Raw genomic sequence first — 142,717 nt, 5'->3', positions numbered from 1 at the left:
TTCTTCAGTACGAGCAGCCAGGGCTGCTGGGAGAAATGTTTGATTTTAGGACTGGGACCAGAATATTTAAGATGAGCCTGGAGCATCTTGTAGTGCCAGAAAGTAAGGAAGTGCTCAAATTGCAACAACTTTAATGGGGATATGTCTAAGGGATACAGAAGGCTGGACACAGTGGCTCACGCCTGTAATTCCAGCACTTTGGGAGGCCAAGGCGGGCAGAACATGAGGTCAGGAGTTTGAAACCAGCCTGACTAACATGATGAAACCCCCTCTCTACTAAAAATACAAAAAATAAAAATAAAACAAGAAAATAACCACCTAGCTGGGTGTGGTGGCTCGCACCTGTAATCCCAGCTACTCAGGAGGCTGAGGCAGGAGAATTGCTTGAACCCAGGAGGTAGAGGTTACAGTGAGCCGAGATCATGCCAGTGCACTCTAGCTTGGGCAACAGAGCAAGACTCCATCTAAAAAAAAGAAAAAAAAGGGGGGTGGGGAGATACAGGAAGAGTCTATTGAAAGAGGTAACAGTCGCCATAGCTAGAACAACCTGAGAAACGAAATACGGTACATTTTATTATAACCCAAAGTGTAAAATAAATGCCTCTGAGTCTAGATTGACATAAATTGTTGAATAAATAAATAGGGCAGAAGAGATAAATATCCTATGCTAAAGAATTCTGAACAAATTACATGGATACTCCAGTTTAAAGGACAGAGAGCATAAGTACCCCACTCCTTAAGCAGGGGTTGGGGATAGTAACTTTCTTCTATGGAATGTAATAGTGAAAGAAAGGAAAATATATATATATTTTATACATATATAAAATATGTATATTATACACTCACACACCCACTTTAAAAAAAAATTTAATGTCAGAGCAGGGAATTAAAATTAAATATTTTTATAGTGCCAAAAACATAGACTTTGGAGCTAGATAGATCAGGGCTCTAATTTTCACTCTTTGCTAACCAGAATTCTAGGCAGATTATTTAATATCTACATACATCATTTCATCCCTGCTCTAAGCCCTCCTGTACTGTAAGCTCCTTTTGTGTTTGTTTCACCAATGTATCATCAATACCTAGAACGGCGTCTGAGAGAAAGTGCCTTATGAATATGTGTTAAAAGAACCATTCTCTGAACCTGAGTCTGAGTTTCCTCATTGGTCAAATGGGTATAAAAATAACACCTTCCTTGCATGGTTTTTAGCGAGACTCAGAAATCTTATGTGCAAAAGCACCTCCTGAACTTCACTGTTTTATGTAACTTTAAGAGGAGCTGAAGAGAATAAGAATTCAGCTAGAAGGTGGATTTTTTGTTTGTTTTTTTGAGATGGAGTCTCGCTGTTGTCGCCCTGGAGTGCAGTGGCATGATTTTGGGTCACTTCAACCTCCACCTCCCAGGTTCTAGCAATTCTCCTGCCTCAGCCTCCCAAATAGATGGGACTACAGGTGCATGCAGCCACACCCATCTAATTTTTGTATTTTTAGTAGAGATGGGGTTTCATTATGTTGGCCATAATCATTCTGGCTTCAGTCTGAATTTCTATATTTGCGAATTTACCATGTAATGTATCAGTGACAGCCAATAATGTGCTTGAGACCCTCAATTTTTAAATTCCATAAAACAAGCACTAAATGCCTTAGACCTGGGCACAGGAAACATCGTTCTGGTTCTGACTGCACTGCTAATTCATTGCCGCAATTTAGATAAGTTCCTTTTCTCTAAGCCTCACTTTCTTTTTCTTTTTCTTTTTTTTTAGAGGGAGTCTTGCTCTGTCATCCGGGCTGGAGTGCACTGGTGTGATCTCAGCTCCCTGCAGCCTCCACCTCCTGGGTTCAAGCCATTCTCCTTGAATAGCTAGGACTGCAGGTGCACATCATTATGCCAGGCTAATTTGTGTATTTTTTCAGTAGAGATGGGTTTTCACCATGTTGATCAGGCTAGTCTTGAATTCTTGACCTCAGGTGATCCACCCATCTTGGCCTCCCAAAGTGCTGGGATTACAGGCATGAGCCACTGCACCCAGCCTCTAAGCCTCACTTTCTTATCCAATCTATTGAGATAGTCCATAGTCATGCCTGCCTCCCAGAGTTGGGATAAGAATCTCTTAATGAGAGCTTTTGTAAATACACACCACCCCCTCTCCACTGCTTCAGTACTCACACCCTACCCACTTGGCCATGCAGCAATCTCATCTCACATTCCCCATCTCTCGCAGACATATGACAGGGTTCTACAATAATACCCTGTCCCTCAAAGCCCCCCAGGGTCTCAGCTTTCTCATCCTTTCCACCCAGTTGGCCTTCCGTCCCTGTACAGTGAGCATACCAGCCACATGCAATTCCACCTTTGCATTAACACAGGTGCATGGATTTCATATGTGGCTGCCTCCTAAGGAAGGGAAAAAAGTAAAGAAGAAAAGCATAACCTTCTAAGGGAAGCTGAGCGCAACACACACTGCGTGGCGTTGAAGATAAATTTCTACCCTGCCAACAGCCACCACAGCAAGAATAAAGAGCCATGCTCAACCCATCCAAAGGATTCATTAGCTTTGACTCCCTCTGGATGCACAACGGCCTTTTGTGCGGAGTGGCATGTAACTAGCTCCAATGCCTGCTCTAAGACTGTTCCCACAATCCCATCCATTCACAGTAGGCTGAGACCTGAGCAGCAGCAGAGACCTTTGGGGTGACTCTGGCTTTCTGGGTTTCATTTTTTTAAAATTGTGGTTCAATATACATAGCATCCTCTTTACATTTTAACCATTTTAAGTGTCCAACTCAGTGGCGTGAAGTACATTCACACTATTGTGCAGGCATCACCATTATCTATTTCCAGAACTTTTCCATCTTCCCCAACTGAACCTCTGTACCCATTAAGCAATAACTCTGAATAATTCCCCACTCCTCCATCCAGCCAGTCCCTGGAGACCCCATTCTGCTTTGTGTCTTCATGAATTTGGCTATTGTTGGTACCTCCTGTAAGTGGAATCACACACAGTATTTGCTCTTTTGTGACTGGCTTATTTCACTTAGCACAGTGCCTTCAAGGTTCATCCCTGTTGTAGCATCAATAAAAATTTTCTTCCTTTTAAGGCTGAGTAATATTCCATTATATGTACATACCACATTTTCTTGATCTGTTCACCAGTTGAGGTACATTTGTGTCACTTCCACCCTTTAGCCTTTCTTTTGAATATTAGTGTATAAATATCTGAGTCCCTGCTTTCAAATCTTTGGCCAGGTACAGTGGCTCACATCTCTAATCCCAGAACTTTGGGAGGCCGAGGCAGGTGGATCACTTGAGGTCAGTTCAAGGCTGACCTCAAGGAAACTCTGTCTCTATTAAAAATAGAAAAATTAGCCGGGCCTGGTAACATGTGCCTGTAATCCCAGCTACTACTCAGGAGGCTGAGGCAGGAGAATTGCTTGAACACAGGAGGTGAAGGTTGCAGTGAGATCATGTCACTGTACTCCAGCCTGGGTGACAGAGCAAGACTCCATCTCAAAAAAAACCAAAAAAACAAAACATCTTTGGAGATAGACTTACTGGATCATAGGGTAATTTTGAAGTTAATTTTTCGAGGAACTGCCAGACTATTTTCCCCAGCAGCCTCACCCTTTCACATTTCTACCACCAATGGACTAGAGTTCAAATTTCACCACGTCCTTGTCAACGTGTGTTATTTTGTTGTTTGTTGTTGTGTTGTTGTTTTTAATAACAGCCATCCTCATGGATGTGAAGAGGAATATCACTGTGGTTTTCTTTGCTTTTGTATCACTCCTCTTGGCCCAATCAGAATTCAGGGCCAGGAGCAGTGGCTCACACCTATAACCCCAACACTTTGGGAGGCCAATGTGGGATGATCGCTTGAGTGCAGGAGTTTGAGACCAGCCTGGGCAACATAGCAAGATCCTATCTCAAAAAAAAAAAAAAAAAAAAAGAAGAAGAAGAAGCAGAGGAAGAAGAAAGCATAAAATGAAAAGACTTCAGATCCCTCTGCTGTGGCTGAGCTCCTTCTCTGGGGGCGGCTTACCTCCTGGGCTTCTCCTGGTCCTAGTAGTACCTTTAGACATCAGCTTATGTCTCGTCCAAAGGTCTGTGATTTTGTGAGCAGTCCTCTCCTCCTCTGCTCAGAGACCAAATCCCAGTCTTGTCTCAGATGTCTTAGACAGAAAGCTCCTGTCAGACATGGAAATACCCCAGCTACCCTTTCCCTGGGTAAGCCTCACGCAGAGCCAGGTATCTGTCTAGAGGTGAGGGGGGTGCTGGTAGAGGCCAGAGTTTCAGTGCTCAGCCTCTGTAGGAATATGAGGGCCTCAGGAATGTGTGCAGGCATCATGTCCCCACAGTGCAATGCCCTCTGCATGCTATTTTCAACTGGGCTGTCATTATGTCATTTGGAGCCGAGGTGGAACATTTGGATGAATTTCCCTCATCCTCTGAGCCCACAAGAATTTATATTGGTCAGAAGTGATGTGTTATGGAACCCTATTTGGGGACACGAAGGCTTCTAGGGTATATTTTTGGTAAATTTGATGTATCCTTGATACGTAGTTGCTTAGAAACAGCAATTTGTATAAGGTATACAGTGACTGTATTTTCCATACCTAAAGTCAGAAGACTATGTCTGGCGAGAATGAGTGTAGTTATGAGGACACAGAACATTTGAGATTGGAACTATCCCCAAAAAAGCCTGGAGTGATGGACTCTGTAGAAATGCATGACATTTTAAGTAAGCTCACAAACGGAATGTGATTCAGGGTGATTTATTTCTCCACGTTCAGTCTTGATGTTAGAAATGAGCTTCTGCACACAGCAGGAATTGTCTTTCTGATTTTCACAACCCAAACAAGATATAAATACATTTTCACTAAAAAAAATAAAAACAATACTAATGAAGCCAAAGCCTTTCTTGACTATTATCCCTAATTCCAGTCCCATTTTATTTTTTCTTTCTTTCTTTCTTTTTTTTTTTTCTTTTTTTGAGACAGAATTTTGCTCTTGTTGCCCAGGCTGGAGTGCAATAGCACCGTCTCAGCTCACTGTAACCTCTGCCTCCCAGGCTCAAGCGATTCTTGTGCCTCAGCCTCCCAAGTAGCTGGGAACTATGATGTGTGCCACCATGCCTGGCTAATTTTTTGTATTTTTATTAGAGATGGGGGTTTCACCACATTGGCCAGGCTGGTCTCGAACTCCTGACCTCAGGTGACCACCCAGTTCTGCCTCCCAAAGTGTTGGGATTACAGGCGTGAGCCACTGCGCCAGCCTCAAGTCCCATTTTAAAAGTAACTACTCCTATAAGGTTAATATGTTGTCTTCTCAGGCTTTTTCTACCTATTTACATGTGTACATATACCTAAATGTAAATATGTTATTTGTTTTTTTACATATAGATTATATTTTAAATTATCGTGCAACTTACTCTTTTTGCTTAATAAAGAGTTTTCAAAGTCTGAACATGTAGTCTATTACTATGATTGCTATCTTATTACTATATTAGGTTATTAGTACACTACTTGAATACCCTATATTATTTTATAACTGCATAGTACTCCATGACATGGAGATACTTCAATTGAGTTAGCCCCTTCTCAGTAGAGGGGTACTGAAGTTACTCTCAGCTATTCTTCATTATTAGCAACACTGTGATGAAATATTTAATTATGCTACTTAAGAACACATTTAAGTATTTCTTTAGGATGAATGTTCTGAGGTGGCATCCAAAAAGGATTTTGCAGAAAGTCAAGTTGCTTTTGAGGATGTGGTTTACCGTGGTCCTGGCTAAAAGTGAACAGTTTTCCTACAAGGAGGACCATGTTTAATGGAATGCAGATTGCAAACTCTAATGCCTGTATGAACCAAGTATTAAACATTAGATGAGGTGGGCCAGCTAGGGGGGGTCAGGAGCATGGTGAATGGCTGACCCCTGTGCCCCTGAGTGTGGGACAACCTTTACTCAGCTCCAGCCAAATCCTAGCATATGGGAAAGAAGACTTGGTATTGATGGAGTTTTTCTCTTGTTGCCCAGGCTGGAGTGTGATGGTACAATCTTGGCTCATTGTAACCTCAGTTTACCGGGTTCAAGCGATTCTCCTGCCTCAGCCTCATAAGTAGCTGGGATTACAGGCATGTGCCACCAATCCCAGCTAACTTTTTGTATTAAGTAGAGCTGGGGTTTCACCATGTTGGTCATGCTGGTCTTGAACTCCTAACCTCAGGTGATCCATCTGCCTTGGCCTCCCAAAGTGCTGGGATTACAGGAGTGAGCACCCAGATTAACTGGATTATTTCATTTTTTAAAAAAACACTGTGAGGTCAGAAAAACCACATCTGCAATCCAGCTTTGATCTGTGGGTTGACAGCCAACATCTGACCTATAGGGAGTGGCTGCTGTGGGAAATGGCTGCTCCAGACCTAATCCTGACTGATGCACACCAATCACCTGGTGCAGTGGAAGAGGCAGTAACCTTGGCAAAGAGTGACTGTGTCATCCAGGGAACGAGGGAGGGGCTGCACACGGCTCAAATCCAAGGAGTCAGTGCTCAAGCAGTCAGGAAAGGCTACAGTCTGCTTCCTGGGAGGAAGCCCTGGGAGACAGATTTCAACTCAGTCCAGAAAATCAGCTGGTAACAGGCAGAGCTGCCCAAAGCTTGCAGGGACCGCCTTGGGCCGAGGGAGTATCCTTTCCTGAGAGAGTGCAGAGAGAGGCTGGCTCTTCATCTGGAAGAGATATTGAAGCCAAGTTACTGGCCTCAGAAGGGGGCTGGACCAGAGAACAATTAAGTTCTGTTTAGTCTTGAGATCAAAATTTAGATTTAACTTGAACTGTTAGTTAATGAGAACTCACTGGGTACAAGAGAAAAGGGACAAAGGGCCTACATTTGTACAGCACGTGCCGAGAGCCAGGCAGGCTGTAGGGGCATCTTCACCAACATCATCAGATCCAGCCCTCCCCACGACCCCACAAGGCAGGCACACCAACAACCACATTTTGTCGATGACGACAATGAGACTTAGAGAAGCTACATGACTTAACTTGCCTGAGGTTTCACAGCCAAGGGACAGGTGTGAAACATGGGTCCCTCTGGCTCAAAATCCAGTGCTCTTCCTGCTATGGCTTTTTATATTTTGGAAGTCTCTATTTTATTTTTACCTACTGCTTACTAAGCTCTTCTACATTCACTTTCTCATTAGCTTCCTGATAAACTTGTTGCAAGTCTCAGAATCACCTACCCTCCACTCTGTTATCTGGAACCCTTTTTTTTTTTTTCTTTAAGACGGAGTCTGGTTCTGTCACCCAGGCTGGAGTGCAATAGCACAATCTTGCCACACTGCAACCTCCGCCTCCAAGATTCAAACGATTCTCCTGCCTCAGCCTCCCAAGTAGCTGAGATTACAGGTATGCACCACCACGCCTGGCTAATTTTTGTATTTTTAGTAGAGACAGCATTTCATCATGTTGGTCAGGCTGGTCTCAAACTCCTGACCTCAAGTGAGCAAAACCAAGGGAACTTCTATACTGGTGCCATTTCTGCATCTGGGCAAGAACAAAGGTCTTCTCACATTGCCTGTTAGATGCCCTGGCAGTATAAGTGTGACAATTACAATGTTAGTTTCTAGCTTTCAGGGAAATCCCTGCTTTAATTCTGAGAGTACACGAGGTATTCCATCTTTTAGAGAGGTATTTGGTTGCAGTTAACAGAAACCCAATCACAAGGGTTAGCAACCAAGGAGTTTCATTTCATTACACATCAGGAAGTCTGAAAGTAGCAACCAGTGCTAGAGCAGTGACTCTGTGAAGACATTAAGAACCCAAGCTGGCCAGGCGCGGTGGCTCACGCCTATAATCCCAGCACTTTGGGAGGCCGAGGCGGGTAGATCTCAAGGTCAAGAGATGGAGACTCTCCTGGTCAACAAGGTGAAACGCCTTCTCTACTAAAAATACAAAAATTAGCTGGGCATGGTGGTACGTGCCTGTAGTCCCAGCTACTCAGGAGGCTGAGGCAGGAGAATTGCCTGAACCCAGGAGGCGAAGGTTGCGGTGAGCCAAGATCGTGCCATTGCAGTCCAGTCTGGGTAACAACAGCAAAATTCCATCTCAAAAAAAAAAAAAAAAAAAAAAAAGAACTCAAGCTTAGCCAGGTGCAGTATCTCATGCCTGTAATTCCAACACTTTGGGAGGCCAAGCTGGGCAGATTGCTTGGGGCCAGGAGTTCGAGACCAGCCTGGGCAATATGGTGAGGCCTCATCTCTACAAAAAATGAAAAAATTAGCCAGGCATGGTGGTGCGCTCCTGTGGTCCCAGCTACTTGGGAGGCTGAGGTGGGAGGATTGCTTGATGTGGGAGATGGAGGTTGCAGTGAGCTGAGATTGTGCCACTGCACTCCAGCCTGGGTGACATAGTGAGACCCTGTCTCAAAACAAAAATGAAAAACCTCACGCTTCTGTCATTTTCCTTCTCTGCCATACTTAGCATGTGACCCTCTTTCTCAGGCTAAATGGACAGCTGCAGTGCCTCCAGGCATTCATCCTTATTTCAGGCACAAAGCCGAGGAAGGACAAAAGGCAAAAATCATAAGCCAGTTGAGCCTGTTACTTTTATCAGAAAAGGAAACAATAGATTTCCTGGAAGCCCCACCCACTGTCCTCACAGGCCACCCCTAGCATATGGGCACCTGGGAAAGCCACTTTCTTTGAGCTGGCAAACTGCTGCCCTCAATAGTTAGGGTTCTGCTAGTAGGAAAACAAGATTGTAGGCTACGTGGGTATTGGGCAAGCTCCCAATGTCTGTCCTTTTTCTAGATGACAGCATCTTTGTTTTAAAAATACTTTTTAAACTTTAGTAATAGTCCAGGGTCATATCAGCTTGAAAACTGAGGCAGGCTGGGTACAGTGGCTCATGCCTATAATCCTGGCACTTTAGGAGGCCAAGGTGGAACCACTGCTTGAGGCCAGGAGTTCAAGACCAACCTGGGCAACATAGTAAGACCCTGTCTCTACAAAAAATCAAAAATTAGCCAGGCATGGTGATGCATACCTCTAGTCCTAACACTGTGGGAGGTGGAGGCAGAAGGATTGCTTCAGGCCAGGCAACGGAAGCTGCAAGGAGCCGCAATTGTGCTTTTTCAGTCTAGCCTGGCAACGGGGCAAGACCTTGTCAGACCCTGTCTGTAAAAAGTGAAAAAAAGAAAAAGAAAAGTGAGGCAATCCATGGCCTCGTCTTGCCAAAAGCTTCTGACCATAGAGTCCTTGAAATACGGGTGGCTGGGACTTTAAGAGTTGGCCACCCTGGTCCATTGCTAAAGAGGTAAGGAGCTAAGGCTCTAAGAAGCTGTGGGGCTTTCCAGAGACAGTGATAAATGGTATTCCAACCTGTGAATCCTCATTGGGTCCAGTGACCTTTCACCGGAAGCAATTCTCCTCTCTGAAACAAATCACCTGTTTCCTTACTTCTATTTTTTTTTTAAAATATTTGTTGTAAATAAGACAGATTCAGGAAGCCACAGAACTCAAATGGTGGCTTAATGAGTTATAGAGGTGAACTCCACCTAAAGACGAGAAACGGACTTTGTCAAAATCCCTTTCCACTCCCCATTAAAAAAAATCCTGTGCTTTGTTTATGTCACTTCCACATATTTTTTTTTTGCAGTGTTATCATCCATGTATACATTCCAAGATTTGGTTTAGTCTAGACCATTTAAAAAATTTGATGTGTCTTCTAAATACTTTTTAATCTATGCAAACCTCCTCCATCTCCTTCATTTTGTGACACCTCATCAGTTGATAGACCTTGGCTGTTTGACTTGTGGAGGGTCCACAGCCTGGATTTTGCTGACTGCACACTTTTGATGTAGTTCTTCATGTTCTTCTGTCCTTAGTATTTCCTGGCAATTGACAGCTGGATCTAGACACAGGCTCAGCTTTAATCGCTCTGGCAGGACTCTGGGTGGTATTTGCCAATGCTGTAAGAGGCACATCACTTCTGAGGTTTCTATTTTTGTGACCTTAGCAGTCATTGATATCTAAGTTTCCTTATAAGGGGAATGCAAAATCTGTAAAAATTAAAAGTGCTTGCTGCTTATGTTCCCCGTCTCTCCTTCTTCGAGGAGTACTGGGCCCCTAACCCTCAAAGTTTGGGCATGTGTCTGTGCAAAAGGGTGGGCATCTATTTCTCCTCTGGAGATTTCTGAGGCCCCTGTGCTGATGAAGTGGGCTTAGGAGAAGGTCCTAGGTCCTAGGTCCACCTCTTGGTCCTACTCATGTCTTAGAGGGGTGAATAAGGGTTCCACTGGCTCTAGTCATGACTCAGGCAGGGCCACTGCTTACCTGGCGGTCAGGGGTCATGCAAGCTAGACACATACTAGGAATAAGACAGGCTGTAAACTGTGGGTGGGATCAAAGGTAGATGCAGCTGTTCAATGGGAGTGCCCTGATACATGTGAGCCTTCTGACACAAAGCACCGATCGCAAAACCCATACCCACTACCTACACCAAAACTATCCCATCAGCAAAGTCCTCTGATAATGGGTTAAGTCGGATGAAGACCAAGGGCTTACAGCTTCCTTTGCCCTGACAGCACCCAGTCATGACTGAGCCCTGCAATCCTGGTTGGGATATAATCGTGACAATGGCAATGGGAGCCAGACAGGCCAGCTATACTCTATTTCTTTCCACAGTTCATCACTCATATGGCAGACCCTCCCAATTAACCACTGTCCCCACTGCTAGGCAAAAGAAAAAAAAAGGAAAATCAAGAGAGAGAAAATACAGCTTTCCAGGGCATAGAACCAGATGGGAGGAACAGGGAAATCATTTGGAGAAAGAGAACGTGCAAAGAGTGAGCCACATTCAAGCTGTGAACAGTGCTTGAGTTGGCGTTCTTGAATCTGATAGGTTGTTTTTTTTTTCCCCCACCTTCCCAGCTATGGCAGAGGTAGCAGCTTCCCTGGAAGCCCATTTTCTATGTGTTGTTCTAGGAACCATTTCCAGAGACTCAGCCCAGAGCTGCCTTTCAATGCTACCAATTATTTTTTAAGCATGTAATTCTCTATATCATACTGTCTTTTTACTTAAAATAGCTAGGGTGCTTCTTTTCTACAATTGAACCTTATGGATAAAACTGGATTAGACAAAAACTGTTGGACAGGACTGAGTTTATAAACTAGGATGGCACACCGAAAGCCTAGAAGGGCCCCTCTTCACCTCCCCTTCTCTTCCCACAAAGGCTGAGATGAAAACTTCTTCGGAGAGCTTATGGCTGCCACAGGATCATGCAGCCTGCTGGGGGCAAAGAAACTTGCCACAGGGTTCAGGCCAAAGCTGGTGCAAAGGAATAGCTTTCCAGTTGGCAGAGAAAGCTACCAGAAGGTGTAGGCAGGACGGGGTCAGTTAATAAGAGCAGCCTCTGGGGGACGGTAAGACAACCTGTAATCTTCTCACTACTTATTAGGGGTGTAAGTCTGTCAAAGAATTCATAGAAGAGTCCAGGCTAGAGTGTCGTGGCATGATCATAGCTCCCTTGAACTCCTGGGCTGAGATGAGTTTCCTGCCTCAGCCTCCCGAGTAGCTGGGATGCCTGGCTAATTTTTTATAGAGATGAGGTCTCACCATGTTGCCCAGGCTGATCTTGAACTCCTGGTCTCAAGTAATCCTCCCACTGCTGCCTCCCAAAATGCTGAGATTACAAATGTGAGCCATCATGCCTGGCCCTGACATTCCACTTTGAATTGGGCATATATGACGAAGGAATCACAATCTGTTTGTCCGAGCACCTGAACAGAAATGTCAAATCTATTTTGTGCTTGTTGTTTTCCATCCTGTACTCATAAGACATTACTAATCAATCATGCACTCTTTTCCCCTGAAGTTGGATGTAGCTTTATCTATCTCTACACAGCACTTCAAGCAGCCACTTCTAATAGACGGCACTGGGAGACAAGACAAAAACTGCTTAGCCATGCATGCCTGATATGCTTTGGATCTGTGTCCCCACCAAGTTTCATGTCAAATTGTAATTCCCAGTGCTGGAGGTGGGGCCTGGTGGGAGGTGATTGGATCATAGGCACGGAGTTTTCATGAATGGTTAGCACCATCCCCTCGGTGCTGTTCTCCTGATAGTGGGTGAGTTATTCTGAGATCTGGTTTTTGTTGTTGAGATTCTCGGTAGAGTGTGATGGTGCAATCTCAGCTCACTGCAACCTCTGCCTTCCGGGTTCAAGTAATTCTCCTGCCTCAGCCTCCCAAGTAGCTCGGATCACAGGCACCCACCATCATGCCTGGCTAATTTTTGTGTTTTTTCAGAGAGGAGGTTTCACCATGTTGGTCAGGCTGATCTCGAACTTCTGACCTCAGGTGATCAACCCACCTCAGCCTCCCAAAGTGCTGGGATTACAGGTGTGAGCCACTGTGCCCAGCCCAGTGTTTGTTTAAAAGTGTGTAGCATCTACCCCTTCTCTCTCTTCCTTCTGCACCTGCCATGTTAAGACATGCCTGCTCCTCCTGCTTTGCCTTCCATTATGATTGTAAGTTTCCTGAGGCCTCCCTAGAAGCTGAGCAGATGCCAGCAGGATTGCCAGCATCCTGCTTCCTGTACTGCCTGCAGAAACGTGAGCCAATTAAACCTCTTTTTTATCATAAATCACCCAGTCTCAGGTATTTATTTATAGCAGTCTGAGAATGAACTAATACAGTGCTCTAGAACAAAGATGAATTAGAAAGTGCCATAAACTTTTTTAAAGCCTCTCTGTTTTTTTCAACTTTTTAAAAAACTGAATGCCTGTTATGTGCAAGTCTGTATACTATACACTTTAGGGGAGTAAAAAGATTATTTCAGTATGGATTCAGTCTCAGATATCTTCTAGAGAAGTAGAATTATGTACGTGATTGTATTACAAGTTACAAGTTAGGAAGGGCTAACACGAAGAAAAGCGCCTAACGTGTCATGAGGGATGAATGTTTCCTGCTGGGAGCTGGTAGGGCAGGGTCTTGCAGAATAGTTGAGCTTGAAACTTGTGACACCCTAAGGACAGGAGTAGTAGAAGGAAGTCTAATGGGGAAGAATGGCCTGAGCAAATGCAGAGAGGTAAAAGCAAGATCAGGGTGAGCAGAGAGGAGAGAAGGTGATGCGTTCTGGCTGGGTGAACAAGAGAATGTGATGGGGAATAGCAGGAGCTGAGATACAGAAGGCAAGATGGCATTAGATTGTCAAGGTCCCTAAATGCCTGGCTTGGGGGTTAGAGCCTTTCTCACTCAGCAGAGAAAAGCCAATGAGCGGATTTGGCATGGGAGAATCATCGGTCAGAGCTGCACTCAGAAACATGGATTTTGTTGCTGGGTGAAAGATGCATTATAGCAAGAGGCCAGAAGGAGGAGGAGAGGCCATTGAGGAGCTCTCTTTTAATTACACTTTAAGTTCTGGGATTTTTTTTTTAAGACAGAGCCTTGCTCGGTCCCACAGGCTGGAGTCCAGTGGCATGATCGTTGCTCACTGCAACCTCCACCTTCCAAATTCAAGCAATCCTCCTGCCTCAGCATCCCAAGTAACTGAGACTATAGGCATGTAATGCCATGCCTGGCTAATTTTTTTGTATTTTTTGTAGAGATGGGTTTCACCGCATTGCCCAGGCTGGTCAAACTCCTGGATTCAGGTGATCTGCCCGCCTCGGCCTCCCAAAGTGCTGGGATTACAGGCATGAGCCACCATGTGATCTGCCCGCCTCGGCCTCCCAAAGTGCTGGGATTACAGGCATGAGCCACCATGCCTGGCCACTATTCTACTTTCTATCTCTATGAATTTGATTATTCTAGGCAACTCCTATAATGATAAAGGACTTTTAACTAGTAAAATATGGTTATTTGAAGGTATAAAAGAGAACTCTAAAGGGTACAGAGTAGCAAGTGCAGAGACTAGCAACTCCCTCTAAAACAGAGAGTGAACAAGGAAAGAATCAAGAACTTAGAAGGTCCCCTCTTCACCTCCCATCCCTTTCCTTCCAAGGCCGAGATTCAAATCTCTTTAGGTGGGGGGCAGTGGCTCACGCCTGTAATCCCAGCACTTTGGGAGGATGAGGCAGGCAGATCATTGACGTCAGGAGTTCAATACCAGCCTGGCAAACATGGTGAAACCTCATCTCTACTAAAAGTATAAAAATTAGCTGAGCATGGTGGCACATGCCTGTAATCCTAGCTACTTGGGAGGCTGAGGCAAGAGAATCTCCTGAACCCAGGAGACGGAGGTTGTAGTGAGCCAAGATCATGAACACTGCACACCAGCCTGGGCAACAGTGTGACTCCATCTAAAAAACAAATCTCCTTAGAGAGCAACTGGCTGCCACAGGATTATGCAACCTGCAGGTGGGAAAAAACTTACCACAGGGTATAGGCCAAACCTGATGCAAAGGAATAGCCTTCCAGGTGGCAGAATAAGGTACCAGAAGGTGCAGGCAGGTTGGATTCAATTAATAGGGGCAGCGTCTGGGAGAAAAGAAGTTGTTGAAGGTCACAGGTTAGAGTCAGCTCAAGAGAGCGCTAAGGCGAGTGCTCTTGGGCCTGCTGCATGCTAATAGACTGGATGGCTCCTCTGCCAAAAAGCATTACTCTGGAGGCAGGAAGGGAATTCCTACCCTCTTACTCTGGCCTGTCAGTGTTCCCATGCCCTCTATTGACAAAGCCTAACACTGAACCCACTGGCAAAGGAGAAATATCTATAGGGTCTAGGATCTAGTCTCAGTATCAGAGAGCAGGGCAAAGAAGGGTGGATTTGGCACTGAGAGACATACACTGGTAACTGGTGCAGTGGGTAAGTGGTAACTGAGGCTGGGCTGCATGGGTATCTATGGAGATGCACAGGAGAAACCAACCCCAGAGCCATAGGGAGGGGGCTGGATAGCATTTCTGATGCCACCTGTTTTTGTTTTGTTGATTGTTTTTGAGACAAAGCCTCACTCTGTCACCGAGGCTGGAGTGCAGTGGTGCAATTTCAAATCACTCCAACCTCCACCTCCCAGGTTCAAGCAATTCTCCTGCCTCAGCCTCCTGAGCAGCTGGGACCACGAGCATACACCACCATGCCTAAATGTTTTGTTTTGTTTTGTTTTGTTTTGTTTGAGACGGAGTTTCGCCCTTGTTACCCAGGCTGGAGTGCAATGGCGGGATCTCGGCTCACTGCAACCTCTGCCTCCTGGGTTCAGGCAATTCTCCTGCCTCAGCCTCCTGAGTAGCTGGGATTACAGGCACTTGCCACCATGCCCAGCTAATTTTTTGTATCTTTAGTAGAGATGGGGTTTCATCATTTTGACCAGGATGGTCTTGATCTCTTGATCTCATGATCCACCCACCTCGGCCTCCCAAAGTGCTGGGATTACAGGCTTGAGGCACCATGCCTGGCCCAGTTTTTTGTATTTAATAGAGATGGGGTTTCACCATGTTGCCCATGCTGGTCTCGAACTCCTGACCTCAGGTGATCCACCCACCTCGACTTCCCAAAATGCTGGGATTACAGGCGTGAGCCACCATGCCCGGCCACTATCCTGTTTTGGTATAGTTAATACGACACTTTTCCAGCCCCTAAATCATTTACCTCCATGGAAGCATCTCTCTAGAGATTTCCTGTAAGCAGGTGCAACAGCAATATGTAAGTAAAGGAAATCCACACGCAGTATAAGAGCAAAGCAAACTAAGGGCAGAATACCTGCTATGAGCCAGAAGACCACCTCTAATCTGATCAGATCAAGAGGTTATGATGCCCAGGTTACAGACGGAGAAAGTGAGGCTGGATTAGATGAAGCACTTACCTAAGAGTCACAGAGTCATATGGCTAGCCACATAAAGGGCAAAGCAGGGATATGCTAAAGGCCAGGCCCTTTGGCTAGACAGCTAGAGCAGGAGTTGGCAGTGTTCTGTCATGGCCAAATAGTCAATATTTTCGGTTTTATGATCCATGTGGTCTCTTTGTCAACTACTTAACTTTGCTACTGTAGCAGGAAAGCAGCCGTAAACAACATGTAAATGACTAGGCATGGCTGTGTTCCAGTAAAACTTCATTTATGGATAGCTATATTTAAATTCCATCTAATTTTCATGAGTCACGAAATGTTCTTCTTTTGATTTTTTTCCCAACCATTTAAAAATGCAGAAATCATTTTTAGCTTGCAGGCCACACAAAAACAGGCTGGAATTGGCCTGTAGAGCTGTGGTTTGCTGACTGCTAATCTAGACTCATGCTATTCAGAGTGTGGCTTTTGCACTGAAAGTACGGGCATCACGTGGGAACACTGAGGAAATGCAGAATTTCAGTCCCGCCTCGAGCCTGTTGAATCTTCATTTTAATAAGATGCACCTTACAGCTTGAGGGACAGCAGCTGATCTGTGATTCTTTGTTAAAACACATATTCCTAGCCCATCCGTAGAAAGCCTAACAAACACAGGAGGAGCTGACGCTGACAGTCTGAGGCCTAGATTTGAGGCAGCAAGGCTCCCCCAAACAAACAAACGAACAAACTAACCAAAACCTCCCCAGGTAGTTCTAACGCACAGAGAGGTAGTAGAGAGCAGAGCTTATAGGCAGGTAGACTGAGAGCCAAATCCAATCAGCACAGCTATTTAGGTTGGCCCATCAGGTGTTTTAAATTTCTTCAACGGGCAACTTTTTTTTTTTTTTTCCTCTCTCGAGACGGAGTCTCTGCCACCCAGGCTGGAGTGCCGTGGTGAGATCTCAGCTCACTGCAACCTTCACCTCCCAGTTCAAGCGATTCTTCTGCCTCAGCCTCCTGAGTAGACAAGATTGCAGGTGTACGCCACTACGCCTGGCTAATTTTTGTATTTTTAATAGAGACAGGGTTTCACCATGTGAGTCAGAGTGGTCTCGAATTCCTGACCTCATGATCCACCTCCCTTGGCCTCCCAAAGTGCTGGGATTACAGGTGTGAGCCGTGCACCTGGCCGACAACATTTAAAAATGGAAATTTCAGGCCAGGTGCTCATGCCTGTAATCCCAGCACTTTGGGAGGCTGAGGTGTGTGGATAACCTGAGGCCAGGAGTTTGTGACTAGCCTGACCAATACGGTGAAACCATGTTTCTACTAAAAATACAAAAATTCACTGGGTATGGTGGTGTGTGCCCATAATGCCAGCTACTTGGGAGGTGTAGGCAGAAGAATCACTTGAACCTGGAAGGTGGAGGTTGCAGTGAGCCAAGATTGTGCCATTGCACTCCAATGTGGGCAACAACAGCAAAACTATCTCAAAAAAAAAAAAAAAGGATATTTCATATACATGTACCTACAAAATCCTAGATTTCCAGCTTCTCATAAAAAAAATCAGAAAATCTGGCATACTCAGCCCTGTTTCCTTCGTGCCCCCAACAGACTAGTGTCTAGTAGCTGCTGCCTTCAGAAGCCCAGCACACCTCACTCCCCACTGTGTCATGTCACTTTTACTGTCTCATCTCTGTGGACACACAGGCTTGCCAACCTGGATGGAACTCTAGAAGCACCCACTGGAGCTTTTCCCTTGGATTTTGTTTTTCTTTTTTATGAGACTGAATCTCACTTTATCACCCAGACTGGAGTGCAGTGGTGAAATCCTGCCTTACTGCAACCTCTGCCTCCTGGGTTCAAGTGATTCTCTTGCCTCAGCCTCTCAAGTAGCTGGATTACAGGTGCCTGCCACTGGGTCCAGCTAACTTTTTGTATTTTTAGTACAGATGGAATTTCACCATGTTAGCCAGGCTGGTCTCAAACTCCTGACCTCAGGTGATCTGCCCGTCTCGACCTCCTAAAGCTCTGGGATTATAGGCATGAACAACTGCACTTGACCAGATTTTGTTTTTCTTTGGCTGTGCTGCTTGGCTGGGAGAGAAACATTTCTTTCCAAAATCTGGTTTTACATTTTTAAATTGCAAAACATCCAATATATTGTAAATGTGGGTATCATGCCATCCATCTTAGTCTCCTCGTGAAGATTACAGCCTGCACAGTATTGTTTTATAGGGGTTTTTAGATGTCCCAAGACAAATTATGATCCCTTATTAGCAAACCAAACGAACCACTTGACAAGTCCATCACCTGGTCAATTTTGATGTTTCAAACCAGCGCATCAATTCCACAATTCACTTCCAGGCATCCATTGTTTGCATTTGCACATAGAATAATAATGCCACATGTATTCAGAGTTCCTCACAGTTTACAAAGCACTTTCCCGGACATTCCTTCATAGGATCTTCACAGTAAACTGAACAAAGGCATATGTATCATTTGTATTATCTTCAGAAATTGACAAGAAAAATGAGGCTCAAAGAGGGCAAGTGACTCAAGGTGACCTGGCCTGTTATTCAGGACTCTTTGCAGTTCTACTATTTCCTTTTTTGAGACAAAATTTCACTTTTGTTGCCCAGGCTGGAGTGCAATGGCACAATCTTGGTTCACTGAAACATCCACCTTCTGGGTTCAAGTGATTCTCCTGCCTCAGCCTCCCAAGTGGCTGAGATTACAGGTACCTTCCACCACACCCGGCTAATTTTTTTTGTATTTTTAGTAGAGACAGGGTTTCAGCATATTGGTCAGGGTCTTAAATTCTTGACCTCAGGGGATCTTCCCACCTCAGCCTCCCAAAGTGCTGGGCTTTTCTACTATTTTCTAACCCCGTGCTTTCTACTCCCCCATCCTGCTTCTAATGAATGCTCCTCGAAGAAAATGCTCCTCTGAGAAATCCCACAAGAACTGTGACCCCACAGCACGACGTCAATCTGGCAAACACAAGGCTTTGGAAATATTCACGCCTGCACATCTGCTTTCTGACCTCATACTCTTCAGATTAGATAGCTCTTGGAAAAGCTTTGATTTATCAGAAAAACAAAAGTTACTAAAGGATGCTTGGTACACTGGAGAGATCACGGACTGTAGAATTATACAGACCTGGTTTCCAAGAGTCCGCAGACTTCACCCCCACCAGCTCAGCCAAGGGGAAAACCAGATGCACCCAACTGGCTGAGCAAGAATCCCAATTAGCTGAGCCATGAATTGCAGCCAGAAGGAGGAGGAGCAGAACCCAGGGGAGGGCAGAGACATTAAAAATCTAAAACAAAAACAAGAGGATTGTGAGATAGAGAAAAGGGGCAACCAAAAAGAGGAAGACAACTTCAATGTCTAGCTTAGGTGGGCTCAGAATAAGCAGGGGCTACTCAAAGAAAAAGTAAAGAACCATTTCATAGCACCATTGAGACAGGGTAGATGCACAATAGTTTACTAGCAGCCTCTCTAGCATCAGGCTGTCCCTTGCCAACCTCCGTTTCACAAGGAAGATAAAGCCAAACTCACTCTCTTGCTGAAGGATGTACAACCAAGTGAAATTGGGGAAACGTACCTCAGAGTTTACATCCAGGAACGCTTGTACTAATTATGCTTCTGGCCTTGAGGGAGAACAAAAGGGTAAGCAGAGCTCTTGTTTTTTTCAAGACTGAGTCTTGCTCTGTCACCCAGGCTGGAGTGCAATGGCGCGATTCCAGCTCACTGCAACCTCCGCCTCCCAGGTTCAAGTGGTTCTCGTGCCTCAGCTTCCCAAGTAGCTGGGATTACAGGCACCTGGCACCACACCTAGCTAATTTTTGTATAGTTAGCAGAGGAGCGGTTTCACCACGTGGGCCAGGCTGGTCTCAAACTCCTGACCTCCAGTGATCAGCCTCCCAAAATGCTGGGAATACAGGCGTGAGTTACCGTCCCTGGCCAAGTAGAGCGCTCTTTTCCATTGTTTCTCTCCTTGTTCTTGACTCCTGATTGCTCACCTGAACCACTGCATCAGCCTCCTAAAGGTCTCCCTGCCTCTAAGTCTCAGTCCAACCACGTTCTCCTCCATGCTGTAGTTACGCATAGTGGCCTTATCATTGTGTGCACATTGGAATCACCTGGGAGGTTAAATTGATGAAAAAGGCTGTGACCTGGCTGGGAATGGTTTGATAAAGCTGGTTATGAGGTTTAGACTTTACCCTGCAAGTAGTTTCAGAAAGATTATTTTAGCACAGTAGCCCTCAAGCTTGACTTTACATTCAAATCGCCCAAGGAATATTTAATTCTCATACTGGGCCACACCCCAGACCAATTATATTAGAATCTCTGGGGCAGAACCCAGGCATCCATGGGCTGACACTTTCCAGGTGATTCCAATGTCTAGGATGAGGCCCACTGCTCTTAGCTCCAGCATGGAGGATAAATTGAAAGGAAAGACTCTAAGAGTCTTTTTCCATAAGGTAGAGTAAGAGGCTGATGCAGGGTCCAGGTGAGAGATGCTAAGGAAGGAACTGGGGCAAAATTGGTGGAAATAGGAAGAGAGGGAGGGATATGAGCTGGTTAAGGAACCAGAACCTACGGGAATAATTAACTGATGACTGGGGCAGGTGGGACAAGAAAGGCATCAAGGATGATTTCTAAGGTTTTGCTTAGTCAACTAGTTAGTGGTGGTGTCACTGCCAAGATGGGGAGATGAGGAGAGAAGCAACAACCATGGGGCGGGCATGGGGAGGAGACATTGAATGGGACAGGACTGCAAGACACTCAGGAGGAGATGTTGGGAGTATGTCTGAACTTCAGAGGCAACATCCAAGGGAAAGAATGTCCGGTTTTGTTGTGGACCAGGAGAGTAGGCTTGAGAATCCTCAGCATCAAGGTGGTTGTTGAGATGTGGATGTTGATGAGGTGACCAGGGGAGAAGGTGAGGACAAAGTCAAGAACAGCAACTAGAAGAGAAAACAGTGAATATTTGAGTGACATTAAACCAAAAAGTGACTGAGGCTAAGGCCAAGGGCTTTTTCCTTGACTCCTAGAGAACAAGACAGAGAAGGGAGGAGTGTAGTTCACAGAGATGAGAGGTAAGCAGACTTGTCGCTTGGTTCCTGGCTGATGCTGCTCTTCTGCTTAACATATTGCTAAAAAAATATATATATGTTTTTTGAGATGGAGTCTCACTTTGTCACCCAGGCTGGAGTGCAGTGGTGCAATCTCGGCTCATTGCAACCTCTGCTACTCAGGTTCAAGTGATTCTCCTGCCTCAGCCTCCTGAATAGGTGGGATTACAGGTGCCTGCTACCATGCCCGGCTAATTTTTTTTGTAGTTTTAGTAGAGATGAGGTTTCACCATCTTGACCCGGCTGGTTTTGAACTCCTGACCTCGTGATCCACCTGCCTCGGCCTCCCAAAGTGCTGGGTTTACAGGTGTGAGCCACTGCACCCGGCCTGCTCAAATATATATTTAAGACGGCGTTTCACCATGTTGGTCAGGCTGGTCTTGAACTCCCGACCTCAGGTGATCCACCTGCCTTGGCCTCCCAAGTGCTTGGATTACAGGCGTGAGCCACTATGCCTGGCCAAATACTTTAAAGGTCTTGAATACAATCCCTGGTCCCAGCCTACCATATGCCCCATAGCCTGGGTTAGGGATAACATTTGAAGTAATAAATCCGAATGCCACATCCTATCCTTGTCCAATGAACATTGAGAATCCCAGCTAATATCATAGACTTGAAATTGGGAAAAAGTTTGGCCTTATTTTACAGATTTGAAAACTGAGGTTCAGAGAATGGAAATGCCTTGTCAAGGTCTCCCAGAAAGTTTCTAGCAGCATAAAGGACTCGAATCCTAATTACCCAGGGACCAGTCCACAGCACCCTTCATTACAGTTTTGACGTTGCTTCTCACTGCAGAATCCAGCACAGTACTCAGCAGCTACTCAGATATTCCGTGCATCAAAGGCAATTCGTAGACATTGTATTGAAGAGATCAGTGTTGTCTTAAAAGCATCTGGGACCCGAGAAAGTGAGAACTATTATTAAAAGGAAGGCAGGAGAACACCAAGAGTCGTGAATTTTAAAGTGTTCAAGGCCGGGCGCGGTGGCTCACCCCTATAATCCCAGCACTTTGGGAGGCCGAGGCGGGTGGATCACGAGGTCAAGAGATCGAGACCATCCTGGTCAACATGGTGAAACCCCATCTCTACTAAAAATACAAAAAATTAGCTGGGCATGGTGGCGCAGCCTGTAGTCCCAGCTACTCAGGAGGCTGAGGCAGGAGAATTGCCTGAACCCAGGAGGTGGAGGTTGCAGTGAGCCAAGACCGTGCCATTGCACTCCAGCCTGGGTAACAAGTGAAACTCCGTCTCAAAAAAACAACTAAATTGTTCATTGGGCACAATATTTGCTGAGAGGAGAATGACTCCTGCTCTAAAGAGTATTTCCTTGGCTAATTAACCTTGTCCACACCCGTCCAATCTAGCCAACACCAACAGACTCTGGCTAAGAAATGCCATGTTACTCTGGGGTCAGGAGACTTGGTCTACAGGAGAAAGCACAGTGGAAAGGGAGTCAGGAGATCATGCCCAACTGTGTCATTCACCAGTTTCTTCAGCTAATCATATCTTCTTCCTGAGTTCCCAGTAAAATGATGAGGTCAGACTTGATCCTTGAGATCCTTCAAAACCAGTGACCTAGCCAGGTGTGGTGGGTCATGCCTGTAATCCCAGTACTTTGGGAGGCAGAGGTGGGCAGATCACTTGAGGCCAGGAGTTCGAGACCAGCCTAGCCAACATGGCGAAACCTAAAACTACTACTAAAAATACAAAAAATTAGCCGGGTGTGGTGGTGCATGCCTGCAGTCCCAGCTACTCAGGAGGCTGAGGCATGAGAATCACTTGAACCCTGGAGGTGGAGGTTGCAGTGAGCCGTGATCACACCACTGCACCCTAGCCTGGGCAGCAGAGTGAGACTCCATCTCAAAAACAACAACAAACTCCAGTGACTTGGATTATCCTTTGCCTTTCCCCACATCCTCATGGGATAGCTACTGTAAATTCTTTCCCAAACTTGGAATAAGGACTCTTCCTTACCCAACGCCTGGCTCCTTCCTCCAGGTGGAATTAATTAGCTATCAAGGCTGGATGTAGGGAGAAAAGAATTCCATTCTCATGTTATATTTGTTAAAAACACATTTCCATATAAGCACATGCATCTGTCTTTGTGCTTGCTCTGAAAGATTCTTCTGCTGACAGTTTTTTGGCGAGTTCCTAGAGCAGGAGGCCTCTTTTTCCAACACTCACCTTGCTCAGCAGTGAGAGCTTTGAGGTCCAATCAGTCCAGTAGATTTTTGGTGTGAGGGTGTGTGCATCCTCCTTTTCAGCTTATGAGGCGCTTTTCCATAAATGATGTCATTGGGTCCTCACTGCACCCTTGTGAGGCAGGTAGCATAGGTGTCATCATTACCATTCTATTGGTGATGAGACATCTGAGGCTAAGAGAGATTACGTGTCCTGGCCAAGATCACACAGTGGTCGCTGGTAGACCTGGGGCACCAGTCAAGGTATCTTGATCCAGCAGCCAACCCTGTTTCCATTACTCATTATTTCATTCATCGACTTGACATGCATTTACTAAGCACTTCACACAAAGTCAATCTTGTGACAGGCTCTAATATACAAAGATGAGCAAGACACAGTTCCTCCCTTGAGTAGCTCACAGACTGATGAGTTGGGAGACAAATCTGCAAAGCATTAATGGAAACACAAGTGCTGTAGTGCTGTGCTTTGGGAGGAGGGAGGAGAAAGCACAGCCTGGGAGAATTGGGGAAACCCTCTCAGAGAAGCAGATGTTGGAGTAGGGGTTTTCAAAGCAATAAAAAGGGAAAGAACCCTGCCAGGAAAAAGAACAGCGTGGAAAAGGCACAGAGTCGCAGGTACTGGGAAGTCCCGTGTGATTGAAGCCTAGGGTTGTGGCGGGGAGTGGAGGGAGATGCAGTGGAGGAGTTAGCAGGGGCATGGTGAGGAAGGGTATACTTTCTGAGTGGAGTTGGGCTTGATCCAGCAAGTGACAGGCCACAGAGTAGTCAGTGTATGGATGTTCTAGATTTTCCCATTTGATTGATGGTGTATTGGCTGCTGCTTGATACACAGACACGTACACAGTTCAAGTGTCTCCTCCTCCCTGCGCATGCTTGGCTTGATCCAGTTATTCCGGAGTGTTGCTCAATCACCAAATAGCTTCCATAAGAGGCGAGAGAGAGAGAGAGAGAGAGAGAGAGAGGGGGGGGGGGGGGAGAGAGAGAAAAGAAGAAGAAGGAGGAGGAGGAGGAGGAGGAGGAGGAGGGGGAGGAAGAGGAGAAATGCTTGAGCAATCCAGGAGGCCAGCCAGGATCGGGCCTCTGAGAGGCCCATGTGGGTTTCACATTCTCAGGACGATGTTTGTCATCCTCACTGGCAGAGGAAAAGTAGAGGCTCTTTATGCACTGAGCACAGGTCTATGCCTGAATGGGAGTGAGTCAGTGGCCAAAGAGCAGAGTTGGGAGGGATCGGGTGGCTGACGGTGGACACAGGTGGAGGAAGCACTGGCAGTGTGCCCCTCTTTTGGGATTTCCCTTCTTCTGAGGCTCCCTTCAATTATCCAAACTCCTTGGGTTTCCTCTTGTCCCTGAAATGAAAGGGTTGGAAAAGGGGACCCAGTTAAGTATTTCGGGTGAGGAGAAAAACACTTTAACTCCTTTCTTTCCCTGCCTAGTTTATTGTTAGCAATAATAGCTTCCACCCACAAATACTATATATGCTGCCTGGTGCCTGGTATTTGTACAGCCCTTTAAAGTCTTTGTTTGTTTGTTTTTTGAGACAGAATCTTGCTCTGTCGCCAGGCTGGAGTGCAGTGGCGTGATCTCAGCTCACTGCAACTTCTGCCTCCTGGGTTCAAGCGATTCTTCTGCCTCAGCCTCCTGAGTAGCTGGGACTACAGGCATGCACCACCACACCCAGATAATTTTTGTATTTTTAGTAGAGATGGGGTTTCACCATGTTGGCCAGGATGGTCTCAATCTCTCGACCTCGTGATCCGCCCACCTTGGCCTCCCAAAGTGCTGGGATTACAGATGTGATCCATCACAACTGGCCTAAAGTTTTCAAGTCCATACTTTATTATCCAAATTAGGACCAAATTGCTAAACAGGACACTAGAACATCAGATATGCACTGGGGCTATTCTGGTCACACCATGGTATATGGCCACCGTAGATATTTACAAATCCAGGGTTTCATGACACGCTCACAAGATCCCTGGGAGTGGACCTCACCATCTCCATTTTACAGTTGAGGAGATACCCATGTTTCCTTAGCTGCCAAGGGGATGGAAGAGGAAGGTGGTCCAGCAGAGACTGGGTGAGGTCAGCAGCTCCCTCGTGCAGCTTTTCGTGAAGAGCAGGGACTGTGTTGTTAGAAGCAAGGTGCACAGTGGAGCTGGGAAGGGAGCCACCTTATATGAGTGCCGGGGATAAGGCAGGCCTTGCCTTTAGTGCTTGTACATTCATTGCCTCATTTAAACCCCCCACCCCTTTTATTTTCTAGACAGAGTCTTACTCTGCCACCCAGGCTGGAGTGCAATGGCACAATCTCAGCTCACTGCAACCAACTGCCTCCTGGGTTCAAGAGATTCTCCTGTCTCAGCCTCCCGAGTAGCTAGAACTACAGGCACATGCCACCACGCCAAGCTAGTTTTTATATCTTTAGCAGAGACGGGGTTTCACCATGTTGGCCAGGCTGATCTTGAACTCCTGGCCTCAAGTGATCCACCTGCCTTGGCCTCCCAAAGTGCTGGGATGACAGGTGTGAGCCACTGCACCCGGCCTAATTCTGACATTTAGCTCTGCAAGGAGATAATATTTTGCAAATGAGAAAAGCAAAGTTCAGAGAAATTGAGTCACTTTCTCAAGGCCGCAGAGGTAAAAAGTAAGGAGTTAAGATTTAAATAAAGCGCTGTACCTCTTCTATCATACTGCCCTGCCACATTGGCACAATCCTGTAAGAGGGTCCTCAAGGAGGCCCATTTCTGCACGGTGGTAGCTCTTCTCCAACCTTCTTCTCTATCCTCTTTAGTAACCAAATATAACTCTACCCCTCAGGCACCTATCTAAATATTCCTTGAGTCTAGCCAGAGTTTTACCCAAGATGAAATATGTGCATGGAAACAACCAAGAAACAAACCAACTCTAAACCAATTTCTCCTCTCTGGCAGAGAGGCTGCCCTAATCAATACGCTGTGCAGAAAACTGAGAGAGAAGAAAACGAAGAGCCAGGCATGGTGGCTCACACCTGTAATCCCAGCACTTTGGGAGGCCAAGATGAGTGGATCACTTGAGCCCAGGACTTCAAGAACAGCCTGGGCTGGCAAAACTCCAGGGGGTTGAAGGGTCGGGAAGGAGGATCTCTTGAGCCCTGGAGGTCAAGGCTGAAGTGTGTTGTGATCATCACTGCATTCCAGCCTGGATGACAGAGTGAGACTCTGTCTCAAGAAAAGAAATAATAATAGAAAGGAAGGAAGGAAGGAAGTGGGGGGAGGGGAAAGAGAGGAGGGGGAGGAAGGGGGAGGGGGAGGGAAAAGAGAGGAAGGGACAGGGAGGAGAAAGAAGGGAGGGGAGGGAAAGAGAGGAGGAGAGGGGAGGGGGAAGGAGGGAGGGGCAGGGGAAGAGGGGAAGGGAGTGGGGGGAACTCAGTTACAGAGGTTGTCTCTGGTTGGTTCACTGTGGCTCCACAATGTAAAGGGCGTAGCCCCCTGGCTACCGTCCTCACCCTTAGGAGACTATGGTTTTCCCCTTGTCCTGTCCTGATCCCAGTTAACTCCAAGAAGTCTTCTGGCAACCCCCGTTCTGTCTCTCTTCCCAGGTGATTAGGCAAGGTGCCCAGCAGCCATCACCCATCCCCGCTCATGAACTGCAACTTGCAAGCAGGGTGATGGGAGTTTGGAATGTGTATTCTCCTCAAGCTACTTTCATAACATGGGTCTGCCTGGAGAGTTACCTCATCCCAGATTGCTTGTCCAGGTGGCTGAAGGATCTTGCCAAGTTTTCTCTAGAACACTGTGAGCTCTATTAGGCTCTTATTTGTCTGAAAATTTCCCCTCCTCTCCAGTGAGTCTATTTCCTTGCTGCTCGAAGTGTGGAAAACAGTTCAGTTGCATTGGTACCAGCTGGAAGCTTGTTAGCAATACACAAACACAGGTCTCACCCCGCACCTACTGAATCAGCCTCTGCATTTACCCAGATCACATATACAGAGTGAAGGCTGAAAAGAATGGCTCTAGATGCCCATGAAAGATGAATTCCAGGCCAAGCGTGGTGGCTCACGCCTGTAATCCCAGCACTTTGGGAGGCCGAGGTGGGTGGATCACAAGGTCAAGAGATCGAGACCATCCTGGTCAACAAAGTGAAACCCTGTCTCTACTAAAAATACAAAAAATTAGGTGGGCATGGTGGCGCGTGCCTGTAATCCCAGCTACTCAGGAGGCTGAGGCAGGAGAATTGCCTGAACCCAGGAGGCAGAGGTTGCGATGAGCTGAGATTGCGCCATTGCATTCCAGCCTGGGTAACAAGAGCGAAACTCTGTCTCAAAAAAAAAAAAAAGAAAAGAAAAGAAAGAAAGATGAATTCCAACACCCAATCATCTCCTAAAATAAATTTAATGTAATGAAGGATCAAAGATGATGGTCAGGTGCTATAGGATGCTATTTAAAACACCACAGAAGGCCCAGCACAGTGGATTACCCCTATAATCCCAGCACTTTGGGAGGCCAAAGTGGGTGGGTCACATGAGGCCAGGGGTTTGAGAACAGCCTGGCCCATGTGGTGAAACCCCATCTCTACTAAAAATACAAAAATTAGCCAAGTGTGGTGGTGCATGCCTGTAGGTCCAGCTACTTGGGAGGCAGAGGCACAAGAAGCCCTTTAACCCAGGAAGCAAGAGGTTGCAGTAAGCTGAGATCACAACACTGCATTCCAGCCTGGGCGATAGAGTGAGATTCTGTCTCAAAAAACAAAACAAAACGCAGTGGAGCACTCCTGTACTCAGGCTATAAAAAGGTAATTTGGTACCAGTTAGAGAGATAAGTAAAATTGTCCTAAGTCAAGAATATTACACTAAGTCTGTCTTGTAAATCAAGGCCAAATTATTGAAAGTGGCTACATGGAGCTCTACGTTGAGTTGTGTTCAGGTTAGAATTAGGGGTAGAGTCAGAGGTTGAGTAGGAAGGGTTTGTGATAGATTAGCGTGTCTCCCCCGGTCTCAAGAGGGTGGAGTGGCTGCCTGTGTGCCCGTATTTGCCCTCCCTGTCCTAGGTGTTGTCTGCTCTCTTGGCACTCAATTTCATTTCTCTCTCTTAGCAGTTTCCCTACTCAGCCTTTGGCATTACCAGTAACTCCTGGGACTGAGAACTGGATGGCATGGACCTGACCATTTGGGACAAGGACTAAACGCAACACTTGCTCACTGCCCTGTAGACAGTAACCCCTTGTTTTTGCCTTCTTCCATTCCATAGTCACAGCAACATCGGCAGAGGAAGAGAGCACAAATATGGCCCTAGAATGAGCTCCCCCTGCTGTATTTGGTCCACTTTCTCCATGCAAGGGCTGGGGAAACCACGGTTTTCTTAGCATAGGGTCTGGGATGTCTCACAAGTCCTGGAAACTCAGCCAAGTCACAGGGCCATTACTGTAAACACAAATTTTGCTCGGAACACAGTGCTAGAAGGCTTAGGCACAGAGGCAGTCACCCTTAGCCTCAATTCATCCCACTCAGCCCAGAGCTAAACTACAGTGAGGATAGTGATTGACCAGTAGGAAACCTCGTGACCTAGGATTTCATTAGCAAGGATGCATGAGGTCAGGCCAAAAAGCAAGAGGGGCTCAGTGTGGGGCCTGAGCGTAGAAATCTGCCCTCATCTCCTTCTTGGACAGTCAGCTGCTCCAGCTCTTGGGTCTCTGGGTCAATAACCCTCTGCTTTGCTTTACTTTGACAACACACACTTCTGCAGCTTCAGAGCAAGAACTCTGCTTGCCCTCTCAACTTTAGAACACCTAGCCTGCAATCCTGAGCTCTACTCTGCACCTGCAATCCACCTGGCTGAGTCCATCAATCTCCTGTTTTAAATACCATCCACGTATGGAGATTTTCAAATTTGCTATTCTTGCTCTGAACTCTCTCTGCAAATCCAGGCTCAGATAATCAACTCTTTGTCTGACATTTTTACTTGTAAAAAATTAATAAGATTATTAATCCATTCCCCTCCCCCCAGGTTTGCTTTCTCCACCAGAGCAAATAGCACTTGGTTGACCTTGAGTCAAAAATCTAGAATTATCCTTGATTTCTCTGTTTTCCCATGTTCCACGACCAGTCCTTCAGCAGGTATTATAACTTCTGTCTCCAAAACATATCCCGACATCCACTGATCTCCTTCTTCACTGCCAACACCCTAATCTGATTCCTGGTCATTCCTGCCTGGATCACTGCAGTGTTCTTATAACTGCTGTTTCTGTTTCCAGTATCTCTGCAATCTATTTGCCATATGGCAGCTAGAAGGATCTTTCTAGAAACATGAATCTGATCAAATCACTTTCTTACTTAAATTCTTCCAATGACTTTCCACTCCACTTTGAATGAAATCTAAACTTCTTGCCCTCTTCCATGAAGCCTCACGTGATCCAAACTCATCTCATTCTGCGCTCACCCTTGGCCACCGCCCTCCAGCCACACTTTAGCCTTTCTTCATGTTTCATTTCTACCAAGCGAGTTTCTGCTGAAGAGTCCTGGAGCATGCTGTTAATGCCCCAGAATATTCTTCTCCTGGTTTTCCTAGGTCAGGGCTTTCTTGTCATCCACTAAAGTGCTACCTTCTCAGAGAAGCCTTCCTTGACCACCTGTCTAAAGTAGCCATACAGCCAGCAATGATCATAGCTCATATATCAATTCTCTGCATAGTACTTATTACTGTCTGCTCATTTCTTGTTTACATTTGGGGGAGTTATTGCCTAATTTCATTAGCAATCACGATTTACTGTCTTGTTTGCCATTGTATATCCCATGCATAGAATGGTGTCTAGCACATAGGAAGCTTTCCACACACACCTAAGAAACAAACGGATGAATGAATGAAGGAGACAAAGCCACCAGCCTGCCATCGGAGAGAAGAAAGTATGGCCACATAGTCCCTTTAGAGGCATGGCACTGGTCTGAAGGTGCTTGTGAACCTCCTTCACACCTTCAAGAGCTAAGTCCACAGAGTTTATTTCCTTTTCCTTCTTCCCCACCCTTACTTGTTCATGATGGAATGATGTAAAAGCATTAAAAAGCTACACATGACTGGGCAAAGTGGCTCACACCTGTAATCCCAGCACTTTGGGAGGCTGAGGCTGGAGGATTGCTTGAGTCCAGGAGTTCAAAACCAATGTGGGCAGCATAGGGAGACTCTGTCTCCACACAAAATAATTAAAAATTAGCTGGGCATGGTGGCATATGCCTGTAGTCCCAGCTATTTAAGAGGCTGAGGCAGGATAATCACTTGAGCCCAGGAGGTTGAGGCTGCAGGGAGCTGGGGTCACACCACTGTATTGTAGCCTGGGCAACCAAGTGAGACCTGCTTTCAAAGAAATAAATAAATATAAAAAGCTATACATAATCCCATCCCTGTAACACATTCTTTTCATATAAGCATATTTTCTTCAAATCTTTTTCCGTAAGCAGACATAGTTTTCACAAAATTGCAATCATAAAATACACAGTAGTTAGTAGGCTTTTTTTGCATTTGTTGTTGCATTGTGAACACTTTCCAAGCTACCCTACATCTGCATATTTTCTATAATAGTAATAGGTCGTTTATGTTGAGTATCTACAGCATGCCAGCTACTACTCAAACATTATAATGGACTATCTCCTACTATCCCCCCAATAACCTTATAAGACAGCTACTGTTATTAGTATTTTCATTCTGCAGATGAGGCCACCAAAATGCAGAGAAGTTAATAATTTATCTAAGATAATTCAGGCCGGCTCGGTGGCTCACGCCTGTAACCCTACACTTTGGGAGGCTGAGGTAGGAGGATCCTTTAAGCCCAGGATTTGAGATCTGCCTGGGTAACAGAGTGAGACCACATCTCTATAAATTTTTTTTTTTTTTTGAGACGGAGTTTCGCTGTTGTTACTCAAATTGGAGTGCAATGGCACAATCTCAGCTCACCGCAACCTCCGCCTCCTGGGTTCAAGCAATTCTCCTGCCTCAGTCTCCTGAGTAGCTGGGACTACAGGCATGCACCACCATGCCCAGCTAATTTTTGTATTTTTAGTAGAGACGGGGTTTCACCTTGTTGACCAGGATGGTCTCGATCTCTTGACCTCATGATCCACCTGCCTCGGCCTCCCAAAGTGCTGGGATTATAGGCATGAGCCACTGCGCACAGCCTAAAAAAATTTTTTTAAACTTAACTGGGTATGGTGGGATGTGCCTGTAGTCCCAGCTACTCTGGAGGTTGAGGTAGGAGGATTGCTTAAGCCTAGGTGGTCGAGGCTGCAGTGAGCAGTGAGGGTACCACTGCATTCCAGCGTGGATGATAGAATGAGACCCCATTGTCTCATTCTTTTCACCATTCAACATGGTGAAACCCCATCTCTACTAAAAAAAAAAAAAATTATGAAACATTTTAAAGACAGCAACCTTAGAGAATTAAACCAAGTGTAGGGAACTTCTAAGCACAGAAAATCTTTCACTGTGCTTAGAAGGTAATTTCTGCTGAATTACCTAAGGGCAACCCCCTCACCACTGCAAACATTAACTTTCTTCCAAAGGTAGCAGTCTAATCTCATAGGTTGACTGCTCAGATCTCAGGTACGTGAAGCCAGCCCTGCCATCCATATGGACACGTATTTATTTCCCATGTTTCTCTGACTCTTCAATCTCTCGTTGTCTGATTCCTCCCACATCCTGTCTTCAAGTCACCCCCTCAATCCAGTGTCCCCACCTCCTCTCTTGGGAAATCCCATGCCCCTCATGTGATGAAAGGGTCCTGACCCTCCATTCTTGCATCTTTCAAACTCTGGTACCTCAAGCTTTACCAGTTGTTAGTGGAAATGCTCCTCGCCCATTGTTAGAATCAGTCCTGTGAATTGGGGTGAGGAAGGATCAGGGAGGCTTGGGTGCTCCAACTGCAGTTTGGTCTCCCCACCATAGAAGCTTTCACTGATTCCTTCTGAGTTACCTGAGGGCAACACCCTTCACCTCTGCAAACATGAACTAGTTCCAAAGGAAATAGTGTAGTTTCATCGGTTGGATATATATTTCTTTGATTAAGAAAATATTGGCCGGGCATGGTGGCTGATGCCTGTAATCCCAGCACTTTGGGTGGATCACAAGGTCAGGAGATCGAGATCATCCTGGACAACATGGGGAAACCCCATCTCTACTAAACTACAAAAAATTAGCTGGGCGTGGTGGTGCACACCCATAGTCCTAGCTACTCGGGAGGCTGAGGCAGCGGAATCGCTTGAACCCAGGAAGCAGAGGTTGCAGTGAGCCAAGATTGCACCACTGCACTCCAGCTTGGCAACAAAGCAAGACTTCATCTCAAAAAAAAAAAAAGGAAGAAAAATAAAAAGAAAATATTGACTCCACATTTTTGAGACACAGTCTGTCTCTGTCATCCAGGCTGGAGTGCAGTAGCTCGATCTTGGCTCACTGAAACTTCTGCCTCCCAGGTTCAAGCGATTCTCCCGCCTCACCCTCCCAAGTAGCTGGGATTACAGCCGCCTCAGCCTCCAGAGTAGGTGACATTACAGGCACATGCCAGCAAGCCCGGCTAGTTTTCTGTATTTTTAGTACAGATGGGGTTTCACCACGTTGGCCAGGCTGGTCTTGAACTCCTGACCTCAGGTGATCCTCCCGCCTTGGCTTCCCAAAGTGCTGGGATTACAGGCTTACTCACTGTGACCACCAAGAAAATACTGATGCTTTTCCTTCCAACACAATGGCCCTGGCATTATTGTGCTCAAAAACCCTACTTTTTGGCCTACTTATAAAGAGTCACACATAGCTCAGTTTTGTTTTTCTTTTTTTGACTGAGCCATCTGGAACTATTCTAAACAGTTCCTCTCTGACTGCCTTATTTTTTCTTTGACAGAAAGGGAAATTTGAGTTTCTGTCCCAACACATTTCAACAGGTCAAAGAGCAAGGATGGCAAAACCGTGTCTGAGGGGCTACCTCTGGGTGGAAATGGACTCACAATACTTGACAGGTTCCTCATTTATAATTTGTTAAAATTTTATTTATTTTTAATTTAAATTTATATTGATAAATTATAGAGTAAAAATTGTAAATACATTATAGAATTATAAATTGCCTATAAATATAATTATAAGCATAAATTATATGTTAAACTAATTTATAGACAAATTATAGATTATATATATGTGGTACAAAGTGGTGTTATGACTTTTGAGTATAATGTTTAAATCAAACTAATTAACATATTTATCCCTCAAATATTTAATATTTTTTGATAAGAACATTTGAAATGTACTCTTAGAGAAATTTAAATGTACAGTACACAATTATCAACCATATTTATCATGCTATGTAATTGATCTCAGCAAAAGAACAAAGACGGAAAAGTTCCCACTTACTCCTCCTCCTAGCTGAGGCTGTATACACTTTGACAATCATCTCCCTATTTTCTTCCTGCCCTCCAGCCTCTCGTAACTATCTTTCTACTCTCTGCTTCCTTAAGTTCAATTGTTTGAGATTCCATGTATAATTGAGAACATGTAGTATTTGTCGTTCTGTGTCTGGCTTATTTCACTCAGCACAAGGTTCTCCAATTCCATCTGTGTTTTCATAAATGACAGAATATCTTCCTATTTATTTATTTGAGACGGAGTCTCACTCTGTTGCCTAGCCTGGAGTGCAGTGGTGCAATCTCGGCTCACTGCAACCTCTGCCTCCCAGGTTCAAGTGATTATCCTGCCTCAGCCTCCTGAGTAGCTAGGATTACAAGCATCCACCACCATGCCCAGCTAATTTTTGTATTTTTAGTAGAGACAGGGTTTCACCATGTTGGTCAGGCTTCTCTTGAACTCCTAACCTTGTGATTCACCCACAGGTGTGAGCCAGTGTACCTGGCCATCTCTTCCTTTTTAAAGGCTGAATAGTATTCCATGGTGTACATGTATCACATTTTTTTTATCCTTTCATCCCTTGATGGGCTCTTAGGTTGATTTCATAACTTGGCTATAGTGAATACTGTTGCAATGAACATGGGGATGTAGATATCCCTTTGATATTACTGACTTCAAATCTTTTGGGTTAATACCCAGAAGAGGAATTGCTGGGTAATATGGTAACTCTATTTTTAGTTTTGAGGAACCTCCGTACCGCTTTCCATAGTGATATCGTTCTGATTAATCCTGATCTGGGGATCCTATGTTACCACCCTTTGTCCTTCTGCTACACCCAGTTGCTCCTTTTTGGAGGAGCAGGGAGTAATATTAGCAGGCTCTACATTTATGTTAAAGAGAGTCAGTGGCCCCATGATGTTCCACAATCCTCTTATCCAGCCTTAGCACCTTTTCTGCCCCAATTTTTCAAAGGTATCTTGCCTCCTCAAACACCCCAAGCATTTCCTGAAGTCTTGTATCCTACCTCACCTCCTACTGCACCACATGAATGCCCACTTTCTGTCCACCTCAAAATATCTCTGTATTTTCACTTCTTTTCCTCCCCTCTACTGATGCTCTGAGTCTCTTCCATCTCCTTTAAAACGTTGCTCCATTGATTTTCCTTTTTCTGTCTTTTACTCCAATCCATCATCCTGTTTCTCTCCTCTCTGCAGATAAGCACTCCAAATGTCTTCCATTTTGAAATAGCTCTCCCTTCTCCATGCCTTGTCCTTAACTTGTCACTGCATCTCTTCCCCTCACTTTGCAGCCAAATGAATTGAACAGATATCCCTCACGCTTTGTCTCCACTTCCTTGCCTCCTACACATCCTCAGCCCACAGCAATCTGGCTTCCTCCTGACCTTCCCACTGAAACTGCTTTGACAAAGCCTTCTTTAGCTAAACCCAGTGGGTGCTTTTCAGCCCTTATCTTATTTGACCTCTCTTGGAGAGTGTCACGTCAATCATCCCATTCTTCATGAAACTCACTTCCCTAGGTTTCCACGCCTTTCTCTCAAGGTTCCCCTCCTACAGTCTTGGCAACTGTCTCTTTTTCCTTTTCTTTTTGGTTCACATTCTCTCATGAAACTCATATGCTTTTTTGTGGTTATACTTAGACATGAACCTTTTTCTGCACTTGCATCCTCAGTTATGATGAGCGCACAGACACCGATACTTAGAGGCAGAGTACATGAGACGTGAGATCCCAGTGCATTTGCTTACCGGAGCTATAGAGAATCACACTGTAATGGATGACCAAGCACTTGGCAAACCCAGACTGAGGTGCCCTAGAGGTTAAAAACTGTGTTTGAGTGCCAGGGGAAATTCTGCTGGGTCTCTCTTCAAACTATCTCCCAAAGTGCCCAGAATCCATCTTTCTGGAGATATCAAGAAAATAGACACATGGCCCCAATACTCAGATGCCATCTGGCTCTATAACATGACATAAAACAATTCCAACCTTACAACTCTGAGCATCAGAAGTGAGGAATGATGGATTCGTGGTGTCTCCCTTCACGTTCTATGTTGCCAACCCCTTGCCTCCAAGAACGTTGCCCTAGCAGTTCTTCCCTCTCCTGCCTACATGATCAGTTTTTGCTCTCTATTGGATCATTCTAATAAGCAAATAGGCTGTTATTCTTCCTATATTTGGAAAAAAACAAAAAATTTAAAGAAACCTTCCTGTCCCTCTTCTTCCTTGTTCCCTTTAATAGGCAAAGTTCCTTGAAATACTTAACTATATGTGTCGTCTCCAATTTCTCTCCTCCCATTTTCTCTTGAACCAACTCTAAGACTTTCTCTCCAATTCCCCCACCAAAAATATCTTTATTACTAGCAACCTCCACATTGCGAAATTCAATGGTCAGTTCTCAGTCCTCCTGTTACTTAGCCTATCAGCAGTGTTTGACATCGTTAATTATTCCCTCCTCTTGATACCCTCTTTTTCTTGTTTTGAGATGGAGTCTTGTTCTCTCACCCAGGCTAGAGTGCAATGGTGCTATCTCGGCTCACTTCAACCTCCACCTCCCAGGTTCACGTGATTCTCCTGCCTCAGCCTCCCAAGTAGCTGAAATTACAGGCACCTGCCACCATGCCCAGCTAATTTTTGTATTTTTAGTAGAGGCAGGGTTTCACCATGTTGGCCAGGCTGGTCTTGAATCCCTGACCTCAGGTAATCTGCTCGCTTCGGCCTCCCAAAGTGCTGAAATTACAGGTGTGAGCCACCATACCTGGCCAATACACTTTCTTTACTTTGCTCTCTGGTCATCTTACTTTCTTGTTTTCCACCTTTTCACTAGTAGCACCTTCATAGTGTCTGTCTGTCTGTCTCTCTCTCTCTCTCTCTCTCTCTGTCTCTCTCTATCTGACAAGGTCTTGCTCTGTTGCCAGGCTGGAGTGCAGTAGTGTGGTCATAGCTCACTGCAGCCTCAACCTCCTAGGCTCAAGTGATCCTCCCACTTCAGCCTCCCAAGTAGCAGGGACTACAGGCATTTTTGTATTGTTTTGTAGAGATCGAGTTTTGCCATGTTGCCCAGGCTTGTCTAGAACTCCTGGGCTTGAGCCGTCTGCCTGCCTTGGTGCTCATCCCAAAGTGCTAGAATTACAGAAGTGAGCCACTGCACCCACCTACTTCGTCTCTGTTGGCCTCTCTTTCTCTCTGTTGGAGTGTTTTTAGAGGCTGGTACTTTTCTTCTCCTTTTCTCTATCTACACTTGCTCCTTGGTGATCTTACTTTCAACATCATCTGTAAGCTGTTGATTCTCCAACATTTATCTTCAGCCCAGATCCCTCCACCAGCCTTTTGACATCTGCTCATGGATGTCTAATAGACATCTCAAATTCAACATCTCCAAAATGAACTACTCTGCTCCCAATCTGCTGTACCCACAGATTTTCCCTTTTCAGTCAATGGGGATATTATCCTTCCATTTGCTCAAGCAAAATACCCTAGATCAACCTTGATGCCTCTCTCCCTTCCTGTCAAACTCCATCTTCAATTCCCCAGGAAGTGCTGCTGGCTCCACCTCCAGAATAAATCCAGAATCCAACCACTCCTTCCCTCTACTGCCGTTTCTGTGGTCCAGGCCTCCATCATGGCTCGGCTGAATTGTTAAATTGCCCCTTACTTAGTCCCCCTGATTCTATCCTTCCCCTACCTTTGCCCTCCCCTTTAGTCCCAGCTACTCAGGAGGCTGAGGCGGGAGAATCGCTTGAACCTGTGAGGTGGAGGTTGCAGTGAGCTGAGATTGCACCACTGCACTTCAGCTTGGGCAACAGAGTGAGATCTGGTCCTGAAACAAAAACAAAAACAAAACACACAATCAAAAGAAAAGCAGAAAAGAAAAAAGAGGAAAGAAGTGTGTTTTCAAAACAGGCTCAGATTAATGCTTTTGAAGCCTGTGTCAGAGGAGGTCACTCTTATCCTCAGAGCCCAGATACGGCTCCATATTTCACTCAGAGTAAGACTGTGGCCCCTGTGATCTGTCTGTACCCCAGCTCCTTATCTTTCTGCCGTCATCTCCGACTATTCCCCTCTCACTCATTCTTCTCCAGTGGCCTTGGACTTCTTTCTATGTCAGGAGTTAGAGGCTGCAGTGAGCCTAGATAGCGCCACTGCACCCCATTCTGGGTGACAGAGTGAGACTCTGTCTCAAGAAAACAAAAAAAAATTGTATTTTCCTTACTAATCTTAACTCATTGTAGACGAGTGGTACATGGCCTCATGCTGCCAGGGAAAGCCCAAGGTAAAGGTTTTCCTGTTGTCTCCCCTTAACTGAGGAGGGTCTGACACAGCTTATTGTAATTTTTTTTTTGAGACAGGGTCTTGCTCTGTTGCCCAGGCTGGAGTGCAGTGGCTCGGTCACGGTTCACTGGAGCCTCAATCTCTCTGGCCCAAGCAATCACCCCCCTCAGCCTCCTGAGTAACTGGGACTAGAGGCACACACCACCATGTGGCTGGATTTTAATTTTTTGTAGAGATGGGATTTTGCCATGTTGCCCAGGCTGGTCTCGAACTCCTGGGTGCAAGTAATCTGCCCACCTCAGTCTCCCAAAGTGCTGAGATTGCAGGTGTGAGCCACCATGCCCGGCCTTGTGATTTTTATCATGTTTTTTTTGTGTTTGAGGCTCATTGAACTTTGTGGATTATGAATATATCATGTTCATCTAATTTGGCAACTGTTTAGTCATTATTTTTTCAAATTTTTTCTTTGCCCCCAACACATTTGGGGGACTCAAACTAGACAGACCATTTGAAGCGGTCCCTCTACTCAGTGATGAACTCTTTCATTATTTTTCTTTTTCCCTTCCGGGTTTCATTTTGGATAATTTCATTGCTATGTTTTCATTAATCTTTCACTAATCTTTTCACATTCACTAACCTTTTCTTCCACCCCATCTAATCTGCTCTTAGTCTCAACTAGTGCCTTCTCATCTCCGTGACTGAGGGTTTCTACTGTGAGCAATGGGAACAGGAGCCATCCTGGTTCTGTGTAGGAAACACCTGCGTAGAAAGTATTTCCTCTAATTATTTTGAGGGTTCTACTGAGTCATTTTTTTTACATGCATGTGCTGACAAGTACTTATCTGAACACTCAAAGGTTTCAGATTTCAAGGGTTTTATCTCTGAGCAGCTCTCTGCTCTCTCATACACTGCCATGTGAGCACTCCTGGAACCCCAGCTCTACCTCCTCAATTTAGGGAGACCCCAGGTTCCATCTAAATTTCCTCTTCCTGTGCCACAGCCTGGAAACTCTCTCCAGGCAGTGAGCTGGAGTCATCATGGGGCTTGCCTCTTTGTGTCCCATCTTTCAGGTCTTTCATGGCATGATGTCCAATGTCTTTAAAACAGTTGTTTCGTAAAATTTATCCAAATTTTTCATTGTTTCAAACAAAAGAGTAAATCCAGTCTCTGTTACTTCATCTTGGCCTGGAGTAGAGGTCTTGCGTATTGTTTATTAACTATCTTTCCTCTCCAGAATGTAAGGGAGGAATTTTTGTTTGTTTTGTTCCCAGATATGTAGCAAATGCCTGGCATACAGTAGGCTCTCAATAAATATTTCTTGCATGTTTAGTGACTATACTAAAGCGCTTTGTAAATTAAAATGTACCATATGGATTACTTAAATCTTAGACATAGAATCTAGCTGATTAGAACATAGGAGTGTATCTTTGTCAGATCTTTACTTTGGGGGCAAACATGAAACACATCACTTGCCATCTCAAGCTTTACGGGGACCGTCTTGTGAGGGTACATCTCTGAAAATGCTGTCCCAGTTGGGCATCAAGATTCTCTCTGTGAAGCTGATGTCTGAAGAGTCTCTGTGGGAAAACAAACAAAAATAAAAACAAAACCCTTTTGTCCCAACTCAGAGAACAAACTGTTTTCAATGTCTTTTTTTTCTCTGCTCACGGCAACCTCCATCTCCCGGACTCAAAAGATTCTCCTGCCTCAGCCTCCCAAGTGGCTGGGATTACAGGCATGTGCCACCACACCTGGCTAATGTTTATATTTTTAGTAGCAATGGGGTTTCACCATGTGGGCCAAGCTTGTCTTGATCTCCTGACCTCAGGCGATCTGCCCACCTCAGCCTCCCGAAGTGCTGGGATTACAGGTGTGAGCCACCGCCCCTGCCTGTCTTGTTTATTTGTTTTTAAGCAGTGAAACCCTTTCAACGAACAAAGTCTTACACAGAGCCCAGTCTATTTGTAACCCCAGTACCATGCCCTTAGTGAAGAGAAAGAGGAGTGGTTCAATGCATTACCAAATCCTCAGTGTTAGAAGCTACAATCACCATGCTGAATCCGGAAGACTGAATCAAAGATTTTTACTTCAGGTGTGAATTCTTCATCCTTGGTTCCAAAAGCCTCTTACATGATCATGGCTTTCACATTTGGGACCCTATTTTCTTCTCTTGACATTTCTCAACTTTGTACACTTCTCTTCTTTGATTCCACCTTTGTTTACCATTTTCTTTTCTTTTTGAGACCAAGTCTCATTCTGTCACCCAGTGTGACAGTGCAGTAGTACGATCATAGTCCACTGCAGCCTTGACCTCCTGGGCTTAAGTGCCCCTCCTGCCTCAGCCTCCCAAGTAGTTGGGACTACAGCTGTGTGCCACCATGCCAGGCTAATTTTTTATTTTTTGTAGAGATGGGGTCTCACTATGTTGCCCAGGCTGGTCTCAAACTACTGGGCTCAAGCTATCCTCCCACCTTGGCCTCCCAAAGTGTTGGGATTACAGGTGTGAGCCTCCATGCCCAGCCTCATCATTTTCTTATTTATTCTAATTTTAAACTTGGTGATGGCGTAGGTGTATTGAGTAGGCATCTGTATGACAATTCGAACCTTCAGATTTTTTAGATCACTTCCTCTCAGGTGAATTGTTATTGCTAAAAATGGATTTATCCTCTCTTTTCTGATAACTAGTGCCATGTCCTGTGGCACAGTAATGGGAGAAAAAAATCTTATTTCATCTCATAAAAATTAGTAAAAGCCACATTTCTCATCATAAGCCTTTATGTATCCGAATGTATTATTTTCTTATTATAATAAGAATATAAACATGCAATTGTTTGAACAAATAACAAACAAATGAAACTTGGGAAGGCTGTGGATGTTTGCTAACTGCCTGAAATCAGCCTCTGCATCACTTTATTCTGAATTTTGATTTTTTTTTTTTTTTTAAGATGGGGTTTCACCATGATGGTCAGGCTGGTCTTGAACTCCTGACCTCAGGTGCTCCACCCACCTAAGCCTCCTAAAGTGCTAGGATTACAGGCGTGAGCTACCACACCGGCCCTGAATTTTGATTTTTGTTGGTTGTCCAGTGCTGAGAAAATCGACATCTGTTTCAAGTAGTAGTTGCACATGATTGGTTTTTACATGAGCTTGCCTTGCTGTGTCAGACACTCCTCAGCAAAGGAGAGACAACAGGAAAACCTTTACCTTGGCCTTTCCCTGGCAGCATGAGGCCATGTGCCACTAGTCTGCAACAAGTTAAGATTTGATCAGGAATATACAATTTTTTGTTGTTTTTTTTTGAGATGGAGTCCTGGTCTGTCATCTAGGCTGGAGTGCAGTGGCGCTATTTCGGCTTACTGTAACCTCCACCTCCTGGGTTCCAGCAATTCTCCTGCCTCAGCCTCTCAGGTAGCTGGGATGACAGGCACGCACCACCATGTCTGGCTAATTTTGTATTTTAGTAGAGACAGGGTTTCACCATGTTGGCCAGGCTGGTCTTGAACTCCTGACCTCAGGTGATCCACCTGCCTTGGTCTCCCAAAGTGCTAGAATTACATATGTGAGCCACTGTGCCTGGCCATAATATTTTAAAGTGAAAATGTTATGTTTTTTGAAAAAGCAATATTAAAAGTTTAATTTTTAATTATTGAGGTCAATAATATTTATCACGGAACTCCTTCTAGGAACTTGAGGGTAGTTGAGTCCAATGCCTAACTTATCAAAGCCAGAGATGAAAGTGGGTCTACATACTATATGTGTAGATTTAATTATTATAAATCAAGCTAACAAACCACTAAATAAAGTATTCCTATTCTCCTACTTTGATGATTTGAATTTTGACCAGATCAAAAGTATGTAAAAGCTATGTTTTTTCATGTAAAATCAGCCAAGTATCAAATACAAGCACATGTAATTACTATTACAAGTCTGGCTGTTCTGTTGACAGGCCCCAATATTTAGACGAGTAACGAAAACATATATAACCCCTAAATTATTCATTATTTAGTCTACGATTTTATTTTATTTTTTTGGCAGAGTTTCGCTCTTGTTGTGCAGACTGCAGTGCAATGGCATAATCTTGGCTCACCACAACCTTTTCCTCCCGGGTTCAAGTGATTTTCCTGCCTCAGCTTCCCAAGTAGCTGGGATTACAAGTATGTGCCACAATGTTTGGCTAATCTTGTATTTTTAGTAGAGATGGAGTTTCTCCATGTTGGTCAGGTTGGTCTCGAACTCCCGACCTTGGGTGATCTGCCCGCCTCATCCTCTCAAAGTGCTGGGATTACGGGCGTGAGCCAGCCAGCTCTATAATTTAAAACCTTTATTTCAGAAAAATAACTTTGAAAGATTATATTCTGCAGGTGCTGCGGTCAAATCCCAGGGACAGTGCAGGATCCAGAGACAAAGTGCCGGAAGCCAGGATGCTGACATAGAGATGGAAGAAGATGGAACTTCTTGGGCATGATCCCTGGAAGCAGAGTGGGGCCTTGGACTCATATAAATTGGTGACAGTGGGTGTCAGGGGGTTTCCCTGCATCAAACAATGCCCCAGCTCTCCAGTCTCACAATTCATTTGTGACACTAATTACCTAATGTTAGCACAGACCCCATAGGTTAAGACCACTCACACTTCGGCCACCAACCAAAGGACAGTGGATCTTCAGGATATTCACACTTCCATCCAACCTTGGAACAAATCTGGGGTTCTCACAACCCCCTCCTCAGGTTCAATATTATGACAGCTCACAGAACTCAGGGAAACACTTACTCACATTTACCAGTTTATTACAAAGGGTTTGACAGAATCAACATATGATCAGCCAGATGAAGACCTTGCATATAGGGCAAGCTCCAGAAGGTATGAGCACAGCGGCTCTGTCCCCATGGACATCAGTTGTGCCCCCTTTCCAGCACACGGCATGCTCACTGACCCAGAAGTTCTCCCATTCTGCCTTTTCTGGATTTTTATGGCTGTATCATCACGTGGGCTTGACAGATTACTCAGTCCCAGCTCCTCTCCTCTCTCTGGAGCATGGGGAGTGGGGCTGAAAGATCCAAGATTCTAATCACGGTTTGGTTTTCCTGACAACTAGCCCTGACCCTGACATTATTCAGGGGCTTACTGAGAGCCGCCTCATTAGTACAAAGGACACTCCTATCACCCAGGAAATTCCAAGGGACTTAGGAACTCTGTGTGAGGAACTGGGGTCGAATATCAAATATTAGAACAAAAAATGCTCCTAGCACCACAATCACTCAGGAAATGACAAGAATGTTAGAAGCCCTGTACTAGAAATCAGGGATCTATACATACATACATATATATATATATATATATATATAGTCATATTGGGTCAGCCTACCGTGACCCCATATGCATCCATAGACTGATGATGTTCTGCCTACAGACTTGACTCTCAGAGCATGTCAGCCTAATGTCAGCTGGCTCAGCCTCCCTCCTCAGCCACTCTGCAGGAGTTCAGGGAGCAGGCGCTCTAGCATTAGAGAGACTCAGGCCAAGACTCTGCCACTCACCCAGGCATGTCACCTCTCAGAGACTTCATTTCCTCTTTATCAATAGAGGGAGAATGGTGCCATCTCATAGGGCTGCTGTGAGGATACATCAGGTGCATTAAGTAAAGTCCTCCCTTCTCTAAAATGTTAGCACAACCAACTGACTAAAAATCAGTGTGTTCATTCATTCAACAGGAATGTGACTCAACAAGAAAGATCTTGGGAAATGTCCACTGTCCTCTATTTTCCTCACTCTCTACAGTGCTACAGTGACAAAACAGTGGGTATTCCCACTGCCCATCATCCCAGAGCAGAAATGAGGGGGCCCTTGGAAATGGACCAGACAGGGGCTTCCTCTGGGGAACTGGCTGATGCGGTGTGGCAAGACCAGGAGGTCAGTTCTCATGGTGGAGATTGTCAAGGGCTGATGATGGGTGGTCCGGGAAGGTTTTGGCTAATGAATCACGTGGTTTTGCTCCCTGAGATCTGAGCAACTTGACAAATAGCCACAAGGTCAAAAAGCTTCAGGTTCTCAATGTCAGCTGGACTGAAGAATGCAATGTGGACCTGTCTACTATTTCCCCCCACCCATCAAGGCACACCCTAACCCTGATCATGACCCTAATTGCAACCCTAACACTAATCCTGGCCTCCCATGCAGGGGCTGGCTGGGAGCCCCATGAAGGAGCACGCAGATCCTTGTGCAGTCTGAAAGAATAAAGCCAGCCCAGTGGACAAAGCAGCTGCATTCTTGCCTGAGTGACCACCTACCGTGAGGACAAGTAAAGAGGAAGAGAGAGAGGCTGAGTGCGATGGCTCACGCCTGTCATCCCAACACCTTGGGAGACCGAGAGGGGTGGATCACTTGAGGTCAGCAGTTCAAAACCAGCCTGTTGTTCAGGACCAGACCAACATAGTGGAACTCCATCTCTACTAAAAACACAAAAATAGGCCGGGCACGGTGGCTCATGCCTGTAATCCCAGCACTTTGGGAGGCTGAGGCGGGTGGATCGCGAGTTCAAGAGATGGAGACCATCCTGGTCAACATGGTGAAACCCTGTCTCTACTGAAAATACAAAAAATTAGCTGGGCATGGTGGCGCGTGCCTGTAATCCCAGCTACTCAGGAGGCTGAGGCAGGAGAATTGCCTGAACCTAGGAGGTGGAGGTTGCGGTGAGCCGAGATCGCGCCATTGCACTCCAGCCTGTCAAAACAACAACAACAACAAAAAAAAAAACCCACAAAAATAATTAGCCAGGCATGGTGGCACATGCCTGTAATCCCAGCTATCTGGGAGGCTGATGCAGGAGCATCACTTGAACCCAGGAGGCAGAGGATGCAGTGAGCTGAGATCATGCCACTGCACCCCAGCCTGGGCAACAGAGTGAGACTCCCTCTCAAAAAGAAAAAATTAAATAATTTAAAAAAATAGGTGAGAGAGAAAGGACATTCTTTCAAGGGAGTAGAATCCCCTGCCCTCTGTGTCAGGAGAGAGACCATTGGTATCTTCCCTGAAAATGCTCCCAACCTCTTCTCCCCACATAACTGACTTTGCTGGATTCAGTGGGATCCCCAGCCTCTAGGGGTATAAGTCTGACGGTGATTTGAGATTCATCATTGAGTAACAAGGACACTATGGTTGACGCTACACTGAGACTGGGTGCTCCTTCACCCAGGTGGTAGGAGTGGGCTGTCTCTAGGATCACTGTGCTCTGGACCCAGTCCTTCTGAGACCATGGGGTTGCCGGGTGGAAAGTAGCTCTGTGTGTGTGTGTGTGTGTGTGTGTGTGTGTGTGTGTGTGTATGCGCGCGCACGCAAGCTGAAAGAGCCCTGTCACTAAAGCACTGTACCCTGCTGTAGGAAAACCATTGACAGCTGGTTTCTGCAGTGGGTCCCCCTTTCCCACATTCCCAGGGTGGCACTGTTGAGAGAATAGCCTCCCCTCCCGTGCTGAGGAATGACCCAGGGGATGAGCATCAGTGGTGGCAATTGGCGGTAGCACTGGGCTTGAGTTGAACTGAGAGCTTCAAGTTGGCCCTGGGATTGAGCAAGGGAGAGTGATGGCAGGCAGGCTGGAGATGGTGGTGGCATGACCACTGGCAGCCAGCCTTCCCTGGAGTCAACCTGCTGAGGTGACCCAGGTGACCCTGCTTTGAGCCGGTGACTACCGAACACCCCAGGGACACGACTGGGGTAAAAACTGCACCTCTGTGATTATCGGATTTAGCAGATTAAGGAGAACCAGGGAGGGGCAAAAGATGTCCCCTCGTTGTCAGCAGTCTTAGAATTATCCGATATGAATTTTTTTTTTTTAATGAAGTCTTGAGCTGTCGCCCAGGCTAGAGTGCAAAGGCACTATCTCTGCTCACTACAACCTCTGCCTTCCAAGTTTAAGTAATTTTCCTGCCTCAGCCTCTGGAGTAGCTGAGATTACAGGCACACCACTATACCTGGCTAATTTTTGTATTTTTCGTAGAGATGGGGTTTCACCATGTTGCTCAGGCTGGTCTTGAATGCGTGACCTCAGGTGATCTACCTGCCTTGGCTTCCCAAAGTGCTAGGATTACAGGGGTGAGCCACCATGCCCGGCCCCATTTGAATTTTAAAATTTCTACTTCATGTATAACTCCAGCTGATGAATGATGAAGTGTCACCTAACAGACATTTAGTTTGTTTTAATTACCATTCACCTTAGAAGTAGATTTTTCTGATTGCATAAATAATACATGTTGACTTCTCATAATCAAAACTATTCACATAAATATCTGGCCCCAAAATAAAAAGTCACCTAGAATCTCATCACCCTGAGAGAACTACTACAACTATTGGCTATCAGATTTCTTTTTTTTTTTTGAGATGGAGTCTCACTTATCACCAGACTGGAGTGCAGTGGCACGATCTCAGCTCACTGCAACATTTGACTCCAGGGTTCAAGCGATTCTCCTGCTTCAGCCTCCTGAGTAGCTGGGATCATAGGCACATGCCACCACATCCAGCTAATTTTTGTATATTTAGTAGAGACAGGGTTTCACTATGCTGGCCAGGATGGTTGGCAATCAGATTTCTTTGCAGCTCTTCACACAGTCATGCACACCCATACACAGTATGTAAATGATCGTAAGTGAGAAGGTGCCTGGCTTTTTAAATCATTGACACTATCCACTGCTATCCCCCAACACCAGCTCTCTATCTCATCCAGACACCTCAGACAATCTTTGTTCACATTCTGAACTTGTCTTTCCTTTTCTCCATACACATGGAAATCTACAGTGTTTGTTGCCTGTAGCTGTATGCTACTGGTCTTCGTTTTATAAAATGAGATCACCCATTTCCTTGTATCTTGCTTTTTTCCATCAGCAACAACTCTCAGAAATTTCTCTGGGTCACGTAAAAGGGCTCCATCTCTTCTTAAATGGCTGCTCAATATTCCATGGTAGATTATGTTAGGTTGAAAGCTGCCCACCGCACTACCTTCGAGGCCTCTGATCCTTGCAGAGGCAGAAGGCTGCTGAATATGCACTGAATAAGACAGCATGGTACGGTGCTAGACCAGGAACTTTGGAGACAACGGCCTAATTTCCTAAATTCCTTACTAACTGGTGAGAGTAAACTGGGAAGATTATGCACAAATAACCTTTTAAATAATCAGTCAGATGCGGTGGCTCATGCCTGTAATCCCAGCACTTTGGGAGGCCGAGGCAGGCAGATGGTCAGGAGTTGGAGACCAGCCTGGCCAACATCTACCAAAAATACAAAAAGTTAGCCGGGCGTGGTGACACATGCCTGTAATCCCTGCTACTCGGAAGGCTGAAACAGGAGAATCACTTGAACCCAGGAGGCAGAGGTTGCAGTGAGCTAAGATCGCACTACAGCACTCCAGCCTGGGCAACAGAGAGAGACTCAGTCTCAATAAATAAATAAATACAATAATGATGTTGATGATTTTGACCATGATAATGATGATTGTTTACATTATTAGTTCTGACCTTATTATTGACTTTATAGGTTTTTTCCTAATTCAATTTTTTTAGTGAATAATTGATTCTTGTGGTTCAAAATAGCAAAACAAAGATACACACTGTAAAGTCTCCCTCCCATTCCTGTCTGCCAGCCACCCCATTTCTCACCCCATAAAAAAATACTATTATTGGTTTCTTGTGCAGGAGCTTTGTGAATTATAGGCAATTTTTATTTTCTTTATTTCAGTGACTCTTCCGACTGTAGTAAAGTAGGTAGAACAGCTACCACCCCTGTATTATAACTAAGGAAGCTGAGACTTAGAAAGATTAAGAGATTAGTGCAGCCTGGATTGGACTGCCCAACCTGCCCGTCTGCAGGCCTGCTCTGCCAGGGTCTGCTCCCCCAGTGTGCTCACCGTGTGGCTCAGTGAAAGGGAGCCAATCATAAATGCCTCACTAGGGCAAGCGCTCATCTCTCCCACTGATTTCTTAGTTCAGCAAGCCTGGATTTTTTCTCCCTCGGCTCATTTTACTTTTTTAATCTTACCGCAAAACACACCTGATTTCCTCAGCAGCAGTATGCCACCAAGCCAAGGGCCATCCCACTTTTCAGCCCCCCAACCCGCCCACATTCTTGCAGCATCTGGGAGCACTACTGGAGCCTGTGCAGCTGGGCTTGTGTGTCTTCTGTCTGCCAAGCGTCTTGCCTCCAGGGCATATAAGACAGAGGCCATCTGTTTCTGAGTCTCTTTCTTTCTCTCTCCTTTTTTTTTTTTTTTTTTTTTTTTGAGACACTATCTCACTCTGTCACTCAGGCTGGAGGGCAGTGGTGAAATCATGGCTCACTGCAGACCTAGTAGGCTCAAGCAATTCTCCCACCTCAGCCTCTCAAGTAGCTAAGGACTACAGGGGCCTGCCTCCATGCCCGGCTATTTTATTTTACTTTATTTTTATTTTATTTTTTTTGAGACAGAGTCTCACTTCATCACCCAGGCTGGAGTGCAATGGTGCGATCTCAGCTCACTGTAACCTTTGCCTCTTGGGTTCAAGCGATTCTCAGTTCTCAGCATCCTGAGTAGCTGGGATTACAGGAGTGTGCCACCACACCTGGCTAATTTTTGTATTTTTAGTAGAGATGGCGTTTCAGCATGTTGGCCAGGCTGGTCTCAAACTCCTGACCTCAAGTGATCTGCCCACATCAGCCTCCCAAAGTGCTGGGATTACAGGCGTGAGCCACTGTGCTCGATCTATATATATATTTTTTTATTTTGTAGAGATGGGGTCTCACTATGTTGCCTAGGCTGGTCTCAATCTCCTGGGGTCAAGTGGTCCTTCTGCCTTGGCCTCCCAAAGTGCTGGAATTACAGTTGTCAGCCATCGTGCTCATGCTGGCCTGCATTTCTTTTGCCATCTCTGCCAGGAAGAATTTCCAGATGTCCCTCATAAGAATCCCCCAGTGCTCGGTTGAGAAAGATCACCAGGGCTTTCATGCCTTCATCCCGTCTGGTGAAGATTATACAGAGGTTAAAGTTGTGGACCTGAGGATAAATGCCCAATTTATAATTTTGGGCATGTTCTCAATCTCGCTAAAGTATGGCTAGCTACATATAAAGTGGAGTTGATGATGAGATTTGACTCATAAGGTCCCTGTGAGATCACAACATGCAGTGAGAAAATGAGACCACGGACACAGCACAGTCAACAAGGGCTGCGTTGAAAGTGAGGAGTAAAAGCTACCTGTTATGAATTTTTAAGCTATTTTACCATGTCTTTAAAAAACCTATTAGATCCAGTTCTGTTCCCTTGCCTCTGGCAGTAGGAGGCCTGCACTTGCAGAACTTTGAGTTTGGGGCAATGCTTTGCACAGAACGGTTGGCATATTAGCTGAGCCTGAAGGATGAGAAGTCAGACAAATAAGGTGGGGGCAGCCAAGAGCAGCAGGAGCAAAGAAGTGCAGGTGTGAGAGTACCTGGGGTTTTCCAAAGGATGACTGGTCCCTTGTGGTAGGACCTAGCAGGTGGCCTGAGGGGGCGTGGGGAGAGATAAGCCCAGAGAAGCAAAGAGGTAGGACTTAGACCCTTCCCAAGGGTTAAACTGATAACAAGTTTGGCTTGTGGCTTGGAACAGGGTAGGGGGAGGGAGGGAGGAGGCTCCCTGATGGGGTTCAAATCAAACAGGCCTTTTCAGGTCGAATGGAAAGAATACAGAATCTCCTCAGTGCCAACAGCTACCTCACAACTGGTGAGCAGCAAGAATAGCATTTTTGTTGTTGGATGAACTCATCTGTTTCTCTTCCCATGGTTAATTCTGGCTCTCCTAGATTGACAGTCTACCCTTCCCACTGCTGGGATAATTTTAGATAAAGATGATCTCTTAGGAATTTGAAAGTAGAAATGCTTGGCCAGTTGCAAGGGCTCACATCCCAGCACTCTGGGAGGCCAAGGTGGGAGGATCACTTGAAACCAGGTGTTTGAGAGCAGTCTGGCCAACATGGTGACACCGCGTCTCTACTAAATATACAAAAATTCACCAGGCCTGGTGGGGTATACCCGTAGTCCTGGTTACTCAGGAGGCTGAGAAATGAGAATCACCTGAACCCAGGAGGCGGCGGTTGCAGTGAGCCAAGATCGCACCGCTGCACTCCAGCCTGGGTGACAAAGTGAGACTCTGTCTCAAAAAAAAAAAAAAAAAAGTAAGTAGAAGTGCTCAGAAACACTCGATTGTAAAACCAGAAAAGTTTTGATTACTGGGATAAAGGATCAGACTAAAATAAGGAAAAAACAAGAAAACTAAAAGCTTCCTCTTACCTTGTCTGCAACACAGCAAAACAAATTTATAAGTTTCTTACTGAAACTGTGGGGAGAAAACAGTTCTAAAGTTTACCCTGAACAAGACATGGTACATAGAAAATAACAGGGTACCCCTAATTTCTAATTTTACACATATAATAGTCACCAGCATGTGCTTTGCCGATATGCCATCTTTATTATCTTATTTTCATGCATGGAAATGAAAACATTTCTAGGCATAATCTAGTGTTTCCAAGCCTTACCAACCTGCTGTTAGTCTTGGGGTTACACTGAATAGTATCAACTCAACTTCTCAGTGTATGCCTGTGATAGGCAGAATCATGGCCTCCCAAAGATGTTCGTGTCCTAGTCCCTGGAACCTGTGAATATGTGAGATTCCTTGGCGAATGGAAATTAAGGTGGCAGATGGAATTGAGGTTGCTAATCAGCTGACCTTAAAATGAGATTGTTCTGGATTATCTAGGTAGGCCCAATGTAATCCATCACAAGGGTCCTTGTATGAGAGAGACAGGAGTGTCAGAGTTGATGACAGAGCTGTGATGATAGAAACAGGGGCCTGAGTGCTGTAGCCACAAGCCAAGGAATGTGAGTGGCCTCTAGAAGCTGGGGAAGGCAAGGAAACCAATTCTCCCCTAATGTCTCCAGAAAGTAACACAGTTCTGTTGGCACCTTGATTTTAGCCGAGGGAGAACCTTGTGAGACTTCTAACCTCCAGAACTGTAAGATCACATATTTGCATTGATTTAGGTCACAGAGCTAGTGGTCATTTGTTGCAGCAGAAATGAGAAACTAATCTAATGCCTTACTTGCTGCCCTGGGAGCTGGGCCCTTTACACCCACCTCCAAGTCTCACTGTTGATTCTGCACAGACACCTCCAGGGCTGACTCATGAGGATGCACAGATCCCTCTCCCACGTTCTACCACTTAAGTTCCTTGGGTGGTGTCTGATGCCCATGAGGCCCCTGGCCATACTTTGCCACTGCTGTTGGTGTCCCCTGAAAGTACCCACGTCTATCCCACGGGACCATCTTGCAGGACACAGAGAGCCTCCAATGCTTGAGTTTCCAAAGCAGCACCCTGTCCCTGCCATCATCATCTCTTGGAACTCACCATTGTCCATGCAGGAGTGGGGAAGGCTCCCCACTTTGTGTCTCTCTCAGACATCTGGGCCTTAAAAGAGTGCTTCAGCTCCTGCCTGTGGGGTGCAGTCCCTGGGGAAGGACTGGGATCTGCGCTGTGGCCCCCACCCCAGCCATCCCTCCCATTCCCTGCTTCTTCCAGGCTCTACCTGCAATTTGTCCTGCTCCTTCGGCCAAATATCCTCATGTAGTAAATGAGGTCCACAGACACACCTACTCATTCACCAGATATACCCAGAAACATGTTGTCCCCAAGGAGGTCACAGGGACCTTTTTTTTTTTGAGACAGAGTCTTGCTCTGTCACCCAGGCTGGAATGCAGTGGCACAATCTTGGCTCACTGCAACCTCTGCCTCCCAGGTTCAAGCGATTCTTCTGCCTCAGCCTCCCAAGTAGTTGGGACTACAGGCATGTGCCACCACGCCCAGCTAATTTTTGTATTTTTAGTAGAGACGGGGTTTCACTGTGTTAGCCATGATGGTCTTGAACTCCTAAGCTCGTGATCCGCCCACCTTGGCCTCCCAAAATGCTAGGATTACAGACATGAGCCACCACGACCAGCCAAAGAACTTTGTCCATTAGCAAAAAAGAGCTTCAGATTTTCCTTTCTCACACCCTGCCTGCTTTCTAACCTGCTTCTGGAATCTTGAGTTCCCCTGCAGTAGTAGACCCAATCACTGCAGGAGTTTTTAGGGCCTTGACTTGCCCAGAGGGAAGAGCCACTAAAACGCTGTTCTTCCAGGGGAAATTAATCATTCCATCATCCCAGTGCCTCTGTCCCTGCACAGTACTAACCCTTCAGCAGCAGCAGGCATAGTGAGCAGAGAGAAGTCATCACCATGACCTGGTCTATGCCCTCAAAAGATTTGCTTGCCAAGGCAGATCCTTTTGGAGTGAGACAAGGATGTAGCAGGAACTAAATATCCCTGCCCCTGCTCCCCAAAGCTGTTCAACCTCTCAATCCTGATGGAGATCAGTAGCAGGCAAGGGTGTCCCCAGGGCCACCTGTCCCAGCCCCAGGGTTGACCCGGCCTCCCTGGCAGGCCCAGGTGGCTGCCTTAGGCTGACACAGTAGTCTGGGAGAAGGGGAGGGGTCTCCTGCAAGCTGGGCCAGGGCCTACCAATCAAACCCTGTCTCTGCAGCTGAGTCTCTTGTTTGAGCTCATTTGCATAATTTGGTTCAATATTTACTGAGCCAACCTCATTTTCTGGGCTGTCTCCATGGCCGACAGCTGGGAAGGCTGCAATTACAGCATTATCCATGCAGGGTTGCCACTGGGAGCCCACACCGAGACACAGCTTCCAAACAAACCCAGCCCTGGGGAGCCCCTCCTTGGGCTGCCCCAAATCTCTGCAGCTGGAAGTCAGTCTGGGCCACAACTGCAAGCCAGGCTACACCCAGACACAGCCACAACAACAACAATGGCAACAGCAACAATCATAGTTACTTGTCCTTAAGTGAATAATAGCTGCCTTTTGTTGGGTGCTTGTACGCTGGCTGCGTATTCTACATGGAATTTCTCCCCTGATCCTCACAGCAGCTCCAGGAAGAGGTGAATCAGGCAGGACTGTTTAATTTAACTGTTTTAGACAAAATAGTCCAGGCAGAGCATTACCTTCAGGCAGAGCTAGATTCAGGATGTGAATGACATCACCAAAACTCAATTTTTCTGCAGCTAACTGCTGACTTCCCAAGCTCTGAACATATGTTCCCGACTGCAGCAACTCCAGCTTATGCTCAGGCTGCTCTAGATGGCAGAAGTCTGAGGCCATTCAGCAGAGTCCTGAGATTCACCTGGATTGAATGGGCTTGAGTCATGGACTCACGCCAGGTCAATAGTTGGCTTAGCTAACGGTGATGCTCCTCCCTCCTGTTCCTACCTTAAACACCAAGAGGAGGGGAAGAGTGAGTGGATACTCAAATACAACTTAGGAATTGCTCTCAGATGAAATGGAGGGAAATAAATGTGCCTTACAGTTAGGGACTTCTATTAACTCCATTATTCTGATGAGAAAACAGACCTAGAGCAAGAAGCTCTGAGTTCACCCAGACACAAAGTGCTGGAGCTGATATGCAAACCCAGATCTCTGTGACTACCCAGATATATTCTCTTAGGCTTAAGCCCTCCCCACAAAAAACACACAAAGGAAGTCAGTCTTGGTAACCCCAGTTGGTGAAGCAAGAACAGTTGCACAGGGTCCTGTGCTGGATGGACTCTACTGTCACTGTCCTGAAATTCATAATTTTGAACAAATGGTCTTGTACTTTCATTTTGCACTGGATCCCTTTTTTAATTATTATTTTAATTTTAATTTTTAGATAGAGTCTCGCTCTGTCACCTAGGCTGGAGTGCAGTGAAGCGATCTCGGCTCACTGCAACCTCTGTCTCCCAGGTTCAAGCATTCTCCTGCCTCAGCCTTCCAGGTGGTTGGGACTACAGGCTCTGCCACCATGCCCAGCTAATTTTTGTATTTATAGTAGAGATAGGGTTTCTCCATGTTGGCCAGGCTGGCCTCAAACTCCTGTCCTCAGGTGATCTGCCCATCCGAGCCTCCCAAAATGCTGGGATTACAAGTTAGCTACCATGCCCAGCCTACTGGGTCCTTTTTAAATGTAATTTATGGCCAGGTGCAGTGGCTCGTGCCTGTAATCCCAGCACTTTGGGAGGCTCAGGTGGGAGGATCTCTTGAGCTCAGGAAATTGAGACCAGTCAGAGCAACATAGCAAGACCTAATCTCTAAAAATTATCTTAAAGATAAATAAATAATGGGAGGACAGTGCCAAGATGGGCAAGAGGAGGCAACGCTGGAATGCAGCTCCCAGCAAATGAGAGGCATAGGGCTAGAGAACTTCAGGATTCCAAGTGAATTTTGGGGGGACTGGAAGGACTCTGAAAGTAGCCCAGGGAGGGAGCCAAAGCAGGGCAAGAGCCGCCCAGGGAGAACGAACCAAGACAGGGTGGGGCACGTGCCCACCTGGAACGTGCAGCCGGCTGGGAGGGTCGGGGGACTTCACCCACTCCATGCTGATTTGGATCCTGTACTTATCTCATCCCTCCTGCAACCCACGGTCCACGAGAGCCCTGCCAGACTGAGGGGCGCCATGGGTGGTCATGCAAATCTGAGCGCCGGCTCCCACCTGGTGCCGCAAGTTGTCGCCAGACCTGGGCGGAAGTTTGGACTAGCACCAGCAGGATTGAAAGAAAGAGGCAGAGTTGAAAGCAGGGAAACAGGTCATAAGGCCTGGCAGGCCCCACCCTCTACAAAACTCAAACTGAATCCCACAGCTTGGCAGCCAATACACCAGTTTGACCCCAATCGGGAAGATCCAACTGAGGGAAGGAGAGAAGCCACTGGGAAGGCGGGGCTAATTTCACCTGCAAACAAACCCCAGGCGAAGACCACCCACCCAGCAACCTGACTGAATCCGAGGCAGCCCAGCAGGGCCTCTACAGGCCAGTAAAGATATAGCTCCAACTGCAACAGAAGGGACCCACTCAGATTTCTCCCAAAATCACTAATTTCACTGATCAAAGGGAGATAAATCCACGAAAATGGGGGAAAAGAAGCAGCACAGAAAGGATGAAACCTTCAAAGACCAGAACACCTCTTCCCCTCCCAGGGATCACAACTCCTCACCATCAAGGGAACAAAGCAAGACAGAAAATGAGTGTGATGAATTGACAGAAGCAGGTTTCAGAAGGCGGTAATAACAAACTTCTCTGAGTTAAAAGACCATGTTCTAACCCAATGCAAAGAAACTAAGAACCTTGAAAAATGGTTAGACAAAATGCTAACTAGAATAACCAGACTAGATAAGAACATAAATGACTTGATGGAGCTGAAAAATGCAGCATGAGAACTTCATGAAGCATGCACAAGTTTCAACAGCCGAATCAATCAAGCAGAAGAAAGAATATCACAGATAGAAGATCAAATCAATGAACTAAAATGAGAAGGAAAGATTAGAGAGAAAAGAGTGAAAGGAAATGAACAAAACCTCCAAGAACTATGGGATTATGTGAAAAGACCTAATCTATGCTTGATTGGCGTACCTGAATGTGACAGGGAGAATGAATCCAAGTCGGAAAACACTCTTCAGGATATTATCCAAGAGAACTTCCCCAACCTAACAAGGCAGGCCAACATTAACATCCAGGAAATAAAGAGAACATCACAAAGATATTCCTCAAGAAGAGCAACCCCAAGGCACATAATCACCAGATTCACCAGGGCTGAAATGAAGGTAAAAATGCTAAGGGCAGCCAGAGAGAAATGTCGAGTAACCCACAAAGGAAAGACCATCAGATTCACAGTGGACATCTTGGCAGAAACTCTACAAGCTAGAAGGGAGTGGGGGCCAATATTCAACATCCTTAAAGAAAAGAACTTTCACCCAGAATTTCATATCTGGCCAAACTAAGCTTCATAAGTGAAGGAGAAATAAAATCCTTTACAGACAAGCAATTGCTGAAAGATTTCATCACTACAAGACCTGCCTTACAAGAACTCCTGAAGGAAGCATTAAACATGAAAATGAACAACCAGTACCAGCCACTCCAAAAACGTAAAAGCATCAACAAAATGAAAACTGCATCAACTAATGGGCAAAACAACCAGCTAGCATCAAAATGGCAGGATCAAATCCACACATAACGATATTAACCTTAAATGTAAATGGGCTAAATGCCCCAATCAAAAGACACAGACTGGCAAATTGGATAAAAAGTCAAAACCCATTGGTGTGCTGTATCCAGGAAACCCATCTCACATGCAAGGACACACATAGGCTCAAAATAAAAGGATGGAGGAAGACTTACCAAGCAAATGGAGAGAAAAAAAAAAAAAAAAAAAAAAGCAGGAGTAGCAATCCTTGTCCCTGATAAAATAGACGTTAAACCAACAAAGATCAAAAGAGACAAAGAAGAGCATTACATAATGGTAAAGTGATCAATGCAACAAGAAGAGTTAATGATCCTAAATATATATGCACCCAATACAGGAGCACCCAGATACATAAAGCAAGTTCTTAACAGCCTACAAAGAGCCTTAGACTCCCACACAGTAATACTGGGAGACTTTAACACTCCACTGTCAATATCAGGCAGCTCAATGACACAGAAAATCAACAAGGATACCCAGGACTTGAACTCAGATCTGGACCAAGCAAACCTAATAGACATCTACAGAACTCTCCACCCCAAATTCACAGAATACAAATTCTTCTTAGCACCACATCACACCTACTCTAAAACTGACCACATAATTGGAAGTAAATCACTCTTCAGCAAATGCAAAAGAACAGAAATCACAACAGTCTCTCAGACCACAGTACAACCAAATTAGAACTCAGGATTAAGAAACTAACTCAGAACCACACAACTTCATGGAAACTGAACAACTGGCTCCTGAATGTTGACTGGATAAACAATGAAATGAAGGCAGAAATGAAGATGATGTTCCTCAAAACCAATGAGAACCAAGACACAACATACCAAAATCTCTGGGATACATTTAAAGCAGTGTCTAGAGGAAAATGTATAGCAATAAATGCACACATGTGAAGTAAGGAAAGCTCTAAAATCGACACTATCATCAAAATTGAAAGAGCTAGAGGAGCAAGATTAAAAAAAAACTCAAAAGCTAGCAGAAGACACGAAATAAATAAGATCAGAGCAGAACTGAAGGAGTTAAAGACACAAAACACCCTTCAAAAAATCAATAAATTCAGGAGCTGGTTTTTTCAAAAGATCAACAAAATAGACCACTAGCCAGCTTAATAAAAAAAGAGCTGCTCATTTATTTACAACTTTTGTTGGGTGCCTACTCTATGTATGGTGCCATTCTGACCAAAGGATCATTCACTGAAGGTACTGACTTCTTGCCTAGTGTCTCACAGGATACAACTATCTGATCTTCAACAAATCTGAAAAAGACAAGCAATGGGTAAAGCATTTCCTATTGATTCAGTTGTGCTGGGATAACTGCCTAGCCATATGCAGAAAATTTAAACTGGACCCCTTCCTTACACCATATACAAAAACCAGTTCAAGGTGGATGAAAGATTTACATGCAAAACTGAAACTGCAAAAACCCTGAAAGACAATTTAGGCAAGACCATCCTGGACATAAGAACAGGCAAAAATTTCATAATGAAGACACCAAAAGCAATCACAACAAAAGCAGAAATTGACAAATGGGATCTGTTAAACTTAAGAGCTTCTTCACAGCAAAAGAAACTATCAACAGAGTAAACAGACCACCTACAGAATGGGAGAAAATTTTTGTAAATTCTGAATCTGACAAAGGTCTAATATGCAGCATCTATAAAGAGTTTAACAAATTTACAAAACAAGCAACCCCATTAAAAAGTGAGCAAAAGACATAAACAGTTATCAAAAGAAGACATACATGCAGTAAACAAGCACATGAAAAAAAGCTCAACATCACTGATTACTAGAGAAATGCAAATCAAAACAACACTAAGATACCATAGCATACTAGTCAGAATTGCTACTATTAAGAAGTCAAAAAAGTAATCCCAGCTACTCAGGAGGCTGAGGCAGGAGAATTGCCTGAACCCAGGAGGCGGAGGTTGCGGTGAGCCGAGATCGCGCCATTGCACTCCAGCCTGGGTAACAACAGCGAAACTCCGTCTCAAAAATAAACAAACAAACAAAAACACAGGAAGTCAAAAAAATAACAGATGCTGGCAAGATTGCAGAGAAAAAGGAACACTTATACACTGTTGGTGAGAGTATAAATTAGTTCAACCATTGTGGGAAGCAGTGTGGCAATTCCTCAAAGAACTAAAAATAGAACTACCATTTGATCTGATCCAGCAATCCCACTACTGGTGTATATACCCAAAGGAATATAAATTATTCTACCAGAGAGACACACGCACATGTATGTTTATTGCAGCACTATTCACAGTAGCAAAGGCATGCAATCAACCTAAATGCTCATCAGTGATAGACTGGATAAAGAAAATGTGGTACCTATACACCCTGAAATACTATGCAGACCGTAAACAAGAAAGAGTTCACATCTTCTACAGGAACATAGGTGGAGCTAGAGGCCATTTTCCTAAGCAAACTAATGCAGGAACAGAAAACCAAGTAGTGCATATTGTCGCTTATAAGTAAGTGGGTGTTAAATAATGAGAACTCACGAACACAAAGAAGGGAATAACAGACACTGGGGCCTACTTGAGGGTGGATGGTGGAAGAAGAGAGAGGAACAGAAAAAATAATTGTTGGGTACTAGGCTTACTACCTGGGTGATTAAATAATCTGTACAACAAACCCTCATGACATGATTTTACCTATATAATAAACCTGCACAAGTACTCCTGAACCTAAAATGCAAGTTTTAAAAAATACTCTATTGTTGAAGTAGCCCACTTTGTGGTCCTCGCTACAGCAGCCCTGGGAAACAAATACATCTAGGTCCTTGGAAGAAGCACATGCGATGAGGGAAAAGTCCAAAACAGAAGGCGCTACTTTCCTACAACTTCTGCGGCCTTTGGGAGCTTAAGACAACAGCTGCACAGATGACAGCTCCAGTTATCTGAGAGTGCCCTCCGTATGGATATCCCTGCCTTGATATTGGCAGTCATGTCCTGGAAAGACCTGGATGGGCACCAGCACCTCTAGCCCAGCTGGAGCTGCTCAGCTCATTGTTGTTGTGTTGTCAACAAAAGAAGACAGTATGTTGGAGAGCTGACAGTGGGTGTTGTTCTTCCTGATTAGTGAAGGGAAAAGCTGAGGCACTGTCATTAAGAGGAACTTGCCCAGTAAGTCAGGCCAGTCAGTGCTCCTGGGTCTCCTGAATCAGGGAAGACCTGCCTCCAACCTGCTGACTCATACCTTCCCCTCCAGACAAGCCGTCCTCCCTTTGTGATCACACACCCCATGGTCTTGCCTCCGTGTCTCTGCAAACTGTGGAGTTTCTGTCTTAACTCTCATGTGCACTTATTTCGTTCAAACATTTCTTCAAGGCTCATGGGCATTTCATGCACTTTCCTACCAGTTTCTGCTGCACTGGAACCCAAGCCTCTTCCCACCACCCTTTGTAAGAAATAACAGTGCCTCCAGCCGGGCACGGTGGCTCATGCCTGTAATCCCAGCACTGGGAGGCTGAGGCAGGCGGATTGCTTGAAGTCAAGAATTCTAGACCAACCTGGCCAACATGGTAAAACCCTGTCTCTATCATAAATACACAACTAGCCAGGCATGGTGGCACATGCCTGTAGTCCTAGCTACTTGGGAGGCTGAGCCAGGAGAATGACTCGAGTCTGGCAGGTGGAGGTTGCAGCCGAGATTGCACCACTGCACTCCAGCCTGAGCAGTAGAGGTAGACTCCAACTCAAAACAAAACAAAAAATAAACAACTACCACCCCTCTGTCTGAACTCGGTTGCCTGTTCTTCCTTGGCAGTGTTACCCTGAACCTTCTATGGTGTTAGATACTCCTACTATAGTATGAAGTCAGTCTGGTATTAGAGTTACTTAAGAATAGTCTCACCTTCTTTTCACTTCTGCCTCTCGAATGCACCAAGTTTATCCCTAGCTCAGTGCCACTGTGTTCCCTACTCTTCCTGTTTCCAACACTCTTTCTACAGATGGTCACAGAGCTGCCACCTTCTCATCCTCCAGATTTTAACTCAAAAGTCACTTTTCAGAAAAGACCCCTTTTTCCTGGTCATCCTAGCTAAAGATGCCAACCCCCTCTCCCCATTTTGTGGTCTTCAAAGCACTTGTCATTGTCTGAGATTATCTTATTCATTTGTGGTCTCAGTCAGGCTCTAACAGGAAAATAAAGTCCACTTCAGGTAATTCAACAGGAAGAATTTAATATAGGGAATTAGTAGCAAGGTGCTAGAAGAGCAAACTGAAAAGGTGCACCTCAACTGCAGAAAAGCATCCTACCCTGAGTATTGGAGGAACCAAAGAGGAGGCAAGGAAATGATACTACCCAGGCAAGCTGGAATCACTGGGCCTGGTGAAGAAAGATGGACCATGAGGTGGAGCTGTCCAGCAGGAGCCAGAGCAAGGGAGGAGATGCAGCCCCTGCCTGAGACATCACCTAAAGCAAGGAAAGGTGGTGGTGATGGGGGCAGAATCCTCTGACTTCTCCCTTCCTTTTACTCTTTCAGTACATCCATTGGAAAAACTTAGAGCCAGTCGGCAAGGGAGCCTAGTGTGTAAGGGAGGCCACCTGTGTGATATCAACTGGAACCAGGGAAGGCTAGGCAAAGATCTGAGAGCAGACGGGAAATGACTGGTATACTCATTCCCATGTTCAGTGTGTGTCCTACCAGAATGCAGGTTCATTTAGGGCAGGGTCTATTGTGTTTACTCCTCAGCACTGAGAAATGTCTGCGCTTGGGAGGCTTTCAAGAAATATTGACTGATTAAGGCTGATTCCTGCTTCTTGAGGAATGGAAAATATTTGAACATTTGTTTAGACAGCCATTAAATGTGGTTAAAAATAGCCACCCTGGGCTGGGCACAGGGTCTCATGCCTATAATCCCAGCACTTTGGGAGGCCAAGGTGGGTGGATCATGAGGTCAAGAGATCAAGACCATCCTGGTCAACAAGGTGAAACCACGTCTCTACAAAAAATACAAAAAAAATTAGCTGGGCATGGTAGCATATGCCTGTAGTCCCAGCTACTCAGGATGCTGAGGCAGGAGAATTGCTTGAACCCAGGAGGCGAAGGTTGCGGTGAGCCGAGATCACGCCATTGCACTCCAGCCTGGGCAACAAGAGTGAAACTCCATCTCAAAAAAAAAAAAAAAAGTCACCCCACAGTTTGCTTGTGATGAGTAAACGAGAAAATATGAGTACACATGGATAAATTATGGGCAGCACTTAATAAAGTTTCCATAAAGGATTGTAGACTTCATGAACTCATCCATTTTTCAGTTGTACTTGGACATGGTAATCAAACCTAGACAGACAATAATTTCCTATGGACTATTTATGTCTCCTGATACTATAAAGTACAGTCATGTGCCACATAATGATGTTTCTATTAATGACAGACCATGTATACAATGGTCCCATAAGATTATAACGGAGTTGAGAAATTCCTATCACCTACTGATGTCATAGGTGTCATAATGTAGTGCAATGCATGACCTTTTCTTTGATTATATTTAGATATACAAATATCATTGTATTACAGTTGCCTACAGTATTCAGTACAGTGACTACAGGTCTGCAGCCCAGGAACCACAGGCTATCCCATATAGCACAGGTGTGGAGGAAGCTATACCATCTAGGTTTGTATAAGTACACTCTATGGTGTTCCACATTGCCTAATGATGTATTTCACAACTGTATTCCTATTTTTAAGCCACACATGACTGTGGTTTAAAAATCAATGCTGGCCGGGCATGGTGGTTCACGCCTGTAATCCAAGCACTTTGGAGGCCAAAGCAGGTGGATCACCTGAGGTCGGGAGTTCAAGACCAGCCTGACCAACATGGTGCAACCCCTTCTTTAAAAATAAATAAATAAATAAATAAAATCAGTGCTAACATTTTTTAGCAAGCCTCACCATTTATAATGTACCATTACACTAATAATCTCGTTTGATTCTCTCTAAACAGCCACGTGAATTGGGTAATAACAGCTATTAATCATTGAGAGCTTATCCATGCCACATATTGTACTGTTCTAAATGTTTTGCACCTAGTAATTACCTTCATCTTCACAAGAACTCTATAAAGTAGATGTTGCAGATCAGGAAACTGAGGCACAAAGAGCTCAAGGGGCTTGGGACTCAGAGCAGACATGATGGGCATGTTTGAGTTCTACAAGGTAGCTCGGTGATGTGGGGGCAAGAGCAGGGATTCACTTACTTAACTCCTTTTTGACTCGAGCCAAACCTGCATGCCAGTGAGCACAGGCAATGGGCAGGTGAGAGAAGCTGCATGCTTGCTAGCAGCTCCTGGAGAACAGGGTCAAGCCTGAAGCAGCCCTGGCACCTTCATACAACACCCACCTCCAAACACACAGAGCAGAGGCCCAGGAAATGCCTGCTGGGCCAAATAAACACTGGTACATTGCTGAGTTGGGCCCGGTGGGAGTTTTTTTCCACATGCCAGCATAAAGGAAACATTCACAGATGAAACAGTGACCTAGTCAGCCAGCAGGCCTCATTCGGGGGCTGCCCACATACACCTGAGGCAGCAAGCAGGCACCTGAATGGCTTATGACTGCAAAGCCTTTGTGGAAACAGCAGGTGGTAATGTGGACAGGTCAAAAGTTTACACCTGAGAGTCCACGTCTGTGGGATACTAAATAAAAGGTAACATCTTGGATTTGATATTGGAACAGTAAAAGGACATGAGTCCTTTTTTTTTCCAAAAAAGCGCAGTTTAGCTAACTGTAATGTACCAGTGTGAACTTCTCAGTTGTGAGGGACTGACTGTGGTTGTGTACTACTAACATGAGGAAAAATTGGGTGAAGGGTACACAGCAACTTTCTACCATATCTGCAACTTTTTCTGAAAAGTGAAAAATTATTCCAAAAAAGTTTTATTCCACTAATTAAAAATTTCTCTGAAATGGAATTCCAACTTCATCACCTACTATGTGAGTCATTTACACTCTTTTTTTTTTAGAGATAGAATTTTCCTCTTGTTGCCCAGGCTGGAGTGCAATGGCGCGATCTCAACTCACTACAACCTCTGTCTCCCCAGTTCAAGTGATTCTTCCACCTCAGCCTCCTGAGTAGCTGGGATTACAGGCATGCGCTACCACGCGTGACTAATTTTTTGTATTTTTAGTAGAGACGAGGTTTCTCCATGTTGGTCAGGGTGGTCTTGAACTCCCAACCTCAGGTGATCTGCCTGCCTCAGCCTCCCAAAATGCTGGGATTACAGGCATGAGCCACCACCCCCGGCCTACACTCTCTTCATGTGCATTACTTAGTTCCTTCATCTGGAGCCACAAATATGGTGGTAGTATTGGTACCTGCCTCAGAGTTTGAACAGCATTTAGCTTTGTCCAGTTCAGCAAATACTCAATAGATGTTGGCTATTGTTATTATTCACACAATCTTCAAACTGCTGTCAGAGGTGGTTGTAGACATGGAGACCACCGTTCAGTTCCCTCTTCATGGAAGGACTTGTGGCCCAATTGCAGGGAGAAGTCTTGCCTGAGGTCTTGTGCTTCCTGGGACAGCCATACCTACTGACTGAGTGATGGGGACTGGCAGGTTGGGTATGAAATCCCAGCCACTTCTGCCAGGTTTATGATAGCTCTGCCAGGCAATGCTTGCTTCCAGTCTCCCTATGGCCTGATGGAGGCCTATCAAGTCCTCATGGTAGTTGGCTTCTTCCTCCACCCAATTCCTTCACAGGTGTTGATCCCTAATAAACATCCATCTGAGTGTTTTCTTTCCAAGAACCTTATCTGCAGCAGTTGGTGCTGGGAATGATCCAAGAAAGTAGGTGACAAGATGGAGCTTGGGAGCTGTGTTGCTCACCTCTCAGCCAGCAAGAAGGACCCCAACCCCTTGGCGGGTGGAATATAGGAAAGCCTGTGCACACAGTGGCTTCCCACTATGGTGAACTGGCTGAGGTACCTGTGGCTGGAGTGTGCTAGCAGTCAATGAATGTATCAGGCACTTGAAGTTGGGGGTTGAGAGTGGGGATAGTAGCTATGAAAGTAACAGCACTGAATGGCCATTGCTGAACACCACTGATGTCCCTACAGAAAGATAGTAAATAGTAAAAGGTCACTAACAAGTAATAGAAAGCCAGAAATGGAAGGCAGGGGGTTTCTTTAATTGCATGCCAAGAAACTTTAATCTTTTACAAAAGGAAGTGGGGAAAGAGCCTAACTAGGAGAAGCCCAAGACTTAATAGAGTGGTTAACTGCCCAACCAGGGCAAGCTTGTTATGTCAAGGTAAGGTCCTTGTTTGGGAAAACCTGGAATCCTCACCAATAGAATAGGGATATCTGGGTGGATGGCAATGAATATTTCAATTTCCTGGACTCCTTGGAACCAGAAACATGGCCTAGCTCTCTTTTTTTAGAATTAAACCTCCCCATCCCTCAAGACAATATAGAGGCCCGTCTCTGCATACCAACATGTGTTCCCATAGGGCCCACCTTTGTCTCACCTCCCCACTTTGGGATTACCTTTAAGAAATTCTTACCAGCCAGGCACGGTGGCTCACGCCTGTAATCCCAGCACTTTGGGAGGCCGAGGCAGATGGATCACCTGAGGTCGGGAGTTCAACACCAGCCTTACCAACATGGAGAAACCCCATCTCTACTAAAAATACAAAAAATTAGCCAGGTGTGGTGGTGCGTGCCTGTAATCCCAGCTACTCAGGAGGCTGAGGCAGCAGAATTGCTTGAATCTGGGAGGTGGAGGCTGTGGTGAGCCAAGATTGTGCCACTGCACTCCACCCTGGGCAACAAGAGTGAAACTCTGTCTCCAAAAAAAAAAAAGAAAAAGAAAAAAATTCTTATCTACTCTGAGTCAATAATTTTTTCCTTGTTCCTCTCTCTCTCTCTCTCTCTCTCTCTCTCTTTCTTTCTTTCTGACAGGGTCTTATTCTGTTGCCCAGGCTGGAGTGCAGTGGCATGATCTCAGCTCACTACAACCTTTGCCTTCCAGGTTCAAGCAATTGTCCTGCCTCAGCCTTCCTAGTAGCTGGGATTATAGCCACCCACCACTAAGCTCAGGTAATTTTTGCATTTTTATTATAAACAGGGTTTCACCATGTTGGTCAGGCTGGTCTTGAACTCCTGACCTCAGGTGATCCATCTGCCTTAGCCTCTCAAAGTGCTGGGATTACAGGCTTGAGCCAACCTACCTGGCCTATAATTTTCATAGTCTATTTATGAATTTTTACAGTTTTAACTGTTATATTCAGGTCTTCAGTCAACCAAAGATAACATACACACACACACACATTTTTTTCAGATAGGAGCCTGTTTTCCAACTCCATTTATTAAATATTCCATTTTGTGCCCACTGATTCTTGATAACATGTCTATCATCTATCAAGTTCTAGGATAATCATAGGTTTGTTTTAGGCTTTTCTAGTTCGTGCTATTTGTTTGCTTTGTCATGTGCTGCTTTTTTGGCTCTGGCTTTGTAATATGTCTTAGTAACTGGTAAGAAGGTAGGTGTAAGTAATAAGCATCATCACAGATGAAGATTGGGCTTGGAAAACCTGAGAAAGTGTCTAAGATCACATTGCTAAGTGGCCAAAGGGGGATTTGAACTCAGATTTGAGTTATTTCAAAGATTGAGCTCTTTCCCCACCACCAGCCTATCTTCAGAGCTGACTTTTTTTTCCCATGAATGAAAAAAGAATGGGATCATGTTTTGATTGCAGTGACTTCATGCTCCCAGCCTCAAGTTCCTTCCCAGAAGAAACTGATATTTCCTTTTGGAACCCATGAAACCACATTGTTGGCTTCCCTTGGGAGCACCCAGCAGTAGAAAGAACCAGTCCTGAGCTCAGGACCCAGAGAAATAACCCCGCTTCAGTGAGCTTCCTGTTTCCTGTACTATGGTAGGGAAGACCTGGGAAGCCTCGTAATTATCTTTACCCTTCGAAAATAGATCTAAACACATCTGTCCTCTGCTGAAAACAAACATACAACACTACCCGGCTCCAAGAAAAAACAAAATCTGCAACGGATCTCCGGGGAAGCAATCTGCTGCAGACTTTTCTTGTTTTTGTTTTTTAGCTAATACACCTCTTTCACATAGAATAGATTCATATGCAGAAGCCCCAAATGTAAAACATTAAAATGTAGCTTTAGAGACAAGGGGCCTGGAACCCCACCTGTTGAGCCTCCTCCTTGTGCCTGGCATGCAGTGGTATTATGTAAAATATTTGTTGGCTTAATAAAGAAAGCTTTGGAGCCTGTCCATGGAACCCAGTTGATTATCAACTGACCCTGAGTTCAAGGCTGAGCCTCCAATATGGCATTTAAGCCCCTTGTAAATTTGGCTCTGTTCTAACTTAATCTCCCACCCTCTAGACCAATGTCTGAAACACAGCATCAATCTCCTCATTCCCTACTTTGCTTGTTTTTTTTTTGTTTGTTTGTTTTTGTTTTTGTTTTTTTTGTATCTGTGCCTTTGCAAAAGCTTTTTCCTCAGCCTGGGATGCATTTCCTCTCACTTCTCCTGTTGCTCATCAGATTATTGAAGGACGACTACAAACATCTGTGCTTTCTAGATGAGAAACTGGGCTTACAGACATACAATGACAATATCAACAGCCATGGTCAGAACCCATATCACTCTGCTGCAGAAACGTTGAAAATATATGACATGAATTCACTGGTTAAGAAAAATGTTTTGAAAATAAAAGCCGTTCACTTGTTATTTTTTTCCATTGCGGTAGGGAAGCCTCAGGGAAGGCTCTAGGGAGGCAATTATTAATCTGAGGCTTGAAACGCCTTGTCACTGATTTATTTATTCAACAAAAATTTATTGAGCGCCTACTAAGTGCCAGGTAGTAACGATATCTAGAAGAAAAAAACACAGGCCTGCCCTCCAGGAGTTCGCACGCTCGTGATGGAAAAAAAAAATCAGACAAAGGCAATGCTTTGTGTCGAGGGCACATACGACAGGAGAGTCCATGGGAGGCTCCTGGTCCAGTGCGGGGTGTAAAGGATGTCACAGGAGACTCCCTGTCCAATGTCGGGTGGTGAAGGGGTTCATGAGAGGCCCTTGGTCCAATGAGAGGCTCATGGGAGGCCCCTGATCCAGTGGCTGGGGTGTCACACAAAGCCTGGGGAAGAAGGAATATCTGGGATGAGGAATAAGGGCCGAGTGTAGAAGGCTGAATGGGAAAACCAGGGGAAGAAGTGTCCAGAGAGACCCTGGAGGAGAATGTACAAAGGTCCGAAGGCCAGCCCTCTTTCCCTGGGCCCTGAAACAGGCTAATAGCCATTTGTAATGTGTGTGAGTTCCAGGCTAACTGAGAAATCTATGAGGCCTAAGCCAGCTTTTCTGGGGTTACTGCAAATCCATCATTGCTCAAAGTTGCATTGTGTAGCTTGAGGTTAGAGCTTTGTAACGTCCTATAGAAAGGGATACAGGAGGTTGAAAGGCATAACAGGCCACAAGAAAGAATGGCCTTTTGGAAAGATTCTTGGTTCACTTTTTCCCCAGAAGCATCCCCTGCCCAGGGGCTGCAGGGACCTCTGGCTTAAGAATGGTCAAGTGAGCGCCATTGCTCCAGCTGGAAGGTAGCACCTGGACTAGCTCAGGGCTGGACAGAGGAGACAGGGAGCATCAGGGGATCCTGAAGGGATCCTGCCATGACCTATGCATGTCTCACAGAGGGCTTTCTGCTTGAACTAGTTGTCTTTGTTTGGATGGCTTTTGAAGGTGAAACATTGATTATTCTAAAGGGGCAGACTTCCCTATCCCTACTCCGCTGCATTTACAGTCAAATAAATTTGAAAAAGAAAATACCCACTCTTCTGACTCCAGATTCTATCAGTTTTCCTTCCGGCCATGACTTAGACGAGCAAAAGTCCAAGCCATCTCAGATAGCTGAAGAAAATCCCACTGTCCCCCCAACCCTAGTATTTGTATAGACCAAAAAAGAAATTGGTCTAAATTGGTCTAAATGGGTATCAGAGGAGTCCTGGAGCCAGGTGAGTCCCCATCCTCCATCAGCTGGGTTCTAGTTATAAGAATTTGGGCACACAGCTCCCCCTCTCTAAACCTCAATTTCCTCCTCTGCATGACACTTCTTAGAATTACATGAGTCAATGCAGATAGCTCTCCGTACCTGCAGTTACAAGGGGTTAGTTCTCTTCCTCCTTCCTCTGTAGTCTGGGCAATAGAGGCAAGTTATGAGCTGGGTCTCCAGACCAGCGTTTTCCCTTCCTCCACCGACTGGATTTCCCACAGCTTTTCAGCCACCCAGGGATACTGGGTCTTCCACATTTCGGACTCCTCCCCTGAAACTACACGGCTCTCCCTCACCACAAGGGGGCCTGCTGGCGCATGGCAGACAGCATTTGCCCTCCAGGTGTCCAGTCACCCTCCAGGTGTTGCAGGTCAGGTCCTGGCTTTTTTTCCATCACTCACTTGGACTTTTCGTATTACTTCCCCCACCCTGCAATGTGAGACCTCCCTCCTTCCCCACCCTATCCTTCAAAGACTTCAAGCACACTTCCTTCTAGTTCCCTTGTTGGCTGTAGGTGCTGAGCTCCCACTACTGCCGATGGGACCAGTTTTGCTTTTGGCTTTGAGACCAATGTCCATAAAACAAATGTGTAAATCAATAGTTATGGTCAGATATGCACAGTCTGTGTGCCACATGTTCAGGGAGTGGAACAAGGGAACAATCCTCTGCTGGCTCTGGGGCAGGAAAGCTTTCACAGAGCCTGTAATGCTGAAGTGGGTTTTAAATGTTGAGTAGAAGGCCAAATGAGGAGAGGAACAGGGGAGTTTCTGGGCAGAGCACACCAGAGTGTAAATGCATAGAGGGGCGAAAAGGTCAGGGTAACAAAGCCCTATTGAATATGGTGGGGAGGGAGAAAGACCAGGAGATAGTCTATAAGGGATGCTGAAAGCCAAGCAGGGAGTTTAGAGTTTGTTTTCCTGAAAGCAGGAATGGAGAGCAGAATGGCAGAGAAGCATCACACAAGCACCAGGTATCTGCCTCCAGAAGACAAGAGGGAACACTTCACCAGTGCCCCAGTGTCCTTCCCAGGCACTCTCTCCTGAGTCATCTAACACTTCTAACAGAGAAACCAGCAGGCAACACGGCAGTTCTCAAGCTTTTTGGTCTTATGCCCTTTCCTCCTCTTAAATATTCAGAAACCAGAAGAGTTCGTATTTATTTATTTATTTTTGAGATGGAGTCTCACTCTGTCACCCAGGGTGGAGTGCAATGGCATGATCTCAGCTCACTGCAACCTCTGCCTCTGCCTCCCGGCTTCAAGTGATTCTCCTGCCTCAGCCTCCCGAGTAGCTGGGATTACAGCACGTGCCACCATACCCAGCTAATTTTTGTATTTTCAGTAGAGAAGGGGTTTCACCATGTTGGTCAGGCTGGTCTCAAGCTCCTTGACCTCAGGTGATCCAGCCACCTTGGCCTTCGAAAGTGCTGGGATTATAGGTGTGAGCCACAGCACCCAGCCTCCAGAAGAGTTTTTTGTTCATTTGGGTTTCATCTGTCAATATTTACTTGATTAGACATTAAAACAAAAATGTCAAAAATATTTAATTCATTTAAAATAAATCCATTACATGGCAGGATTTCTTTAAAAGCATCTTTTCATGAAAAATAACTACCTTCAAAAAATTAGCGTGAATGGCATTGGATTTGATTCTTGCAAATTTCTGTTGTGCAGTTCAATAGAAGACAGCTGAATTCTCACATCTGCTTCTTCACTCAATCTGTTGTGATGTCACATGTTGTGTACCCTTTGGGAAACTCCAAAATATACTTATAAGAGAGTGAGGGCCAGACGCGGTGGCTCACGCCTGTAATCTCAGAATTTTGGGAGGCCGAGGCAGGCAGATCATTTGAGGCTAAAAGTTCAAGACCCCCAGCCTGGCCAACATGACGAAACCCTGTCTCTATTGAAAAAGAAGAGAGAAAGAGAGAGAGAGGAGGAAGGGGGGGGGAGAAAGAGAGAGAGAGAGAGGGAGAGGAAAGGAGGGAAAGGGAGCAGGGAGCGGGGCGGAGGGTGGGGAGAGAGAGAGAATGAAAACTCAGGGAGAGTTTTAGTGTTTTGTTTTTTTCTGAAATGGAGTATCATTCTTGTTGCCCAGGCTGGAGTACAATGGCAGGATTTTGGTTCACTACAACCTCCGCCTCCCAGGTTCAAGCGATTCTCCTGCCTTAACCTGCTGGGATTACAGGTGTGCACCACCACACCCTGCTAATTTTGTATTTTTAGTAGAGACAGGATTTCTCCATGTTGGTCACTTGAACTTCCGACCTTAGGTGATCTGCCCACCTCAGCCTCCCAAAGTGTTGGGATTACAGATGTGAGCCACCATGCCCGACCTAGTGTTTTTATGAAAATAATCTTGACACTTGTAATCCCAGCAGTTTCAGGAGGCCGAGGCAGCAGCTCACTTGAGGTTGGGAGTTCAAGACCAGCCTGGCCAACATGGTGAAACCCCATCTCTACTAATAAATAAAAAATAAAAAAATTTAAAAAATTAGGCAGGTGTGGTGGTAGGCACCTGTAATTGCAGCTACTTGGGAGACTGAGGCAGGAGAATTGCTTGAACCCAGAAGGCAGATGTTGCTGTGAGCTGAGATCATGTCACTGCACTTTAGCCTGGGCAACAGAGTGAGACTCCAACCCAAAAAAAAAGAGTTTTGATTTAATAGAACACCGCCTCCCCCGGCTCCTGAAAATAGTCCTCATACTGTATGTTAAGAACTGCTGGTCTAGCAATAACCAGGCAAATCACCGGTGGAACAAATAACCGTGAAAACAGCAAAGAGAGGAAGACAGGAAGAAATCACAGGCAGGATAGAGACTGGCTCAGGAAATGTGAAGGGTCAGGGGCTGCAGGGAGGTAGGGTCACCTTGGGTAACTTCAACCAACTTAGGTTTGCCACCTGGCTCTGCCACTTGGTAGCTGGGTAGCTCTTCCCTGACTGACCTCAGTTACCCCATTTGTAAAACGGCAAAAGTGTGTCATATAAGTAAAGCACTTAGCACAGGATTGAGACACTGGGCTTGTAAATGATAGTTCCATTTTCTTGGTCCAGAATAGAACTTTATGAAAACAGCAGTATTTGTTTAGCAGGCTGCTTTTGCTTCTATAACATGGGTCAGACATGACACCCAAATGTATAGACACCTTGAAAAGTCTGGTGTATTACCAGGGTTACTTAGTCTAAAGGCACAGTGTGATGTGGCTGCCAAGCCAGCAAGACTAAATTTAGGCTGCATTAATAGAGGTATTATGCACAGAAAAAGGGAGGTGAGGGCTCCCCTGTAGTTCATATTATTCAGCCCTTCCTGAAGTATTGGGTTCATCTGAATGGGGAAGGACTCAATACACTTATTCCAACTGAGGGACTTTTTTCAGTTTAAGACTTGGCCAGAGGGTGGGACGTGGTCAGAGAGAATGCAATCACTTTTCTCAAAGACCTAAAGGACTGACACAGGAAAGGCGGTTAAATTAGATCAGGGTGAGCCCCAGAAGTGAACTAGAGCCCGAGGATAGCTGGTTAGAGAGGAAGATTAGGGATCCCAATGTAGCGACCCTTCAACAACTGCAGTGTCTGAAATCTAAGAGGTCTGAGCTGGAGGGAGTGCCTGTGGTTGCTGGAAGTGTGCATGCAGGAGGCACTGCACTCCATTGTGGGGGTCACCCTGAAGCCCTTCCCAATTCTGAGTTCCTGTGCCTCTGGAAGAGCAGCAAGATTGTCAGGGGAAATCAAAAGAAAACATTGAGAAGAAACAGTCCCTCGAGACGGGGAGAAGGAGCAGTGGGCATTTTGTCTGGCAGGTTTGCCTGACTCTCTGCCAAAGTTGATCTGGAGGTTGGATGTAGCTGCCAATCCTGTGGCCTAGAAACAGACAGGAGAAAACATGGCATTACTCAGAAACAGGTCGTAAAAATAAAAACTTTCTGTTCCCCAAATGCCGAATGCTTGGGCTGTGCTGCCCAGCTGAGTGGGATGCCCACTGGCTGCTTGGGAACACTGAGCCAATCACAGTGAGGCAGGGAAGGCAGCGGCACCCTGAGATCAAAGAGGCTCACCCCACGCACGCAGCAACACGCTCTTTGTGGGAGAAAGGCAAAGAGAACTTCTCTTCCAAGACAGTCTTTGACTGCAGGGTAGGCAGTTGGCACCCACATCAAAAAACAGACCTGGCCTTTGTCAAAAGATACTCTCAGTCCACTCTCTCACTTGATCTCCACCAGCAACCTGGGGCAGGCATCCACAGCTCTACTTTGCAGATGAGAAAAACAGAGCAGAGGGAGACTGACTTGGCTGAGGCCACCAGCTGATGTGGCTGTGAAGAAAACAATGGGAGACTGATGGACTCCAGGTTCCAACCCAGACCCTCAGCCCTGGCCTCAGCAAAGCCTTTCTGGGAGTGCTGCTGTCAGCATGCTCTTCAACTAAGTCTCAGATGCACGCCCAGCTGGAACTGGTCAGTAGAACCCTGCAGTCTCCACCACCAGACAGCTCACTGCATTATGTGTCAAGACTTTCAGAACCCGGTGGAAAGCTCCCTGGAGCTGAGGAATGAAAAACAGAGCTGCCTTTGAGGCATTGTTCATTGACTATCTTGTCAGGCCACTTTCAGAGCCAAAGGCATTCTGGCGAAGGTAAAGCGGGGAGCTTAGGGCCACAGGAAAGATGGCAAAAGGCATCTCGACTATTGTTCACTGTCTGTCCATCCAATGTTGCCTCAGCATCTCCTTCGGTCCAGCCCTTCACCTGGTTTTGGGGATACAGAGATGAAAGGCACAGCCCTGAATTTTGAAGAGCTCGCCAGTTTTCTCTTGTTTGGCACCTACAGTGACACACCAAATGCAGACAATCCCAGTTCAGGGTTTTCACCTTTATGGCAGATACTTATAAGCCACTGAGGGAACCCAGGAGTTCCCTGACCCAAATTAGAGGGGAAAAGGGGGTCATGGGAAGTCTTCCTGGAAGAGGGGCCAGGCATAAAGAAAAATTAGCAAGATAAAGGACATGGAAAAATTCCAAACCACAGGCTCACCCGTGGCGATTGCTCCTTGTTCAGGGGATGCATGCATCAGAGCAACAACACATACCAGGACAGAGGGCACCATGCCAGGGTGGGGCTGCATTTCCTCCAAAACTCCACCGTCTCTCACCACCACAAGCACCTAAAACACACAGTCCTAAACTCCAAGTAGGAGGTAATCTTCCAGTGGAACAGCAACTGGGGCACAACAAATAAGGCCCTTCCTTTCCCATGCAACAGTGCTTTCCTGGAAGCTCCATCATAGGAGCGCCACACTAGGAAATCATCTAAACACATTTCACTTCCATTTCCAAGTCCACTTCAAATATAAATGCCCTGGCTGTGCAGGAAAGTGGCCGAGCTAAGTGGCAGCTCGGCACAAGAAAGGCAGCACAATGCTGCAGGGCACTGGTTACCTTCAGGGAAGGAGAAATTATATTGAGGACACTGGGAGCCAAGTTTCTCACTGTCCTGGAAATATGGAAAGGCAGGAGAACAAACCTTATGGCATTTTTTTTTTTTTTTTTTGAGACAGGTTCTCCCTCTTTCACCCAGGCTGGAGTGCAGTGGTGCGACCTTGGCTCACTGCAGCCTCAACCACCTGGGCTCAGGTCATCCTTACCTCAGCAGCCCAAGTAGCCAGGACTACAGGCATGCACCACCATGCCTGGTTAATTTTTCTATTTTTAGAGACAGGGATTCACCACATTGTCCAGGCTGGCCTCAAACTCCTGGACTCCAGTGATCCACCCATCTTGGCCTCTTGAAGTCCTGGGATTACAGACATCAGTCACCATGCCCGGCCTGAACCTTACGGCATTGGATCAGAATTGATGGTAGGAGTGAACTCCGTTTTCAGTATCTATGTATATATCAAATATAAATGTAAGTATGTATCTACCGTGTGTCCACTTAGATGCCTTGGGAGATGTGAGATTCTAATAGCAGTGAGCATGCCTAGTTGAACAAGGGTTTGCTTTCTAAATACAATCTATATTATGGGGAGCTAGAGCTCCTTGATAAATGGCTGATTTCTGTACTAGGGCACAGGAAGTGGAAGAGCCTGGAATACATTACTGCGCCAGAAATTAGGGAAGTATTCAGAGGGTAATGGCATATCAGAACACAGACGCCAGCTTTAAGAAGACATACAATTTGCCAGGCGCGGTGGCTCAAGCCTGTAATCCCAGCACTTTGGGAGGTCAAGGCAGGCAGATCACTTGAGCTCAGGAGTTTGAGACCAGCCTGGCCAATATGGTGAAACCCTGTCTCTACTAAAACACAAACACAATCACAGAACCTTGGACAATTCCAACATCAAAGTAATGATAGTAAGGGATTACACCATTGAATAAAATAGGAATCCGAGTCCATACAGATAGAAATAATGAGGAAAACAGTAAGAATACATGACTAATAAATGTAGAAGGAATTTGAAAACCACCACTTGGAAACCATTCCAGTAATAATTCAGGCAAGAATAAATACTAAAATGAATGGGCCAAATTTTGATGAGAAACACGGTACTTACAAAGGCTCAAAATATCTCCCTATAAATTATCCAACACAAAGGGACAAAGAGTAAATTTACATTGAAGGCTGGCAGACATCACCTTCCTCAGGGTTCAAGTGAACATCACCAATGATGGGACACATTGACACCGTGTCACCTTATGGGGTGCAGTGAGGGACACAACAGCACTTGTGTTTCCTCTGAACATGCATATCAAGTGTAGTAATGAGGAAACACCAAACATACATTAAGAAACATTTTATAAGACAATTGTCCCACAGTCTTCAAAAAATGTTAAGGTCATAAAGATCACAGAGGGACTGAGTGAGTGAACTGGAGATTAATTAAATGCAGTTAAAATGCAGCATATAACCGGGATTGGGCCCTTTCGCTTGGAGGACAATGTTGGCATAGTGTACAGTTTTAAAAGGTTCTCTAAGGTGGTGGTGTGGTATGTGTGAGCGCTCTGCGCTGTTCCTGCAACTCTTCTGCAAGTTGAAAACCTGCCAATGCTCTTCGCAAAAATGAAAACATGGTATAAACATAATAAAACCATCCTGAGTCACAACAGTTAAAGATATAGCTAAAAATACTTTACAGTTAAGTAGTAACAAATTGATTTAAAAAGAGTTTAACTGCAATTACCTTAGAACTGAAGACAATATAACAATTATAGTCAAAATGCTATTAGGCAGAAGCAAGCCTAATTGACAATTTCTGTACAAAAAATAACAAATGCTATTCTAAGACATAGTCCCACCAGCAATTCATTCTCAACAAATTTTCAACCAATATATTGGGCTCGATCTGCTATTGTGTGCAAACAAAACCCATATGGCTTGCATGATGGTACAGCGAAACAAAAGCAGTTTTCAAACAATTTTGGACTTACAGAGGTGGAAGCTGTCAACATCCAAATCCAGTATCCATAGCAAACATCCCATGAACCTCAAGGTGGCAACCCAATTGGCAGTTCCAGTCCTGGTCAGCACACTGAAGTGTGGAGGGCCATTTATAGCTAAGAAGCCTGTGATGGTTTTGTGTCAACCTTACTGGGTGAAGGGACATCCAGATAGCTGGCAAAATGGTATTTCTGGTGTGACTGTAAGGGTGTTTCCAGAAGAGTTTAGCATTTCAATCAGTAGACCAGAGTACAGGATGCCCACCCTCACCAATGCAGGTGGGTGTCATCCGTTCTGTTGAAGGTCCAAACAAAAAGGCAGAGGAAGGGCAAATTTGCTCGAGTTGAAACATCCACCTTCTCCTGTCCTAGGTATGGGCCTTACACCAGTGCACCTGACCCCACCCTCGGCTTTCTCAGGCCTCTGATCTTGGACTGAACTACACCAGTGCCTTTCCAGCTTCTCCAGCTTGCACACAGCATACTGTGGGATTGCTAGGTCTCCATCATCAGATGAGCTAATTTCCGTAATAAATCTTTTCTGTTTTTCTAGAGAACCCTGACTTATGCAAAGCTGATCTAGAGAGCTAACAGAAGTATAGACAGAGCTTCCTGATCTTTCATGGCAAACACGATACTTGTAAAACAAAACAGATGAGGTCGCTTAGGGTTAGAGCCCAGGTTCCCCAGCTGCCTTGAAGACCTCATGGGCTGAGGAAAATCACTATCTTGAAACATCTATACCTACTGCAAGCTGAGTTAGGAAGCTCTGGAATAGGAAGATGAGGAGTGCATAAATCAAAGGCAGGAAGAATGGAAAACTAAGTTTGAACAAGACATGAGGCAGAAGTCCAGGATGACTGTTTTCTAGTTTGTGCTCATGTAAGACAAGTTAGATCTGTAAAGAATCCATTACTATTAAAATAGCCGCTGTCACAGTACATCAAGCTTAACCGCAGAGACCATTTCGGTATCCGCAGCACCATACCACACATGAAGCAAACCTGTCATTGGTTTCTTTGGTCCTCCCAGCCTCCTCTCCACAGTGAAAAGCCTACAAGATGGAACACTGCTTTCCCAATCTAACTTCTTCACCACAGTAAAGGCTCTTTACAACCAGCTTGTTATTGTTCTTGCAGTTTCCCAAATTTTACTGGCAGTACTGCATTTTTTTTTCCCACCAAGTCCAAGTGTCTCTCAGTCTCATCACTCCCCTTTCAATACTCCCATACACAAAGTATGCAGTTCTGGAAGCTCTCCCCCCTCAACCCCTGCCCCAAAACAAGTCCAATTGCTATTTCTCCCACCAGGGTTCCTACCACTCTCTTCTTCCAGCTGCAGTTAAGATGCTTCCTCCAGTTGCCCCAACTCCAATCCCAGGGCATAAGGATTTCCAGATGCATTCACCTGGCTTTGCTTTTCTGATTGACTGGTCATAATACTATGCTGGGCGCTTTTGACAGTGTGGCGATGAACTTCATTACCTTATTGTAAGGATAAGAAACAGTGTAGCAATAGCCAAAAGTAACTTAGACACCAGTAGGTCAGTACATCAGTACAGTGGATAATAGGGGTGATACCACTCCTCTGGAAAGAGCCTATGATGGTCACATGGAAGCTGAACTAAAGCTAAGACGTGAACTCGAGTCCAGAATGTTAAGAGAGAAATAAGCATCACAGAACTTAGGGTGGACTAGTCAGTTTTGAACAGGGGGACCAAACTTTTGCTGTAAAGAGCCAGTGATTAGGCTTTGCAGGGCACATAGTCTGCTGCAGCTATCCAAAAGCAAATCTGTGGAGCACAAAAGTAGCTACGGACAATATGTAAACAAATGAGCATGCCTGTGTTTCAACAAAACTTTATAGACACTGAAATGTAAATTGAAACCTTCAGTTGATAAAAAACATATATAATAAAAACCATTTAAAAATTAAAGACCACTTTTAGTTCATGGACCACACAACAGGTGTAAGCCAGATTTAGCTCATGAAGCTGTAGTTTGCCAGGTCTTGCCTTAGGGGTGAAAAATGGACAGAGGCCACTGAACTTCATAGCTGGAGAATCCACCAGCAGTGACTGGGTCAGAACATCCCATTCCCTGCAACTGCTTACTTTCGGTAGAACATTCTGCAGCAGGCTTTTGCTGGCTGCTTCAGACAAATAGTATGGAATAATGGAAATTTTATGCATTCCCTAAAAGCCCTCACTAAACTTAACTGACATCCCATCAACTAGCCCATCTCTTTGTTGGCTGAGAAAAGAACCAGGAGACCCAGTCAAGTCAATCTAGTGCCTGCGCCTCCTACATGCTACACTCACCAATTACTGAAGAAAAAAGAAGTATCAGTGACAGAAGCATTGTCAACTTTCAATCTGATTCTTTGTGACAGAATCATTTAAAAAATGAGAAATGCAATGTTGGATGTATTGAAAATATTTTATAATCAAGTTTCTAGAATCCTAGCCATCCAGTACAGGAAAAAATTATATTGGAACACTTTAGTATTTTTAAACAATGAAAAAAATATTTGACTAGAGGATGGTGTAAGAAATTTACAAATACAAACTTAGGCTTCCTCATATTTCTCACAGAGCAACTAAACAATAAAAGTATTTCAAGAAATGACAGTATACCTCAAACGCAAAATTCCAAAGTCAAATAGCCACTTACATTAAGAGATTTACCAACAGTTCGTAAATTAAACAGTAACAGCAAAAGGCACAACAAGCCTGTTTCTTTTATGGTGTGTCAGCTGATTCTTTAAGCAGATAAACAAGGTACTGTAAGAAACAATCAAAACTTGGCTTGAGCTGTCTTCTGATAATTATTAATCCTAGTATGTGCAGATTTGTTGTCCAAGGACAAAAGCTCCATGCCACCTTCTGCTGTCACTTTCCAAGGAAAAGGCTGTTTTTTTTCCTTTCCAGTTTTCACTATGCTCTGAGTAGACAGAGTATGTCGTAAAATAAATGAGTATTCCATTATCCCACCAGAAATGCCACCTCTTTTCTCAACTTATTGCTCTGCCTTGAAAGATGAACATGTTTACAAATTCTCATTTTATTCTCCTGGGAAATTATGCATGACCCATTATAAAACACACAAGTAATATAAAATCCAAAAGCCTCTCATGTTTATTGGCAGTGGTGTGATCTTGGCTCACGGCAACCTTCACTTCTTGGGTTCAAGCAATTTTCATGTCTCAGCCTCCCAACTAGCTGAGACCACAGGTGGGCGCCACCATGCCCGACTCATTTTTGTATTTTTAGTATTAGATAGCATTTCACCATGATGGTCAGGCTGGTCTCGAACTCCTGGCCTCAAGTGATCTGCCCGTCTTGACCTCCTACAGTGCTAGGATTACAGGCATGAGCCCCCATGCCCAGACAGTTTCATTTCTTTTCATAATAGGTTATGAGTGCATGATGTAGATGCTTAAAAATCATCACCAACCTGTGCAAAGATATTGAGGAATTATAGAGAGAGAAATCTGTACAAATTCATCTTCTTACTCAGTATCAGATGGTTTAAAAAAACAAAAAACAAAAACAACCCAAATTATTTCTTTAAATACTCTTATTTATACTCAGGAAAACAGATTTGAAAAACTGAACAAGTAGACATCTGTCCCGTTTATGATCAAATAACAATGCCAATGAAGGAGATGCAAAGAAAAAACTGAGATGAAAAAATCCAAATAAAAGCCAACACTGCTATTAAGATTTTTCTTTTAATATGCCATGAGATATCTTGATTGTATATTTTCCAAAGTACTTTCCAGCCACATTCTCCCAGCCCTTCCAAAAGATTCTGCCAGTCTTTCCAATGCAATAAAAGATGCTGGATTATAGTTTTGTCTACCATCTCTTTTTGAAAGCAATATACTAATGATTTTAATGGTAATACACTCTTATCTAATAAAGAAACGCATTTACAAATAACAGAAACCCAGTTTTGAAACATTTGCATTAATTTTGAACTGAATCAGCATTTTGTGAATTTTTCTAAAAGGCAGCAGTTTGACTCACGACTTGCTGATAAACACATTTCTGCTGAGGGAAGGGGAAAAGACGGAGAGTGAATGCTGCATTTCTCCATTGGCCCCAAAAGTGCTAATTTCACAAAGGGATACATCAAAAGCAAACATGCAATGGTTGTTTTAAAACTTTTACTGCAAGGTAACAATGAAGTAAACAGTAATTAGACACCTACCAATTTTTCCCCAAAACAAAACAAAAAAAAAATGTAAACAGGAAAGTAACTCTGCCTATACTTGTACAGCTTCTCAAATCATGTTAGAAGGGTCTCACATTCAATGATCAAGAAATTTTAAAATAGCAGTAATTATTTTCATTTTAAGAAAAGGTTCCCTTTCTCCCCTCCCACCCCAAGTATTTAACATGAAAGAATGGGCTTCCTTAAACATTAATTTTATACTTATTTTTTGAAGCAGCAACAATTAACCATCAATAATTTGGCATTTCTGTTTACAGTCGCTACAAAAATTTTTTAAATTTCACAAAGCCATTATCCAGTGTTGCCATGAAACAGAGACTGTAAATTCTAGGTAGCTATGATTCTTTCTGAAACCAATGTTAAGTCAAAGAAATATAAAGCAGGGCATTACACTAAGTTTCTGGATCTAGTACACTAAAAAGAGTGAAACCTAGGAAAAGTTACCTACTGTTTTACAGAAGAAATAAAGACCTGCAAAAGCTGCTTTTTGGTTGTATAATATTTTACACACTGTGTGGAGTTGCGGCATCTGCTAACTGAAGCAGACATGCACTGTATTTATCCCTGCCCTATATCCTAGAGCCCTCCCTCCCCACCCCCAACAATCTACTACCTTATACCAAGTATTGTGGATATGAGCCCAAGTTCATCCCAGACAATCCAGTGAACAAGTTAGTGTAATGCACTGGTGTGAAGTGTGAGATATAAAAAAGTCCCTTTCAATCTTCATCAAAGTTTTGCTGTAGAAGAAAATTGGCAGCCAAATTTTCATTCTTCTCACAAGCAAAATATGCTTGGATCACAAGTCCTTCGGGAAATCCTAATGCCTTTAACTGGAAGAAAAAGGGAAAAAAATATGTTAAGTCCAACACACCAATTATGGCACATTTAATTTTATCCAGATCATTACTCAAAAACATACTGCAACCAAAAAAAGCTCTTGAGAATTTTACATGAATTCATCTCTATCTGAATATGGATTTTCTGCCCAAACCAAGGGGTTAGATGGAATCTAGACCCTTTCCTTTACTAATCATGTAATAAAAAAAAAAAAAAAAAAAAAAAAATCTTTGTTTCTAGTTAAAGCTTAACAGATACTATGCTAATACTCTTTGGCCTAATTAAAAATTAGCTGCTAATTGCTATAGTTTAAAAATAAATGACCCTACAGAAACATGTAAATCAAATGGCTTCTAGTATATTAAGAGTGAAGATAAGGATGACAGTACCTGGAGTATAGTTTAACCACCTCACCTAATTATTGTACAGTAAAAGCAAATGCTTTATTTATTAACGCCAATTCATGTCTTTCATTTGGATCAAACATCAATCTCCTTGTTTTATTCAACACTCCATACTAGAAAAACAGGTGACCAATAGTAATACATGATACATTTTGAAGACAGTGTTCTATTTATATCTGCTTAACAGTTACAGCATTTTAAATGGTGATGCCAGCTACTTAATTTCATTTTCCCAGTCTACTAACAATCATTTGTGACGATACTGCCTTTAAAAACTCAGCCAGCCTGGGTAACAAAAGCGAAACTCCTTCTCAAAAAAAACACAAAAACAAAAAAAAAACTCAGCCAAATGTCACCATCCTCAATTGTCTTAATCACCTTGTGTTAGATCAGGGTTCCCAAACCCCCCAGCCCGCAGACCGGCACTGGCCATTGGTCTGTTAGGAACCAGGTCGCACAGGAGGCGAGCAGTGGACAAGCAAGTGAAGCTTCATCGTATTTACAGCCGCTCCGCATTACTCCCGTCTCCAGTCAGATCAGCAGCGGCATTAGATTCTCACAGGAGCATGAACCCTACTGCAAACTGCGCATGTGAGGGATCTAGGTTGTGTGCTCTCTATGATAACCTAATGAATGTCTGATGATGGGAAGTGGAACAGTTTCAATCCCAAAACCACCACCCACTCCACCTCTATTGGTAGAAAAAATGGTCTTCCACAAAACTAGTTCCTGGTGCCAAAAAGGTTGACAACTACTGTATTAGATTATTGATCTATGAAAGGAGAAGAAAATAAAAAATGAGTTATCCAGATTAAAGCTAGGATAGGTGAAGTAAAAGACAGGGTACAATCAACTGTCTGCTTCTACAAAACACAGTTTAGATTCAAAGACACAAAAGGGTTGAAAGTAAATTGACAGAAAAAGATATATACCGTGCAAATGGTAACCAAAAATGAGCTGGAATGACTACATAGATGAAATAGATTTAAGATAAAAATTGTTACTATAGATCAAAAGACATTTTATAATAAAGGATCAGGAAGACACAACAATTATCAACATATATAACAGAGCTGCAAAACTCATAAAAACTGAAATTAAAGGAAGAAACTGGCAATTACCAATAGTTGGAGATCTTTATATCCCCACCTTCAATAACAGACATAACAGCTAAGAAGACTTGACTATAAACCAGTTAGATCTATATTTATAGACCACTTAATAAGAACTACATTATATTCTTCTCCAGTATACATAGAACATTCTTCAGAAACACCATTAAGCACCTCAGTAAGTTGAAAAGTATCCAAAGTATGTTCTCTGATCATAATGGAATGAACTCAGAAAGCAAAAGAAGAAAATGTGGGAAATTCATAAACTTGTGGAACTTAACATAATCCTTAGAAACTAAACGGGAAATTAAAAAATATTTTGAGATAAAAGAAAGCAAAAACACATCATACTAAAACTTATGGGATGCTGCTATAGCATAAACACAGAAGGAACATTATAGCTGTTAAACATCTGTGCTAACAAAGATAAGATTATAATCCAATCTTTAACTAAAACTAAACAAAGACAAACCAAACTAAACCTAACCTAAAAAAGGAAGAACAAGAGAAAAAATAAAAATTGGAGAGACCTAAACAACAAAACCAAAAGTTATTTTTATTATTTAAAAAAAAAAATCAACGAAATTGAAAAACCTTTAGTTAAACTGGGAAAAAAACAAAAATCTTAGGACTCAAATTACTAAAATCAGGAATAAATGCAGGGACATTACTGCTTTATCAAAAGAATAAAATGATTATAAGGAAATACATACAATTGTATGCCAACAAATTGGATAACTCAGATAAAATAGACAAATTCCAAGACAAAACCACCAAAATTGACTCTAAAAGACATAGAAAAATGGAACAGACCAGTAACAAATGACTGAATCAATAATCACAAAACTTCCCAAAAAGCAAAGCCCATGCTCAGACTTCTGATGAATTCTATCAACTGTTCAAATAATTAACACCAATTCTTAATAAATACTTCCAGATAACAGAAGAGAATAATTCCCAACTCACTGTAGGAGGCCAGTATTACCCAGATACCAAAATCAGACAAAGACATCACAAAAAAACTACAGACCAATATTACTTATGAACAGATGTAAAAATCCTCAACAAAATATTAGCAGGCTAATTCCAGCAACATATAAAAAGGATTACGCATTGTGACCACTAAAATTTATCCTAGAAATGCAAGGTTGGTTCAATATACAAAAACCAATCAATGTAATAAAGCATATTAAAGGACAAAAACCACATGATCATTTTAGTAAAAATATCTGACAAAATCCAACACCTGTTGGACTGAACAGGTGTTGTGATGAACACCTGTTTTGATGAACACACTGAACAAACTAGGAACAGAAGAGACTTTCTTCAACCTGATAAAGGGCATCCACAAAAAACCCACAGATAACATCACACTTAGTGACGAAAGACTGAATGCTTTCCCCTAAGATCAAGAACCAGACAAGGATATTGGCTCTTGCTAGTCTAATAATATACTGGATTCTCTAGATAGGGCAATTAGACAAGAAAAAGAAATAAAAGCTATACATATTGGAAAAGAAGTAAAACTGTCTCTATTTGCAGATGACATGATCTTGTATATGGAAAATCCTAATGAACACAGACACAAACTACTTAATGAATAAATAAGAGTTCAAGAAGATTTTAAAGACAAAAGATCAATATACAAAATTATATTTTTATATAACTAGCAATGAATAATCTGAAAACGAAATTAAGAGAAAAATTCCATTTATAACAGCATCAAAAAGAATAACAATTCTTAGGAATACATTTAACGGTATTGCACAACTTTTACACTGAAAACTATAGAACACTACGGAAAGAAATTATAGAAAGACCTTATTATTAATCTGGAAATACTCCCCAAATTCATCTACAGAATAAAACAATCCCTATCAAGATCCCAAGCAGCTTTTTTTTTTTTTCTTTTACGGGAATCAGACAAGCTGATGTTAAAATTCATGCAAGGAACACAAAGGATCCAGAACAGCCAAAACATACCTTGGGAAACAATAAAATTGGAGTAACTAACACTTTCTAATTTCAAAACGTAATAGAAAACCACAGTGACTTTCTAAGTTAAAATGTACTTTATCTGATTTCCATGTCAAAACACTTTGTAATATAAGGAAGGGCAAGTACTACAATTCCTATGATTCCCTGTTATAGTAAAAATGAAGGAGAAAAAGAATGACTAATCATGACATAATAAAAGTTAGGTTACTGGAATCAGGAGAGCAGAGTTCTAATGTTTAATGTAAATAAAAATATAAGTAAAAATGAAAAATCTAGAAGTGGGTGTATAGGACTTTTTCTTCTTGAATTTTAACACATCAGTGAAATTATACCTTTACTGCTTGCCCTTTGGCTTCACAAAAGACAAGAAGAGGGAACAGGGATAAGAAGAGACAATCTTTACTGCAATCTATCTGTAAGGCAATGCTCGATTTGGCTCTGTCCATTAGAACTATCTCCAGCGAATGGAAAAGTTCTATATCAGTTCTATCCAATAGCAGACACTAACCCCATGTGACTTCTGAGCATTTGAAATAGGGCTAGTGTGACTAAGGAACTAATTTTTTTTTTTTTTTTTGAGACAGAGTCTCACTCAGCAGTGGTGCAATCTTGGCTCACTGCAATCTCTGCCTCCTAGGTTCAAGCAATTCTCCTGCCTCAGCCTTCCAAGCAGCTGAGACTACAGGTGCATGCCACCATGCCCAACTAATTTTTGTATTTTTATTAGAGATGGGGTTTTGCCATATTGGCCAAGCTGGTCTTGAACTCCTGACCTCAGGTGATCCGCCCACCGTGGTCTCCAGATGTGCTGAGATTACAGGCGGGAGCCACCGTGCCCTGCCAAGAACCAATGTTATAAAGTTTTACGTAAACTCACCCTTTCTATAGCTTCTTTTTCCTGAGGCGTTACTTGAATATAGTTCATATGACCACTTCCAGCTTCTGCAATTCCTCCACTGCCACCTCCACCTCCTCCTCCTTGACCGCCAGCTTCTTGAACTGGTTCATTTAACATCTGAATAAAATGCTCCTGGTGTTGGCTAATTTGCTGTGGTGATGTGAAGGACAGAGAAAAACAATACATTAAGTATCTGCAGGAAGAGGAATTCTAAATATTACTTAGAGAAAAAGCTATACTTTTACAAACATAATGTTTTAGTGATTCTGAATTATTCAGTTTTTGGAAGGATGTGATTTCTTGTACATTAGTAAAGAAATTCACTACTTTAGGGTAAACGGTGGAGAAATTCAAATTCCTAAGTATTCTGAGCCCCCTGCACTTAAAAAAAATCAACAAAACAAAACTAATGTAGAATTATAGAACTTATTCTTTATACTTGCATATATTTTTATCTTTCACACTAGTGTGCACTAAAATGCTGTACAAAATTTAAATACTTGGTGATCTGAGCATCAAAGAAGTCTCAAAGCTGTTTTTTTTAAGAGTAAGTATTCCTGTTGCTTAAAAGTTCCTAAGAAAAACGAACTAAGTAATAAGCTTGTGAAAAGTGATTTAAAGTTAGGCAGTGTCTTTGTTAAACAGCTTCCCAAATTCTTTAACATGTTAATATGTACTGGGAAATATAAAATGTTTCCCAAACTTATTATTTGGTCAAATTAAATTAACCCAACCTCCATATCCCAACTGTTTTTTTTTTTAGTACACCTGCCTAGATTACAATATTGTACTGAGTGTAGCTTGGGATAACACATTCACCATTCTCAAATACAGAGTTGGTGGGGAGGGGGAAGGATGTTCACAAACGTTTAAAAAATGTGATACACTCTAACCCACTTGTGAAACTGACACTGATTAGTCACCTGAAGTAATTGAGGATTCTCTCGACCTATCTGCTGCAGTAACGCTGGGAGCAGGGAAGGATTCTGTTGAATAATTTGTCTCATCTGTTGAAACTGAGGCTGATTCCGTAAAAATTCAAGGGGATGTCCTAAAATACACATAAACATTATTAAACAAAAGTCGTAAATACACATACAAAGAGTGGTTAAACAACACATTAAGACAGCAAACACTATCAAGTAAACAATTATCTGAGTTCTCAGATGTAATAAAACGAAGGAAACGAAATCTTCAAATTGTACCAACTTGCACTTGTACAGCAAAAATTACTCCTATTAGCAAAGTGAGTGCAGAACACTGACAGTAACAAACTTTCCTAAAATTGGCCTTGGCACTCGATATTATAAAATAATACTAGGAACTTGCCCCCTGCACATGTTCTATCAAAATGAAAAGTACTAAAAGTTGGTCCCGTTGCTTAAAAGTTCTTAAGAAAAATATATGCCACAACTAACAAAAACAAAAACTCACTTACTTTATAAACAATCAAACCCCCTTAAAGAACACAATCTGAGCTTGAATTCCTAGGAAATGCTAAACCAAAGAAGAGAAAGATATTTAATATTTAAAGTTTGAGGTCAGGTTTGCAAAGCAGGAGAAATCTTAATACAAACTTAGTTACATTAAGGAAGACTTTGGTTATTACCATTAAATTTCAAACATAAGCCGTATGGTAATCTAGTACTAATATATCTAGAGCTTTTCAGTCTAAAATCCATTCACAATAGTAAATGTTAATAATGCCAAATAAGAAATAAAATAAAATACAGAACTTGTGGCTTTTTCAAGGTGCCAGTACTTATCTGGTTGTTACAGGAAACCAAAAATTATACATAAAGAAAGTATGTTTTTGAGGTTACTAATGAATAAAAGAGAATTTTTAGATGTATGTTGTAATTTCCTATTCAGGAAGACAATCATTCAAATTAAAATAGTCACATCATATGGGTTTTTTGTTCTTCCTTATATAATACTAGCTTTATAGAGGAAGGTAATGAGATTTACAGACTATGTTACCTAATAAGTGCTGAAAGGAATAGGACCCCAAATCCAAAGCAAAGCTGTGGCCATCTCTTTCCACTACCATGCTGAATCTCAACAAACAGGCCTGTCCTCTGGAGACTACACAAAGCACTTAGTGACTTTTGCCATCCAGAGGTGACTATCATAATCAGAGCTAAGAAATGGATGAAAGAATGGCTTTTTCCAAAATCAACAGCTTACTTTATTAATATACACAAGAACAAATGAAGGAGAACACTACATAATTACTAAGCAGGCTCCAGGCTTTGCTCTACAGTCAGACCCATAGCAATGTGTGGGTATGGCCAGTACCCGAGTAAGGAAGACTTTGGTTATTAACATTTGACTTGAATGTTAGCTTTGCTTTCTCCTCCCAGACACAAGGTTTTAAACCTCTCAAGGTTTCATTTCCTTGGCTGTATAACTGCTAAAATCCTGCTGGCTTTGAAATCACATACACTTTGTAACATTTACGGAGAGAGTAAGAGACAAAGTGAGCAAACCCTTCTGAATGCCATTAGACATACAAACTGGAAAGCATCTCTTCCTTAGAACAAATACAACAATATGCCCTTTGACAAAATTGCAGCACTGATGTTTAATATCAGCAAGGATACCTTTTATATCCACTTGGGAGAGTTTCTTTTGGGCCTTTCTCAAACATTAGTTACACAACTGCTCTGGGAATGAACCTCATTTCTGAAGCATTTCAGATTAAATTATCTTACACTAATAATTCAGGGTCATTCCCTCTCCATCCAAAGATTCCAATTTACCTCCAGAACTTGTTGTTGTAGTCGTTGCTGTTGTAGTCGCTGCAGCTGCAGCCACTGCTGAAGACTGAGGCGCCCCAGTACTAGCTGCTTGAGGGGGGTCAACCACAGCCTGATTTTCTCTATCTCCAGGGATTCCCTAAAACAAAATTTCCAAGCTTTAAGATATCCCATCATGCAAAATTCAATATTATATAGAGTAAAAGATTTATAGTCTATTTAACATGTTATCTGATTTTCAAAAGCATCAAACAGATGCCTGCTTCAATTAAAAGTAAAGGATTATTAACCTGTATGGATTCAAATTAGATTAGAAACGACCTGGCTGCATTATAGAAAAACCCACATTGCTATAATAATGCAAAGCAGTACTGACCAACAGAACTTTCCATGATGATGGAAAAATAGTCTCTGTTGTCCAATTAGATGCCTACCAGGCACAGATAATTATTCTAGTTCGAAAACTATCTATACATGTACCTTCTTAAAACAGAACATAACCAAAGGTTTTAGTGCTACTTATTATTACTTCAGTTGACTTTTTAACTTCTTAGAAATCTTCATCAGCTGTTAGTGATGAAAAGGATTGAGTGTACAATCTTAGCTTAAGATAATCCAAACAAAGAAGTTTTGATGGGCGTCTTGACAGTTCTAAAATGACTCCTGGGGAAAAAATATTTTTCACCTCTGAAAACTAAATGGTTTCAATTTATTTTAAATCAATTTTGTGGTTTTTGAAAAATTAATTATTATTTTTTTTTTTGAGACGGAGTTTCGCTCGTTACCCAGGCTGGAGTGCAATGGCGCGATCTCAGCTCACCGCAACCTCTGCCTCCTGGGTTCAGGCAATTCTCCTGCCTCAGCCTCCTGAGTAGCTGGGATTACAGGCACGCGCCACCATGCCCAGCTAATTTTTTGTGTCTTTAGTAGAGACGGTGTTTCACCATGTTGACCAGGATGGTCTCTATCTCTTGACCTTGTGATCCACCCGCCTCGGCCTCCCAAAGTGCTGGGATTACAGGCGTGAGCCACTGCACCCGGCCGAAAAATTAATTTTTTATCAGTTACTTTCTGAGTGACACTTTCTCAAAGAAACACTTTACTCAAAAGTATCTCAAATTTATGATATACCTTCTGAGTGACAGTTTGTCAGTACCATGGATCAGTAGAGGAGATCCTCCTGCAAGTGTGTAGTATTTATCTTCTAAAGTTGTTGGAGCTTAAAACTGCATGCACTAAAATCTTTTAGGACACCCTATTTTGATGCACATGATTTGACAGACTTGTCATTTAAAATTTTTAAAAAGTCTTTATCACGTTCTTATAGATTCTGAAAAGAGGAGAACTAAGTATTAAAATTGAGTAAGATGATAAATGCTTCCATTTCCTAATAAGCCAGAAGCCAAAAGCAACAACATATAAAGGAGGAAGAGCAGGAATATGGCTGCATGCATTAGATGCCACTCCAGGCATCAAAACAAATGTTTCTGAGTGAGTTCACCAATTCAAACCCTTAACTTCAATGGGCAGTTATTTAAGTGGCAACAAACTACACATAAATTTAGGGTCCAGAGCATCCATCACATTCTGTTTAATTTATTAAACTAAAAAGTTAATCTTCATTGCTATATATCTACCTCTATTCTCACACATTACAACGCCTCTTATTAGATAAGGGATCAACATTTCTTCCTTCCATCCATTCAATTTACCTGTTAACTATTAACAGTTAAAGGCAGCTCCCCACCCCCGTCTATGAAACAAACAGCAAATATATAAAAAATATTTGTTATAAATTGTTTGATGAACTCATGTCTCATCTGTTTATTTGCATTTGATGCTATACAGCAGTTTTAGCATTTGGCAACTTTGGTGACATTGATTTCTTTATTTTATACCTCAAAACTCCATGTCCATTAGATCAAAATAACTGATACTGTTGAACTTATGCAGAATTCTAAAAATCAGATGTAAATGAAAGCCACTCCAAAAAACTAATACTTTTATACAATCTGTTTAGGCTATGTACTCCTCGCCAAATAAATTCACAACAATTATTAATTCTACACAAACTGGATAAACTGCCACCATTTAAAGACACTACTCAAGACGACAATGAAAAAGTGAATTGAAAAAGATAAAATAATATGCTAGGAAACCGTTTTGAGAACTTCACAAGCAAATGCATGGGCAATAAATGGTGGAGGCAGAGTACAGTTATGAGGCTTATATTGGACTCTTCTGAAACTAGCTAGCTACCTGAAAGGAGTTCCTAACAGAAGTATAAACTAGACACAAAGGAATGCGTTAAACTGTGGACATAATTCCCAAAAGAGTTAGACTCATGCAACTCTAAGATGATATTTGGGCAATTCAGACTTAGAAAAAATACTCCAAAACACCAAAAACAATTATAAGATAAAAATCTAAGATTTTTAAAAAGTTAATTCAGGCCGGGCACAGCAGCTCACGCCTGTAATCCCAGCACTTTGGGAGGCTGAGGTGGGCAGATCACAAGGTCAGGAGATCGAAAGTATTCTGGTTAACATGGTGAAACCCTGTCTCTACTAAAAATAAAAAAAATTAGCCGGCGTGGTGGCACGTGGTCCCAGCTACTTGGGAGGCTGAGGCAGGAGAATTGTTTAAACCCAGGAAGTGGAGGTTGCAGTGAGCTGAGATCACGCCACTGCACTCCAGCCTGGGTGACGGAGTGAGACTCCATCTTAAAAAAAAAAAAAAAAAAAAAAAAAGTTATTTCAATCACTTTAGCCTGTGTTACATCTGTAAAAATAGCAGACTTTCATCTTCATACCAAGGGTTTCAGTCAATGTCCACAATACTCTATTTCTCAAAAACTTTCATTACCAGTAAAAAAAAGATGACCTTATTCAAAAAGTCCCTCAACTCCTGACTATAAAAACAAATTCAAATGCCAATGGAACCAGGTAAGTAACATCATTCATTAAATGCATGATATTATATTGGTAACAGAGTGAATCAGAGGATAATGAATTAGAGTCCACAATCTAAAATATTTTCCTAAATCTCTTGCAAAAATCTGAAATCAAAGTTGTCCAGATAAATCAGAAATCTGTACTTCTATGTGAAATTTCCCAGTTTTTAAAAAGTTGGCAATTTATCACAGAAATATACACAGTATGAGCAAAAGAATTTGGCCTGGGCTTTCAAGCTTGAAATTTCTGCTCTGAATAATTCATGCATTGTGGTACCTAAAAAGCTACTACAATGTTGGACCACTAGATTAAAAATTTGCCCCTTACCCCCAACACATCCTTTGAGGATGACATTAACTGGGGTACAAGGTGCTATACCCCAACTGGACAGCCAGTCTTACAACTCATTTAGCCATGTTGTTTCTAACTAAAACCCAATCAGAATCTTTTAGAAAAGGTTGCATTTTATTAACACAAAATACTAACACAATAGGAAAAATAAAACTATAATGCATATCATCTATCAGTGATTGGTTAACTGGTCCTTTAAAATCTGTTTCTTTGACTTTGATCTTAAACAACTAGAATGGAGAAAAGTCAAACATGTTTCTTACCATTAAAAGATACTCCACTGCTCTGTCAGGGTTGTTGAAACTGGCTCTCAGGGCTGCAATTACTTGCTCTCGTTCATAGCCCATTGACATGATCTCAGTGACCATATTCTCATAAGACTGACCCGTCACTAAAAAGGGAGGGTAGACAAGAAAGAAAAGGAACATTTAATAAATAAGCATTCTCTATACATTTCTTGATTCATGTATACAACATTTCAGGCACTGCTGTGCTAGGAATACAAAGATGAGTAACAGTATAAATTACAACATATATTTATTAGGTAATGGTTCCCCAAAGATGCCCCTGGTTTGATCACTGGAACCTGTAAGTTAGTTACATGGCAAAAGGAATTGAGGTTATAGATAAAATTAAGGTTGCTTATCAGCTGACTTTAAGATAGAGACCTCATTCTGGATTATCCAGGTGGGTCCAACATAATGTCAAGAATCCTTAAGAGTAGTAGAAGGTGGCAGAAGAGAGGGTCAGAGAAACAGGTGTGAGGAGAAGACAAAAGCAGGATGAGAATGGAGAAAAGTCCAGTCTCTGCTATGCTGTTGCCTTTGAAGATGAAGAAAGTAGCCACAAGCCAAGGTATGTGAACAGTCTCTAGAAGCTGGACCGGATCAGGAAAAAAATTCCTCCCTAGAGTCTCCAGAAAGGAATGCTGACCCTGATTTTAGCACAGTGAGCCCTGTATCAGACTTCTACAGTACTAGAAGACAGTTAATCTGTGTTGTTTCACACCACTAAGTTTGTGGTAACTTACTACAGTAGCAACAGGAGACTCATATATATAATATGTTTCATAGTACAATAGAAAATGAGGTACAAAGGTAAGGGAGAATTAGCAGATCAGTGAAGGCAACTGGTAAGAAGAGACACTGATTTCTGAAAACAGGCTGGTGAAGGGACAGCATTTCAACAATCAACTCTGATGCGACAAGTTGTTTCCCTTTGACACCTTATATAACCAAAACAGTGGGGAAAGAGTGGTTAGGAGCTAGAATGTTAAAATCCTATACACTATACAGAAGCTGGCAAAATGCCCTAAATGCTACTATTCCAACAAGTCACTTCTTACAGACTCCTATCATCCTCTCAGCACAAACACGCTGAATAAATCAAAGTTGTTTCTCTCATAAACTTACCTCACTTAAAACTATCCTTTCTTCCACTTGCTTTCTAGGGACCATTACCTTTACTGTCACTTCACAAAACTGAATTTGGTTATCCTCTCTCTTCTCCACCAATACCTTCCCCGCTCTATGTGATTACCCTGGGTCAGTAGTTAACTACGTCCTAGATTTCACCGTAAAACAAAAAAAAAACCACACCTCCCTCCTTTGACTTCATCCTAATTCCTCTTTCAGGAATCATCTGCTGTCTTCCCATCACAGCCATAGCTATGAACATGTGTCCCTTTTCATTCCTCATTGCAATTCCAATTTCCCTCTCAGATGTGTTCCGCCATTATTTCTCTGCTCTCTTTAAACAAAAGGCACCTCTATTCACTTAAGTGCTTGAACAGAAACCCTGGTGATTTCAGAGTTCCTTTTCCTCTTCCTTCCACATCTGATTTACCAGCACACCTGGTAGGTTCTATCTCTAAATTACACCCCAAACCCATCTCTTCATTCTCTACTGTCATCACTGAAGACAACAGGCCCACATCAGTCTCTGGATGGGATTACACCCTGTTTCCAACTCTTGCCTCTGTATCTACAATCTATTCTTCAGCCAGTGTAAAAGTCAATGAAAACACACACACACAAAAAGTCCCCTCATCTCATTTCTGACTCCCAAGCCCTCATCAATCCTCCATCCACCATAGTCATCTTCCTGGGGTCATTTCACCAGGCCACACCTTTTCCTGCCCCAGGGCCTTTACACAACACCGGCAGTCTGGGATGGCCAGTTCATTCAACATGTTTCAGTTCTATATTTAAAAGGTATTGCCTAGCCATCCGACATAGCCTTCTGTTTTTTCTTTGGGGAAGCCCCTTATGCTTTTAATATCATTTATCTTTTTTTTTTTTACTGTTTCTTTTTTTCTTGCATCAACTAAATCAAGATTTGACCGTATAGGAAACCATGTCATTCTGCATGTTTCGCTGATACACAGCAGACACACATTATCCGTTGAATATTTTTTTCTGCAGAATTTTCAAAAATAAAGGTGTTTAATAGCTAAAAAACCCCCAAGTACCATGAACAGATTAAGGATTTGATACATTGCTTAAAATAATAATAACTTTCCTTTCCCATACCATAAAATAGTTTTTAATATTTTTTATTTTCATATCTATTGATATAGTTCGAGCACAAAGCAACTCTAGAAGCAATATACTTTCAGTAACCTAGTTTCCAGATACAGAAATCAGTATCAATACAAACAAAATTAAGAGCTACAGAAAATAAGAACTGCACTATTTTGACATGATGTTCCTCATTTAGTTCTCTCTCACTACTTCATAAAAAAAGTTTAATTTCAACTCCTTTAAAATACGAGGCTGCAGCTTGGAGAGATTAATAATTTGGTAAAATAATATATTAATTCATGGTGCAGAGATACAAACACAGACCGAGAGCCTCTACACCTAATCAGTACACTATGACTCCTAAAATAATGTTTCTGAGTTAAATTATAAAATCTCAAAAATATCCATAAGCAGCTTGGTATGTTTTAGATCTTAAAATTCTGAAGACAATTGACTGTAAAAAGAACTAGAGACACTGGGTACAGGGCTCATGCCTGTAATCTGAGCACTCTGGGAGGCCAAGGCAGGCGGATCATCTAAGAACAGGAGTTCGAGACAGCCTGGCCAACATGGTAAAACCTCATTTCTACTAAATATACAAAAATTAGCTGGGTGTGGTAGTGGGCACCTGTAATCCTAGTTTAACTCAGGAGGCTGAAGTTGCAGTGAGCCAAGATTGTACCACTGCACTCCAGCCTGGGTGACAGAGTGAGACTCCATCTCAAAACAAAAACAAAAAAACAAACAAACAAAAAAAACTAGAGAGACTGGACAAGAAATAGAGTTAATGAGGCAAAAGATGTGGCGATGAAGAACCTTATATATGTTATTCAGAATAAGCTTTGAACATATTACCTGATTCAAATTATATTACCAGGCTATTATAACCAAAACAGCACGGTACTTCTAATAAAAACAGACACATAAATCAGTGGAACAGAACAGAGAGCCCAGAAATAAAGCTGCATACACCTACAACCAAACTGATCTTCAACAAAGTCAACAAAAACATACACCAGGGAAAGGACACCCTACTCAACAAATGGTGCTGGGAAACTGGACAGCCATATTTAGAAGAATGAAACTAGATCCAGACCTCTTACCAAACACAAAAGTTAACTCAAAACAGATTAAAGCCTAAATAGTAAGACCTGAAACTGCAAAAAACCTAGAAAAACTCTTCTGGACATTGGCTTAGGCCATCTAACAAAGTGCTATTATCCAGAATCTACAAGAACTTAAACATCAAGAAAAAAACAAATAGCCCCATTAAAAAGTGGGCAAAAAGCATGGACATTTTTCAAAAGAAGACATACAAGTGGCCAACAAACATGAAAAAATGCTCAACATCACTAATCCTCAGAGAAACGCAAATTAAAACCATGAGATGCCCCATCTTCTAACAGTAAGAATGGCTATTATTAAAAAGTCAAAAAACAGATGTTGGCAAGGATGAGGAGAAAACAACGCTTATACACTGCTGGTGGGAATGTCAATTAGTATATCCTTCAAGGAAAACAGTATGGAGATTTCTCCAACAACTTAAAAACAGAATTATCATTTAGTCCAGAAATCCTACTACCATGTATATACACCCAAAGGGAACTAAATCATTTTATCAAAAAGACACCTGTACTTGTATGTTTATCACAGCATTATTCACAATAATAAAGATATGGAATCATCAACAGAGGAGGGGATAAAATGTGGAGAGTATGTGTGTGTGTAATAGTACTCAGCCATAAAAAAATAAATGTCTTTTTTTTCAGCAACATGGATAGAGCTGTGGAGGCCACTATCCTAAATGAAGTAACTCAGAGCAGTCAAATACCACATGCCCTCACTTACAAGTGGGAGCTGAAGAATAGGCACACATCATGTAGAGTGGAATAACAGACACTGGAAACTCCAAAAGGTAAGTGGAGTGTGGGTCAAAAATTACCTGTTTGATACACTTCATTATTCAGGTGATGGCTACACCAAAAGCCCAAACTTCACCACTACATAATATATGCATGCAAGAAATCCATACTTGTACTCCTAAATATATATAAAATTAAAAAATTAAAAATAATAAGCTTTGGACTTATCTTCTAGGTCACGAGGACCTATTAAAGGAATTAACAAAGACCCCATTAGATTCACCTTGCAGAAAATCCAATCTGGTAAGAAAGAGGTAGACCAAAATAATATAAGCATATGGGGGTTGGGAGGGGGATGGAAGAAACAGATTCACAGGGCCAAAAGAGGCAGAGGTGAATGAATGAATGGTGGTGCAAGTAAGAAGGGAACAAAAGAAAAGAATCAGATGGGGAAATAAAAAATGAGTCAGTTTGGAATCTAAGGTCATGGAGTTTCTAAGTTTTCCAGTTGACAATGTTAAGACACGAGTGTGGGAGTTCAGAGGGAGATCTGTACTGCTATACTTTGGGAAATCCATATAGTATACGGATAGTATTGGCCATTCCCACAGTTTAAACTTTGAACTATGGCCTAGAATGGAATCATAGAAAACTCATACACTTAATGGTCAGGTAAAATAAAATGAATTAACTAGAAAGCCTGAGAAGGAAGAGCCTGACCTATGCATCAGGAAAAGAGTGGTGTCACAGAAGGCAAAGAAGAAAAGTTTACAGAAGCAGGGTTAATTTGTGCAGCAAGAAATCAGAAAAAAATAAGATAAGCAGGGAATCAACGTAGAGACTCGGGTAAATTAAAAATGAAAACGTAGAGGGATCCCGAGACCATTAAGTTGAGAATGGGAAGACATCGTCACAGTGGCTTAAGTATAGCAACAACAGCTATAGCCATGGCCTCCCAGGCTCCCACTCAGGAGCATCAATGCATTCCAGCTGCAGTAACAGTGACCACAGCCAGAGCCTACAGCACCATCAGGGGCAAGTGCCAGCTGGCTCCAGCCCAGAGGCCACAGACAGTTTACTGATCTCTGGGTAATCCTATTCTCCAGCCTTTCCAACTCCTAACCATTTCCTAAGATTAATCCTTTCCCTGTTTGAAATAGAGTCATTTCTGTTTTCCTGGCTGGGGACTAACTCATACAGTATTTGCTGGCAGAGTAGTTCTAAGACACTGTTCCTCAAAGATGAAAATCTGGGGTTGGCACACCTAGGCGATCTTAGATTGATTAAACTACTGTTTTGCCACTACGTGTATGTACCGTTTTCCACAGCAATGAGGGCATCCCGGAGTTGCAGCCCAATTAGGTCAGAGGCACTACTGTTGCTGGAACCCTGCTACTATAGAAGCTAAGCAGGAATCCAGAAGCCTGTACTGCAATCAAAGCTTCTGTTTCTACCTATTTCTCGCTTTCTCCTTCCCTGCCATTTAAGAGTACCAAAGAGTAGGAATGAAGTTGTGAGCCAATAAACGGTTGTTAGCAAGAACTGTATCAGAGATGCCACAACAGGAAAAAAAAAAAAGCTGCTTCATTTTAACAGATTGGGATGATGGGACATGGAAAGGCATTATTCAGCAGGTAAAACTAAAAGTAGGGATAAAAAGGCATTTTTGCCACAAGCCAATGCAAGCAACAAGATGTAGATGGGAATGTATAGTGCCATTAAGTTGGAATCAAGTCTGAAGGTGAATACACATGAAATGTGAGGCAGATCTAGAAAAAGACCCTTTGTAATAAACTCATACACAGAAACTATGTTAGGATCACATCTAAAATTGACATCCGGAAAATAGAAATTTATTTGCTTTAATGTAGTATGCTCAACTCAGAACAAGTTTTAAAGAACTCAATACATATTAAGTCTTTAGTAACATTATTAATTACCTAAATCAATAATTTTTCAGCTTGATTATAAATAACCATAAAAATTATTAACACTTACTTTATCATGCTCTAGAAAAGTGAAACCTCTGATCTCTTCATAGGTTTATAAGGAAAAGTAGATACTTACCAAGTGCACTTGTTGCATCTTCAAAAAGGTTTGACCGAGAAGAGTCTCCTGATGTACTATAAAAGGATTTTAGAAAAATCACATTTAAAAAAGTATATAAAATTTAATTTACATGAGTTTAGTAACTATCCAATTTTGAAAGAGATTCTTTGATTTTAATTAAATATAAAAGTCTGACTATAGTACTTAAACTGTCCCTTCTAGATTAAACCCAAAAGCTTTATCAACAACATTTGTGGTTTGGGAAAAATTTTCAATCTTGGTACTCCTTCTATTCTGAGAATCCATCATTTAAAATATCCAAAGATATAAAATAATATCCTAACAGATAGCTATCTATTGAATACAAAAAAGATAATGCACAATTATTTACCTGAAATAATTTACATGAGAAGTTAAATAATTTATAAATTATCTTACACCAGAAGAAATATCAAAAGCAGTATATAATAAAACAGCACATGGAGAAAATAAATTAGGCTAGAAGTTTTCAAATAATGAGGTCTTATACGTTAAGTTCTAAATGAGGAAACTGAAAGACGGCATTCAAATAAGGAAATATATAGCATATGCAAAAATGGTAGATATGGGCTAAAAAATCCAAGTTTAAATCTAACAGAAACCAGTTCAAAAAGATTACATTTCTCTTGGGGAACTACAGAGAAGTCTGCAAGAGAAGACAGAAATTATGAAAGACCATGAAAAACAGGCCAAAGAAAAATAAACTGAAGTTTACAACAGTGGTAAAGGTAGTAGTTAGAAGTTTAAGTTAAAATACACACTTAGACCTGTGTCTCAGTTAAAAAGAACACACACATTATATTTCAATTCTGAGAAAGCCCTTGGTACTAATAGTAAGGGTAGAAAATCCAAGTTTGGATTCATAAATTACTTAACCTTTCTAAGCCTCAGTTTCTTCATCAGTACAATGTCAACGATAGCATCATGTACTCCAAAGTGTTGTGGGTAGGGCTATGCTAGCACGGTGCTTAGCAAAGTGCTTGGCATCGCAACACTCAATAGGAATATTATGATCAATACTTTGGTATAATTTTTGAGTTCTTCATTAAATGTACAGTAAAACTAATATGAATAAAATAAAATTTCAAAAAGCACACTATATAAAAACTAAGTTTTTCTAACCCTAAACCAGAGACAACTATGACACCAGTTTCTATTTAAAAGAATAACAACCTGTGTCTTGTTTTTTTTTTAGCTCTTTTTTTTTAACTTAACAATTATTCGTGTCTGCACAATCAAATCTACTTCAATTTCTTCCCACAGATGCACAGTATTTCATTTAAAAGATCAAATCAAGCTCTTATCAAGGCACATGTAGTCTGGTTTCCTACACTGAAATTCTTTCTATAATCAAATTTATCAGACTTTCCTGTTACAATTTTTTTTTGGTTGTCTTGCTTAGGAATAACTTCTCAAAGTAAAGATTATTCTTTTTTTCCCTTGTTCTCCATTAAGTTTAAAGCTTTGCTTTTACATTAAATTCATATCCATCTATAATTTATTTTTGCAAGTGTATAGTACGAGGAGTGATTCTTTATTTCATTCCAGATGGTGAGATCTCAGCATTTTCCCAACATTGTTCTGAAATTGTATCTTTATTTTATATTAAGTTCCTGTATCTTTTTGGGTCTATTTCCAAGCTACTGTTGATTTCCCTGAACAATATTTCTAATATGAGCCATTCTAAGCTGTTTTAATCATTACTGTGTAATACATTTTAAAATCCATTAAGACTCATCTCCCTCAGAATATTCTACACTATTATCACACATTGTTTTTAAAAAGCTCTCTTTAAACACCACAGATAAGACTGCGTGTACATATACTTTAACCACTATTCTTTAATCTTAATTCTGTCTCACTGCTTCTCCCATCTCCAGACACAGAGGAAACCACTCATCAGTTATGTGTCAACCCCCGCCTACTTTTTTTCTACACATTAACATGTATACCTACAGAAAATGTACAGTATTGTTTATAGGTTTTGTCTGGTTTATGGTTATTGCCTATACTCCTTTGCAACCTGCTTTTTTCTCTTCACTCAATAACAAAGCCTCAAAAACACACTTATTTAATATGCTTATACAGTACATATTTTAACTACCTTGCAGTATCAGGTAGTAAGGCTTCTCAAATTTTACAAAGTCCAAGAATCCCAAGAATTCACCAGGAGGGCTTGTTGATTTCTGGAATCCACTCCTAGATAATCCTGATTTAAAAGTCCAGAGTGGTCCGAGAATTCATGTCAAACACACTTTCAGTGATGCTGCTGTGGCCTATTGACTTCTACACTTTGAGAGTCCTGTTCTCCACTACAAATAAACCACAGGTCAATTTAGGATTCCAATTTGTCCTTCACTACAAACAATACAGTCATGTGCACACGTGCAGGTTCTCTCAGGTAGATATCAAGTGGAATTTGCACTGTAATAGTTTTTAAAAGAACAAAATTGACCTAAAGAAACAAATCCGCAATAACAAAATGTCCAGTCAATGGCCATAAACAGACTTCCTGATACTCCGCAAACTCCTATCAGCTTTTCTCCTGATAATTATTCACTAGGTTTTATGCTCCACAGGATACCAGATATTTTCCAGCAAGGATAAAGGAACATTTAAGCAGCTTGTTTTCTGAGTTTCTCTCATTTCTCTCTCCCTGCGTTATCTTTCTCTGAAGAAAAATTTTGAGAAATAAGAATAAACAGTTGGTGTAAAGTCCAACTAAGTAAGTAACTGCAGTGTCTGCTTTCCTGGATCGCTGACCATCAACTTACTCATGCAACTTCTGTAGGTCTGAAAAGATAATCCTGGGTGTTTTTAGAACAGGTAAGTAAAACTGCAACTCCAGGAAGAAAATAAAAGTAGAGATAACGAACAAACAAATTTACATTGATGTCATTTGCACATTAAAATGTATTCAACTTTAAAATTCTCACACTGTAAGCTTTTTTTAAAAAGGAACTTAAAACAATTAAGAGAATAAGATGCAATAAAAAAAATATATATATATAAAGAGAATAAGATGTACTATACTGACATATTAAGTTCACAATATTTATGTGCTTTGGTGAACCAAATATTGCTAGTAGCCATTGGTGAACCAATTGGTTAAATTTATAAGTTCCCTCTCATACACAGACCTGATCAACCAAACTTTGATGTAATATTTTAACCTGACTCTAGGTATCCACTAGGACAAGATGGTTGAATGCATGTATAGCTGTACCTGGGAAAGATGAATCAAGTTAGGCAATGGTGTCACAGAATGCTTAAAGCAGTGTTCTAGGCAAGTAACAGGGCAAATATTTAATTGCCTAAACCCATGATTTTTCTCAGGGAATCAATTACTTAGAAAGAGACCACCAGGTGAACAATGAACCAGGTGGCTCGGACTCCTCCAAACATGGTTGACTAAGTCAGACACAGAAACCACACTCAAAGGCAGAATACTAAAATGAAGGATCACAACTTGTATTTCTGATCACTGTCATATATATCATAACCCCTTTCCATGTCTGTAAATCCTTCCAGTCATTGCATAGTTTTCCATCGTGTCTGATTCTGACTCCAAAGATCATTACTACTGCCTCTGAGGTCCTGAGTTGCACTAAGTCACAAAATACAAACAGCTGCAGAGTGCCAGTGAAGGCTGGCCATAACATAACTCATGATCTTAGGTCAAGGAATTGTGCTGTATGATTTCCAACCAACAGAACTCTGACTTAAGCATCTGCTCTGGTCATTTTACCTGATCACCTGGGGGTGGGGGATGGGGGGTGGGGGGGATATCTTGTCTTAAACTGCTCAATAATCCTAACTGTCTAAATAGTAACTTAGTTGAGGTGTTTCTGCTATCAACTTCTCACAAGAAATTACTTCTTGCTCCTCAAATATCCCAACACTCTTTTCCTTTTTTTCCCCTAAAGATCTACACAGGCAGAAGCTTGCATGAATTTCTACTCAAGCTCACAAAGATACAGATACAACAGTGAAAAACTGAAACAATCCACAGGTTCAGATTACAAGAGCTAACAAATGTCAGAACCAAACACAATGCTATTTAACAACTGAAGATTTACTGACATGGAAGGATGCTTATGACATATAAGACAATGACCATAATACAGATCAACTACAAATGATGATCAGGGTGGCAATGTCATATTATAATCCTTATTCTTGTTGGTTATTTGTATTTCCTAACGTTTCTACTTGAAACAAATGACTCTCACCTGCTTTCTCCTTCCCACTGTCTCCCACCCTGCCCAAATCAACAGAGTACAGAAGTCTGGATTATGAAAATCTGTACTTATATTCTCCTTAGTAAACAATCAAAATAGACACAGCATAGGTTTTAGTTAAATGTTCAAAAAAGCTTAACGTGGTATAGTCAGTTTTAGCAAAACAATAATCAAAATAAATGCATGAAAGTTCCTGTAAACACAGATTCTGAGACAGAATTTCCTAGAATACAGTTCCCACCTGTCAGTTGATGTTGGGCTACTAGCCACTGGTGTCTCTGCTGGCTTTTCTGCAGGTTTCTCTTGTTTAGTTGCACTAGCAGGTGCAGGTTCAGGAGATGCTGTCGCTGATGCTGGAGTGACGGATGATGGTGTGGAAGTGGGCGCCAAAGCAGGGGCAGGGGTTGGAGCCTGAGCCACAGTTGTTACCGTGGAGGAAGTAACTGCTGTAGTGCTGGCGGGAGCTGACTGCTGAGTTGTAGCTGGTGCTGGTGTTGACACTGCTTTGGGCTACACACATTAAAAAGCAAAATAATTATGATAAAGCCTATACCTTTATATGATGCCACAAAAATAGCACTAATAACCGGTAACTTAAAAATAATTTTGTAAAATGACACAATAAATGATCAATATGAGCAATCCGACTCATGGTTACTTTCAAAGGTCATGAGAGCATATGTTATTTTAACTATCAACCACAATTAATTTTACCCAACAATTTGTCTTCCTATCAATATAAAACAAAGTCAAAAATTTGAAATATATATAGTATGTATCAAAAAAAAAAAGAAAGAAACCATATCATTTTACAAAAAAACTTCATGTACCTGGGTTTTAACTTTAAAGTATCTAACAACACTTAAAAGCATTACCAAAATAGTTTTCTTTTTTAATTTTAAAGACAGGGTCTTGCTACATTGCCGAGGCTAGTCTTGAATTCCTGGCCTCAAGCAACCCTCCCTCCACCACCTCCCAAAGTGCTAGGATTACAGGCATAAACCACTACAACACCCAGCCCAAAATAATGTTCTTGAAATGGCAGTATAAATGTTTATTTATGAACCTGTCAAATATTCTGCTGAACTGTATTTTAGAAGAGGGAGGAAAATCCCAAAACTGACTACAAACCAACAGGTCCAAGTACGAAAAGGTTCACAATATTTTCAGATGTATAGTTAAGCAGAAAAATAAAGGCCAAATTAAGTTATCTCCATGTGCTCAGCACTTTCTGAACTGGAATTAGAGCCATAAAGCTTCCCGCAGAGTAAAAAACAATTGGCTGACCACTGAACAAGGCTTTGAACTACACTGGGTCCACTTATATAATAATTATTTTCAATATAAGTTACACTGAGTGTGTTTGCCTCACCTTCTACCTCCTCCATCTCTGCCACTTTGAGACAGCAAGACCAACCCTTCCACTTTCTCAGCCTACTCAATGTGAAGACAAAGATGAAGAACTTCACGATGATCCACTTATACTTAGTGAATGCTAAAAATATTTTCTCTTGTGATTTTCTTTACTTTTTTATTTTTTGTTTTGAGAGAGGGTCTCACTCTATCACCCAGGCTGGAGAGCAGTGGTGTGATCACAGCTCAATGCAGCCTCGACCTCCTAATGCTTCTGCCTCAGCTACTGCCCCCACCCCCACCACCAGGTAGCTGGGACTCTGGGCTCACACTATCACTCCCCACTAATTTTTTTTTTGGTAGAGACAGAGTTTCGCCATCTTACCCAGGTCTCCCTACAACTCCTAAGCTCAAGTGATCTGCCCACCTCATCCTCCCAAGTTGCAGAGATTACAGGTGTCGGCCACCATACCAGGCCATCCTTTTCTTGTTTCTCTAGCTTACTTTAGAAGAGGCTGGCACTCCTAACCCTCAATGGTGTTCAAGGGTCAACTGTAAATTTGTAAAAATCATACTACACAAGTTTTAATCTCCTAAGGCCTACCAAAGCTCACTACTTGTTTAGTTCATAACTTTCCCAAGGACAAAAGGTAACTGTTTTGGTGGAAGACAGAGCTTAAATTCAACATAATTTGCCACAAGCATAAATAAACTCTAAAACCAATGAGCTGCCTTGTGTCTTTTTGATTTGAGCTAATAAAGAAGACACTAGGGGGAAAAAAAAAGACTAGTGAAAGACAGGTCTTAAAAAAATGCTAGTAGCATTACTCCTTTCTTTTCCCATGTAGCTTAACTTTCTTAACATTAATATTCTGCAGATTATTAATGTTTTAAAACTTCAGGAGCTGAAATCCTGAAGTCATTATGGATCCTCAGTTATTCTGGATAAACTGGAGCTTCATAAAGGTGAAAATTCAGAGTTCAGAGTTTTAAGCACCAAAACTTTATAATAATCAATCTACATGAAGATGTATTTTAAAATATGGTATACTCATTTAATATTTTCCTTGTTATCAAAATAATATTGCAATATAACTTGCCTTCAAGATTCCTACTGCCAAGGACATACTTTATTCTAAAAAGTACCAAGCCCCTCTCTGCATTTTAGTTTTTATTCTTGCTTTTGATCTTAGTAGCTTGTTCTTTCCATTTTTTGTATTAATAAGGTCATTTCTCAGTGATTCCATAATGCCTTACTATAGCAGCCTTCTGTCCCTTCTTATAGCTGTTCTCTACTATTGATTTCAAAATAAAATAATAATAAATATCATTAGAATCCTATGTAAGGCTGGGCGCGGTGGCTCACGCCTGTAATCCCAGCACTTTGGGAGGCCGAGGCGGGTGGATCACGAGGTCAAGATATTGAGGCCATCCTGGTCAACGTGGTGAAACCCCGTCTCTACTAAAAATACAAAAAATTAGCTGGGCACGGTGGCGCGTGCCTGTAATGCCAGCTACTCAGGAGGCTGAGGCAAGACAATTGCCTGAACCCAGGAGGTGGAAGGTTGCGGTGAGCTGAGATTGCGCCATTGCACTCCAGCCTGGGTAACAAGAGCGAAACTACGTCTCAAAAAAAAAAAAAAAAAAAAAAGAATCCTATGTAAAGTTAGGAATGAAAGACTTAAAGGAAAAACTTAGGAATTGTATGTAATATAACAATAGGCTTCCAGTATCTACTCCTAAAATACATGTACCTATTGACACTTTTTCTGCTTATTTTTGTGTTCTAAATAGTCGTGATTACTGTTAATAGTAAAAGATAAGACCAGCGACAAAACATGTTCAAATGTGTTCACATTTCCTATTATGTACTATGTATGCTAAAACTAGATAGAATAGCATTCAGTCTTAAAAGAAGCAAATTCTGGCACATGCTATAACATAGATGAACCTTGATAACATTACACTAAGTGAAATAAGCCAGTCACAAAAAGGCGAATACCACAGAATTCCTCTTATATGATGGTGACAGTTGCAAAACAACGTAACTATGTAATAGAACTGTACACTTAAAATGATTAAATTGGAAATTCGTTACGTATATTTTACCACAGACCTAGATGATACAAGGTTTCCTCACAATTCTGCTTCTGTTTTTAAAGCTTAACATATAATGAAGTTCCTCAGTACAGCAAAATCAATATTCTTAATAGATTAAAAAACGTTCAAGTTCAACACATGTAAACTATTTAGCTGCTTTTTGTTTCCCAGTACAAAAGTATGTGATAATTAAGATTTATTCAACTCTATTTTCTACTACTATTTTTGACTTTGAGAACCCACATTTATTCCACTTTTGGCCTTTGAGGAACGGGTTTCAATTAGTGATTTAAACTCATTTTCAGTGCTACAAGGAACACTGCTCTTTCTCAGATTATGTCAATCCAATCCTAAAAATGAATGCCAGGAGTACCACTTCTCCATTTGTCTCTTAATTCTATACTGCATGATTATATAACTTAAATTAACTATATACATAAAGTAGTCTCTTCTTCCTCACAAAAATCATTCCATCATTTCTTTAGTTACCTTCTCCTAAGTTTCTAAAAGCATATTATTTCACTAAGAAATAGCATTGTAATATTAGTTTACATACTTTTTTGTCTTGAGGAATTTGTTAGGACTAGTGCAAAATTTAGCAAGTCTATTTAAGGCAAACATAAAAACTACAGAATAAACATTTATTCAATTTCTAAGCATATTTTAAAAGAATTACATAAGTGATTTCAAAACTTTAGCAATAATTTTAACATGACATTTTATATTTCAGTTGTTTTGATTTAAATAAAATTATATCAAAACTATATTATAGTTAATGTATAATTAATGTAAAACATTAATAACTTTATGATTGACTTAAGGTAAAGTCTTAAAATCTTTCATAGCAGTTAAGTGCACACCACTATGGATGTGTATACACTGTGTCCATTGTGTGGACTTGGGATCATCATTTTTAAAAAGACTTACATGCACAAAGATACAGAGAATGAGGTTGAAACTTACTTTGGTCACCATAACCACCACAAAGTTTTTCTCATCAATTTTATATTCTTTGAGAGCAGTATCATCATTGAGGATTTTGCCTAATACATTAAGAGAAAAAAAAAACATTTAGGGCACAGTAATCTTTCTCATACATAAAACAATTTTCTACTTGAAATATGAATTTCAGAAATATTAAAATATGAATCACCAACATGAATTCTATCAGTACTTTTCCCCCCAAAACACCAATCAATCAAGATAAAAATAAAACAACTCATAAGTGGCAGGGTGTGGTGGCTCACGGTTATAATCCCAACACTCTGGGAGGCTGAAGAGGGAATATAGCTTGAGGCCAGGAGTTTGAGATCTGCCTGGGCAACATAGCAAAACCCTGTTTATAAAAATAAAAAAAAATTCAAAGTTAGCTAGGCATTGTGGCACATACCTATGCTCCTAGCTACTTGGGAGGCTGAGGGAGGATGACGACTTGGGCCCAGGAGTTCAAGGACACAGCGAGCCATAATCGCACCACTGCACTCTAGCCTGAGTGACAGAGCCAGACCCTTTCTCCAAATAAATAAACTGAAAGGCATAAACATTTCACTAAAAGATGTCAAACTTACATAGTGTATATAAAATTAACAATCAGTTTTTTACAAATGTATTACTTAATTATATGAAAGACTTACTGGGCAAGGAAACATGAAAGAGGCCATGAAAGGGAGATCATGAAGGCAAAGAAAATTCAATGCTTTGATTGCACAGGGGTCCTCTGAAAAATAACCTACATTCTTTTCTGATATGAAGAAGGGGAGAGGAATAAATTTCCTGCTCCCCAAAATACTGATACCTGATAAATCAGAAATATTCTAACACTATCAAAGCAAGATACTTAAAAGTATTTCAGAAAATGACATGATATCTAAGAAAGTGCAAGATGGTACAGAACTCAAAATGCAAGAAGAAGTACACAAGACTGTGGTCATGTTGAAGGTAGGTAGGTAGGTAGGTAGGACTCCCTGATGTTTCCTGCTCCGTGAATTTAGTCTTCCATCTTTAAAAAGCTATTGAATCAAAAGCTACTAACATTAAGACAGAAAGGAATATAGTTAGGAATGTGAAAATAGGTCAAAGCTAGAAACTGGAAATTTAAATTTTATGTCTGCTTCTTTAGGTTCTGAATTCTGACCTACAAAAATAATGGGATTGAATCACCACATTAGCATTTCCTCCAGGCTGTCTTAGTTTAAGAAACACTATTCAGAATAAAAGAAGAATCTATGGGCGGTCAAACACCCACCTTACCAACATCTACAATGAAAGTATTTTCTCTACTAAATTTGGATATCGAGTGTATTTTTAATATATATTTTCCTGTTTACTAGTGAGGCTAAATTTGTCATTCCTATTCTTATCCTTTGTTGCTTTATTGGTCTTTTCCTTATTAATTTCTAAGAATTCTTTAAATAATCTGAATATTATTATTTTTCTTCTTGTGCTTTTCTGTGCATTGTTTTTCTGTATTCTTCAGTTTTCATTAAAATTTAATTTTACAGGAATGATTCTAAGCACACTAATAATAAATAACACAAACAGTATGAATGGTTTCAATTTTTTTAAAAAAAGCTCAGTTTGATTAAAAACACAAAAGCCAGTTACATGATGCTTACAAAAGATAAAACTAAACAAAACAAACACCATTTGATGAAAAAATACATGGGGCAAATGTGAATAAAGAGAAGATTGAATATTAATATATTTAAATGACTGCTCTTTCACTGCTTTTATATGTACAATCATTTTTCTGACAATCAATTTGAATACACTACAATTTGTAAGATAACATTTCTAAAAGATTATCACTATAAGCAAGACATGGCATGTTAATTTTAATATTTAATTCATACCTGCATAAATTAATTTTTGACCTGCTACCGGAAAGGCATCTTTCCCCTTTTCAGATTCAATCTTCTCTTTCAGTGCTTTCACCTATAGGAAAAATAAAGATTTTTTTTTTTTGGAGAAAGTCTAAAAAAAAAATGACAATCCAGAATCTGAATAAGTGGAAGACAAAAAATTATATACATAATTATTAATCCTTCCAAAACCTCAAAGATTATGTTTCTCTGATTTATATCAAAAAAGATTCAACATTAACTCACATTATTAGGGTATGATAGGCATAAACTTTAAAACCATCTAATACACATAGGTTCTTTAAAATTCACTAGTTGATTTCATTAATTTAAAACAAAGTTTCCAACATCAAAGTTTTGATTTACATAATGTTTATGGGTTTATTTTCTGCAGAGCAAGAAAATAAAGTTCGATCACTAAAATGTCTAAGAAATAAAACAGTCTCATCAATAAGAATACTTCAATGTTAAAAGTTAAATTGTGAATGTTAAAAGGCAAATGATTCATTTTAAGAGTCTTGTATTTTATTACAATCACCAGGGGGACTTTACAAAGACCAATTAAAACATAATCTCTGAGGGTGAGACCTTGACATCAGTATTTTTGAAAAGCTTTACAGGTGGTTCCAAAGTTCAGCCCAGGCTGAGAATCACCAGACGACTTCACTGCTCTGCAACAGTTTCATCTGTAAGAGCTGGAATCCATGACCTTTATAGTCTCAATTCCTAAAATTGTGTGACAATAGGCTCCTTATAAAGTATTTGGGAAAACGAGTCTAATAGACTTCTTAACCTGTTAAGTAGGGAGGCATAGGAGTAAAAAAGGGCAGAGATGACTTTCCCATGTGCCTTAATATAATTTTCATTACTTTAAAGGCACAGGAACCAAGGAGAAAAATTCAAATTCCTTCAATTTCCCAGGATACTTCTTGAAAATTATCTTTGAGTTTATCTGAAAAACTAACAAGGGCTACAAACTTAGGTTTCTTTTGTACAATTAAAAAGTGATGGTGTGTACTTCAAAGATAAAAGTTTATTTAGCTTCAAATATGTTAACATACAATTTCACATAATCCCTAAAGCTATGGGACCAAAGGAACTGTTACCCACTCAATTTTATAGATGAGGAAACCGAAATAAAGAGGTTACCATCTCTTATGACTCCAAGCAAGCAGGATATTTTGCAAATACCGTATAAACCATCCTTGCTACACTGGTATTCCTGAAATGGGTTAGTAGCATCATTGCTATTCTGATGTTCCCCGAAATAGAAATCTATCACAAAAACCTCAATCTACTATTTTCCACTGTTCCCCATTTCAAAGGTAAAACTAACACAAGTAAAATCGTTTTAAAGCCAAACATGAGACTTGCAAAGGAATGTAAAAGTGTCAGTCTTCTCAACGGTTTGTTGTTGTTACTGTTATTTTGGCACATATTTTTGCAAAAAACAATAATACTTACAATAAATCTGTTATATTTAAATGAACATTAATAAAGTCTGTTTTAATTTATAATATGGCAAACATTAATAAATGTAAGTACATTGGGCCAGGCACAGTGGCTCACACCTGTAATCCCAGCACTTTTGGAGGCTGAGGTGGGAGGATCACCTGAGGCCAGGAGTTCGAGACCAGCCTGGCCAACATGGAGAAACCCCGTCTCTACTAAAAATGCAAAAAAATTAGCCGAGAGTGGTGGTACACTCCTGTTATCCCAGCTACTTGGGAAGCCAAGGCACAAGAATTATTTGAACCCTGGAAGCAAAGGTTGCAGTGAGCCAAGATCACGCCACTGCACTCCAGCCTGGGTGACAGAGTGAGAATCTGTCTTAAAAAATAAATTAAATAAATGTAAGCACATCAACAAAAGTTATTTTGGAGCACTCAATGACTTATTTAAATGTAAACAAGTCTTGAAACCAAATCATTTGAGGACTGCTATCCTACATGCTAAATAAAAGACTTGCCAAGTCAACCAAGTGATGGCAGAGCATGAGTGGTACACTCAGTGGTGAATGGTAAACTTCCTTTCAAACTTTTTTGTTTATAGAGGGACAAAAGTATACAATACTTGCAAGTGTGATTATTTGGTGAAAACTACAAATAAATTACAGACCAAGTGTATCTCTGAGCAAACCCAGTTCTCAAAACAATACATAGTGGTTTAGCATTGAGTGGGTGCTTCATTTTTCTGTTGATGAATAAATGAACAGTACATAGACATATGTGAAGAAAACAGACACATAGGAAGCAACAAGTCAAAGAAAATAGGCAGAAATATCTCATTCTTGACAGGTTAGAACGAGGTAAAACATTTCGGATTTCAAAAAGCCTAAATAATGGACGCTCTCTAGCTTTATATATCAAAAATGAGGGAGGAAGGAGAGGACACAAAGAAAAAAGCCCCATAAATTAAGAAAACCTAAAAAGGACCTTTAATCATTAACTACTAAATAACTTTTGTTTCAAAGAAATCATAACTGATTAAACAATATTAAGGGTGGGCATGATGGCTTACAACTATAATCCCAGTACTTTGGGAGGCCAAGGCAGATGGATCATTTGAGGTTAGGAGTTTGAGACCAGCCTGGCCAACACGGCAAAACTCTGTCTCTACTAAAAATACTAAAATTAGCTGAGCATGGTGGCACATGCCTGTAATCCCAGCTACTCGGGAGGCTGAGGCAGAAGAATTGCTTGACCCGGGAGGCGGAGGTTGCAGTGAGCCAAGATCATTTCATTACACTTCAGCCTGGGTGACAAGAGCAAGACTCCAACTCAAAAACTAAAAAGCAAAACAAAACAAAAAATACCCAACAAAGAATATTAAAAATAATGGGAACTCCAAAATACCTGTATGATTTGGCTAAAGAAATAATCTGACTAAACACTAAAAATGTTTATTCAACAAAAAAGGAAAATTAACAGGGTAAACATACAACTCAAACAGGAAAAATGGACAAATAATGAAAAGAAAAAATAAGAAAGAGAAAAGGCAGCTGGGTGCAGTGGCTCATGTCTGTAATCCCAGCACTTTGGAAGGCCGAAGCGGGCAGATCATTTGAGGCCAGGAGTTCAAGACCAACCTGGCCAACATGGTGAAACTCTGTCTCTACTAAAAATACAAAACTTAGCTGGGCATGGTGGCACACGTCTGTAATCCCAGCTACTTGGGAAGCTGAGGCACGAGAATTGCCTGAACTTGGGAGGCGGAGGCTGCAGTGAGCCAAGATCACGCCACTGCATTCCAGCCTAAGCGACAGAGCGAGACTGTCTTAAGAAAAAAAAAAGGCACAAAATTTTACACTAATAAAAAAAATTGGACAAAGGACAGACAATTCACAATTACACAGTCATAACATAGAAAAGCTTAACCTTATTAGTAACCAAACCTGATTTTTTTTTTTCTTTGAGATGGAGTCTTTCTCTGTCACCAGGCTGGAGCACAGTGACGCAGTCTCGGCTCGCTGCAACCTCCGCCTCCCGGGTTCAAGCGATTCTTCCACCTCAGCCTCCTGAATAGCTGGGACTACAGGCGGGTGCCAAACGCCTGGCTAATTTTTATATTTTTAGTAGAAATGGGGGCTTCACCATGTTGACCAGGATGGTCTCAATCTCTTGACCTTGTGATCCACCCGCCTCTGCCTCCCAAAGTGCTGGGATTACAGGTGTGAGCCACTGCACCCAGCCCAAACATAAATTTTGATGCGTCATGTTATTAATCCAATAAACTGTCACATTGGAAAGATTGTTTTGATAAGTCTTGTCATTAAAAGTGAAGAGACACATTCTCAGAATAAGAAAGTATCAAATGACCAAAATTTTTGAGGGCAATATGCCAAGATGCTTCAACATTTTTAAGGTGGTGGGGGAGGTGCAGGGATTTGACCCAACAGTATCACTTCAAAGAAAATAACTGAACCACACTTTAGAACCAGGTTCACCGACCTGTCTAAAATTCTGGCATTGCTCCTTTACCTTGAACACAACAATAATTGTTACTTACAATCCATTTAACTCATCTATCTAAACTCATGGAATACAGGCTGAATTTTGTCATCCAAAAACCACTCCATCTTTAAAATTATAAGTGACCAGTCTCCTGTTCCTACCAGCTCTTAGCAATTGCTCACTACACTTGCTCTTGAGCCTCCTTCAGACTTGGTCCCTAGAGTCTCTACTTTCATGTCCATCTTCACTATCAGCTCTATTTTGCTTAGACAACACTGTCATTGCTCCTAACACCTTCTTTGTAATATCAAAGACTTCCTTGTCTTTCTACTGCTCCTGACAGGCAAAATTCTGTATTTGGACCAAGACCATTTATTTCTATCAGTACTCAGCCCCTAAAATTCACTTCAACCACTCTGGGGTGTCTCATTCTCCTAACCTTACTTAGCTAACAAATCTCAACTTTTACCTAAGAGACTGCCTATCTACATTTACACCCCATTTTCTAAATGCTAGTGGAGAAAAGGATACATTAAATCCTTTGTTCCCATGCTTAGCCCTCTTCTCCATCCTCCAAAAGGGTATTTCAAATCGGCACTGTAAATCTGATTCCCAGAACCCTCTCCCACTCTCTATAGGTGATCACTTTGTAGCTTATTAAAAACAGAAGACAGAGAAACTTATTTTCAACTTTCTGCTTAACTTTGTTGCATCCAGACCCACCTACATCTCCTTTTCACCTATTAAATAAAAGTAGTGTCCCTTTCTTTCAAACCTAATTCTTTCTACCTGTCCTCTGGTTCTCCTCCAAGTATTTTTCATTATCTTACTAAATTCATTATTTTTCCTATCTCCCCAGCTTTTTCAGCCTCTCTGTCAGTTCACTTTCATTCACACTTAGACCTAACTCTTTATCATCTTAAAAATAAACACTTAACAACCTTGTCTCCTCCTTGACTCTCTCCCCTTAATCTAATTCTTCAAAAATGCAAATACACACACTGTCTTCACTTAATCATAATCCCAAACCGACTACTCAAAAGAGAGCAATACTGTGCTAATAAACAAAAACATGAAATTGGTAGTGCTCCCCCAATCCCATGGCCATTCCATTAACACTGCTCTTTACCAACATCGCTGAATTCTGCAACATTATAAAACACTTCTTTAACTTTTTTTTTTCCAGTCTCTGTAGAGATTGTCAAAAATTGCCAATGCAGAGTATATTTCTTCAAGTCGTCATGGCGGAGTACTGGGAAAAGTTTTCAATTAGCAATAACCATGCCTTGGATAAACCTCATTAGCTATGATACTGCCACTGCACAAAGCTCATAAGACCCTTTTTAATCCTCGCCTATCTTACTCTTTCCATGTGTAACAGTACTGACATGTCCCTCCTTTACATACCGCCATGCCTTGGCTTCCATGATGCCATATTTTTGGTTTCCCTATCTCTCTGTTCACTGCTTCAGGAAATCCTCTTCCCTGGCCAGCCTTTAAATATTACTTAGACTTCCAGGAGAATCCACTGTGTGTACTTCTAGTTTTAATAACCATGTAGATGTCATCTGTATTTCCAGCCCAGGTCTCTCCTCAACCTTCATTTATGCACACTTAACTCTCTACTAAACACCTTCGCTGAATGTCCTAGAAGCATTTAAACCATAATGTATTTGTGGAAGAACTGTGTCTAAATTAGTTTGTCTAAATCACCCCTAACACAACCAACTGAGCATACTTTAAAATAGATTAGCAAGAAAGACTGCCTTCTTTCTGGATGCTTCAAAGGCAGAGATAGAACTTAGCACAAGGTTTCTCTTGGAAAAGACATGGCCCACAGTAGATGCAATTACAACTCCTCCAACTGTGCTGAACCCCATGCCAATGTTCCCATTCCAATAAACCATCTCAAGAGTGAATCTAAACCTGGGCACCATAGTCCCAGTATATAACCAGGGCTACAATTTCCATTGTACTGCTTATTCCCTCCTATATAAATAATGGTGGTTTATCATCAATTCCACTAGAGACAAAGGCATGGTTAACATTAAAGAAATCAGACTTTTTTCCTAGCTACTTAATTCTTTCTTACAAAATTATGCATTTAAAAATAAAAATGTACTTAATGTAATATTAAACATTATGGGCATGGTTTTTCTTTTTTCCTCCAAAGGAAAACAATCATAATAGTGTACTTAAAAAAGTGCCACAACATAGCTAAACTTACCGTCTAATTATTTCCTAATGTGAGCACTACCGTGCATCTCTGGTGCACTGGCACTATTCTAGTTCAGGCCAACAACAATTAAAAGTAGTCATTTCATGGCCGGGCGTGGTGGCTCAAGCCTGTAATCCCAGCACTTTGGGAGGCCGAGGCGGGTGGATCACGAGGTCAAGAGATCGAGACCATCCTGGTAAAAATGGTGAAACCCTGTCTCTACTAAAGATACAAAAAAATTAGCTGGGCATGGTGGCGCATGCCTGTAATCCCAGCTACTCAGGAGGCTGAGGCAGGAGAATTGCCTGAACCCAGCAGGTGGAGGTTGCGGTGAGCCAAGATCGCGCCATTGCACTCCAGCCTGGGTAACAAGAGCGAAACTCCGTCTCCAGAAAAAAAAAAAGTAGTCATTTCTCCTGTAATCCCAACAGTTCAAGGTCAGCCTGGTCAACATAGCGAGCCACCATCTTAAAAAACCCTTTTGGAAGGCCTAAGGGTTTTACTATAATACTTAGTTGAAAGCAGCCTTGTCCCCTTAAATAAATTAGAGTAGAAACAAAGGAATGTGGGGAATTTACCTAACTTGTTTACCCAAGTGGTCCTATAAACTAATCCTTACTCATTCTGGATGGCTCTCTTAGGGGAAGGTTGACCAGGGATATTACCCCACTAATAGTGTTTGCTTTAGGCCTCAGAACCTGGCCTTTAATCTATACCCTCTAGTGTTAACGCCTTTGTCATTTAATGTGTGCTGGCCTTTAATCATTATCCCTAAGTGTGTTGACTTAGAGCCTCTGTTATTAAATCTATACTGAATAAAATGCCTGCAGGGGCAGCTGGTAGGGGACAGTGGCTGCTATCTCTTTACAGCACTCTTTTCCAGCACACTTGTTCCCTGCATTCTGTGTCTGAGTGAATTTATTCATTCTCATTAAGTCAGAGCCTGCAGGACAGACCCCTGGCAGGCAGTGACCCCGACAGGGAGGTACTGAGGCCTCCGTCAAGAACCATCACCAAGTTGTTAGCCACTGATGAAGTCACTTTCAGTGGGAATCCTCGAGCCAGTCAAGCCTTTAATGCACAGAATGAAGCCCTTAATGCAACTTCATGAGACTCCGAAGAACCACAGACCTAAAATATCCCTGAATTTCTGACTCACAGAAATTATCAAACTGTAAATGTTTACTGTTTTAATTAAGTAAGGGGTAATTTTTCATGCAGTTATAGGTTAACTAGTACACAGGTAGATACTATTATCCTCTTTTACTGATGGGGACACAAGGCAGATGAAATAGAAAGGCTAAACACATAGGCTCTAGAGGCAGAGTACCTAAATTTGAATCCTGGCTACTCATATGCAAGATGGTATTTGTACATAATATTGTTAAAATTTGTAAGCACTGACCAGACATTTTTTAAGGCAATCTGCTACACTCTGACCAAATAATTCCACATCTAGAAATCAATGCTAGAGATGCTCATATAAGAACTTCAAAGACAAAGGTACAAAGTATGTGCCCTACACTGCTGTTTGCAATACTAAAAATTGAAAGCGACCCTAAACATCCATCAAGGGGAAAGAGAAAAATGAATTAATGCACATACATTCATTAGAACACTATGCAATATAATGAAATGTTTGTAACTATCTTTGAGGAAAACAGCTAGTTGCTAAGCAATTAATTTTTTAAAACAGCATAACTGTGTTCACTCATTATGTGTAAATATATTTTTTAAAAGGACTAGAGGGATATACAGAGTTTACAGTGGTTACTTAGGGGCAAAAGCCTTTTACATTTTACTATACTTTATTTACTCTAACAAGCCTGAATTATTTGAGTAATTTAGGAAGGCTTTCACATTTTACTAAATATACTTTATTTACTTTAAGAAGCCTGAATTATTTGAGTAATTTGGAAAAAACTGGAGTTTCAAAGAGAAAAAAGAGGTTTATTTCATTTAAAAGAAAAAGGTCTAAGGCAGTTCTAATACTACATGGCTTAGTTAATTAAAAAATACCGACTAAATTTTGGCTATCAGCAATTAGCAAAATAAAGGAGATTCCTAAAGCCAAATATCTTTAATAAAGGATTTCTTATGTTTACACTGCAGGCAATGTTTTGCGTTTTTTGGTTCCTTGGCTGGTGTCCTTCCACTTGAGAAACTGGTATAGGCACCAGAGTTATTTCCTGAATTTCTGTCCCAAGGTAGGTTCCTGCTAATTCTACAAATACAAATTTGATTTTAAACATGTCAGCTGACTTCAGTACAAACAGGAAAAGTCTCCTCACTGGACCTAAGGAATAAAGTAATTTAGTACAAGAGATTTTTATAATGAAACAATAACCAATAGTATAACATTAATTATGTGAAAAGAGGCAGACACTAAACAAAGGTAATCCTCCAATTGGGATTATAATCCAAAGGCTATTTTATTATCTTAAATACATGATTTGAAATCCAAAACCCATTTTTCCCACAGAAGTTATGTAAAATGGTATTTAGGCTCTTAAGCCAACCTATACATGCCAATTTAATCTATTCTAAAATATATTCCTAACAGTATGATTCCAACAAGGCCAAAAGAAGCATAAGAATTTGAAAACTGAGTAAGCAGAATTCCCAAGATACCTGCAACTTCTAAAGTTTCTATATAGCCAAAGAATGGATCGCTCCAGTGCACTAGCAAAAACAAGCTGCCTATCTAATTCAACCAGAAGTGTGTGGGGAATAAGTGAGAACAATTTTATCTACCAGTTTAAGGCTCTAGGATCTATTCATGTATTACCAGTCATTTGTAGCTGGTCTACCTCCTCTGCTGAAATAAGTTTACATAATGTTTAAGAGGTTTGTAACGTTCATTCACTTGTAAAATTAGCTTTCGTGACACTACAAAAGACATTTATTTAACTAAACTTATAGGGAACAGATGGGGTAGTGTCCTTCAGTAGAATTCACTGTGCCACAGTAGGCTTAAATTTAGCAAATTAACCAGAATCCTATGCAGTATCTATCACAGCAGGACCTTGTTCACTGTTTTTAACACACTGTTCAAAATTGCTGATTATGTCAAGCTAAGAGAATGAGAAGATTTCATTCATACAAACCTTTTTCAGAAAGGATAGTGAAAAGAATGATCAAAACAAAAACTGATGAAAGGATTTATTTAAAAGCTGCAAAATTTATTTCTAATTTTACAATTCACAATTCACTAAATGTTTCCATGCCTTTGATCTTACCTGATTTTTCACAACTGTTAGGAAAGCAGGTCAATTATTATTACTCCCATTTTAATAATGAGGAAAAAGTTTTTTTTTTTTTTTTTTTTTTTTTTTTTTTTTAAGTATTCTGCTAGGCTGGGCACGGTGGCTTATGCCTGTAATCCCAGCACTTTGGGAGGCGGAGGCGGGTGGCTCACCTGAGGTCAGGAGTTCAAAATCAGCCTGGCCACCATGGCAAAACGCCGTCTTAACAACAAAAAAAGTATCGTGCTTAAGGACAGAGCACAAGCACAAAGGTTGGGGGAGGGAATCCCTTTTATGAACAGTATGGTGGATCTGAAAAAGAGAAAGATGTGGAAAAAAGTAAACAGAATTGAGAGACACTCCGGAGTTTTGCTTGAGAAGCAGGGAAATAGGGCAGTAACTAAAGAGGGATGTGGAGACAAGGAAGTGTATTATTAAGATGAGGAAAAAATGTTTGTATACTCTAGAAATGGGAATAATCAGTGATACAGAAGAGAAAAAAGATTTGATGGAGTAACATCTTTCACACATGACCGGGGATGAAGTACCGTGGAAAAGTGGAGGGCTGGGCGCGGTGGCTCACACCTGTAATCCCAGCACTTTGGAAGGCCGAGTCAGGTGGATCACGACGTCAGGAGTTCGAGACCAGCCTGGCCAACATGGTGAAACCCTGTCTCTATTAAATATATTAAAAAATTAGCCGGGCGTGATGGCACATGCCTGTAATCCTACCTACTTAGGAGGCTGAAGCAGGAGAATTGCTTGAACCAGGGAGGCGAGGTTGCAGTGAGCTGAAATTGGACCATTGCACTCCAGCCTGGGTGACAACAGAGAGATAAGAAAGAAAAGAAAGGAAGAAAGAAAGAAAGTAAAGTGGAAGAACTGGCCTTTAATAGCACCATCCACAATTCAGAACTACCTACAGTAAGAGGAGGCCAGCAGGTAGGTAGCTATGGGTAGGACCTTGTAGACATTCTGTCTTGATTACTTCTAAATTCTCAATCAAATAAAAACTAGGGTCATCAAGGGAAAATAAGGAGGGCAGATGATATGAAACCATCCCGTGGCAGTGGAAGAGTGACTGGACTAGTAAACTGTAAGATTGTCAGGTGCTGCACACTAAGGACACAATTAACGTTAATGTTCATGAACTTAAGCGACAAGCCAAAGTGGCTACAGGTGCATCTCTGGCTGCTCAGGTGCAAGTACAAACATTGATGTAAATTTAATCACATTTGAGGTTTTCTAAGCAAGAACAATGGAAGGAGAGTGAGACCACATTGCCAAGCACTGTTAATATTATTTTAAGCTCACATACTCCATAGCTTAGTACTTTCGGTACTAGTATTCTCATTTCATAGAAGAGGACCAACAGGCATCTACTGAGTAACTTGCCCGAGGTCACAAAGCAAGTGGCACAACCAACTATACCCCTCAAAACATACCCTAATTCCAACTACTACTCTACATCTCCACTCCTACTACCCTGGTTCAAGCTCCAATTACTTAAAACTACTGCACAACTTAACTGATCTCTCAGCTTTTTACTCTTACCCACCCTACAGTATCAAAGTAACCTTTAAAAATCCTAAAAGAAGTATTTCTCTGTTGGGTGTGCTGGCTTGTGCCTGTAATCCCAGCACTTTAGGAAGCCAAAGCAGGAGGATTACTTGAGGCTAGGAATTGGAGATGCATGGGCAAAACATCAAGACCCCATCTCTACAAAAAATAAACTAAAATTAGCTGGGTGTGGTGGCATGCGTCCATAGTCCCAGCTACTGGGGAGGCTTAGGGTGGAGGATCACTTGAACCCAGGAGTTTGGAGGTGCAGTGAGCTATGATCATGCCACTGTACTCTGGCCTGGCTGACAGGGCAAGACCTTGTTGAAAAAGGAAGGGAAAGAAGGGAGAAAAGGAAGGGAGGAGGGAAGGAAGGGTAGGCAAGGAGAAGGAGAGTAAGGAAGAGAAGGAAGGGAGGAAGGGAGGGAGGGAGAGAGGGAAGGGGGGAAGTGAGGGAGGGAGGGAGAAAGAGAAAAGATTTCTGACCTGCTTGTAAATGTTTGCAATTTTACCTTGAAAACCCCTAGCCTACAAGTAATGCTCTGGCCACTTGCCTAACTCACTTTTATCTCTTACCCATCACCTTAGCAATGCGGGCTTTTTTTTAATTCCCAAAACACATTCTTAAAGGTCTTTGCCCCAGCAGTTCCCTACAGAAACCTCATCCTGTGTGCTCATTTTTATTCAGTTCTCAGCTTAAAATGTCACCTTATTCAGAAAGAGCTTCAGTGACTAGTTAATTTAAAAGTAGCCATGGCCGGGTGCCGTGGCTCACGCCTGTAATCCCAGCACTTTGGGAGGCCGAGGCGGGTGGATCACAAGGTCAAGAGATCAAGACCATCCTGGTCAACATGGTGAAACCCGGTCTCTACTAAAAACACAAAAACCAGCTGGGCATGGTGGCACGTGCCTGCAATCCCAGCTACTCAGGAGGCTGAGGCAGGAGAATTGCCTGATCCCAGGAGGCAGAGGTCGCGGTGAGCCGAGATCGCCATTGCACTCCAGCCTGGGTAACAAGAGCGAAACTACGTCTCAAAAAAAAAAAAAAAGTAGCCATTCAGTGAAGTATTATCACATACTTTATCCTATTTCAACTTTCTACATAGGACTTAACATTACCTGGTTTTTAAAATTTGTTTTTTGATGGTTTTATCCCACTAGAACGCATACACCATCACGGCAGGGCCTGACCAGTAAGTACACAGCAAATATTTATTAAATAAACAAATCAACATGTAAACACTCTACATTGGGGGATCACACTTGCCAGTTCACCGAAAGAATATATTCAATTCATTCAAAGATCTTTACTAAATGTTTACTGTGTACAAGGCATCAAAACAGCAAAACTCTGGCAAAAAGTGTACCAGATTTCTCAGTTTCTTCCTGTGTCTTGTTCTACCAATATGCCGAGAGCTTTTAATTTCGCCTCTTTTAATATTTAGTACTTATTGCCTTAATAATCTAGGAAACTTCTATATATGAAACTAGCATTATTATATTAAAAATATAATAAACCACCACAGGAATAATAAATGATAGCTAGTATATAAATCACTAATAAATCACAGCTAGTAAATACTGTATAATACAGAACAAGTACTAAAGCTATATACACACACACACACACTTTTTTTTTTAGGCGGAGTTGTGCCCTTGTTGCTCAGGCTGGAGTGCAATGGTGCATCTCAGCTCACTGCAACTTCCTCCTTCAGAGTTGAAGCGATTCTCCTGCCCGCCTCAGCCTCCTAAGTGGCTGGGATTACAGGCATGCACTACCATGCGCAACTAATTTTGTATTTTTAGTAGTGAGATGGGGTTTCACCACGTTGGTCAGGCTGGTCTTGAACTCCTGACCTCAGGTGATCCACCTGCCTCGGCCTCCCAAAGTGCAGGGTAAAGAAATATTTTATAACAATCACATTATAGAGATAAACCACAAAATGAGGTAATTCTTCATAGCACACTAATATGCTATTTATAGATATTAAGACAGTATCTTTATAATTCTTAGCAAAAAAATCCAATGTATATGCACAGTTTTAGTATCACTTGTATAGTAATCCAACCCCATTTCAGCTTTTGCATTTAAAGTCTCATCTCAAATTTACTGAGTTTTTAGTTATTCAAAGCAAAGTGTCCAGAGTTAGACTCCAGGATTAATTTGTACACCACATGCTCTTTCTAGTCGGTATTTCATTGATCCAATAAAATGCTGCACTGTATTTTTTTTTTTAACTCAAAAGGTTTATTCTTAATCTACCTTTCTTAGTGGCTTTAACCAACAGCAATATAAAAAACTAAGTGACTATGAAACTGAGCTTAAAAACTGTATTCCATGTCCCTCTAAATGTCCATCACACCACTAAACTTCAGAATTTTAAAGAATTTCAGAGGAGTGGTCTATTACACATCTCACAATGTTTTAATACGTAGGCTACTTAAATGTCTCCCACAATTTTTACAGAAGACAGACCACCACATAATGAAAAAATATCTAGCAATGGTCTTCCTACTCCATACATACCACCTTCTCATTTTGTTTCTGCATTGTTTGAATATTTTATAAGAAGGTCAGCATTACAATTGTAAAAACAAAAAGATCTTTGTAAAGGTTAACACTAAAGACAGTGGTCATGTAATGTATCAAGGTAATAGTCAAGTAAATTGTACAAAATGCCTAATAAGTCTAAGAAAGTTTTGTTAGTTAAAACTAGAGCAAATAAAAACACCTTAAAACAAATTATATTGTTTTTTCCACTTTGTATATCCCCTACTCTATAGCCACACACTTTGCCTAAGTCAATAAAGTTCCCAGATGCTCCAGACCACGTTCTACAGGTCCCTGTACTCTTCCAGTCCTGCCAGCAAAGCTCACTAAACATTTACTTGTTCAACAAATGAATCAGTCCCATGATTCCCCTTATCGCACAGTCCTTTCTTCCATTTTTGCTCACCCTCAACTCAAGTTCACAAGAGTTTCTATAACTGACTGCGTAAGTTACTAAATTTCCTTGGTTCCTCCTAGGTAAAAATTAAACAAGGACAAACTTCTGAGCAGAACAAAAACGGGTCTCAGTAAGATCCTATCTTGTCTTTTAGATCTACTTCTAATATCCCTGGTTACCCAGTTCACACAACAACTTAGAAATAGGACACTTAGTGTTGCCCCATTAAATAAAATTTTCACTATTTCTTTTCTTACTGCAAGTCTGGGGTGTCGTATCAAAAACAAATATTAATTAAAACCCACTACATAGAATTGAAACAGTTGTCTTGAAAAAATTTCCTAAAGTCATTAAAATAAAAACTGACAAGTCATTAAATGCAAACATTCCATATATCAGAGGAAATGCTTTAATTTCTTGCCTCAGACTAACAATATTAGTTTTTTTATACTAATAGCAACAAAAGTATATTTATATAAATAGCAAAAGCTGTAGAAGCCACTCCCTACAAATGAGCTTTTCAAAAATATTATTTCTAAAAGTATAACATACTGCTTTTCCTTGGAAATAAACTGGAAAATAGCAAAAATAGTTAAGAATTTGTACAAGTTGGGTGGGGAATGGAAAAATAAATAAATATAAGAATCTGTACAAATTCAGATACTGCATTGGCTCTCAGTTAACACTGTATGTGAAAAGTGCCTAAAAAACGCTAAACAAATCTTAAAGAACATAAATACTTTAGTGGAGCTGTTAAAAGAGTCACTGCATAACTTCAATACACCCACAAATATTTACCAAAAAGCCACAATATTTCTTTAGGTTTGAATAATTCTGAAATTAAACTGAGTATTATAAGCTGATTAAGTTATTGGGGCACCATCATTTGTTACCACAAAGAACCAAAAGCAAATAGGCATTTTACGTAGTTTGCCTGAAATCATCAAACAAACCCCATTGTAACTTTCACCCTTCAACTTATTAACGCATATTAAGCAGTAAAGAAATATTCAAGAGGAATTTGATTCTGTTAGTACTGTCAGTCCACAGGGTGTTGTCAATTACTTCTGAGGACACAGAAAAGCTTTTCATGTGTAACTGATATGTCCTGTACCTTTAAGAAGTTAATCACACAGCATACATCTACATATAAATATTTTGAAATCGAATAATTTTGTACAAAAATCGCAAAAAAGTTGGGGGAACTCTCCTTGTTTCTTAAACAATTAAAGATGTGCAAAACTTAAGATTAAATAAGTACAACGTAACGCTGTTGTGTCCTCCATTCAAAAGAATCCACTGTTTAATCAATTCCATTTACTGACCATCAAGTAAATATGTACCATTTAATCCTCACATCTCCGCAAGGCAGCTATTATCCCTACGGTACAGAGGATGAAACTAAGCGTAATTTGCCCAAGGTCATGGCAAGTAAGTTACAAAACCACAAATGGAACTCAGGTTCTACTTAATTAACACCAAAGCCCCTGATCTCCACCCAAAATAGAAAAAACTACTTTAAAAAATAGAGTTGGGCAGGAAACTGCTGGTTTACACTTAGTCTTATGACAATCTTAGCGGTGTATTCCAGAACATAAGCAGTAAATTTACACTCACGGCATTATTAGATTCTTGGCACAAAGCTGTGTCGACCTCAACAGTGTCTCTTTATGCAGTCACAAACACAGAAAAATGTATAACGTGGACTTCCGAAATGTTTAAGACTAACTGCAGGAGGGATTCAAAGTTGTTTTTTTTTTTTTCTTTTTTCCCCCTTGAACATCTACTGTTTGGGGGCCTGGGGAGTGTGGGTGAAGGGTTACAACTCCTAACAATTCCAAGATAAAGCAGAGAACCCGTTACATCTGAAGTTCAGTTTGAGCTTGGAATGGATTTGAAGGCCTCTACTGCTAAAACCTTCACCACCAAAGAAGCCTCAAAGTGCAATCTACACGGGGTGTGGGTTGGGTGGCGGGAGGAAGGCAGCAGAACAATTCACTTACAAATAAAAGGGTTAACAATTCTGGAGGTAAAGGGACAAATTCATTTTCACCACCGCACACCTCTCACTCGGTGATAGACGAAACCTGATGCTTTTTTTTTTTTTTTTCCTTAAAGCTCATCTTCTCGGGTTACCAACTCTGGGATCTAAGCGCCTAACCAGGTCCACACACAAGTAGTGGCGACGCCTACGTCTTCCTCCCCCACCTGTGCACCCACACCAGAAAGCCAGGCACCACGGCCGAAGCTGCCTGGACCTCCCCATCCCCCTCCGGCCCTGCTAGCACAAGCTCCTAGGCCCGGGCCCGCGGGCGTGCGCTCCACGCCATCTGCCCAACCAGGCCTTCGGCGTCCGGTCACTACTTCCCTATTCTGCCACAAAGCCCCCGGCCAAGCCAGGAGGGTCGGCTCTGCCGCACGCCGGCAGGGCACGGGCCGAGACCGAGACGCAGGGCCCTCACCGCACCCTCCGGGGCTTCCCCCGCTGAAGCGCGCCGCCCGGCTCCACTCCCGGATCCTGTCGCTCCCCCCGGCCCGCACGCGGCTGCCCCCGCCCCCGGTCCGCGTGCATACCGTCTCCTCGGGGTCGATGTCTATCTTGAAGGTCTGCTGCTGGAGGGTCTTCAGGGTGACCTGCATGGTGCCGCCGCGCAGCTCTGCTGCCGGGCCTGCGCCGGGTGCTGACCGCTGGGCGGGGTCTGTGGCCTGGCGGGGCCCCGGGGTCGCCCGCGCTCCTCGCGCTCTGGGGAGGAAGACGGTGGGGGTGGGGGCTTGTCACATTCGCCCAGCGGAGCGGCCTCTCCCCCAGCCCGTGCTGCGGCCCGCGCCGCTGCTTCCGCGACTGCGGCCTTCCCCGCGAGCTCGGGCCGCCGTGCCTCCTCACGCGCCGGGCGCCAGCCACTGAGTCTGCAGGAGGCGCGAGGGGCTCTGCGAGGCAAGCAAGGAATCCGCTAGCTCACCACAGGATGGTGGCCGCCATCATCGTGACTCGCCGAGACGTCCCCCTCCCCCACCCGAAAAACCCTGGGGGGGATGGGGCCGGGCGGGCGAAGCGCGCAGGCGTGAGGGGGGTTGCGGCGACGCTTTGCGCAGGCGCGGCAGAGGACTCCACCCCGGAATTGGGGGCGGGGCGGAAGGCGGCTCTGGAATGTCGGCGGCCTGGACCCGGATTGCGCAGGAGCGGCGTTCAGTCGGCGGCCGGGGCTCTCTGGGCTTCCTCTTCGCAGCTATTACAGGAGCATTCTCTCAGTCCGCCGCCCCTCCGCCTCTTTCCAGACTCCGCCCGGCTGCCGAAGTTACGCAATCTGTAGCCCGGGAAGCGCTACGTGGAGAATCGGCCGAGTGGATGCGGAGCCCTGGAGTCGGGGAGTAATGGGGCGGAGTTTAAGTGAAAGGATGGCGGTAACCACAGCTAGGGGCCAGCACCCGCCGGGGGCTCGCTGCGGGACTCAGCCCTGGGATGTAGACTCATTCTTTAATCCCGCCACCACAGGCTCCTGAGCCGGACTGCCCGTGTTCAAATTTTGTTTTCTCTCGCTAGGCTTGGGACATTGGGCCTAAACAGATGGGCCGATTTAGAACGAAAGTCGGCTGGGCGTGGTGGCTCACGCCTGTAATCCCAGCACTTTGGGAAGCCGACGCGGACGGATTACCTGAGGTCGGGAGTTCGAGACCATCCTGGCCAACGTGGTGAAACCCCCGTCTCTACTAAAAATACAAACATTAGCGGGCGCCTGTAGTCCCAGCTACTCAGGAGGCTGAGGCAGGAGAACCGCTTGAACCCTGGAGGCGGAGGTTGAAGTGAGGCGAGATCGCGCCATTGCACTCCAACCTGGGTGACAGTGAGACTCCGTCTCAAATAATGATAGTAATTAAAAAAAATAAAATAAAACAAAGGTCACACCTTGGGGCAGAACTGTCCAGTGGTTCCCCGTCTAGCCCCGAGTTAAAGTCAGAGTTCTTAGAACGGACGCATTAGCCCCTCACCTTTCCCCGCGTTGCCTTACTCTCCCCACTGGTGGAGTCTAGGCTGCCCCCGCCTTAGGGCCTTCCTTTGCACTTGCGGTCGCGGCTCCCCTCTTTAAATTGATGTTGCCTTCTTGGTGAGGTCTGCGCTGGCTGCCTTAAAATCGCAACTTCCTATCTCTGTTATTGTGCTGTTTTCTTCCATAGCGGGTATCCCCTTTTAATTACCGTGTAATGTATGTATCTCTTGTTTCTCATCTTTCTTCCTTTCCTGTAAACCCCAGACTGAAGCTGCACTGCACAGAGGCAAAGATTTTACTTTATCCACCCATGAACATGGCTGGCACACTGCAGGTGCACAGCAAATATTTGTGGAATGGGTGAATGTGCTTCCAGATCCTCAGCAGTAAAATGAGAAGAACAGTGTCACTCATTGATTATTGGAGGGGTAAGTTGAGTATTGTATGTAAAATCTTAGTACCAGGATCATAATAAACAGTCTGTAAGCGGTTAACTGTTAGCAGAATATCCGTTTACAGATAGAACACTGAAGTACAGAGATGTTGAGTAATGTACCTGGAATCACCAAGCCAGTAATAAGTGGCAAATCCAGAATGTGACCTCAGGCGGAATGACTCCAGAGCCTGTGTCCCAGGGTGCGCCACTCCCCCCTTCTTTTTTTGTTTTAAAAGATTTTTTTTTTAAGGGTCACTGTCATCCAGGCTGCAGTGCAGTGGCACAAACACGGCTCACTGCAATTTCAGCCTCCTGAGCTCAACAGATCCTTCCACCTCAGCCCCTCGAGTAGCTGGGACTACAGGTACATACCACTGCTTACCAGCTGATATTTTTTGTGCAGATATGCTCTCCCTATGTTACTAGGGCTGACCTTGAACTCCTGGGCTCAAGCAATCCTCCCGACTTGGCGTCCCAAAGTGCTGGGATTACATATGAGCCATCGCGCCCAGCTTTTCTCCTGTGTTTTACACTGTGCCTGTGGCACATTTGATTTAGTTCAAGTATAAAACACAGTTCTAGACAGGCCACTATCTCTACGACAATTACAAATTACTTTTCTGGGACAGCATCCTCACTAATACAATGTCACTGCTTGGTTTTCAGTGGCTTCTGGGAGCTTGGGTTTAATGTTTCTATGAAACTTTCCTTGACCAGCCTCCCCCTCCACTAACGTGGTATTTCCCCTTTCACAGCAGGTAATTCCCTTCATAGTAATTAAATAGGCATTCTTCTGCCCTCTATCTTCCTGTGTAGCTACTCTTAGTCACCAGGTGGTTTCATCTTGGCCCTTGTTTTAAAATACCTCCCGCCTGGATCTCTTCCCTTAGCTGTAGAGTTAGCCAATTGCCTAAGCAATATCTTTAGTGAATATCTAACAAGCCTCTGAAACTTAATATGGCCAAAGAGAACAACTGCTTCCTCTCCCAGTTTCCCGGATCTTAGTTCATGGCCTCACTATCCAGGTGCTCAGACCAAAACTCTGGTCCTCATCCCTGGTAAGTGTCTTCCCTCCTTCCCCCAATCCCAGCCACCACATGCAATTTATTATCAACTCCTGTCAACCTTATTCTTCCAAGTATATCCCCAACTCAACCTATTTTCACTGTTTGTGCTTCTACAGCCCTAAGCTAATCCATCATTATCCTTCACCTGCCTCCCACCTGGTCTCTCCAGTTCCACTCTTTACCCCCAACAGCCTCCCCAGCAGCCAGAGGGGCCTTTTAAACCCGTAAATCAGAGCATGTCGTATCTATGCTTAATATCTAATTACGTTTTAGAACAAAAGTCAAACTCTTTATGTGGCCTTGGAGAGCCCACATGATCTGACTCCTGTCAATTTCTCTGACCTCATCTCTTTCCTTCTCTCATCCTCTCATTCACTGTCATCCATTTCCCTTTCAGCCCTCAAACAGACTAAACTGGTTCTAGCCTCAGGGACTTTACATTTGAGGTTCCTTCAGCTTGAAACTGTCTTCCCAGATCTTTGAATGGCTAACTCCTTTTCATCTTCAGGTTCCAATTCAAATTTTACCTTTTTAGAGAGGACTTCTCCAACGAATTTAATAATATATAATAAACATGTGTTAAGCCTTTTTTCTAGGCAAGCCACTTGCTTTAGGGAGAGACACTCACTCTCTTATTCACAACTGTTTTCCCAGCACCTGCAACAGTGCCTATAACACAGTAGGTGCTTAATAGTGTAGCTAACTGACTGACTCCTAACTCAGTTATAAACTCCATGAGACAGAGGTTGAGTCAGTCCTGTGATCTTGTTATCTGAATAAGCCAGCATAATGTAGATACTCTATACATATTGTTTGAAAACATGATAGTCACTTTAGTTATAATTTACAACAGTTGTAAGAAAATGTGAAAATATTTTAAAACCTGGAATATGCTGTACAAAGTTATTATAGTATTAAATTCTACAGCTTCCTGCTACAACTATTACTGTCTACAGAAAAAAAGGGATGAGAGAGATCCCTTTCCATGTATTAGTGCATGCAAAAAAAAAAGGAGTTTTTGTTTTTTGGGGTTTATTCTTTTTTGCTCCTGGCAAAAGAAAAAAAAGCCAATATAGAAAGGGAGGGATTGGCTGGGCATGGGATCTCATGTACTTTGGGAGGCCAAGGCAGGTGGATCATGAGGTCAGGAGTTCAAGACCAGCCTGGCCAATATGGTGAAACACCATCTCTACTAAAAATCCAAGAAAAACTAACCAGGTGTGGTGGTGTGCACCTGTATGTAGACCCAGCTACTCAGGAGGCTTAAGCAGGAGAATTGCTTGAACCCAGGAGGTGCAGGTTTCAGTGAGCTGAGATTGTGCTACCGCTCTCCTGCCTGGGCAATAGAGTGAGACTCCATCTCAAAAAATAAAGAAAGGGAGGGATTGATTGAAAATAAAATCCCACTCCTACCCCTAGAAATAAGCATTGTTTTGAGTTCTTAGAAACTTTCTAGATATATAAAAGAATATATTTCCCCAATATATTGGGAATATGAAGGGAATATGTTCTGAGAAATGTGTCAGGCAATTCTGATGTTGTGCAAACATCATAGAGTGGGCGTACACAGCCGAGGTGGTAAATATAGCCTACTACACACCTAGGCTATATGATATAGTCTGTAGCTCCCCGGCTACAAACCTGCACAATGTGCTACTATACTGAGTACTGTAGGTAATTGTAACACAATGGTAAATACTTGTGTAACTAAACAGAGAAAAGATATGATTTAAAAAAAGGTATTAAAGATTTTAAATGGCACACCTTTATAGAGTGCTTATGAATGGAGCTTTCAGGAGTGGAAAATACTCTGGGTGAATCAATGAGTGACCGGTGTGTGACTGTGAAGTCTAAGGTGTTACTGTGTACTACTATAGACTACACTGCACACCTAAGCTACGCTAAATTTATTTGTAAAATGTTTCTTTTTTCAGTAATATATTAGCTTGCTGTAACTATAAACTTCTAATTTTTTAACTTTTTGACTCTGATACTTATAATACAGACATATTGTACAGCTATACAAAAATATTTTCTTTATGCTCTTACTCTGTAAGCTTTTTTTTTTTTTTGAGACGGGGTCTTGCTCTGCCACTGCGGCTGGAGGGCAGTGGCATGATCATAGCTCACTGCAGCCTCAAACTCCTGGCCTCAAGAGATCTTACCGCCTTTGCCTCCCAAAATGCTAGAATTACAAGCATGAGCCATTGTCCCGGCTATTGTTTTTTTCTTTTTTTTGTTTTCTAAACTTTTTTTTTATGGACTAAGAAACACACATTAGCCTAGGCCTACACCAGGTTAGGATCATCAATATCACCATTTTGTACCTTCATATCTTGTCAAACTAAAGGGCCTCAGGGTGCAAAATAACATACATGGAGCTGTCATCTCCTATAATAACAATGCCTTCTTCTGGAATACCTCTTGAAGGACCTGCACGAGGCTGTATTACAGTTAACTTTGTTTTACAGGTGGAAGGAATACTCGCTAAAAGAAAATAAAAAGTATAGTACAAGGTCCGGCACAGTGGCTCATGCCTGTAATCCCAGCACTTTGGGAGGCTGAGGCTGGTAGAATGCATGAGACCAGCCTGGGGAACATGGCAAGACCCTGTCTCTACAAAAAGTAAAAATAGCCAAGCATGGTGACACACACCTGTAGTCCCTGCTACCTGGGAGGATGAGGTAGGGGGATTACTGGAACACAGGAGGTGGAGGTTGCAGTGAGCCAAGATTGTACCACTGCACTCTAGCCAGGGCTATGGAGCAATATCCTGTCTCAAAAAACAAAAAAGTATAGTACAAGCTGAGTGTTGTGGCTCATGCCTATAATTTCAACATTTTGGAAGGCTGAAATCGGAGGATCGCTTGAGCCCAGGAGTTCAAGACCAGCCTGAGCAACATAGGAAGACTTCATCTCTACAAAAAAATTTTCTTTAATTAGCCAGGCATGGTGGTACACACCTGTGGTCTCAGCTACTCTGGAGGCTGAGGTGGAAGGATCCCTAGAGCCTAGGACGTCAAGGCTGCAGTGAGCTGTGATGGTGCCGCTGCACTCCAGCCAGAGTGAGACCTTGTCTCAAAATTTCAATTTAGTATGTTACTACATAAACCTATAATCATTTATCATCAAGTACTACATATGATACATAATTTTATGTGCCAGACTTTTATATGATTTACACTGCAATAGATGTGTTAACACCAGCATCGCCACAAACACGCGAGTTATACATAGCACTATGGCATTATGACACCCAAGATATCACTAGGTGTTAGGAATTTTTCAGCTCCATTAAAATGTCATGCATAGATGTGGTTCAGCATTGACCAAAATGTCATGTGGCACACAACTGTAGCTGTGGCAACAGTAGATTTTAGATGTCAATTAATTAAAATGTTTGCACAATATTTTCTGAAGTACAAAAGATAAAATTTTGTTTCAAATTTCTAGAAAAACTGCACACTGGGCATGCTAGATAATAAGACCTCCACCCCTACTCCAAAACACAAAAACCACCAAGATGAAGCTCTTGTCAGCAAGGCATTGTAGGATAGGCCTTGAGCCTTTCTTCTAGAGCTATTGGGCCACGATTAAATGATGGGAGGAAGTCATTAATTCCAAATGCTTGATATTAAGCATTGCTTGCATTTTGGAAATCCATCAAACGGTTTAGGGAAGAGGCTGAGCAAGAAGAGATACAGCAGCTGCTGACTTTAAAAATCCAGGGTAAAAATGCCAGAGTAGACACTCATTCATCCAACAAATAATTTTTTTTTGAGACAGAGTCTCAGTCTGTTGCTGGGTGCCAGATTGGAATGCAGTGGCATGATCTCAGCTCACTTCAACCTTTGCCTCCTGGATTCAAGCAATTCTCCTGCCTCAGCCACCTGAGTAGCTGGGACTACAGGTGCATGCCACCATGCCCAGCTAATTTTTGTACTTTTTAGTAGAGATGGGGTTTCACCATGTTGGCCAGGATGGTCTTCATCTCTCGACCTCATGATCTGCCTGCCTTGGCCTCCCAAAGTGCTGAGATTACAGGCGTGAGCCACCACACTTGGCCCCAACAAGTAATTTTTAAGGACTCAGTAGGAAACAGAACCAAGTCCTTGCACCCATGGAGTTTATATTTTAGTACAGTAATAAACTGATAATATGCTAAAAATAAAAACAATTGTAATACATCAGATGATAAGTACCATTTAAACAAATGCATGAAGAGGATGAATAGTGCTCTGCAAAAGGAATATTGCTTTACAGATTATTCCATTTATGTTTCAATCTCATCCCACCCCCCAGCAATGTTTTTGACTCTTTGTTTACCCAGCAATTTGCCCGAAGAAGGCTGATCTATAGGACTACCGCAGTTGGCTTTTTGTGGCATCACTGCAGGAGACAGGTTTGAGGGAGGAGAGTGAAGTTAGAGAATTTATGCCTCTTTGAGGTTGGCAGTACACTTGATACAAGGTCACCGCTTCTGTAGGGTGGCTCCTCTCCATGACATTCTGGTAACTGCTTCCCACTTTGCCCCCTCAAGCCTAGAGGGTTCTTATTTCTCACTCCAGGGAAATGTACTCTCCCTGCAGTTTCTCTATGCTCTCTTCCACATCATTGCAGTGTCTCTTTCATGAATGTTTTCAGAATATATATCCATATTATTTTTTTAGGGCTGCCATAACAAAGTACTACAAACTAGGTACCTTAAAATAACCAAAATTCGTTGTTTCACATTGCTGGTGGCTTGAAGTTCAAAATCAAGGTGTTGGTAGGGCTGTATTTTCTCTGAGATTTGGAGAATTCTTCCTCATGTCTTTCTAGCTTGTGCATTTCCGATAATCCGTGGTGTTCTGTAGCCTGCAGCTGCAGCACTTCAGCCTCCACTTCCATCATAATCTGCCCTTGTGTGTCCACATTTCTGTGTCTCTTCTTATGAGGATACCAAGTCATATTGGATTAAGGGCCCCTCCCTACTCCAATATGACTTTGTCTAACTAATTGTGTCTGCAATGACCCCATTTCCAAATAAGGTCACATTCTGAGGCACTGGGGTGTCAGTCCTCACCAAATCTTTGGGCTAACACAACTCAACCCATAAAATATCTAATTTAAATGTGATGTCTGTTTTTCTGCTGAGACTGATATACCCATTAATCAAGAGAAGTCTCCTTAATAGAGTGATATTGGAGTAGTATAAAGCAAGGAAGCCAGTCATGCCAATGCTGGGGAAAGAGAGAACTGAATAAAGGGAACAGCAATAATATCCATAAATGTTCGTACTCATATAGCACTTATCACGTGTAGATGCAAGGCCCTGAGGTAGGAGCATCCTTGGCATATTGAAGGAATAGGGAGGAGGTGCCACGAAGGAGCCAAGGAAGCAAGGAGGAGAGAGACATAAGGGAGGTAGGGCAGAGGGCTTAGAGCCATTGTAAAGACTTTGGCGTTAGTTCTGAGTAATGTAGAAAGTCATTGGAAGGTATGAGAGAAGTGACATGGTCTGACTTAAGTTTTGAAAGAATTGCTCTGGTTGCTGTATGGAGAACTTCCTGGAGGAAGGCAAAGGTGGATGGAAAGAAGCCAATTAGGAGGTTATTGCAATAATATCAGAAGAGAGTGGTGACTCATATCAGGGTGGAAGCCATACAAGTGATAAGAAGCAGTTGGAATCTGGATTTATTGAAACTAGAGCCAACAGGCTTTGCCAATGGAGTTGATGTGGTATGTGACAGAAAGAGGCTCACGGAATGCAAGTTTGTGTTAGGAAACTTCCTAGGCATCTTCTGGTCCTCCTCACTCCCACGTGTCTACCTTGACTCACAGTGTTTTGCAGACATTGATTTATCCAGCAAATGTTCTCTGAGCACCTATTCTGAACCAGGCATTGTGTTGGAAATATAATAATAGGCAAGGTTTGATCCTGGATCTTATTAAGAAAACTAGCAGTGTTTCACTTAACCCCTTCTGTAGGCAGAACACACACTGTATAAATTTACTTAATATAGTTGCAGTCTTGGTGTCCACTTTTGGGCTTTACATAGGTTATTTGAAACCCAATTGTACCTTATCACCTTGGGCTTAGTTAAAACTTACTCTCCTCGCTGGGTGCTGTGGTTCATGCCTGCAATCCCAGCACTTTGGAAGACTGAGGGGGGAGGATTCCTTGAACCCCTGAGATTGAGACTATCTTGGACAACATAGCAAGACCTAATCTCTACAAAAAAGTTTAAAAATTGGCTAGGTGTGGTGGTGTGTGCCTGTAGCAGCAGCTACTCAGGAGGCTGAGGCAGGAGGGTTGCTTGAGTCCAGGAGGTCAAGGCTGCAGTGAGCTATGATCATGCCACTGTACTCCAGCCTGGGTGGCAGAGTGAGATCTAAAACAAACAAACAAAAACAAAACCACAAAAAACTTCCCCGCGTGTTTGTCTGAGGTATAAGCCTTTCTGCTCCCCATCTTGCTAACCCAAAACCCAACACATTCCACAGATGCTGCTGACCTGTGGGGGGGGGGGCGGTAAGTAAGTTTCCCCCTTTGCATTTGTTTTCCTTAAACTAGTTAATCCCCAGCCCTCTTCAGGAAAGGTCAGGAACCTTAATAAAGGCGCAGCCTCACAGGTCTTCCTCTCTCACCTTCCCTCTCCCACTCTCTTCTTTCTCCCACTCCACTCCTTCTCTGTCATTCTGTCTCATTTCCCTTTCTCCCCTTTTTCTTCTCTGTCTCTGTCTGTTTCTACCCACTGGTTGAGCTCTCTGCCACCTCCAGACTTTCTCAGCACCCCTAATGCCTCTGGGATCTGTAAGTAATAAATGTATTCTGTTTTGTGCATTTTGGCTTCATTTTCTCATTATGTCTCCCCTGACTAACACACCAGAACTAACTTTGCCCCAGTCAGGACTCTTCTAGAGAGTGGCTATCTTGGCTTATGGCCACTGACAAGAGAGGGAGCTTCAGATTAAATTAGAAAGAAATCATAACAATAGAAGTCACAGCACATGCCTAGTCATTGAGGTATTGCTCCTTTTCCCATTGTTTGTATGTAGATTTGTGATGTATGACATAAATTTTATGCTCTTAGAACCTCTTTCCAAATTCTAGATGCTTGTAGAGTGGTGACATTTTGTTAAGTACAAAAACAGTGCCTCATTGTAACAAAAATTTTCAACTCATTATTGAAAGCATTTCAGCATCCTACAATTAAACACTTTTAAAAACAATTTCAGCCTGCAACAATTGAGCTTTAAAAAAATCTTTTGTCAGACTGTGTATCATGGCTCATGCCTGTAATCCCAACAATTGGGAGACTGAGGTGGAAGGATCACTTGAGTCTAGAAGTTTGAGGCCAGCATGAGCAACATAGGGAGATTCCGTCTCTACAAAAAAAGAAAAATTAGGTGGGTGTGGTGGTACATGCCCAGCTGTGGTCCCAGCCACTCAGGAGGCTGAGGTGGAAATATCACTTGAGCCTGGGAAGTTGGGGCTGCAGTGAGCTGTGATCACACCATTTCACTCCAGCTTGGGTGACAGAGTGAGACCCTATCTCAAAAAAAAAATTAATAATAATGTTTTGTCTTCTGTCTTAGACTTCTGGCTTCTTCAGCCTCTGTTCTGCTTCTTACAGCTCAAGTTTCTCATTCCTATACATCTCTTTTACATTTTTCAGTCACTGTGTAAATTCAGGTACCTGGGAAGCAGATGCCAAAACAGTTAGAAATACTAGCCCTTTTTTTGGTAGATATCAATTGTGGAAAAAGAGAAGGAAGGAAGCAGGTTTTGGTAAGGAAAGCCTTAGACCACAATGATAATATTGCCTGTGAAAGGAAAGAGGAAAGGAGGCAGAACTGGACAGAGAGAGAGTCAGACTGTGATATAGATCAGACAGTTTCAGCCAACCTAATGGGCAGCCCTGGAGCCAACATTGCCCATCCCACCAGTCACTGGATAAAATTGCCAGATTTTGGTGCTGTCACCATGCTCAGTAGCTAGAGACTGCCCTAGAAGAGCTGCCAGCTTACTGTGCTTCTCACAGCTAAGTTTTGCTTTTTTGATTTTTTGGAAGTACAGTCTGAGCAGTTGACTTCCCTGGCTGCCACAGGGATGCCACTTGCACCATGTAAACCCCCTCCGCAATTATATGCCCTCTCCTTCACTTGCTCCAGTCTTTGTTCACATCCCACCTTTTCAATGAACCCCAACCCCTTATTTCATACAACAAAATGCCCAACACTTCCCACTGCAGCTTTCCCCAGTGCCCCTTATCAAAGAAGCCTTTCTTTTCCCTCCCTTTAAACTTACTGTCTTCTAACACACTATATTATTTATTTATTGAGTTTATTGTGTAGTGTCATCTCCTCTATTAGAAGACAGAGATCTTTGTCAAATTCTTTAAGCATCAGGAAATGTACCTGAAGCACAGAATGAGCTCAATTAATAATGAAAGGCAAACTTAGTCACCTATCAAAACAAAGCAAATTGAAACAAGATGATATTGTTATATACAGAAATTAAACAATCAAGACTTAATAACCCACAATGATATCAAAAGTGGATGGAAATGGTGTTTTCATAGTTTTCTGATGAGTTTACACTTGTTACAAGCATTTGGAAAGCCACTTAGCTGTACAGGTGGTTTTTAACTTCTAGAATTTTAATTCTTGTGCACACCAAAGCCTTGCCAATTATATATGAATGCCCCTAAAACGAAGTCATTCTCAGCTTAGCTACCTAACTAAGATTGGGAAAATTGGTTTTATGGTGCAGTCAGCGAGCTACTGGGGCAAAAGCCTAGCATTCACATTTTTAATGTTTAAACAGCACTGTTTACGCAACTCAACATTCTGTTTTCTCATTTGAACTGATTTTCTCATTAGTTTTGCAAGAGTAGAAAAGTTGTTCGCAATAAATTGTGAAATAGATCTTTTGCTAAAGTTCAATATGTTTAAGCAGTCTTTTCTCCCCAACATTTGTTTCTCATTCTAACTGGTTTTCTTGGATTTTAATGACTTTAATACAAAATTTATTTCAACTATCCCTGGCTTATCTTTTGAGCTAAAAATCATGGCTGGTCTTTGATTGAAATTGGGTTTGTTAATTAACTTATCATTTATTCTTCAACATTTCTTGGGATGTGGTGACATGTCAGGCCCTATGTTGGGTGAGTCTTTGAATCTCTGACCTGGGGAGCCCTACCAAGAGAGATAAACAAATAACCTGTGATATGTGCCGGGACTAAGGAATGTTCCAGAAAGCTTGTGAGACCTGATAGGCTTTGAGTGGGGTGGGATATGGACAGGGAACTCAATATTTTTCCAGTTCTCCCTATATCCTACTTTCATAGCTGGTTATCTAGTAAATGTTTTGAATACATGTTGTGAAAATTATATTGGCATTAGAATACTATCTTCTCACAAATTCTTAGTAAATTAATACAATTATGTTGGCAGGCTAAGGAGGAGGGGAAAGAGAGGAGGTATTGCTGTCTCAGGATGGCATAGGTAGAAGAAAATCCATGTATAAGTGGGCCTTCACAGTTCAATCTCATATTGTTCAAGGGTCAACCATAATTAAGGAGAGTCCCAGGACCTGAAGTGTTTAAAGTTTACATATCAGTTATCCCACGAATACATCTTTTTCTTTTCTTTTCTTTTTTTTTATTTTTCGAGATGGAGTTTTGCTCTTGTTGCCTAGGCTGAAGTGCAATGGCATGATCTCAGCTCACTGCAATCTCTGCCTCCCGGGTTCAGGCGATTCTCCTGTTTCAGCCTCCTGAATAGCTGGGATTATAAGCATGTGCCTAGCACTTTCCTTTTTTGCACTCATGAAAGCAGGCCATCATGCATGAATCCAGCTACCATGCTGTAGAAAGAGGTCATGTAAAGAAACCCTGGAGGATGAGATACCCCCAAGGATGAGAGAGGCCATGTTGGAAAGCATCAAATTGCTAGACATGTGAGACAAGTCATCCTGGATGTTTCCATGCAGCAGAGCCTCCAGAGAACTGCTGTCCTAGCTGCTATCTGCTATGACAGCATGAGAGACCGGAGGTGAGACCAGAACAGCTCAGGTAAACTGAGTCAACAGAGAGGCTCATGAGATAATAAATTGTTGTTTTAAACCACTAAGTTTTTGGTAGATTGTATTCAGCTATAGTTTTGAAAGCTACAAAGCATCTGAAAATAGATTGACAAAAAAAAAAAAAAAAAACAGGTAAATTTTTCTATATGAGTTCAAAGAAGAAAATTCTAAGCTCAGAGCCCAGGCACTGCTGTCAGAAGCCAGCCCTGAGCCAATTCATAGAATTGGAGGCTGGGAAGTGAAGTGAAGGGCTTCAGAAATTGCTAGCCTTCACTTTGCTAGGTGTACTTGCTAACTAAAGAGATTTGCCACAGTTTCTAAGTTGGGTGCTAAGGAATTTGGTGGGATCAGTGCCCCTTCAGATTGCCATTATACTTTGAGTGTGTCACCTTCACAGTAACTTCCCACAGCATCTCTTAGGATCCAAAGACAGAGGCTGGAATATTTGACAATGTCGGGAGTGTGGGTGTGGACAGAAACATCAAAACACAGAATTTGGAGAGCTTTATTTATTCTACTCGAGGGAGTTTCTAAACTGCCTCTAGGGAGGTGAGTAGCTGAACGGATTCAAAGAGCAAAGGTTGAGCCATACTGAGCTTGTTGTTCTCACCAAATAAAGGAAGAAGTGAAAACAAACAAAACCACAATGGAAGAGATCTTTTAGCCAGTGCAATATAAGAGCTATCACTTACGTGCCATTTACCATGTGTTAAAGGCCGCTGTTCCAATTCACTCGCAACCTTATAGAAAACTGAGGTAAAGAGGTTTGTGGTGTATGAATGACAGCAGCCTGATCTTAGAGTTATAAATACAAGGCAATAAAAGTGACATTTCAAATCATTGGGAAAAAAATGGATTCCTCAATAATAGCAGGTTTCCAATGCAGAAATTAGGCCAGTTATAGATGGGTAAAATGTTCCAGCTACCTTTACGCATAAAAATATAAAGAAAAATTAAAATGAAGACAAAGATAAACTACGTGCTATGATCATATCTCTAATTAATAGAGTGTAATTACAGATCAGTAAAAAAAAAATTGAGTACCCTAAACTTGCCAAATTTATATGGATAGACAACGAACAAATGAAAAATACAAATGGACAATAAATACACATTTGAAAAAGCACTCCAGCTGGGCACAGTGGCTCACTTCTGTAATCATTCCCAGCACTTTGGAAGGCTGAGGCGGGCAAATCACTTGAGGTCAGGAGTTCAAGACCAGCCTGGCCAACATGGTGAAACCTCATCTCTACTAAAAACACAAAAGTTAGCCAGGAGTGGTAGCACATGCCTGTAGTCTCAGCAGCTCAGGAGGCTGAGGCAGGAGAATCCCTTGAACCCAGGAGGCGGAAGTTGCAGTGAGCTGAGATCGTGCCACTATACTGCAGCCTGGGCAACAGAGTGAAACTCCGCCTCAATAAAAAAAAAAAAAAAAGAAAAGGAAAAAGCACTCCAAGGCTGAGACTCCAAGGCTAAAGATTGCTTAAGCTGGGGAGGTCAAGGCTGCAGTGAGCCATGATCATGCCATTGCACTCCAGCCTGGGTATCAGAGCGAGATCCTGTCTCAAATAGATAAATAAATAAACAAAAATTAAAAAAGCATTCCACTTCACCAGTATTCAAACTCAACAGAAGTAATAACAACATATTAGTTATCACACATAGAACTCACAAGGAAATATGCCTTATTCATATCAAGTTGGAAGATGTCAAACAAGGTAATGCTGGAACAAAATGGAACAAATCTGAATATTGAAAAAGATTATGTGATGAAAGTGACAGTCAAAGAAAAAGAAGATTACTCAGTTAAATTTATATTGGGACCATTAATTAAATGAAAAAAAAATCAGTTAGATTTATATCCGATACCATAGACTAAAATCATTCCAAATAGATGAGGGGCTTAGTGTGAAAAATGAAACCTTTAAACAACTAGCAAGAAGTAAGGGTGAATATTTATCTCAAGATCCCAATCTTTCTGAGTACAAAAATAAGGAATAAATAATATAATAAAAGACGTAAGCTGGGTGCAGTGGCTCACATCTGTAATCCCAGCACTTTGGGAGTCCAGGTGGGCAGATCACCTGAGTTCAGGAGTTCCGGACCAGCCTGGCCAACATGGTAAAATCCCGTCTCTACTAAAAATATAAAAAATTAGCTGGGTGAATCGCTTGAACTCAGGAGGCAGAGGTTGCAGTGAGCCAAGATTGAGCCATTGCACTCCAGCCTGGGTGACAATAGTGAGACTTGTCTCAATCAAACAAACAAAAAGATTTAATAACATTAACATCTATAATATACCTATTTAAAAAAATAAAAAGCAAAAACTAATTGCAATAAAATTTCATGTATAACATAGTAAGATAATATTCTTTATTGTTATCTTGCTAATCAGGTTTAATATCAAAGGGATACAGTTTTTGACTTAATTGACCAGGATTTGTATTAAACTGGCAATACTCAATGTAAGCAAAGATGCAAAGAGATGGAGATTTTCCTGTGCTGCTTATAGACATATAAATAGGCAGTATTTCTGGAAAGTTATCTGGCAATATATGTAAAAGGTCGTTAGAACGGTTGTAGCTTTTGACATACTAACTCTACTTCTAGAATTAATCTTATCTTTTTTTTTTTTTTAGAAAGGAAAGAAGAAAAGAAAGAGAAAAAAAGGAGTGAAGGAGAGGAAGAGGAAGAAAAAGAGGGAGAGAGAACGGGAATATTGCTTTGTTCTAAAAATGGGTATTAATAATGGCCGATCAATATTTTGTGTATTTAAAGTGGAGAATGTATATTTTGTGTGTTTAAAATGGAGAGCTCTATAAATATTTATTAAGTTTACTTGTTCCGGATCTGAGTTCAAGTCCTGGTTGTCCTCATCAATTTTCTGTCTCGTTGAGTCTAAATCTCTTTATGGGTCTTATGTATCTGGGTGTTAGGATCGTTAGCTCTTATTGTTGCATTGATCCTTTTACCACTACATCTTTGTTGCTTTGAAATCTATTTTATCAGATGCGAGAATTGCAACTCCTGCTTTTTATTTATTTATTTATTTTTGCTCTCCATTTGGTTGGTAAGTCTTTCTCCATCCCTTTGTTTTGAGTCTTTGTGTATCTTTGGATGTGAAATGGGTCTGGATGCAGCATATCATTAGGTTTTGGCTGCATCTTTTGATTGGGGGATTTAGTGAACTTAAATTTAGGGTTACTGCCATTTGATGTTAACTGGCTATTTATAAATAAGATTCATATATCATCCTCAAACATAATAGGAAACATTAAAATATAGAAATAAGTCAACTGTTCAATACTAGAACATAGCAAATTTATTAGAACATAGCAACTCTATCATGTTATATTCACTTGATAGAGTTGCTTAGTCATTGTACATCATGATTTTGAAGCATATTTCTTGACACATATAATGCCATTCATTCATTTGATCTGTTTTGGTGACTAACATATACTAGACACTGTTGAAGGTGCTGATTTTCATAGTGAAAGGCCTGTTCTCTGGAGCACAGATGCAGGAGAGGGCAAAAAATAAATAAGCGAACAGATACATCACTTATGTGATACATACCCTAAGAAGAAAAATAAAATCAGATTAGAGGAGAGCAAATATGATACAATGATATCATGTTAGGAAATACTCATTTAGCATAATCCCAGATTTGTAAGGTAATGAACCATTGCCACCACCACCAGTACAATAAATAGATGTACATAAAGACAGAAAAATGACTTGAAGGAAAAAGGTTAAAAGGTTAACCATTGTTAGCTCAGGGTGGTAGAACAGGTGATTTTTAAAAAATACATTCCCATTTTCCCAAAATTTTTATAATATTATTTTGTATCATAAACCACAATATACATTATTAAAAGATTCATTTGATGTGTTTAAAATGAAAATGTTATATATACATGTTTATTGTTAAGTCTAATTACTTTAAAAAAATAATAGTTATTATGATAAGCACAGAGTTTGTAAAAAGAAATCCTATTTTGGAAATATTCTTTATCTCTGTAAATTTAGCACAGATCATGTTTTTGTCTCTTGCAAGCTCAGAGGCATGATTTTTCAGTATCACATAGTAAGCGTATTCGTCTATTGGGGCAAACCAATATTTAGCAAGCTCATCAGACCAGGATACAAAGCGAATGCCTATTTATTATTTAGATGAGGAAGAATGCTAGCACATGGACTGGAATACAGGTTGATATAAGCAACATATTTTCTCCATGAAGCCATGGAAAAGGTTTTATTATTAGAAGGTTGTCTGGAGAGCCTAAAATTACAGCAAGTAGGTGGTAGTTTTATGATTTGATTTTCTAATGAAATGTTTCTCCAAGTGTAGGTCCATGGACCTACATCAGTCTCATCAAGGATGATCATTGAAATGCAAGTCCTAGATACTCAGCCAAACCTACTTTATAGGAATCTCCAGGTATGAACCCAGAGTCTGCATTTTTAGCAAGTATTCAATGTGATACTTATGTGCATGGAAGTTTAGAAACCACTGGTACCTAGTGCCAGTGGAACCAGGATAGAAAGTAGCAATACACCACCTTCTCCATATGGAAGACCTTGCCAACAGGAAATTAGCAACTTGAGGGTGTTGGTAAGACTTACACTTTCCTAAATCTAACTGGGGAACATTGCTGATTTCAAACTTGGAGATTCTACTTTTCTCTGATTCCTTAACTATTTATCTTAACTTCATTTATTTACTGTCAAGTCATGGGAGAAAAATCATTCTTTTTTTTTTTTTGAGACAGAGTTTCGCTGTTGTTACCCAGGCTGGAGTGCAATGGCGCGATCTCGGCTCACCGCAACCTCCATCTCCTGGGTTCAAGCAGTTCTCCTGTCTCAGCCTCCCAAGTAGCTGGGACTACAGGCGCGCGCCACCATGCCCAGATAATTTTTGTGTTTTTAGTTGAGACGGTGTTTCACCTTGTTGACCAGGATGGTCTCAATCTCTTGACCTCGTGATCCACCCGCCTCAGCCTCCCAGAGTGCTGGGATTATAGGCGTGAGCCACCGCGCCCAGCTGAGGAAAATCATTCTTTTGCTTTTCTTATCACTGCCCAGATAAGAAATAATACATATTTGTATGTATCTTTACAGAGGTGTAATGACATACAGTGACAGTTTGACATACAGTGACAGTTTGACATAGTGATGAGATCTGACCAGTGCATATACCCATGTAACCAATACCTCAAATGAAAAATAGGGTGTGCCATTATCCTAGGAGGCTCACTAGTATCCCTTTTCATTTTATCACTGCCCCCTATCTATCCTGGCAACCACTATTATGGTTTCTATCCTCACAGGTTAGTTTTGCCTGTTCTTGAACTTTTTGAAATG

At 42.2% G+C, this 142,717-nt stretch overlaps 1 protein-coding gene and 1 non-coding gene across 3 annotated transcripts; both read right to left on the bottom strand.

The window, feature by feature from the left end:
• Nucleotides 1-78,997: 78,997 nt before the first annotated feature.
• Nucleotides 78,998-124,797, bottom strand: RAD23B (RAD23 nucleotide excision repair protein B). 2 transcript variants are annotated; one of them, XM_035253959.3, is made up of 11 exons: nucleotides 124,750-124,797; nucleotides 124,364-124,532; nucleotides 107,857-107,938; nucleotides 105,968-106,047; nucleotides 101,793-102,061; nucleotides 97,290-97,345; nucleotides 91,102-91,229; nucleotides 87,537-87,672; nucleotides 85,698-85,825; nucleotides 84,754-84,924; nucleotides 78,998-80,355 (listed from the first exon to the last, which is right to left on the bottom strand). In XM_035253959.3, the coding sequence occupies exons 2-11, from the start codon at nucleotides 124,427-124,429 to the stop codon at nucleotides 80,242-80,244; spliced, it is 1,230 nt and encodes a 409-aa protein (XP_035109850.2). In that variant the 5' UTR covers nucleotides 124,430-124,532; nucleotides 124,750-124,797; the 3' UTR covers nucleotides 78,998-80,241. The 2 variants fall into 2 exon arrangements, with proteins under 2 accessions (XP_035109850.2, XP_035109853.2); XM_035253962.3 differs by lacking the exons at nucleotides 107,857-107,938; nucleotides 124,750-124,797 and having other exon boundaries at nucleotides 124,364-124,698.
• On the bottom strand, nucleotides 113,005-113,148 carry LOC118147938 (U4 spliceosomal RNA). The gene has a single exon (XR_004734644.1). It is a non-coding gene; the product is annotated as a U4 spliceosomal RNA (small nuclear RNA).
• Nucleotides 124,798-142,717: the final 17,920 nt, after the last annotated feature.

Source organism: Callithrix jacchus, chromosome 1 (genome assembly GCF_049354715.1).
Source record: "Callithrix jacchus isolate 240 chromosome 1, calJac240_pri, whole genome shotgun sequence".
NCBI lineage: Eukaryota > Metazoa > Chordata > Mammalia > Primates > Cebidae > Callithrix > Callithrix jacchus.
This window is presented reverse-complemented; position numbering and strand designations above follow the sequence as displayed.

Bases quoted from the DNA above. Each gene is read 5' to 3' on its own strand.
- RAD23B (XM_035253959.3), bottom strand. From the start codon at position 124,429: ATGCAGGTCACCCTGAAGACCCTCCAGCAGCAGACCTTCAAGATAGAC. The intron at 107,939-124,363 runs GTATGCACGCGG...TTTTTCCTATAG, and splicing joins ACATCGACCCCGAGGAGACG to GTGAAAGCACTGAAAGAGAA. The intron at 84,925-85,697 runs GTGACTAATCAG...ACATCACCACAG, and splicing joins AGAATCCTCAATTACTTCAG to CAAATTAGCCAACACCAGGA.